Below are 144,179 nucleotides of genomic sequence, written 5' to 3'. Positions count from 1 at the left end.
CAAGTATATGGGAAAAAACTGTAAAAAATCTAAAAATAGCCAAAAACCTGCAAAAAGACAGTCTGACTGACATTGCTGTTTTCTTCAAACGACCGGAAATTCAATTTTGATATCTTTAACTGAAAAGAAAATTGAAAATCGGACCTTAAACACCAAAGATATGGGGAAAAATGTGCAAAATATAAAAATAGCCTAAAACCTGCAAAAAGGCAGTCTAAATGTCATTGCTGTTTTCTTCAAAGGACAAGAAATTTAATTTTGATATCTTTAGCTGAAAAAGTTTTGAAAATTAAACCATAAATAACAAAGATGTTGGGAAAAATGTGGAAAATATAAAAATAGCCAAAAACCTGCTAAAAAGCGGCCCGACCGTCTTGAATGTTTTATATTTAATTGTGCTCCTTAATGATGGGAATGTTGTCAGCTTTCTATCTTTTATATGAGCTGAGTAATTCCCATTCCAATTCCCATTACGGACTGACTGACGGACAGACAACGTGAATTATAGAGTAGATTCGCTACTAATAAAAACATTAGGCTAGTAAAACTAAAATATAGGAAACTTTATATGAGTCTCGGAATGCGCAACCATAATAGGGCGTTGGCCATTTGATTGGCTTTCTAAAAAGCAACACGGAAGATTTTTTGGGCAACAAGTTGAGTATGTAGACAATGTGTCAGGGAGTAATACAAGTTTTCTGAAATTTTTTTTTATCTGTGTTGAAAGTTCCTATCTAGAAATGAGAGAGTTGGGAATAGTTATTTCTCGCATCGTATTATAAACGGCTTTCCGCTGGATATAATACGATGCTAGACATAGTTTTTTCGTATGGATGAGAACCTGTTCCTATCCACCGGATTCGAATGAATACGAGAAAGGGTTTTCTTTGTTTTCTTTCTTTTTTATATAAAAATAAATGTATAAGTATAGATGTATAATTCAGACATTTTTTGCGCCATATGGTGAAGACCCTTAACCTTTCGTCTGCTAGCAAATTGCTTTCTGTTCTTTTGTAGGCTGTGTTTTTATTTCCGGCGCTATTAGCTGGTTTCAAAGACCCAATACATGTCAGAACAGGGTCCCCGCCCTTTGGGCAGAGTTTCATATAGCTCACGCCCTCTCTATTCTTTTACTTTAGTATTTAACTGTACAAATATCACAACCTGAACATCTATATCACACCTCCTCATCCCTTTATTTTTATACCAGATGTATTTTGTAGAGTTAAAACAGAATCCATCTTTTTAGTAATGAACATGCATTATAAAATCCATTATAGCGAAGCTCTACATGTCAAACGACCAGTCACAAACAAAGAAATATTGAAATAAGAACACATTTTATGTCGTCTTGACTTGTACTTCATCGTTTAAGGAATCCATACTAAAGGTAATTAGAATAAACCTATCATTTTAAAAGTGCTGTCAAAAAAACTAGGACATACTAGTTTTTTGTAATGATAATAGAAATGCTACACTTTCTAAATTGTTCCTAATTGTTACAGGAATGACTTTACAAACTGTGAAAACTAAAGGAAGATTGTGGCATGCGCAAATTGTCGATAAGAGATTATTTTATGAACTTATTTACGAGACGACCCTAATTAAAGAAAATTTTTAACAAAATAATATGTATTTATCGAATCGTATTAAAGACAGTTTTCTGCAGATATTATGATAAAATGTTACAGAAAATTTTTCTCGAATATTAAAATTAGAAATCAAAAAATCAAACCAGTTTTGTTAGACCCGAGGGGAAGAAGGCCCTGACTAACAAAACTGGAATTAATTTTATGATTTTTATTTTAATATTCGTGGAAAAGTTTCTTTCATACGTTACTATAAAGGATTTTCAGTTTGGCTGAGAACAAGTTCTAATCCAGCGGATAATGATCGGTTTTGAAGCCATACTGGATATCAAATTAAATTGATTATTTGAATACTAGTCCTTGTATGAACGTACTACACGTTTTTGGGGAGGAAATAGCCTGAGGGAAATTTGTAAATGTCTGACTGCCGGGTTAGTATAACAGATTTATAGAATAGACATTTAGTGGTAAACCTACTTAACTTTTCTAACACAAATAATTTTAATCCGAACACAAATGTGTTTTGTAGCATCTAGGGGAATATGTCTTAAAAGGGTAAGGAGTTGACAAAAAATAGCCTAAAACCATCCCAAGACTTCAATCTAAGAATAAGATAGCCTAAAACCATTTAGGGACCTTTGTGAAGCATCCTATGAAATCTTATTAGACAAAAAAACCTACCACTTTATATAATCAGATATGAGCTTCAACATTGTCTTCTTGAGTTAAAATCTTTAAATTCTTAAAGCTCTCATTGCCAATTGGAAATTGCTTATATTGATCTCATTATTTTAGGGTGTTTATCTTTTTTAAATTTGTCTATTCTTAAATAAAGTACACTGTGTCTAAACCATCTTTAGCTATAAGCTAAAGAAAGTAGTCCTGCAAGTTTAGGGATTATATCTACTTAACCATATTTAAAGCATTCTATATGAAACTTTTTTAAAAACTACATGATTTTGAAAAGCAAACATTTTCTATAATTAAGGCCGGTCCTTTCGTAAGTCGTTCCGTATATCTACGTCATTAATTTATGTATTTTAGAATTGTCGTATTGTTACCAAAATGTCCGTAAGTCCATTTTAAACAACTTTTATCAATTTTATTATGTGTTATGATTATCCTATTAATTTGATTTTTTTTAATAATGATTCCTATTATAACAAGGCACAATGTTGTGAGCGTCGATGCATATCTATAGTCAAGTCAAAATGTGAATATTTCCTTAAACAGTTTTGCAGTTTTTAGTAGCGAAGCTACTCTATAATTCACAATGTCCGTCCGTCCGTCTGTCCGTCTGTCCGTCTGTCCGTCTGTCCGTCTGTCCGTCTGTCCGTCCGTCCGTCCGTCTGTCCGTCCGTAATTAATGAATTGGGGGAAACGTGATTTTCTCAGCTCCTATAAAAGATAGAGAGCTGAAATTTTTTGACAACATTCCCATCATTAAGGAGCACAATTAACTATAAAACATCAATGGCGGTCGGACTGCTTTTTAGCAGGTTTTAGGCTATTTTTTATATTTTCCAAATTTTCCCCATATCTTTGGTGTTTATGGTCCGATTTTCAAAAATTTTCCAGTTAAAGATATCAAAATTAAATTTCCCGTCATTTGAAGAAACAACAATGACGGTCAGACTGCCTTTTTGCAGGTTTTTGGCTATTTTTATATTTTTTACATTTTCCCCCATATCTTTGGTGTTTATGGTCCGATTTTCGAAATTTTTTAAGTTATAGATATCAAAACTAAATTTCCTGTCGTTTGAAGAAAACAACAATGACAGTCAGACTGCCTTTTTGCAGGTTTTTGGCTATTTTTATATTTTTCACACTTTTCTCCATATCTTTGGTGTTTATGGTCCGATTTTCAAAATTTTTTCAGTTAAAGATATCAAAATTTAATTTCCTGTAGTTTGAAGAAAACAACAATGACAGTCAGACTGCCTTTTTGCAGGTTTTTGGCTACTTTCATATTTTCCACATTTTTACACATATCTTTGGTGTTTATGGTCAAATTTTCAAAAAATTTTCAGTTAAAGATATTAAAATTAAATTTCTGGCGTTTTAAGAAAAGAAACAATGGCGGCCAAACTGCCTTTTAGCAGGTTTTGGGCTATTTTTAAATGCTTGACATATTTCCCCATATCTTTGGTATTTTTGGTCTTATTTTAAAACTTTTTGCATTAACAGTTTTAAAATATTTTTTCCCATTGTTATGTGCATCTAGTATGTAATTTACTTTAACCGTCTTTATCATACAAAATAAAACAAGGTTTTGTGTTTATTTTCTCCAATAAATCTATTCTTGATTTAAATAAATACACTTTAAATCTACTTCTACGTATTACCATCCACAATTTTTTGTGCTTCGCTACTTATGGATGTTGTCATCCTTGTTTTTAAAGCAGTTTTACAACAAATTTCATTCCAATTTTATGAATGTATATTATGTTTATTCAGTTTTGACACTTTCAAGTGATAATTTTCTTTTCAGAGTTTCGCTTTTATGAATGTTGTCGTTCTTATTATGTCATAAGCGGATCATTTCTTTATTTGGTTACTAGTTGCTTCGCCCCTGGCCTCTAATATAAATACATAACAGCCATTAAATTAACAGAATTTGATTGTAATGAGAAACATTACTTTTCTTCTGTTTTAATATCCATTAAATATAAATTTTTATATCTGAAAAAAGTATGTGTACCTTCGTAATAAAACAGAAATGGGTATAACCAACTAGCTTCATAAATAAAAAAAACACATTTATTAAAATAATTAGTTGGTTACTGCTGGTATTATAGACAATCAATTTATTTATAATTCGAACAGCTGAATGAACATACTTACTACTATACTTATAGAATAGCTGTGTAACTGAAATGTAAAGTAGAAGACAGGTAAATAATGATATCTTAACTTGTGTAAGTCTTATATAAAGATATCTAAATGTCCATGAATAGCTATTTTGCCAGAGTGGAAAATTGTTTTCCATTTTTGCCATTCAATTCAAATATAGAAGATTTTTAGTTGCAAAGCGACTCTATAAGTGTTAACTCCAGTCTGTCTGTCCTTCTATTATGCTAGGTTAGGCCATTTTTTGGTAACTTTTCTTTTTCTTTTTTATTCCCTTTCTTAACATCAACACTTCCTTTTTCCACTATTTTTTTCACTACAATTTCTGCCTCTCTTACTCAAAAGAACCAAAATAAATCTGCCTTAAATAGTCGTAGCTTTTTAAGAGATCTTGGAAATGACGGCCTTATATCTCTTGTAATTGTAGTTTAGACCCAAATAATAAAAGTAAAAAAAAAAACATTTTTCCTACCTTTTAAATTCAATTTCTAAATAATGAAAAGATAGATTAAAGAAAGCTTTTACTCCAATTTTCCTTAAAAGTTTAAATGTTATTAAGGCTTTCTACGTTTTAATTGTTTTTATTAATATAGCAGCTCAATGACTAATGGTTGCTTGTTGGTCCTAATGCCGAACTCACAAAAAATGATGTCCACATATATATTTTTATTACTAAGTAGTGTAGCAATACCAAGCTAACAATGTTTTAATTAAAAATTTGATGAAAATTCGTTAGTCATCTTACTTTTTTATTATATAGCAATTCATGTTTAAGATTTTCAAGCCCGTCTTAAACAATAAAGTTATATGAATTACTAGCATGGATCTTAAAGGTTAAGACAATGGCCGTTAAATTTTATATATCCAAAAATAAAATAATGATAAACTAAGTTACCCCTTCTGTAGATTAAATCAAACAAAAGTTTGGACACTTTCAGTCTGGGACCAACCAATCAAAATTCTATTAAAATACCAAAAACTTTTGAGCTACCGAATAAGATAACGTGGTTATAAAATTTAAGGGTACCAATTAAAATGCTTTAATGGATTAAATTATTCTTGTAGTATAATATTTCAAACTAGTTGACCAACGAAAAAGGTGAAAGAACTGTTAATAATCTAAATTTTAGCCAAAATTGTTTATGTTTATCCATTCTAACAAATCTAAAGAAAATTTAATCAAGAAAAGTGTCATATGGTAAACAAAAAATATGTTTAAATGAAGTAAAGCCTCAAAAGTCGGATAAGGAACAGTAAAATGTACTATAGTAATAAAAATATAATTATATCGCAGAGATTAACAATACCAAAAAGTTACTTTTTTATTAATTTCAAGACCCTGATAAATTAAGAATATGTGTTTGGGAGCTGTACAGAATATTTGCACATTCTTTTATATAAGGTAATAAGGTTTCTCTTTTGTCTGAAGCTTAATATCTTGGATATGTTTGGTGTCATCGGGTGTTGCGTTTTTAGGGACGATGAAGAAGCTAGAATAAAAAATTGCTTTACTCAACATATTTAACCAATTAACTAATTTTGTTAAATTTGTTTTTATCGTATAAACATCAGAAATGTATATTTAAGACATACCTTGTCTACCCTAAAGCAAAATACAAAAAAATAAGGAAAGAAAGCTCTACTACAACAAAGAGTGAAATCATTGGTTTTTATGATCTTGGAATTTATAGTAAAAAGGATTTCAGTTAAAACGCATATCTCATTTTAATTTCAAAGGGGTGAGATATATTTGTTCACAAAGTACCCTTTTGACCACTGATACACTTACCCCCCCCCCCCCTCCCCCCTCTCAGATTTTGAAATTAATCCTTATACTAAAGTAACAGGATGTCCGTTTCTCTGTCTGTGTGTTTGTGTGTTTGTATGTTTGAACCGAAGAATATCGATAACCACTGGACCGATCGGATTTTCCCTAATAGGGTAGCTTCTCATAGGTCCCGGAAAGGTTTATAACTATTTTTTGGGAGGATACCACCACCCTTCCAAGAGAAATCACAAAAAAATGATTTTTTTTACGCACAGAGACTTCAACGCAACATAGGTAGGTATCGTAGAGACTTAAGCCCAACATAGATAGGTATTGCAGAGACTTGAACCAAAAAAAGCAAACATTTAAAGTGCCACTAGAGGTCTCTAGGGGCGTAGCCGCCAGTTGAAAATAACGCAGGGTTATGGCACTGCAATTTACCTAATTAGCCTGAAAGTGTTTGCATAAGCTTATTGTTTCTGAATAATTTAAAAATTGTATTACTACACTGCATATATGTATATATATGTATATTCTTAACATTATTAAAAACGAAGCTTTTCTTTAATTAGGATCGGTCCGTACGTCTACAATGAATAACAAATTTTTGTGTGATATAATTTTCCCATTTATCTGATTTTTGGAACAAGGTATAATAACTTAAGCGAGATGCATCTCTATAATAAAATTCAAGTATGTCTTAAAACAGTATCATTTATTCACGCAATTTTACATCAAATTTATATTAGATTTTGCTTAGACATATAAATTAATATTATGCCTATTAGGTTCTTACACTCTACAAGTGTTTATCAATGACTAATTTCGCCCCTCTTCCTTTTGTCTTACTTGCCTATACAACTTATAGATATTATCAATCTTCTTATATTTAATTTGACAAAGAATGAATTCAAAATTATGAATGATACAAATAATACGGGTTATTTAAATCTAGAATCTTATTAATCAAATACAAACATTTTAAACAAGGATGAAAGGTTTTAAAAATGGTGAAAGTAAAAAATTCAATTTATTTACTTGGGTAATGTGTTTGTGATGTAAAAAGCAACAGTGTTTTTTTATAGAATAACCTTTTTACAATTAAAGGCGCTATTAAAGTGACATGTTCGATATTTTATCAGAAAATTACTACACAAACTAAAGCAAGTAAACTAAATAAAAGCTACGCTCTTTAAAAGTTGTATAAATTAGCTTGAAGGCTTGTTGCAGAAATAACTCACTGTTTAATTAGAAAATGCTGGCGGCTCTATATTTGCTTCATGCTTAGTCTTTAAAGCAGCTTATGGTGCCTATCAAAAATGACGTCATACAAAACAAATGACCAATGATAGGTCAGTATTCATTTTAATTGACCAATGCAATGGTAAAATGTAAAAAAGCCTATCATTGGTCATTTGTATTGTATGTTGTCATTTTTTTTTACTAATAACTATATACTTCTTGTCTTTACATCAAAACCAGAATCCTCTCCCCTTGCTTCTAGCAAAGAAGCTACCGAGAGAGGAAAAAGCCTAAAACATTAAAAATTAAAATTATTTTTTTTTCTATTTTGATGGGAATGGCTTTTATTCGGAAGAGTTGAACATACCATTCATTATAAATCTGCAATAAGAAGCTTCCCTGAAATAGAAACTGAATCAGTGTACAAATTGGTGAGATCTTTTAATACCGGCACACAACAAACAGACAGACATCCCTTAGACATATTCTTTATGAATATTAAATGCATTTTGTTAGTAAATATCTGCTGGACCCAACTCTAAAAACAAATAGCCCCTGAAAACTACTTTGTTCATAGGGTTAAAATTAAGCGTAGATTTGGATATTTAGAGAAGCTTCGCTACGAAAAACCTTCATAGTTTTATTTATAACCCTTAATAAAATATACAAAAACAAACTAATGATTTAAAGTAGTTAATGTCTATTGAAATACATGGTAATGTATGGTAGGTAATATATGTATTAACTTAATAAAAAATTAGACTGTCATGAAATTAAATTAAAGATTATTTCAACATAGTGCCTTTTAATTAAGCAATACGTTATACTTTCAAAGATAATTAAGAGGATCGGAGCAGAACTGAAAAGTTGAACTATCTTAGATGTTTTAATAAACAAGGATGATAACATCCATAAAAGCGAAGCTCCGAAAAGTAAGACAAACAAACTTTAACTTGTAGAGTGTCAGAACTAAATAATTAGAATACAAATGTATAAAAGTCGAAAAAAAATTGTAAGTAATAACTTGTAGACGTATTGACCGACACAATAGGAAAGCTTCGCTGTAAAAAAAAGTTGTTATGGCTCAAGGATATTCAATCTTTTTTTATCTATATATATTATCATTAAAAAGTTTTTGAAATATTCATTGAGAAACAAACAAATACCTAAGGGATTTAAATGTTAGAAATTGATTTGATGGTTTTTAAAGTTTTATGGTTAATACTCTTCCCCCACCCGGAAAAAATACCACCTTCCCCCCATTGAACGTCACTGGCATGACTCTAAATATCAAACATTATATAAATATACAGTTTCATATACAAGCAATGGATCAGTAATATTTTACATAAAATCACTTCACATAAATTCATTTCACATAAAACATTTGACATAAAGTATCATTTGACATAAACTCATTTGACATATAGGTACATTTGACATAAAAACGTTTCACATAAACTCATTTGGCATAAAGGTACACTTGGCATAAAGATACATTTCATATAAAGGTATACTTGACATAAAGGTACATTTGACATAAAGGTACATTTCACATAAAGGTACACTTGACATAAAGGTACATTTCACATAAAGGTACCCCAAGCATGGCAACCGGTGAACAGAATCTCAGTTCTGCACCACAAGCCTCGCACAACTGAAGTTCCCATGTCTATACAGTCATATTTATATGAAAATATTTTTAGAAGATTTTTGAATTTTTTTTGAAGATTTTCTTTTAATAATAAATAAAAATTTCTAAAATCTTTTTAAAAATGGAAAATCTTCAAAAAAAATTCAAAAATCTTCTAAAAATATTTTCATATAAATATGACTGTATAGACATGGGAACTTCAGTTGTGGGAGGCTTGTGGTGCAGAACTGAGATTCTGTTCACCGGTTGCCATGCTCGGGGAAAAATATGACAACCTCGGGTAGACTTTGAAATGTATCTTTATGTGAAACGTTTTATGCCAAGTGTACCTTTATGTCAAATGTACCTTTATGCCAAGTGTACCTTTATGTCAAACGTACCTTTATGTCAAATGTACCTTTATGTGAAACGTTTTTATGTGAAGTGTACCTTTATGGCAAATGTACCTTTATGGCAAATGTTTTTATGTCAAATGTACCTTTATGTGAAGTGATTTTATGTCAAATGTTTTATGTGAAATGAATTTATGTTAAATGATATTATGTCAAATATTACTGATCCACAAGCAATAATAGGAAATCTTTATACATGCAAAAGGTTTTACTTTGCTTGGAGCTATTTTAGATACCTATGTAATTTCACAATGTTCATGAAAATAGAGTTATTTGGTTATTTTAGTTATTTTTAGTTAGAATAGTCATTTGTCGCATCGTATTTTAGACAGCTTTCCGTGGATTTAAAAAAAAAATAAGATTAAACCAGTTTTGTTGACCCCGAGAGATAAAGATGACAGCATGCATATAAATAGAGTTAATAAATTTTAAAAAATATAAAACAAGGATGACAACATCCATAAAAGCGAAGCACTGAAACGGTAGGACAAAGGACATTAACACTTATATAGTGTCGGAACTGAATAATCAGAATATAAATGTATAAGAGTCGAAGCCAAATTGTAAGTAAATTTGTTGAAAAACTGCTTAATACAGGATATTGTATATGGACATACTTACATTTTTAGGACTTGATTATAGAGTTGCTTCGCTTATAACATTATACTTTGTTGTCGCAGGAATTAACATACCAAAAATCGAATCAATCGGATGATTAGATCACATAAAAATTTGTTGTTAAAATAGTAAAAAAATCAACATGTTTAAAATGGACGTACGTACATTCTGGTAATAATTATAGAGTTGCTGCGCTTTCTAAATCGTACCTAACTACTACAGGAATCACCATGCAAAGTTTGAAATCGATAGGACAATTCTAACATGCCTAAATTAACGAAAAAAGTTATCCGTTACAGACGTACGGACGGATGGACCGACTCTAATTATAGAAAAGCTTCGCTTTAAAAAAAAGGTTAGTTACTTAAAAAGTTTTCCAGTATTGCTACGAAATTGATTAATATCTACTGGATTAGCCATACTGAATGTATCATATATAATATATATTATCGTATCTTAGACGATTTTCGACGAATATTAAATGAAAATCATAAAATTAAAACAGCGGTTAACAAAACTGGTTTTAATCTAATATTTTTTGTTTTAATATCCGCGGATAGCTGTCTATTAAACGATACGATAAATGATTATCTAAATATATTTTTATATGGCAAATAACTATCACATTGTCCCTAAAGCGTTATAAAAGACAGACAGATAGAAAATATGAATCAAATAATAGTATGCTTAATCTTAAATCAAAAATTTGAATAATAAAGTTTTCAATTAATTAAATTCTAGCAGATGAAACGTCAATTTGTTAGTTATCTGCTGTACAATCCATGTTTAAAAAAAAACACTATGAAAATATATGTATTTTTAAGAAAATATAATTATGTAACTATATCTAGTAAAGGTTAACATATAAGTTTGATTTTAAAATGGTTCTATCAAGTAAAAAAGAAATAATACGGCATGTGGTAACAACACAAACAATTAAAGATTATAAATAGATGAAACAAAATTAGATTTTAGTGGAAGGCAGCAAAAGAACACACATAATAACCTTTTATCAGTATTCCTTTTTTTAAATATTTCAAATTTATGCAGTATTTTAAATAATTCACATTGTAAATGTACAATGCACTATTTTTTTTTTTACTTTTTACATCTACATTTAAAAGGTCAATTAAAGATCGACTTTTCTTTGCTATATAAATACTCTAGTAGTTGCGCACCTAGCATCTAAGGTCCTAGTATTCGAATAAAGAAAAAGTAGCTAAGAACTATCCTTAGACATAATAGCCTAAAACCACTCTGGATTTTATTTATGTAAAGCTATCCTTAAATGAAAAACGCATGCGGCTCAGTAGTCATCGAAATTTTCAGACAAAAAAACTTACTTCTTTACATTATAGGATGAAAATGTTGCTATAGAAAGGGTTTAAAAGTTCAACCCATGCGTTTCTCTCATGTAAAACCTCTTTGAAGGTTAAGTCAGGGCTTTCACCCATCATATATGTAGTTTTTTCTTATTTGCAACAAATGCAATGGCAGAGACATATATTATTTTTTTTAGATTACATAATAACCTTAATTCTTAGTTTTAAAATAAAATGTTTGAGTTAATTTTATTTTATGGGAGTTTTATCATCTATCCTATGGGCCAACTAGATGAAAACAAGCAGGACAACATCCATAATTAAAGAAACACCAAAAATCATAGATTAAACTAGAAAAAATAGGAAGTGAAGAGAATGATAAAATAATGCAACCTTTGTATATGTCTTTTGTAAATTAGCCAACGGACAAAGTAAATTGTATACAGGGCACATATTGGCGAGGGAAATCTTTAATAAAATAACTTTAAAATCAGCCCTCTGCCCTATGGATGAACAAAGAATAGTTATTTCTTTCATCGTATTATAAACCGCTTTCCGCGGATATAGAATGTACAATTATAAAATTAAAACCAGTTTTTTTAGCCCCGGCACCGGCTAAAAAAAACTGGTTTTAATCTTTTGATTGTACATTTCTATATTCGTAGAAAGCTGGATATAATACGATGCTAGACATAGTTTTTTCGTATGGATGAGAACCGGTTCCTATCCACCGGATTCGAATGAATACGAGAATAGTCATTTCTCGTATCGTATTATAAACGGCTTTCCGCGGATATAGAATGTACAATTATAAGATTAAAACTAGTCTTTTTAGCCCCGAGGTGCCGGAGGCACCGGCTAAAAAAACTGGTTTTAATCTTATGATTGTACATTTCTATATTCGTAGAAAACTGGATATAATACGATGCTAGACATAGTTTTTTCGTATGGATGAGAACCGGTTCCTATCCACCGGATTCGAATGAATACGAGAAAGGCTATCAAAAAATTCCCAAAGCAGACAGAAAACATACTTTCTTAAATTTTAGTTTTCTTATTCCCTGTTCTAGCATTTATCTTCCTGCATTACAGAATAAATTTTCAGGGAGGGAGGGGACATTGGGCTAATTATTGAAATAGTCCCCAAAGTTAATAACGTTTTCTTATTCGTTCAATAACCACTTTGTGGACTTTCATTGAATTTTGATTGATTGGTTCATTAAATTGAGTGTCCAATCGTTCCAACCATAGACGTCCAAGCTTTTTATTTTGGGGGGGGGGTAAAATTTGTTTAAGGGGGGGGTAATTCGCTTTTGGGGGGGGTAAAATGGCGCGCGAAGCGCGCCGCAAATTTTTTTTACCCCCCCAAAATTTTTACCCCGGGGGTAAAATTTGCTTGGGGGGGGTAATTACCCCCCCTGAAATCTGTTGGCAGGGGTAAATTTTGTTTACCCCCCCCAAAATTTACCCCCGGGGTAAAATTTTTGGGGGGGGGTAATTTAAATTTTATTAAATATTTAGTATTAAAAACGCGCGCGAAGCGCGCAAAATTTTTTTTTGTTAGAGTTTTTTTTATTTTGGGGGGGTAAATACCCCCTCCTAAATGGTTGGGGGTGCCTACGTCACCCCCAGGATAGGGGTAAATTTTAAATGGGGGGGGTAAAATGAAAAAAATTTTGGGGGGGGGTAATCGCCCCATTACCCCCCCCCCCCCTTGGACGTCTATGGTTCCAACCAATCATTATAATCTACAGAAAGGGTAATTTTGTGTGTATTATCAATTATAATTGGGAATGTACATCAATTTATCGGTCATTGTCTTATCCATTTATATCCCTGCTAAATTCTACTCTCATGTTATCTAACTTAACCCTTTGTTAAAATTTCGAAAAACGTTGTGCAGTTGTGTGGTGTTTTTTCACTCAACCCTACTTCTTGAGCAAAACCCCAACCCCTTATTTTAAAGATTTGAAAAAAATATTAAAATTCTATCCCCTGCGGTTGTCTCTAACCATTTGGGACCATATTATTACGGAGCACTAAACCTGCGGGAAACTTTTACTTAACCTAGTCTAACCTATGATAACCTAGTAGTCTAGAAGTAATTTTAGGGAAACCACCCATTCTGCTGTTATTTAATTAGGATATAACTGGTGTAATATAATGTTACAGTGAATTGATTTGTAAATAGCTTAAAACCTACCCTTTAACTATACCCTGTTAAAGGTAAACCAAACCTGTCTAGCGAATGGCGTTTCTTTTTGTTGCATACTAACAGACAGACAGACAGACAAACAACACACAAACATATATCCTCCTATTTTGTAAATTGCTCTGAAATAAAATTTGATTTTTTAAGTGTAATTCAAGATCTTTTGAACGTCAAAGGGTTAAGATGACACTTTCTAACTACTTATTAACTAGATTAAATGTGTGTCCGGCAATATCAAAGTTAAATAACAACTTCTAGGAACTATTTACTACTTTTTCTGCCATTGCCAAAAGTATTGCAAAAATTACATGTCTTTTTTAGTTACCCCCTTACCCTTTTCTACTTTTCCGTTTAAAGAACCAAGTCACATGTATGCATATGTGGTTAAACTTTAATTTTGAGAAATTCGAAAAGAGATGAATTAAACATTTAGTTCCTGAATTGGGCACTGAAACCGCCTTTTTTATTTTAAGGACTGAAAATTAAGGGGAAGGTTGCACTTTTTTATTCGTTGGTTTGTTTACGGCAGTCGAAAATTGCTTAAACATCGCCAAATTTACCAAAAAAATAATTAATGCATTTCAACCTGTTAATCATTCTATGAGAAATACTATCGAAACACCTTAAACCTCAGTCAGCTGTTCTAGAGATATTAAACATCAAACAAGCATCATATTGATATCCAACATACTAAATCCTAGACATGTTAATGCATCTAAAAGGCAACGATGTTTTCACAAAAAATCTTTGGTGTATTTGGGCATGCTCTAGATTTTGCAACTGTTTTACAAGTGTTCTTGCAAAATACATATATCTAAAAATAAACAGCCATTTAGATTTTAAAATGTAGTTTTAAACACGCTCTAAGCAAAGAAATAAACATAACATCAATTTATACTGCTTGGTTACAATTTATAATTCTATATAAATAATATGTATATAATTAGTTTAATCATTGTTTATTTACAAAACAAATTCTAATTACATTTGAAATACTACAAGCAAATTTGCAGCATTGTAACCACACCCTTTCTTGAGTTGATTGCGTTTAGCAATATAAAAGATTGTTAAATTTCAAAGTGAGTCTAAAAAAGTTTTGAAATATAAGAGTTTTCTTGTTGAACAGCATTTCAACAAAAATAATTTTACAAGAAGGTTAGTATTGACTATAATGAGTAGCGCAGCAAGTGCAAGTTAATAATATTTTAGATTAAACCTTAGATCCATATTATTTAATCTATAAATAATAGTGTGTCCCAAATGAAGGTCTAAATGGCTTTTCAATGTGCGGAATGTAAAAATAGGTTATGTATTGTTTGTAGATTTTAGCCATATAATTGATTTTAAGAAAAAAACTATCGCTATCTCGTCAAATGCATATTTATTTTCACCTTTACTTTCCCAAATTAAGAATGCCTTACACCAGATATAAAGCAAAACATCAAATTTTCTGTCTGTTCGTTTACAAACATTGAAATAAAATATTAAAATCACCAGGAATAAACATATGAAGAAAGAAAGTATAAAAATTTATTTTTGTACAATTACAATAATTTTGGGAAAGCTAATTCATACTGCAAAATCATTGAAGAAAAATAATTAAAGATAAGCCTTACTATTTATTCCTGGTTTAATAAAAAACAATAAAATTATTTTTTGCAATATTAATTTTTTTATTAGTATGCTTTTTTTAAAAGTTGAATATGAGAATAAGTATATTACATATTTTTTTACCTTCATTTAATTTTTTATTTTAGTAAATTGTCTCTTTATTGGCGACAATGTCTGTTGAGCCATGAAATTTATTAAAAACACTTTTTCCTATTTTATGTCTTTAAAATGTATATTTTTTAGAGTTTTTCATCATCTCTCTTCTCATAAGACTAATAGCTACTGTTTTAGTTCAATTTCGTACACAAATTATCAATTCAAATAAAACAATGTTTTTAGATGTTTTTTCGGAATTATTTGACAGGAAGGCCTACTTTTTATAATTGCTTCATATTTGAACTCTTGTTACATTATTTTAGGTTGGCAGTCCTTTAATTATTTCTTGTTAAAATCATGAAAATATGAAGTTTTTGATAAAAAGCTTAAGATTGAAATTTTGAGATCAATTTTCATTGTAGAGAGGTCTAGTTTTTACTAAAAGGTCTACATTTGAGCCGGTAACAACTTCAAGGTATGCGCAAATTGATATGGTAAAGATTTAAAAATTCATGTTTTTTTGGGCCAGTCTAATAAATAATTGATAATTAATGAAACTTTATAAACATACTTATAATTTCTATAAATATAAATTGTATTTTTATCTGGGATGTACACCAATCAACTGCCATTGTCTTATCCCTTTAGATCCCTGATTTTAAACAGACTTTCGTACCCTAAATGAATTTCTTATTTCTTAGGCTACTAAAACTGCTTACAAACCTCGTTTTACGTACTTTGAAACTGAAGTTTTGATATGAGGAGATATCTTATGGGTTAAAAAGTCTCTCTGTATCAGGGAGGGAGGGGACACTGAACTATAAATTATATTACCCCCCCCCCCCTCATAACTTCTAAATTTCGATTTGAAAATTAGGGGGTAGTATTGAATTCTTATTAGGTGTTAAATCAACTGTGTGCAAACTTTTTTACCAATAATATTAATCAATTTGGAGGATGATTTTTTTATCATAATTATAGGAGCATTAATTTATCACCCGTTTGCCCATCCCTTAAGATTCCTGATGTTTACTTAGAAGGGTGGAGTAGGAAAGAAATTCGTCAGACAATGTTGCCGTGTACTATACGTGTTATTTGTCAGGAATCTAAAGGAATTACACAATTGCCGATAACTTGATGTACATTGTACATTAAGAGATATAAGTTTTCCGGAATTTTAATGTAGGGAGTAGATTTGAAATCTGCATCAAATTTTAAGGATTTTTTTTATAAAATTCGTTTTTTGTAAAATTCTTTATCTAAAAGCGGAAATACATTTTAAGTTAATTAATTTTGACCAATAGGATAGGTGGATTTTAAACTACCTGCGCTCTAATTGGTTGAATGATGTACGACATCCAATCAGAGCGCAGATTTTTTAAATCCACCAATCACGGATGCCAAAATTAATTAACTTAATTTGTATTTCCGCTTTTAGATAAAGAATTATACAAAAACGAATTTTATAAAAAATCCTTAAAATTTGATGCAGATTTCAAATCTACTCCCTACATTAAAATTCCGGAAAACTTATATCTCTTATTGTACATCCCTAATGATAATACACAAAATAAGCTAGCAGTAGATCAAAATTAGTGGTTGAAACGTTTGAACGCTCTACTTAATGAACCAACCAATCAAAATTCAATAGAAGTCCCCAAAATTGTAAAGCCAACGAATAAGAAAAATGTTAATATAAAACCTATAGCATTCCCCTACTTTTATTTTTATATGAGTGCCAAGCATAGCAAGAGTAGGAAGGTTTTATCTGATATGTTGATTTATAATCTATTTTCGAATCCGACCCTGCAACATCAAGCAACCAAATATTTTAGCCCATCATATATGAAGTGCATATTGATAAATTTTCGGAATATTTCTTTTTTCCATTAAATATTAAAATAGAAAGTAATCATTTTATTGAATAAACAATATTTTCTTGAACCCTCCTTCCCATATTCTTGTTTCAGACTTTGAAAATAAAACGGACTAGTTTTAGAGCTCAATACCAGGGCCGTCCAAGCTTTTTATTTTGGGGGGGGTAAAAATTTTTTAAGGGGGGGGTAATTCGTTTTTTTTTTTGGGGGGGGGGGTAATATGGCGCGCGAAGCTCGCCGCAAATATTTTTACCCACCCCAAAATTTTTACCCCGGGGGTAAAATTTGCTTGGGGGGGGGTAATTACCCCCCCCTGAAATCTGTTGGCGAAGCGCGCAAAAATTTTTTTTATTAGAGATTTTTTATTTTAGGGGGGTAAATACCCCCTCCTAAATGGTTGGGGGTGCCTACGGCACCCCCAGGGTAGGGGTAAATTTTAAATGGGGGGGGGGGGTAAAATTAAAAAAATTTTAAGGGTGCCAACGGCACCCCCAAAATCGTTTGGGGGGGGGTAATCGCCCCATTATCCCCCCCCCCCATTGGACGCCTATGCTCAATACAATTCTGATCCTATCATACACAAATATGTTATAAGAAAGAAAAACATGTAATAAGAAGAAAGTAAACTAAAGGGCATAAAAAGGATATATTTATGAAAATTTAACAATTATAGATTTATAATTGGCTAAAATTAGATGACTTTTTGACAGTTTTGGATGTATTAGATATTTTTTTTGTCAAAATACACACAAATTACTGTCAAATATACATCCAAATAAACAATCGTGTTAAAAAAACCATCAATAAATTTCTGACAGTTGTAAAAATGGCATTGTCCCAAATTAAAATGATAATATAATAAATTCTAACTAATAAATCATTCTTTCGGAATGCTTGAAAACAATTAGAGCAATTGTCTCTAATTTGCAGAAAAGCTATTTATTGGTCCTACGCATTTAAAGTCCATTTTGCAGTGGATGTCGACAAACATTATTTAAATTTTATACATTAAGTTCATCGAACCTAATTAATGAGAAAAACAAGAAATGTTAATCTGATCTTTAGGTATCCAAGAAAATTCAATAATTTACCAATTATGTCATTTGCCCCTCCCCCGCCCCCCCCCCCCACTCAATATTATTGTCATAAATGTTTGTTTAAGATTAAACAATTATAATTGTTTTATTAAAAATTTTAGACCTGTCTGTTGAGCTGATTTTGAGATCTTATAGGGAAAAAAAGTACATCAAATTACATTGATATATGTTAATTTGGTAGGTATTTATTTGCAGAGACTGGACAATGGGCTGTTTATTACACTAGTCCCCAAAGTTTCATTAATTTATTGGTCATTATCTTATCCCTTAAGATCCTTGATTTATTTGAGTGTTGGGATTCAAAGTAGGTGGAGATTGGTAGATACTAGATAGAGATTTCAAGATGCATTTGTCTGAGAACTCTAAACTTGTTACAGATTATGAAATCAATATATTAAGCATTTATAGAAGTGCATAAACTACTGGAAAACGGCAAGGGTGCCGAGAGCCGCGGCCAGAGTTCATAGTTCTGTCGGGGGGGGGGGGGGGGGCGGGGGGGGGGGTAAAAATTTTCAAAATTGAAAAAATATTTCTATTAGGATATCCTATAGCTGCGTTTTGAAAAAAAACGTTAAAATATTGGTTGGTCAACTTAATGTTAAGCCAACAATTAAGAAAACAAAATTATAAAACTTTTGGGTCTAGTGAAATTAATAGCCCTTCCTCACTGACCTATATCTTCTTTAAATCACTGATGTTAGTAATTAGATTTAATATTTAAAATTTTTTAAATACTAAACATTTTTCTGCAGTGCGATAAAGAATTCAATATTATGACCAAAACCAACTTTATGTTTTACCAGAGAGAAAGAGAGAGGACAATGGGCTGTTTATTACACTAGTCCCCACCAAAGTATTATGATAACGTTTTCTTATTCATTGGCTTAACAACTTTGGGAACTTTAATTAAATGGATTGGCTGGTTTATTAGGTTGAGTGTTCAAACGTTTCATCCACTAATTCTAATCTACAGCAGGGGTAATTCTATGTATCATTATTTGGGCTGCACATTAATTTATAGTCTATTGTCTTATCCCTTTAGATTCCTGAGGGATTCTTTTACCCCTTGTTTATTATCTAAATAATCTTTACCCCCAACCATTTAACCAGAAGCATTTTTCCCCTTACAACAATGCACAAAACAATTAATTGTACAATCATTTTTGTTTATTTTCATTGCTTTTATTATGAGTCTAGATTTTATCAAAATATTAAATAAATTGTACTTAAACTATTTAAAAAGAAAATTCAATTGTTACGTGTTACATGATTACAATTATTAAGATGTTTTTTTTTTATTAAAATTAGAATATTAGCGTAAAAAAGTAGCTAAGACGAACAAATATATGACGCTTGAAGAGCTACCCTGTAATTCATATTGTCTGTCATCCGTGCGTCAGTCCGTAACAATATAGGGAAGATTATCTATGTATATCAATAAACATCCAGTTTACTTGGTCCGTAGGTATGTCAGTCATGGTGCAAAAAATAAAATAAAATATATAAAACTATACAAGTTTTGTGAATTTTTCCAATAGATTTTTGACCACTGAGCATCTGTTATGTAAATATTTTTTTTGCATATGTCTATCTTTGCTTTTAATGGATATTTTTTTGTCCCTTGCTAAAGAATAACTCTGCAAATAACCAATAAATAAGTAAAATAGTTATCTATCGCATCGTATTATAGACAGCTTTCCATAGATATTAAAAATCAAAATAACAAAATTATAACCATTTTTGTAAGCCCCGGGGGGTTGCAGACGCGGATTAACAAAATTAGTATTAATCTTATGATTTTATTTCAATATTCATGAAAACTGTCTGTAATACTATACATGATTTTTTAGCATGGCTAAGAACCGGCTCTATTCCAGTGGATATTAATCGATTTCGAAGCCATACTGGAAATGATATTACAAGGATGCTGTGAGTATTGGTGCAAAAAATATGACGTAACAAAAAAAATTTGCCAATGAGAGGCCACTATAAATTTTACCATTGGTCAATAACGGCCTCTCATTGGCTAATTTTTTTTGTTACGTCATATTTTTTGCACCAATACTCACAGCATCTATTACAAGATCTAAGCAATATTTAATGGTGTTTCCCATCCTTGACCTTTAAGACGAGTATTAAAATGCGCCGGGACGTCACTTTTAGAACCAACCATTGGTTGGGTCCTAGAAACCTTTTATCTAGTTGTATAAATACAGATTTTCTAAATTGACTAGCCTGGTATTATAATGTTAAACAGAATATAAAAAGACTTTAGGAACATTTCTAGGTTTATAGGATTAAGGAGTTCCCCAAAGTTGACCTTTTAGTGCAATCAGAAGTTTCATTTTTCAGATTATTTAGAAACCTTAACGTTATAATAAAGACTGTCCGTCCGTCCGACCTGCCTAAATAAGAGATAAATGTTATCTATAGTATCGTATTATAGACAGCTTTCGGCGGATGATAAAATGAAAAATCATAAATAATTCCAGTTTTGATTTTTAATCATCATACTTCTATTCTTGAATTTATAAATTATCCACATTTTTTATTAAGTTCATATTCTTTCTGTAAATTTTATTATTATTATGCAAAAAATGAGGTCAAAAAATTAAACGCAAAAAAGCGTTTTAATATTAAATTCTACAAAAAAAAAACAGAAATAATTGTAAATATATAAACTTCAAACCTTAATCTTTACAGTACAAATTGTAAAAAATAGTCTTTCAAACAAAAGCTGCTATTTGGTTATTTAATTACATCAGACCAGTGTGAATGCCATGGTACATATTTTTGTGTGATTATTAACTTACAAATCACTAAAGAACCAGACTGGAACGTCGCAGTGAGGGAGGAGACAATGGGCTGTTTATTACACTATTCCTCAAAGTTTTATAATAACGATTATAATAACAACATTGGGGACTTTTATTGAATTTTGAATAGTAGTTAATTAAGTTGATTGTCCAAACGTTTCAACCACTAATTTTAATCTTCAGAAGGGGTTTTTCGTGTATCATCATTGGGGAATTATCTCCATTTGTAGACCATTGTCTTATCCCTTTACATCCCTGGTAACGTCGCGGCGCACTAGATGTAGAGTAGACGGTTGTTGCCAAATACTTGCATTTTTTGGGGTTAAAGGGACATTCTTCGATTTCTAGTTTTTTGCTTTTCATTTTAGAAGTTTAGAGGCGTTATTGTCTTGAAATGAGAAAAATTATACAATTTAAACCTATTTTAATATTAAAGTTTATTTATTTTTATTTGAATAGAATTTAAGTTTTACCTCGCCTTTCATTACAACTACCAACTTCTTTCTTTTATTACACGACCTTTGTCTGAAAGCATTGATTTTCCATGACATCAATTTGCTTTTGCAACGGCTAGCCCAAATTATTGAACAAACAAACTATGCATGAAATTATATAAATCGTATGCTTATGTTGAAATACATCTATCTAATTTACCTTATCAAGTTCCAAAGTAAAGCTTTACTATTGCATTCGATATATTATTAATTGGATGTTGCACCAGATTTTCTTGTACCATAATAAAGTTGTATTCGCAACTGGCTAAAATAACCATTCCTTTATCCACTCTCTTTACCCTAAACCCTCTCCTCCTACTTGATGAACGAACTGCCTTATAAATGAAGTCCATAATAGCAACCTAAATTGACGACAAATTTTCCCCTGTCAATATATCCCTATATTCTATATCCATTAATATTCTTTATTTCTAGGCGATACAAGTACGTAAGTATAAGATTATCCCTTTATGAAAGAAAGATTTACATCCCTCTGAAGGATAACTATTACAGTACATTTTATATGTATTCTTTTTATAATTGCCTTTAGCTTGATGGGGGTTGATACAGTTTGAGACCATTTTAGAGAGTTGCGTAGCAACTCTACAAGCAAAATGTAAGCAAAGCATAAATAATTTTTTTTGAGTATGGCTTCGAAACCGTTCAATATTCGCAGTATAAGAACCGGTCTCAGTCATACTGAAAATCACATGTTTCGTATTACAGAGAGTTTTTACGAAAATCAGAAAATTAATACAATTTTTAAAAGCCCGGGCCAGTAGGAGTTGAGAGGATGGGAAGGGGGGTGGAAAATCGTTATATTAGCACGCTGTTGGTTTCACTTTATTAGAGAACATGAAAATCTGGTGCAAGATCCAAGTAATAATATATCCATTCATAAAATACAATGCTTACAATGATTTTCTTACTGCACTTAGCTTAATTATGACAAAGAGTATTAAATCTACCAAAACAAAAAATTATGGATCGCTATTTTGTCAACATATGTTGTTATTATGTTCATTTGTCCAACCATAACTACTTTTTATTGAAGCCAGACGATCATACGAGCATAGTTAACTTATAGCACAGCCGTGCATGCTCTTGAAATTCTTATTCTTGTTGCTTTCAGAAAGTGAGCAAATGATTGTTACCAGGGCTCGGCAGTCGCGCTATCATTTGCCAAAACAATAACGCAATAAGGAACACGGTTAGACACACAGGTTAATTTTTAAGGTTATAAAACGTTGATTTCCTTGCTGCTAACATTTTACTTGCACGCAGCTGCCAAGCCCTGAGTGTTACAAATATTTCTCGACGACTCGAAGGCAACAGTGAAAAGAAACCAGCTCTGCCTGGGGCGAAGCACCTCACAAAAAGGTTTCTAAATAAATTATGCTTAAAACAAATACATTTTTGATACCAGGCTATTAGTCTTCGTGTAATTAGGGATATTTTAGGCCAAAACATTATCATTTTTAACAAAAAATATTTTTTTATTGAAACAGCCTTTAGGCTATGATAGGCTAGTATACATATTACTATTGGTTAATTACATTGTATACTGACCTAACATTGTCAATTGTATTGTATGACGTAATTTTTATAGGCACTATAAGCTGCTTAAATTTTACATCTTATTCCATTATACAACAAAATAATGGCATTAAAGCAAGACCGGAAATGGTCATAGATGTAAATATAACTTAAATGAGGACAAAATTGATATTAATATTGAATAAACCAAAGACTGAACAGAATGGTGCTTTTAAAAAGTTGTCAAATTGAAAAAAAAAATACTCATTAGAGATCTTGGGAAGCTGACACAAGTGTCTCATAAAAATAAAAACAAAATTTAAGTGAAGTGTGAAAAAAATTTGCACGCTTCGTGGGCCAATTTACCATTCAAAGGCTTGTTTAACTTTTGGGAAGGAAGATAATGTAGGGGGTTGAACGCAATGACACCCCCTTTCTATTTAGATTCAAAGAGTCAAAATTTTGGCGAATCCCAAAGCAGAACCCTGTGCACACCATTATTTCTACATGAATCCTTATGCAAGCATTGATATTATTAGTACGATTCTTGATTGCTTTTATTCGATACAGAAAAACGAACAAACGGAAGATCACATACCGCTGATTTAAAAAGCTTTGGGTGAAATTTTTTGAACTAATTAAAAGAAAGATAAAAGTCTTTTTTTTTGTCAAATATTAAAATTAATTTCATAAATTCTTACGTTTAAGAAATTCATTTATTTTGTAAAATAATTTTATAACAAAGTTATCTCACATTTATGTTATTTTCAATTATTAGCAAACTTATTTGGTCTCTCAACAACAACTTACTCAACAATGGATATAAATAATTGTGGATATTATCACAAGGGAAAAATTGTCACCAATTTAGGATGCTAACATGGACATCATCTATTGGAGAATTCGTTCATCCAGCAGAGAGGGATTGGATGGAGTAAAGGGAGTGGATTGGGGAAACCAGCTACGAGTTTTAATGGACATACAGACTATCTGGTAATGGAAATAGAGTTGCCACGCTTTCTGAATGGTAACCATCTATTAAACAGGAATCACCAGGCACAACTTTAAAATCAATGGGACAATTTTTAGCTGCATTTTTAACTATCAACAATTTATTATCCTAATGTAGCACTGACGGACCGACCATAAAAATACAATGGCTTTACTTTTAAGAACACCACTTTCTCTTCTACTTCTAGGTGACTGTAAAACTTCGCAGTCAAAAAAAGGAATTGTGCTAAAATGATAAAAAAAAGTATTTGATGTTTTGAAATTTCACTAGATTAATGTTGGGAAATTTTAAAATTCTTTTCAAGGACGATCATTGATATAATTGTATATTTTTAAAAGCGAGGCTTTTCTATAATTGGGGTCGGTCGGTCTGTCCGTATGTCTGTAATGGTTAGCTCTTTTCTTCAATTTAGTAATGTTAACTTAAACAGTATACTGTATTTAAGCAGATTTTTAATAAATTTTCTTACAATTTTTTCAGACTTTTATTCTGCTTATTCGGTTCTGACACTCTTTAAGTGTTAATGTTCGTTTTTTCTACCGTTTAAGAACTTCGCATTAATGGATATCTCTCGATTGTTTTGTAAAAAATGTTTGGTTAGCTTTATTGAGTCATAATTATTTCCTTAATTGCAAACCATGAAAAAATAATTTAATAAAATAAAGAAAAACTAAGGGAGAAAGGAGACATTGTACTGTAAATTACACTGGTAACCAACGTTTTATACAACACTATCTTAAAAACTTTGGGTACCTTATTGAATTTTCATTGGTTTATTCAAAATTATTATTGTCCAAACCTTTCCATCAAGAATTAAATCTGTAGAAGGGATAATTTTGTTTATCATCATTTGGAATGTATTTCAATTTACCTTGAATTGTCAGATTCCTGAATACTACACACTTTTATAATCTAAAAAAAGAAGAATTTAAATTGAATAGCAAGAAAAATTTAAAACCAAGAAATCGAGGATGTGCACAAAATATTAGGGGCGGGTTAAAATTATTACACCCCTTAAATTGTTTAAATAATTATCCCCCTAGATACAATAATTTTGCAAATTTGGTGCCAAAATTAATCCAGTTTTGATATTGAGACAAATATGGTCACAAAAAGGTGAGGAATTCATGAATTGAAAGACACTTATCTTAAGAACTAAATTGGTAGGCGATAAGACAAAAGATTCGCTAAAACCACGATTCATGTAAAAATGTGCAAGTATATTTTCGGAATGTCGGCGGTTACTGGCAGCTGACTTGAACCGCCACCACCGCCGAAATTTATGTTTGAAAAATTTTCGTATATTTTCTTCCTCTGAAAAAATAAAAAAAAATACAGCCATAAAAAAGACTCAAAACAAAGGTTGCTTAATAAAAGGGGTAAGAATCCTAAAGGTCTGAAAGAGGGACGCTACTGTTAAGGGTTAATATCTTTTGTTGCTGCGCTGCCTATTGAAATTATTATCCTTGTTATAGAGAGAGATAGAATTAATAATGGAGAGTTTTGTGCACTGAAAGTTTTTGTTGGGTCTGAATATTTGAAAACAATTCATTTTCAATTGTTGCTTTGATTATCAAAGCTTTTAAAGACAATAAGGTTTATTTCATAATGTTCAGCTGGTTTCATAAACGGTTCTCCAGAATGAATGAATTAATTTCATTATTTTCTTGAACAACATAGCTTTAACCTTGTTAAGAAAAAAAATAACATTTGTCTGTGTGTCTGTAGCTTAAGATCTTGCAAAACTCTAGTGACGTAGTTGCTAGTCAAAACATATAGTTTGGACGTTTAATCCCAAAAGGCAGACTATCTTTGCTACTAAAAATATATATTTTTAATAACATTGTCAGACGAAGCAAAATTGAAAAAAATATGAAGAAATTTGCAAATAAACTTTTGTTTTAAGAAACTTTTTTAAAGTTTGCCAAACCTCAAAGTAACAAGGATGAAAACATTCCATCAACAATACTTTTTCGTTCATTCGGACCAATCCCAAGACAATATATTTAAAATCATATATATATATATATATATATATATATATATATATATATATATATATATACATATATATAATATAATATCCAAGCTGCTATGACCCTAGAAGGGGGAGGGGGGATCTACTCTCACTTTCAATTCTAGTTTAAAAAGAAACAAAAAGAAGAAAATTTGGGGGAGGTGGGGGGAAGTTAGTTTTTTCTATAGGCAGTTTCTTTTGGGATTGTGTGAGAAAACACCCCAAAACAGTTATGAACCTTACAGGACCCTAAAAAAATCTAATGTAAAAACGAACCACATGGGTTCAGTGAAAAGAGATTTTTCGCTATACATACATAGATAAGATTTGCTTCAGAACCTAACCTGCGGTTATCTTTTAATAGCTTTAGTTCATTCATTGAATTTTGCAGGGCTCGGCAGCCGCGCATAAGCCTGAAATCAGTCCCGCGCTTGTGTGCAAAAACATATTTCAAAAAGAGAGAGTGTCTGTTTAGGAACAGGTTTAGACATCCAGCTGAATTTAGAGTTATAATAGGACAATTTCACTAAGGATTATACACGACTGACGCTCGGCTGCTGAACTCTGGAGTTTTGTACTAAATGCAATATTATTATTTAATTCAGTGGTCTAGAATAGTTTGAAAGTCGTCATAATAAAATATAAACAGAAAAAATGATGATTACTCAAAAATAACACAATTACATTAACTCAATTTTTCAAAGGTACAAGTGCACCAAGTTATTGTTGGATGATGTCATCCTTGTTTAAATAAGACAAAATACTAATTAATACCTTCCTAATTTGGTAAAGTAGTAAAAAATTCTGCTTGATTGATTTGAAATAGCTATTCTAATGTTTATGTATCTCTCAAACCAGCATTGTAACTAGCGAAGACAATCTATAATTAATCTTTCTGTCTATATCTACTAAGAACAATTTATTTACCAATTACCCGCAATTGTGGCATAACATCTGCTCGTTGTCCGAAAAGATGATGAGTTTGAATCTCTGCCCAACACCTCAATTAAAAAGTTTAAAGTGATTCCTAATGATGCTTATTCATTTTGACTTAAGTAGAGTAGGAGGAATGCTTTGGCCCGTAACAAGCTCAACAGACTCATTACCATTAAGTTAGGACTTCCATATACAGGTCGATAGGATGTTTAGTCGCCTAATCATATACTTCACTGACAAAATTTAGTTTTGTGAACCACAAAATAAGACCTATTGGTGTATACCTCCCCCAAATAGTTATAATCCTTCACAAGACCTATGAGAAGCTTCATTGTAAAGAAGAACTATATCGGTTCAGCAGTTAGCGAGATCCTTCGGTGCACTTTCAACATAACAAAGACAGAGATCCTTTTGCATTCTTATAAAGATTTAACTATCTATTTTTCTGTAAATCTATAAATAAACCAATTGATTTTGATAATTTATATAGCTTAGTATTAAACATTGCTGTTTTTGGTAATCTTAAAATCATTATTATGCTTTTTTATAATTTTATCTGTCTGTCTGATCCTAATTAATCAAACCATAAATAGGGCTATTAACATTATCAAAAGCAAAATAAAATTCTTAAAGAGAAAAACAAAGTGAATCTTCAAAAAAATGTTTCAGAAGCCTATGTTATTCAATTAAATTGTCTACAATAAATTTATAGTATAGATGTATAATCAGTCAACTACTTGAATCCCCATGTTGGGGACCCTTATCGTCTGCTAGCAAATTGCTTTCTGCTCTTTTGTAGCAACTTGGCTTTGTTAATATCCAAGACGATAATGGTTGATTCCCAATAAACGAGGTCCATATTAGCACCCGAAATTGACGAAAAATTTACCCCTGTCAATATATCCAATTCAATTCCTCTAAATTCCATTTTATAGGGACGAAAAAAGCGAGTTATAAAAAAGATGCTCTTTAGATATGAATATCTACAAATTTTATTTGCCAGCTGTCATTAATAAAGGTCCAGGTTAATACATGGGTAAACTACAAATATTCATCAGAAGCCTAATATAAAAATTATTATTAGTACTACTACTACCACTATCTTGCTGTTAGCAATCATCATGATTTTCATATTATTTCATTTTGTCAGCATCCATTTATGTATCGTAGAGAAAGATAGAATAATTAATTAGAAAAATTTTAATCATACTGATTTTAAAACAAAAGTTGGAATGCCCGTTTGTCCACCAAGATTCAACAACCAATGGATTGTATTTATAGGGCAGCTTTATTTATGTAAATTACAAATAATCACCTATTTTAGTAGGTTGAAAGACAAAATTATTTTTCTTAATAATAGTTTCTGTTCCTAAAGGTAGCTCTAAAAGCATTATTACAATTAGTCTATCAAAACTTTATTTTTTGCTTTCTCTATCATTTTTGTTTATGTCCATGATAGAATTACTATTACTTTTGCGTTTAAAAATATGAGACGGATAACAAAATAATCCAATCTAAGAAGTTAAGATTAGAATACATAAATAAAAAAGTAAATAATTGTTTTTCTCGTATTCATTCGAATCCGGTGGATAGGAACCGGTTCTCATCCATACGAAAAAACTATGTCTAGCATCGTATTATATCCAGCTTTCTACGAATATAGAAATGTACAATCATAAGATTAAAACTAGTTTTTTTAGCCGGTGACTTCGTCACCTCGGGGCTAAAAAAACTAGTTTTAATCTCATAATTGTACATTCTATATCCGCGGAAAGCCGTTTATAATACGATGCGAGAAATAACTATTCTCGTATTCATTTGAATCCGGTGGATAGGAACCTCGGGGTTAAAAAAAACTAGTTTTAATCTTATAATTGTACAGTTAGGGAGTTGAATCCATTTTTATAGAAGCAGAAATATAATCTATGATTATGGTTTGGACCCTCTAAAACTGTAATCTACCCTTCCACTTTCCCCTCTCTTGGTGAAGATATCTTCAACGCCGATACGATTTTTGAAATATAAGATTCCACTTTTGTCTCTCTTGTTGAAGATATCTTCACCAAGAGAGGCAAAAGTGGAATCTTAAATTTCAAAAATCGTATCGGCGTTGAAGATATCTTCACCAAGAGAGGGGAAAGTGGAATCTTACATTTCAAAAATCGTATCGGCGTTGAAGATATCTTCACCGAGAGAGGGAAAAGTAGAATCTTACATTTCAAAAATCGTATCGGCGTTGAAGATATCTTCACCAAGAGAGGGGAAAGTGGAAAGGTAGATTACAGTTTTAGAGGGTTCAAACCATAATCATAGATTATATTTCTGCTTCTATAAAAATGGATTCAACTCCCTAACTGTTGTACATTCTATATCCGCGGAAAGCAGTTTATAATGCGATACGAAAAATAACTATTCTCGTATTCATTCGAATCCGGTGGATAGGAACCGGTTCTCATCCATACGAAAAAAAACTATGTCTAGCATCGTATTATATCCAGTTTTCTACGAATATAGAAATGTACAATCATAAGATTAAAACCAGTTTTTTTAGCCGGTGCCTCCGGCACCTCGGGGCTAAAAAAACTAGTTTTAATCTTATAATTGTACACTCTATATCCGCAGAAAGCCGTTTATAATACGATACGAGAAATAACTATTCTCGTATTCATTCGAATCCGGTGGATAGGAACCGGTTCTCATCCATACGAAAAAACTATGTCTAGCATCGTATTATATCCAGCTTTCTACGAATATAAAAATGTACAATCATAAGATTAAAACCAGTTTTTTTAGCCGGTGCCTTCGGCACCTCGGGGCTAAAGAAACTAGTTTTAATCTCATAATTGTACATTCTATATCCGCGGAAAGCCGTTTATAATACGATGCGAGATATAACTATTACATTTTAATTCATTAAAAATATTGCTGCGATCATTAAAGTACATTAAAGTATGATCTAAATTTATATTCTGCTTGTTAAGTTTTGACAGTCTACATGTGTTAACATTCGCTTTTATAAATGTTGTAATCCTTGTTTTAAAAGATTAGGTAGACCCATCTACCTAAAAATATACAAAATATGCCCAATGCCAAAGCCATAAATAGCTAATTATTATCATGTTAGCCCAGCAATTCTAAAGATCTTATTTGGCATAGAAATATATTGATAACCATATGTTCTGGACTGGTATATAGAATGGCTATGATCTTACCTTAACCTTTAATTTAAAAGTCTATTAAAATTAGTGTTTGAAATAAACATTGATACTGCAGTTTTAATGTTGATCACAATCATAAATATTCACAGCTAGCTTAAGCCAGGTACAGGTTTACCTGAGCACGCCAAAGAAACTAACTAGCAGGGGTGTTCTAGGAAGGTATTGTGAGTTCATAACCACTCTTACTTAAATCGTAGCTGTAGCTTCCCTACTATGATTTTTTTCAAAATACATTTTCTTGGCTGCTGGGTTTCAATTTTTTTTTCTACTATAAAATAAAAAGAATTGTTTATTTCAGCGAGCTGGTTTACAAAGTTTAAAGAGCAAATCTAACTGTTAACTGGATATTTCAATCATATAATCTAATCCATCAATGAAAAATAATAAAAAATTCATAATCTTTTACTAATTATAAAATTTTAAACAGTATACTTTTAAAGTTATATAATCTACATTTAGGCTAATAAACCATCCTTGTCTTTAATTTAATTGATGAAAGCAATGATAAAAGCCTGGTGAATCTGTATCAGATTGTCCCAGAATATTTTTGAGACAATTCTGAAACACCAAGTCTATCTTTCATTTCTCTACTGCTAATTATATCTTTGAAGTCACAGATAAATAAGATTATTTTAAACTTAATCATCTAAACTAGGATATGTCTAAAACAAGTATACTGAAATAATCTTTACACTAACAGGTAAATATGGCAAGGACTGTGTCCATTGTGACAAAAAAGACAAGAAGACTAGGTGATACTAAAATAGTTTACATAGTATAACTAATTCTCAAAAAATACGCTGTTAGAGCTATACTACACAACAAGAACAAACTTCTTAGTAGAAAATATATTTCACTTTATTCAAGCCTTCTCAATTTCAATCATTTGAGAGTTTCTGTATATTTAATGAATGTGAACTATAACATTAACAATCCTGTGTTTCCAACTGGCACATGCAGTACATGTTGAAATATCTTAAGTAGTGCCAAACTGGTAATTTAACTAAATTACTTGCAATGCTTGATTATGAAGATCTTATTCTGCAAAGAAATACCTGCTCAGATGATGAAACAGAGCATAAATGCAATTGTAATATTAGTTTGACTGCAAGATCCCAAAGATTGAAAAAAATACAGGTCTGTATAGATCATCTGAATTAGTATATAAGATTCTAAATAATAAAACACCTTAAAAAAAGAAAAGACCTTTTTTTAATATTTTGTTTAACAAACAAGAAATAGGTTCTGGTATCAATCATCAATGTAATTTGAGTCAATTATCTGATCATATTGTTTAACATGCACTGATATTACCTGTCAGAAACTCTCAAATGATAAAAATTGAGAAGGCTTGAATAAAGCAAAATATAATTTCTACTAAGAAGTTTGTTCATGTTGTGTAGTATAGCTCTAAAAGAATATGAATTTTTTATTACTTTTCATTGATGGATTGGATTATATGATTGAAATATCCAGTTAACAGTTAGATTTGCTCTTTAAAACATGTAAACCAGCTCGCTGAAACAAACAATTCATTTTATAATTATAGTAGAAAGAAAAATTGAAACCCAGCAGCCAAGAAAATGTATTTTGAAAAAAATCATAGTAGGGAAGCTACAGCTACGATTTAAGTAATAGTGGTTATGAACTCACAATACCTTCCTAGAACACCCCTGCTAGTTAGTTTCTTTGGCGTGCTCAGGTAAACCTGTACCTGGCTTAAGCTAGCTGTGTATTGTCTTGTAAAATACTTGCATTTAAAACTATTCAACTTGTACTTTTGATAACCTTAGAAGATCTGTAAGAATGGATATGAAATACTTGGATATATTGACAGCGATTTTTTTTACGTCAATTCAGGTTGCTCCAATGACCCTCATTTATTGGTCAGTTCGTTCATCCTTTATGAGGGGGGTGGGAAGGGGTAAAGGGGGTGAATGGGGGTATCGTTATTTTATCCTGCTGCGAGTATCACTTTATTAGAGTACAATGAAATCTGGTGCAACATCCAAGTAATTATATATCGATTTCTGTAAGTATAATTGGGGGCTAAGAGTAGACTTTGAGATGCATAGCAATTGTAATTTTTTTTTATTTTCTGCCGAAGACGAATATGTCCAATTAAATATAAACTTTATAACTAAAGATAAAGTATAAGTTTCTATCAATAAAAATGTCCCGGTCTTTGTAAGTTCTTATCCTCGTTTGTACTTCTTTACTTCAAATAAATCCAATGAAAGTAATAAAAAAGGGTTGGATGCAAGCATGGCTGGGTGGCTGTATTGTCCTAATTAAAAAAATGCACCCTATAAACATTTTTACCACTGCATTTAAGCAGAAGAAATCTTATAAATCTTTCAATCACACCTGTCCCTCGTATTTCAATTTATGGGAGCATAAAAGTATATTAGTTATCTATCGCATCGTATTATAGACAGCTTTCAGCAAATATTAAAAAGAAAATTTGAACGAAACTGGTATTAATCTTATGAATTTTATTTTAATATTCGTCAAAATTGTCTGTAATACGATGCAATACATTATATTTTAGTTTGGCTGAGAAACAATTTTAATTCAGAGGATATTAATCGGTTTTGAAGCCATTCTGGAAATTAAAATTTAAATGTATTATGAATATCTAAATTTTACTAAATTTCATGTATATATATATATTGATAATTTAAAAACTTGGATACTTTAACTAGTTTGTACATGCCAATCAGAATTGAAATTAACACCTTTACGAATTTCAGGAACAGTATCATTTACAAAATTACAGTTCATTGTTCCCTCTTTTTTCAGAAAATAATCCTAAAATTAGCTCAGATAAAGTGTGATATCATATGATCAACTTGCATTTGAAAATACTGCAATCAATGTGCCTAATTTATTTACTATTAATTTAAGGGTTGTGATATTTACAATTCATCCCCTTAAGTTTACAGTATATCTGAACAATAAATCTTTAGTACATTCATAAAGGTTGAATTCTTAAGGGAATTAAAGTTAATATGCTGTTTGTCCTTATTTAAATTTATACTTTTCAAAATAAATTTCTTTTTAACATGTTATATGTTCCATAAAAAAGTATGATAATAGTTATTTCTCGCATCGTTTTTGTAGCCCCGAGGTGCCGAAGGCACGGGCTAAAAAACTGGCTTTAATCTTATGATTGTACATTTTTATATTCGTAGAAAGCTGGATATAATACGGTGCTAGACATAGTTTTTTTCGTATGGATGAGAACCGGTTCTTATCCACCGGATTCGAATGAATACGAGAAAAATAATATTTATACTAAGAAATTGTGAAAAACAAATGATATCATGTCTGCTAGACTTAGCGTTTTAATCAGTGACATTCACTGCGATTTACCAGTGGGGTGAGAAACCATTAGGTGGTGAAAAAGAAAAAAGGCCTTTCAATTTTTATTTTAAAGGGGTCTTGACACCACTCTTTACTCACCTAACCCATGCCACTGGTTTGAAGGTTAATCCAAACATTTATCAGCCGTAGTGTAAGATTCTCAAAACTGATTTTTTGTTTAGTATATTTATATTTTAATCTATGCATATAAATGCATGATTTTATTATAGGAAAACATTTAAATTACAACTTGACTTTCTAGCCCAAAAAGTTAATGACCTAAAATAAAGGTAACACAATAAAAGGGCAAGGGAAGCGAAAAATGATCAATACTGTATTACAGTCAAATATTCTTTTTATAAATTAACATCCACCGACCCCCATCCCCCTCAACTGAGCATTTATTTTGGGATATAGAAAACGAGTAAGCAGTCAAATGATTGAACCATACATTAATAGCAAAGATTCTCATCTATAAATATTTCATAACAATTGTACTATAATGTATAAATCATTCTATTATAAAAATTAATCTTTAAACAAGTAGAAAAGATAAAAGCCATAAATAAGTTAAGATCAAAATAAAAATATATTATTTATTGCTTTGTACTATTTAAAATGGGTATTCTTATAAACCCTCCTCCTATTTCAGTTTCTGAAAAGAGGAATTGACTTTAAAATTGAGTACTTAAAGACAAAAGTGTATATATTACCGTACTAGCTGGCACAGGGTGCCAGCAAACATGGCAGTTTCATCTTAAAGCACTTGACTTAAACGAAGCTCTGAAATAGTCATGATAGCAAAATATAAACATTAGTGAAATCTGCCACAGTTTTCCGACGGCCGCCGGTTGCGAAAGTATTCAAACCCGATCCTTACCGACCTAGTTGCCTCGACTGTTAATTTCTTTTAATTAAAGGTTGTTAAAATTTAGTTTGCTGAAAGGTAAATCAAGTTATTATAGAGTCTAAATTTTCCCTTACTAACTGATAACCTACAAACACAACTTATAGAAAGCTTCTCAAGCTAAAATATTTCGTCTAGATAAATTAAAAATCTAAGACGTAATAACAAAATATAAGATAATTATTTTGTAAAATTTAAATCAAATCCTTAATTTATTAACAAATTTTTAAGCAGTGGTATCAAGGGTAAGCACATTCAAAGAAAGTAAAAACATGATAAATATTCTAGCAGAACAAACAAACATTAACAGTTGCAAAGTCTGAAAAAATATCTATAATTCAATTAATATAATATAGATTGCCTATAATACTTTAGGTAAAATAATGCCTAATTTCCCAAGATATCACCAAATATGGATTGTTAATTACAAGTTCAAAATTCCAGGTTAGAAAGATAAATGTTTGACTTCTTTGTTGTCAATTAATGTGAGAAAATATTATGATTAATGTCTTATTGCTACAGAAATCCTTATTCAAGGTTTGAAAACAATATGCCGATTCTCACATGTCTAATACAATTATCTCAGCTGACTTCTGTCTACTAAAGATGAGATGGAGGGGTGAGAAGAGTGGGGGGGGATCTCTACTATGCGCCCTAATTTGTTACAAATCATTGCTTTAAGAACCAATACAATATATTTTACAAAAAAAACTGCAGATAATGTGAATTATAGAGTAGCTGCTCCCTGGCGAAGAAAAATTACTTGACCGTGGAACCAAACAAAAGCTCAGAAATTTATTTTTTCGCATGTCCTTACTTGCTAAAAACTGAACAAGGATGATACTATTCAAAATAAAATCTGTAAACAATAACAATTGTGATGTCTTATTCTCATGTTGCTTTGGGCTTACTAGTTGCTTCGAACCTAGACTCTCAGGAGGACGGTAGAGGGATGGCCTGGGAATTAGCCTTAAACCACACAAAGACAATTACAAAGTACTAAAAAGTACAACGTATTTTCACCAACAATTTGCGATATCTTAAGCTTAAGACAAAACAATTATTACTTTATAGAGATGCTACGCATCTCAAGAAAATACGTACATTTGTTGACCATTAATGGTAATATTCAATAACAATTCGGGATATATTTTCTTAAATTTATTCTATATCATAAAAAAAAATTTCAGTATGGCTTCGAAAGTGATTAATATCCGCTGGATTTGAACCGGTTCGAAGTATTACAGATTATTTTCTACAAACAATAAAATTCTAAATTAAATGCTTATAATTCGGCCTCTGGGGCTAACAAAGCTGTTTTTTCTTCTTCATTTTAATATCCGCGGAAAGCTGTCTAAATTAAGATGCGATAAATAACATTTAACCATTTAGCCTCTTAAAAAGGTCTATTTGATCCAAGTTTTACCAATATAAATAAAAATTTAAAATAAATTTTAAACCATAAACATTATTTCAATTCGTGAGAAATTACAAAATATTCTTGGATTTCTCTCTACTTTATTTAAAAGCGTAGCTTTTCTGTAACTAGGGTCTGTACGTCCGTCCGTCCGTACGTAGCGGTTAACTATTTTCGTTAATTTATGCACGTCCATTTAAAATATGCTGATTTTCAACTTTTTGACAACATTTTTTGTATGATATAATTATACTATTTATTTTTTGAACAATATTTACTAGGACAACAAGGTACAATATTTTAAGCGAAGCATCTCTATAATCAATTTCTATAAATGTATGTATGTCATGTAACAATTTCCTGTATTTACGCAATTTTTTTTAAAATTAATATTCTGATCGTTAGTTTTACCGGCTGATTTCAGAGCTTCGCTTTTCAGGTATTGTTTCCCAAAAAGCTTTGAAGACTTTTATCAAAGGTTGATTGGTTGGTATTAACTAGCAGTGTCCAAGACTTCCGCCAATGATTTTAATCCATAAAAAGGGTCATTTTGTCCAAATTGTCAATTCATCATCCATGGTCGTATCTTAAGGTCACTGCTTAAATCAATATCCTTTCAAGCAGTAAGAAAGTCGGACTGACAAAGTCAGTTACTGAAAAGCGTTGCTGCAAAAAGTATGAAATGTAAAAATATGTAGAACGAAGATAAAAAAAACAAAACCTAAAAGAATGATTTCTAAAGAAAGCACAGTGAGATAAAGCTAAAAAAGAGAAACGGGAAGGGGAGGGTATGAAATTCTTGCTCTATTTTAACAAAAACAATTTTGAAGTAAAACACTATTTATTTCTACTAGCGGCTTCGCCCCAAGCCCCTAGGGGCGAAGCCCCTAGGGATAATTAAAGAAAAAAAAATTAAGTACCTCTGGAGATGCCCCCTATAATTTTAGATAATTTTAAAAAAAATTAAGTACCTGAAAATGCCCCCACTCCACCACTAATTTTAAATAATTTAAAAAATGGAGGGGTTCAGTGGTTACCGAGATCTTAAGGGAGACGGACGGACGGACGGACAGACAGACAGACATCATTTTACTTTGTATTATAGATAAATCAGGGAGGAGAGGTTAAGGACACTAAAGCTTATGTAAAAGTAACCATTTTCCCCGTTAGCAGCTACTTTCTGAATTTCAACAAAATAGATTTCTTTTTAAATCTATTATCGTATCCATGAATCCCTGCTCCATAAAATCAGGGAGGGAGGGGGCATTGGTCTGTTTATTACACTAGTCCACAAAGATTTATAATAACGTTTTCTTATTAGTTGGCTTAACAACTTTGGGGACTTTTATTGAATTTTAATAGGTTGGTTCATGAAGTTGGGTATTCAAACGTTTCAACCACTTAATTGTAATTTATTGAAGGGGTAATTTTGTGTATCATCTTTGGGGATATATAATAATTTATCGGCCATTGTCATATCCCTTTATATCCATGGCATAAAATAAATTCTTTGCTTGTTTCTAAGTAGTTCAAACCATCGTAGTAGTAAAAAGGAGTAAAGGGGGGGGGCGGTAGAGGAGGATGGAGACAAACAAGGGCGCTGTCTGACCATCGGTGAGGGGTAGGGGTGGGGTGTAAACATGTGCAGTTGTACATGTGAAGATGTCCCAGGGTATAAAAAGGTTGGGGGGGAGGTGGTTTGTCAGTAGTTGACTCCGAATATTCTCAACAAAAACAAACTCTCCCTCAAAATGCTCAGATTTGCTGTTCTGGTAAAATTTAATTTCTTTTCTTTTTTTGGGTCCTAAATTCAGTGAAATTGCCCATAAGGTTTTCAAGTGATTAAAATGAAAATACTGGCATCGACGGGCCAATAGATAAAAAGTGAACTTTTGCAATTAATTCTTCCGTTAGTCAAAATCAAAAGAAAATGTAAACTGTTATCCTTTATTTTTTCTTCTGTTTTTTGCCTTCCCTCAAATGAAAATTTAGACAAATGATAGTCTTGTGTAGCTTAGAGATTTTATGGAATTAATTTAGAGAAAGATAAATTCATCTTTCATTGCCTAGGGAGTCGCCTATTTATGTTTCAAGTACGTTCCTAAAAGTGTATTGACTTTTTAAAACTGACTTAAAATTAATGATCAAAAAACCTATTAAACTAGGATTTAGATTTAAACTTGCCCTAAGATAAACGACTGTCTTTTATTGTAAGATTAGTAAGAATAATAGTTTAAATCTTATAAATTGTTTTTGAGCAGAAAATTGTTTGAATCATATAAATTGTTTTTGGTCGAAACATTGTTTTTAATCTTAAGTATAAAATCAAATAAAAAAGTTAATATTAATAAGAAGTGTTGAAATATTGAAGAATTTATTTTAGTTACTGAGTGATGGTTGGTTACAATTTATAAAGCATAATTAAATTTTAGAGTTTATGGGACTTAAAATACAGTATTCAAAATAGATTGAAGGGTCTCATTAATGGGTCTAAGATTTTACCGTAAACTTTGATAGCAACAATATCATATATTTAATATTTATCCACATAAACTATTTTTTTTTAATAAATGTTTTGATAATATTTTTGTCTGACTTAAATTCCATGCGAAAATGATTATATATAATAATTCAGCAATGCTAAAACTATGAAATTAGTAGCAAAAAAACTTTGCAAAATATCTATGCTCTGCTTTTAGTAGATTTTGTTATCCTTTTTATATATTAATACATATTCATATAAAAACAACAGGATGTCTGTCTGTCCGTCTATGTGTCTGTCTTTAGCTTGATACCTTGCTAGCCGCTGTTCCGATATGGTTCTGCCTACAGTAACGCTTCTTATTGTTCCAGGGAAGGTTTTTACCTATTTTGGGGGATAAAGTGCCCCTAGAGACATAACCGCAAGTCTCAATAATAGTAATAACCCAAGTGTAAAAATTTTGCTTTTTTTGCATAATTTTTAAAAAGTATTTTTATTATTATTAATTGTTTTTCTTTGTTTTGGATATTTTTAGCATAAATTATAAAGAGAGACAAAAAATGTTGCAAAAATAATCATAAAAATCAATCATCCATTTCCAGACATTTACCCTTTTATGATATTCAACCCCCCTTTTTTAATTTTAGTAATTTTTTTTTTTGGGGGGGGGGTATTTTTCATTTTTTTGGTGGGTTGAGGGTGTCGCACCCATCAAGAAAATAGCTTAAAACCATTACAGGACCAGTTCCCTGAAGAGTAGAGCCAAATCGGTTCAGTGGTAACTGAGATTTTAAGCCTCAGATAGACAGACATCGTACTTCTTTGTATTATAGATTATTTAAAGAATGATTTTTTTTATAAAAGGTAATTAGGAAAAGATTTACATGTCTTTCATTTGATAAGTGTTAATATTAACCTAAAAATAACTACAAAAGATTTTGGATGAATTAGTTTTGGAAGTATTAACTTTTTTTTCAACCCAATTTTATTTGTCTTCGTCAATAATTTAAAAGAGTAAATAATTTGTGAATATTATATGAGAAAGATTGCAATTAAATTAAACAAAATCAATAATTTTTGGTTGATTTTTTATCTAGTAGTAAAAAAAGCCCAAACATGAAGAATTATGAAATGAATAAAAATGTCGGAATTTCTGGAATGTTTATCAATCAATCAAAATTAATAATTATAATATTCTAAATTTTTCTCAGATTATTTATAAGAATGATTAATTTCTTAATGTTGCAATGCTATTTTTTGCTAAATTTATCATCTGTAGGCAAATTTGGCAATAACTTGATAATTTAAATTTCAAGCAGTGCAGTGTATGATTTAAATAATTTTCACTTTGTTAATTTACGGTTTATTTTTTATTTGTTTCTAATATTAACTTTATATATTTTAGGTTTTAAAAAACATAGTACATTTTAGATTTGAAATTATAAAAAAAGTTTAAAATCGAATGAATTCACAAGGGGTAGAATATAAATGTACAGTACAATGAAAAATATTATAAAAATTCCTTTAACTAAATCAAAGGCATTTATCTAAAAAAAAGATTTCTTACTTCATTTTTACGAGCTTAGTCTAGCTGTTCTTGAGATCTTACATACACACTGAAATCAATTTGTTTTGGTTTATAGGAACATAATTCTAAATAATTAAATTTCACACAATTTGCCATGACGGCGGGGATTCTAGAATTCAAACAAAAATATATACCGTCATTAATTCTAAAAATTAGTTCACAGAAGTGTTCATGCAATAAAGAAGAAATATTAATGTAGTAAAATAGTATAATAGTATAATTAAGGTCAGGAATTTCAAGGGATAAGACAATGGCCGATAAATTGATTTACATCCCCAATGATGATACAAAAAATAACCCCTATGTAGATTACAATTAGTGGCTAAAACTTTTAGACACTAAACTTAATGAAGCAAACAATCAAAATTCAATAAAGTCCCCAAAGACGTTAGACCAACGAATAAAAAAACTTTACTATAAAACTTTGGGGACTAGCTTATATAATAAACAGCCCAATGTCCCCTTCCTCCCTGGATGAAGGTTAAGGTTAAGGTTTTGAGAAGGTAAAGTGGGTATGTAAGGATTAGATCCTAAGCGATTTATCAGATATTTTCAGTAAATGACAGTCAGACAGACCTTAATCATAAGGTATCAGCCCTACTTTAAAATAAAAATATTAAACGTAATTTAAAAACATTTCCCCGCCACCAAACTTGCAATTAATGTTGTGTTTACACGCAAAACAAACAAGGACAATTATGTCAGAGAGAGAGGTGGTCATGGGCTGTTTATTACACTAGTTCCAATTTTTTTTTGATATTCTTATTTTTCTTATTCGTTGGCTTAACAACTTTGTGGGCTTTATTGAAATTTGATTGGTTGGTTAATTAAGTTGAGTATTTAAACGTTTCAACTACTAATTGGAATCTACAGAAGGGGATATTTTGTGTATCATCATTGGGTATGTACATCAATTTATCGGCCATTGTCTTCTTTTGTCCATAACTATCACAAAAGCGTTGATAAAAAAGAAAAGTAAACAAAATTTAAAGGGATATTGGTCAAATAACAAAAGGCTTTTGGACGTAGGGAAACGAGGTATAGGCTAAATATGACAAAAAGACAGAATATCAAATGGACAGACGTACGATCATATTGTAATTAACATAAGCTGCGCTGCTTATAATATTCTTAATTGCAGATTTTGTTCCAGACGAGAATTGTCAGTACAATAGTGTGATTTATACTTAATCACTCAAAATACATATTTTGTTGTTGTTTCATAAATCAACAAGAATGACAATAACATTCACAGCGAAGCTTGAATATTAAATATACAGATTATGTTTTGATAAGAAAATTGTAAACACATCTAATATTAATGGATATTTAATCCAAAGTTTAGCCAAGATAGACAGGGGACTGAAGCAGGATGGAGGTGACATTGGCAGTTTATTACACTAGTCCCCAAAGTATTATAATATTTTTTTCTTATTCGTATGCTTAACAATCTTGGGGACTTTTATTAAATTTAGATTGGTTGATCTATTTAATTAAGTGTTCAAACGTTTCAACCACTAATTGTAATCTACAGACGGGATATTTTTAAGAATCATCATTGGTGATGTACATCAATTATCGGCCATTGTCTTATCCAATTAGATCCCTGGGAATTAAGTACATTCTTGACCATTTCTACCCTCTCATTACAAAGGCAGTATTTTGCAATCCCATCTCTTGTATTATTTTAGTTAATATTTGTTTAAGAGTAAAATAATAAAAATTAGTAAAAGGAAAAACATAAATTAAATGAAAATTAGATTAAATGAACCAAATTAAAATATGTTATCCTTCAAATAATTCTAAGAATCTGTTAATTGTTGATTGGTAATATTTAAATATTTAATAGAATTGAATAATATAAATTTTAAATTAGATAAATATTATGATTCAAAATTTTCGTTTTTAAAAAAAAGCAAATTAACTTGAAGATTGAAAAAAAAACATCTTCCTTTGCTATTTATCCATTTTTGTGTGCTTTAGCGCGCTAGCACAAGTCTTCATAATGCCCAACAGAAAATCAACTCTTATTATTTTGACAAAATATCATGCAGAATTTTTGGGTAACACAAACTGAAATATTTGAACGCGTATTTTAACGTCGTGAGCTAAGTTAAATTTCATTGTCTTTGAGCTAAAATATTTTTGACATATCCTGTTCATTTTTTATGCCAGCGGAAGACAAATTTCTTTAGATTTTGTATTTTGCTTCGACAGGGACAGATATTTATCAAAAGTAAGTTTAGTAGGGTAATGTTTAAACCCATATATAGAAGGGACTGTAACTTACACTAATCCACAAAGTTTTATATTAATATTTTAGTATTTGTTGGCTTATTAAATCCCGAATGATGATACAGAAAATTACCCTCTCTGTAGTTTAAAATAAGTGGTTGAAACGTTTGAACACTCAAATTAGAAAATTAACTAATCAAAATTCGCTGAAGTCCCCAAAGTTGCTAAGCCAACGAATAAGAAAACGTACCGATATTTTAAAACTTTGTGAACTAGTGTAAAAAAACACCCCATTATCCCCCCTCTCTCTCTCTGATATACAAGTCTGATAAAAAATTCTCCACATATCTATCCCAAAACTACAGAACATACTTACATTTTAAGAGTCAATTTAAGAGATGCTTTGCCTATAAAATTATGCCTTATTGTCCAAGAATGTTAATTATTTTTTAAATTTTCATATTATTAAAACCTTCAATAGCAAACAATTTAAAAACGCCCATCTAGCTATGTTTTAAAATCATATCGACATACTATTTCCATATTCTATATTAATTTTAAATTTTAAGTTAAATTAAAAAAATATATGAAATATATTTTTATAATTAAAACAAATGCTTTTCAAAACAACAATTATATGAGTTGTTAAATATTTTATAATAATAATAAACAACCATGTAATTGCTTGATTTAATTATAACAGATAAAAAATGGTTGTCATTAAAAAAAATTTTCTGCATTAACCTTTTTATTATAAAACGGATATTATATATATAAATTTAAACACATAAGGATAGAGACAGTTTTCCTGAAAAAAAAATCCTTTTGATGGTAGGAATATGTGTACATATATTTTCTTATCAATCCCTTAAATTATTTAGGGATCTAAAGGATAAGACAATGGCGATAAAATTATATACAACCCAAATTATGATACACAAAATTACTCCTTCTGTAGATTTATATTAGTGGTTAAAACGTTTGGACACTCAATTTAATGAACCAATCAATCAAAATCCAGTCCTCAAAGTTTTTAATCCAGTGAATAAGAAAACGGTATTATAAAACTTTGGTGTTTAATAAAATAAACAGCTCAATGTCCCCTCCCTCTGAAATCATTTGTTTTTTTAGAATAATGTTCCTTGGGCAATTTTAGATTATTTATTATTTAATCTAAAAAGGAAGCTTTTGACAACTGCAATAAAGCTTTTTTTACTAAAAATAATGTTCAAATTAAATAAGTATTACGTATATTTTTAAAATGGTCTAAAAATGCAATTGTGTGGGAAAGAGAAAAAAATCAATTTTGAAAAAAAATAATAATAATACTTAATTTTTCTAAAACTTTGTCAAAGAATAAACTCTCAAAACTCCTAAATTTTCCATAAAAAATTATATTATGCTTTTGACAAATTTTATCTTAAAATCATTATTTTTCAGTGATCATCGCGCAAGAAGGCAATTGACGATAAATTGTTGTACATCATTCATAAATGATTACAAAATTTTATATTCTGTAGATTAAATCATTGATGAAAAACACTCTAGACCTGAACCAACCAATCGAAATATAATACAAGTACCCAAAGTTTGTTAACCAACGAATAAGATTGCGTGGTTATAAAAAAACTTTCATTGTAAATAGTTCAATAACCCCTACATCACTGATATTTCAAGATTTCTTCAATACATATTTAACAATTATTTGTTTAGTTGTTGGCCGCTGGTGCATCTGCCCTTCCTCTGGAGGATACCCCCGAGGTTGTTGAGGCCAGAGCTGCCCACCTTGCCGCAGTTGAGGAGGCCAAGGCTGGTCTTCATGCTGCTCTTGCCCCTGTCAACAACGATATCCAGGTAATTACAAGTTGTAATATTGTTTTTAAAAATCACGCAACCTTCAGATTATTGTATTGTAAAATACTAGTGAGTGCTCCTCTAGCAAATAAGAGTTCTGTATTCTGTAAGAGAAGAGTTAACAGGACTTAATAAAACATAAAATCGCCTAAAACCATCCCTATTTCAAGCTTTTATATTATGGAGAACTGAATCAAAGATCTTTAAGAACATACAAAAACCTTACTACTTTATATAATAGGTCGCTTAGTATTCATACATCCATCAATAAAGAATGATTAAGATTTTGAATGTATTTTTTTGCAACAGACAACACAACGATTATTCTTTAATCAAAGACACACATTAACAAACATGATAAAAAGAGAAAACTGATAATACTTGTTTTACATTGAAAAACATTTGTAGGCCCCTCAGATTGCCAACGCCTACTTGGACGACGTTGAGGACGTAGCCGCCGCCAAGGCCGACTTCCTCGCCTACTTTGCCGACGTTGAGGGTGGAGCTCTGGCCGCCAAGCAGGCTCCCGCTCCCGTCCACGAGGTTGCCGCCCCTGTTGTTGCCGCCGTTCACGCTGCTCCCGCCGCCGTCCTCCCCACCTTCGCTGCCCCCGTTGTCCACAACACCGTGTTGAACTATGCCGCCTACCCCGCTGTGTATGGATCTTATGCTCACTACGGCTATACCTCCTACCCCTATGCTGGACATCTGCCCTACTACGGATACGGTCTGCCCTACTATGGTCTGCCCGTTGTCAGCGTGAAGGCTGCTGAAGAGCCCGCCGCCGAGGCCGCCGATGTTATGGTTGAGGCTTAAATAGATAGATTCTCAAAAAATGCCATTTTGTATAAAATAATGCAATTAGCACATTGTTTTTATATAAGGCTCTATTAGACAGTCCTTATGCAAAAATGTGTTTTTGCCCATTGTTTTCATACAGGCCTTATTCAACCTATCTGTGAATATTTCTAAATAGCATTATAACCATATTGATCAAACTATCTAAAAAGCTTAATCATAAAATCTCACGGTTACCTGAAAATTATAAAAAAAAGAACAAAAATCATTGAAGAGAGCAATTTGTAAAAGTTCTGATTGTCGGAGTTAAACTAAATAATGTAAATAAGTAAATGTAGTACAAAATCTGCTTGCAAGATGGCTCTGTCTGCATATCTATTAATGGATATATAGCTGAGCAATTGGAGATTTGTATACATTTATTACCATGTTGTATTTCATATGTTATTAATAAAATATGAAAAAAATAACTTTTTTGTTTTTCTTTCTTTTTAAACACGAAACCTATTTGCAGCTTGCACTACTAATAACAAAGCCTTTGGAACCTTTTTTATTTTATTTTCTTAATTTAACAGTGCTAAACTTATTTAGCAAACTGATTAACTGGACAAAGTAAAAAATGTAATGTCATAAAAATGAGAGATTATCCATCTCTTTTATGTTGGTTTTCTTTCCCACTTCTCCTCTCATCTACGTTATTTTTATAATGTCACATGGCTGATTTTTGAGACACATTGTCCAGTTACGTAAACTGAAGTAATTTAATAATCCAAAAACCCAAATAATGAATAATATTTCATTAAGAAAGATGCCCACATGCCACCTTTCAAAAGGCATACGGAGAAAGCAAAGCTATAAAACAATTTTGCATACAAATACTAGAGTAAATAAAACTATAAGTAGCTGCACTACTAATAGCCAAAGAAAATAAATGCAGAAAACTGTTTGTTTGAATATGAAATGAAATGGCCTATATAAAAAGATGCATAAGTGCCATTGATTTGCGAGAAATGTGTTTATATTTTCATCTGGAATAAGATACAACTGTAAAATATCGGAGGAAGCAAAAAAAAAATGATGGAACTGACAAACAGACAAAGAGAGTTATAAAGCAGATGTTTAGTTTTCCTAACAATAAAAAAAGAAAATCATGAAACCTTAAAATAAAGTTTTCTTTTGAAGCATGACCGACAGACAGACTGACATAATAATGTATAGATTAGAAGATGTGCATTTGTCATAGGTTCCTTCACTAAAATCTGTCTATAATGGAAGCCGAGAAAATCTCATTTCCCCCATAGCGTTACTGACAGACTGACGGAAAGACAAAGATAATTATAGAGTAGGTTCGCTACTAAAATATGATTAAAATTTTAGAAAATTTATTTGAAAAAAAGATAAATCACGAAAACAGTAAAAGTGTCTGACTATGACGTCAGAAAAAATTAACAATTAACCAATAAGAAGCCAGTATTCACAATGGTAAAATATATAGCGGCCTCTAATAGGTTAATTGTTAATTTTTTCTGACGTCATAAATCACAATTTCTGTAAAAACCAAACAATTTTTAAACCAAAGAAGAATTTATTGCACATCTGGGCATCCTATGAACTGAATTCCTTTAAAGCCAACATTTGTACTTCCACCAGATTTAGGATAAATCTAAATAAAAGTTTTTATCAATTATTTGAAAATATCTATAACATTCTATTTACAAAAAGGATTTTCTGTTTTTGTACTCTGAACATTTAAGAATAAAAAATGTTTTAATCTAACTTTGGTTTTTCAAGGTTTAATAAAAAATATAATGGGTTTTAAGATAATTAACAAAATCACATCAATTAAATTTACATGACACAAAAACTTATTTAATGCAGTAATTTTGAAACATGATGTACTTTGATTAGGGGTAGATCCTTTTTTAAAGAAAGATATGTAAATATTCTTACCTCTAGGATAGTTATGTTTACAGATGAAGTAGGATGAACACGATCCAACCTAGGATGTAAAATAAGTGTTGAAGAAAGTATAACAACAAGTTTTATATTAAGTTTGTCTGTGTATGGTTGACATTGTCTTTAAATTATTTAGAATAGACTTATACTTCATACTTGATATTATTCCAATCATATGTGCTTACGACATCTAGGGTAGCCTCCTGAAAATATAGAATTTTACTTGTATAAAAGTAACAGGATGTCTGTCTGTCTTTGTAAGTATATAGCTTAGAATCTTTCTGACCGCTGGACCGACATGGTTCTTTTTTTACAGACAGTAAAGCTTTCGGGAATTGTTTTGGGGGAGGGTATCTTCTACCTCCTTAAAGAAATATCCCCTAAAAATTAATAACCCCTGTAGAAGCCTCTATGAATGTGACCGCTAGTAATAAAAATTTCAACAATTAAATTCAATAATTGTTATCACCTCAGTAGTTTTATCACTAAATGTGAACCTAACTTTCCTAAAAAAAGGCACATTAGGAAATAGTTTAGTTAATAAACAAATATGTTAAAAATCAAAATATTTTTTTAATTTAAAGATAAATACAAACTATACTATCCTAATATTTTCTTGGCCTCTTAATCTCTGCATTAGTCGCACCATCTAGTAATAGATATTTACTTGATGATATAATAATGGATATAGAATATACGTGGATAGGTGGGGAGGATTGTTATTTTAGCCAGCTAAAATTGTACTTCATTAGAGCACATGATAAATTGGTGATACAAATAATATTAAACCCATTAATTTAATGTTTTTTTCTGTTCTTGGAGTTTATATTTTCTTTACCTTGACATACGAAGGTTTTTTGAACTTGATTTCAATCCATCCATTATATCCCTTAAGAATTACTATCAATTTAGTTAATTCATATTTATTTATTTAATAATAAATTATAAAATATAAACTAGGGTTGGGCCGGATATTTTTTTGGCCGGATACCGGATATCCGGCCGGATAACCGGCCAAATTATTACATATTAAAGTATCAAAAAAGGATATAGTCCCTTTCGTGGCAACGCACCTTAAGGGGCGATTCGTTTTATTTTTTAAATTGCTTTTCATAGGTTATTTTAGGTTAGGTTAGGTTATATTTGGTAAGGTGATTTTCCCGCAGGGTAAGGCAATTGGCCCTGCAAGGTTAGAGTCCCCCGCGAGGGGCTAGAAATAGGAGATACACTACTGTGAAAATACGAATAATTGCTCCTTAAGGGGCGTTGCCACGAAAGGGACTATTCCCGCAAAAAAATTTCTTCATAAACTGGTGTTTTATATTATTCTAGCGTCTGCGTCCCTAGTATCTAGGGATATATATTAGAAGGGACATGAAAGTGCAGAAAAATAACTTAAAACCTTACAACGACTTTTTTATAAAAATTAAACAGCCTAAAACCACCCTGGGACTTATAAAGAAGCTTCACTCTAAAGGAGAACCATATCAGTAGCTTAGTAAATAAATCTAATTGACTATTACTACTCTTAATCTGTAATATCAATCTCTAACGGTTGGAGGATTGGCGGGGAGGTGGCGTTGAATGCCTCCCCCCCCCCCTCTGATTTTTTTCTATCCCATTTTCTGTGTATAAAAGGTAGAGGGCTATGACTTTCGAAATATGGGTATGACACATAACTGAGAGTTGAAATTTTTTTAATACCTCCTTCTTGGCGTGCACATGATACTAGCAAATCTGGTAAGGTCATTTAGGTAAAAAGTAAAAATATTTTTTTACTTAAACAAAGCATTTTATGTTATTTAATACTAAAATATCCTATAGTCGTACATCCTCATATGTAATATAGGTGTTCAAGTCGATTTCAGGTTCCAGGTATAATCCTGCAAGTCCTGAACCTCCAGGTCTCCAGATATCTTTAAACGGTTCCTGTGACCGCAAATTTTTACTTGAAGATTTCAAATTTTAAACTTAGGCTTTTTTATATATCTTCATGACATATTACAATTTCATAAAATCTGTTGCCGTTTACCTGCCAACCGTCGGTTTGCGGCTGGCAGCTGCCGAGTACTGCTACCACCGCCAAAATTTATGTTTTGAGATTTCTAATATAAAATTTACATAAACATAAACATATTCAGAAAAAATTGTTCTTCTAGCTTCAATATTAAGAACATTAAAGCCATTGAAGATTAAAAAAAAACAGAGATTTTTGTTGTAAAATATAAAAGATTATATTGCCGGATATCCGGCCGGATAGTTTCAATATCCGGTATCCGGCCGGTTATTGAAAATGGCCGGATACCGGCCGGATATCCGGCCACACCGGATATCCGGCCCAACCCTAATATAAACTTAATATTCAGAATTTTTATTGGCATTCCTACCCTAGCTGCCCAATCATTGCCTGCAGTTCTTCGAATATAGGGAGCTGATAGAGGAGTATCACAAACATAGTTACTATAAAAAAAATTCAATTTCTTTTAGATGCAGTGTTAGTTTAGTTATTATAACCCCCCAAACCCCCAAAGAAAAGCAAAGCTCTGGAATCAGACGTTAAGGAAAACGAACATTAATATTTGTAGAGTGTCAGATCGAAATTCTAAACAAAATTGTACGTAAATTTGTTTCAAAATTGTGTAAATGAAAAAAAAAAACAATCAAGTACATGGACACATTTTTAGGATTTCGATTTTAAAATTGTACCTTATTGTCCCAGGAATCATAATTCCTTTAAACGTATTAATAGGATTACTCTATCATACAAGATTTTTTTAAATTTCTCGTGACGATTATAGAGTTGCTACGCTGTTCAAATTGTGACGCACTGTTACTGGAATCCCGATGCAAAGTTAAAAAATCGATAGGACATTCGTAACATTTCTTAATTGACCATAATAGCTATCTGTTACGGATGGGCCGACTCAAAATATGAAAAGCTCCGCTTTGAAAAAATTTACAAATGTTCCATACCGGTTATACTCAGATGAAGCTTTGCAAGTCAAGAAGGATCTTGGAAAAACCTAGGAACAATGTTTGATTACAATCTATCTGTCAATTATACTTGAGGGTAGAGGGGAGTGGGGTGGAAATCGTCCCACCCCACTTGCGATTTTAGTTTTAATAAGAAATAGTGGGTGGGGGGGGGGGGGGGGTATGAGAAGCTATAATGTAAATAAAAACCATATTGTCGCAGCGGTTAGCAAGATCCTTTGATACACACCCAGACAGACAGACAGACACATAGAACCTGCTACTATTACATAAGGAAAGATTTAGTTTACCTGGGTGTTAGAACCATCATCACAAGTATCTAGATAATATAATATAGGTATAAGAATACATTTTCCAGTATAGCTACGGACTAATACCTGCTGGATTAGAATCGGTTCTCAGCCATACAGAAAAATCATGTATAGCATCGTTTTACAGTCAATTTTCCACGAATATCAAAATAATTACGTGGAACACCCTATATATAATGAAGACGCACTCAAGGTTCCAGCAGCTTAAATATAATTTGCTTAAAATACTAAACATGTTCGCTTCTACTAGTTGTTCTTGTTAAAATTCAATACCTGGTAATAGCACTCCACCACTTGTTTGATACATGATAAATTCTGAATTGAATGATTAGTTAAAGAATATTTTATTCTAAAAAAAAAACTGTTATCAAATTTATATTTTTAAATTTTTTTGTCTTGGGTAAAAAATTTTAAAGAATAGGAAAAGTGTTCACCTTTCTTTCTACTTTCAGTACCTAACATAATAAACATTAATAAGTGTGATGCATTGAATAATGTCTTTGTTTTTAACAGAAGATCAGGATTTAATACTGATAAGAGAAATTATGAATATATTTTACCAGTGCAAAAGTTGGTTATGCATATTTTTCCTCCATTTTCCAAACAGGTTTTGCGTACATTATTGTCTGTTGGAGCCTTGTCGCATAATTCTTCAATTGACTTGATGCAAGTACTGCAACATTAATATATTTTTTTGTTATTGGTATAAATCACTAGAGTAGTTAAAAATGCTACCTATTGAGTATATACGCAGTTGGAATTCTAGACAAGAATCATGCAATCAGAGGGTTGGTTGACTGTTTCATATTCTATAGTGTCGGATGATTATCCTCTTGATGATCTTTCTAAATCCAAGGAGAATCCCGCAAGATAAGTTTTAAAATTAATTCTAAATGTCTAAAAAACAATAAGCTTATAAAAATATTTCAGTTTATTTTTCATTTGAACTCACTCATATCCAGTAACATCATTACATGGATCTTGAGCTCTTACAAAGCATCCTAAAATATTAAAACATAATTTCAAGTATGGCTTCGAAACCGAGTAATAATCGCTGGATTAGAACCGGTACTCAGCCTAACTGAAAAATCATGTATAGCATCGTATTACAGGCAATTTGCTACGATTATTAAGATGAAATTTAATAAATTGTATGATATTTTATTTTAAAGCTGTCTATAATATGATGCGTAAAAGTACTGTTATATGTTTTTCACAACATTAATCAATGTAAATAAAAAAGAATATTTTTTTATTTGACTTTAAAATTTTACCAAGAAAAATAGCGACCAAAGTAACAACCAGGAGAACTTTCATAATTTTCTAAATTTAAACATGTTTGCAAATATAAATTGCTGAAAAAAATTGTATATGTATCTATTTTTTCATGATTTTAATTTATGAAATATTTTCTACAGATTTTTAATAGTACGTAAGATGTTTATTTCTACAATGATTCAATATTTTGAATACCACAAATAATGTAATCAGTCCTGATACTTTGTTATTAAACTAGCAGCGACGCCCCTAGAAGCCTCTAGGGGAACTTAAGGTAGAAGAGGGAAAAGTCGACCTCAGCCCATTTTAAATTTGAGTTTCAAAAGAGTAAAAAAGAATATTTTTTTGGGAGGGAGAGGGGTGAAGACACCCTCTCCAAAAATAGTTTAAAACCTTCCCATGACCTATAAGAAGCTTCACTGTAAAGAAGAATAATATCGGTTCAGCGGTTAGCGAGATCCTTCGGAAAAATTTTCCAGAAATCTATGCTTAAGTTTTAATCTAGTAAGATCTGTTTGTACCGAAGGATCTCGGAAAATGCGAACCGATATGATTGTACTTTACAATGTGGCCTATCATAAAGGGTGAGCAAGGGTCATTTATGTTTTCCCCCGAAATAGTTATTAATCTTTTATTGACCTATGCGAGGGTACATTGTAAAGTAGAACCAAATCAGTTTAGCGGTTAGCGAAATCCTGCAGTACATACAGATGGACATCCTGTTACTTTTGTTAAGGATTATAGATACAAATTATAGTTGTCCTACCTGATCGATTAACCTTTGTTCATAGGTTATGACAATGTCCTCAATATTAACCCTTAGCAGTCGGGCCCCTTGCCGCACCTTTGTCGGTTGGGGAGGGGGGCGTTGAACGCCCCTCCCCCCTATTATCTCCGTTCCTATTAGATCTAGAGGGCTAATTTTTTTTGTGCAAGTCCCCTGTTTGATAATAATTTTCCGACCTTAAGTGAGTCAAAGTCAATTTTCGCTTCCTTCACCCTTTTATATAACAACCTTTGTCTTTAGGTCCTGTTTTACTTAAAAATTTCAAACGGCTGTAATTTTTTTATTTTTGAAGCTAGAAGAACAATTTTTTTGCAGAAAATGTTTATCTTCATGTAAATTTTTATTAGAAATATCAAAACATACATTTCAGCGGCCGCAGCTGTACTTGACAGCCGCCGCAGCTTTCGGTCGGCGGAAAAACGGCGCCGGGTCTTTATGAAATTTTAATACGTCATATGGACATGTAAGAAAAGCGTAGGTTTCAAATTTGAAGTCTCTAAGTCAAAAATTGCGGCCACAAGAGCCTTTTAAAGATTTCTGGAGACCTGAAGGATCAGGACCTACAGGATCATACCTGGAACCTGAAATTGACTTTTGTATTGACACCTGTATTTTATATGAGGATGTACTTCTAGAGAAAATTTTAGTTTTTTGGTAAGATAAAATGCTTTGTTTGAGTCAAAAAAAAATATTATTGCTCTTTACCTGGATGACCCTGAGAGGTTTGCAGGCATCCTGTGCCTGCCAGGCCGGATGGAGATATTTTTAAAAAAATCCAACTCTCAGTTATGTGTCATACTTAAAAAGTCATGCATTGTGGGCTTTTTATCTTTCAAACACAGAAAATGAGACAGAAAAAACCGGAGAGGGAGGGGGGGGGGGGGGGGGTCGTTCAACGCTCCCTCCCCCTCCGACCGTTAAGGGTTAAGAACAATTTATCTCAAAGAAGGTGTCTTAACTTTTTTGATTTTTATTTGAAATAGCTAGTCGGTATTTTTAGTAAGTAGTAGATGTAAAATTATCCATAGAGTTTAGATATGCAATTGTTTTTTTTTGTAGACCTCTTATTTAATTTAATCTTTTTAATTTAATTTTTGTTTAAATTAAGTCGGTTTGAAGGTATTAAAATGCAACAAAAAAAAAGAAGAAAATTGCCATTATGAACAAAAATACAGTATGACCCTCGAAAAAGTATTTTTTAGGGTGTACAGCCCTTATTTCTTAATGTATCATTAAAAGTAGCATATGTCCGTGTTCTCTGTACATTTCCACACAAGCATATATAAAAATTTTAATTTTACCTCCATTAACACCGGAGATTTTTAGAGCTAAAGTTTTGTTAAAGTGACTGAGCAAAAAGTAACTTTTAACATGAAACGACTTTTTTACCAAAATGAAGGTAGAAATCCTTTTATTTTTGTTACTAGCAGAAACTTTATGCAAAAATGAAATAAAATATTTAGGTTTTAAGTTAAAAGCATTTTTTATAAATATTTTTTGAGTCTTTTTAGCTTAATGATATTTTTAAAAACATACATATTAGGCAAAATTGTTTTAGATTGAAAAACCAAATAAATCTTTATGAATTTAACTTTTTCATAATCCTCACTTTAATAACAAAAAAGTTATAAAGAGAATAAAATTACAACATAATGATTTTTTAGTCTAAAAAGCTCAATTAAACCCATATTAAGGGATTGAGATGTCAGAAAAGGGGGCGGAGCAACTGTTATAATTAGTCATAATTAATCCTTTTCATAAATAAGGGTAAGTAAAAAGCTTGAAAGAAGCTGTATCAACTTTTTTGCTTTTTATTTAAGATAGCTAGCCGGTTCTTTCAGTAAGTAGTAGATGTAAAATTTTTCATAGAATTCAGATATGCAATCGGTTTTTTTGTAGACCTCTTATTTTTTAAGTAATTTAAGTTTTTTAAAAAAATAATTAAGTCGGTTTTAAGGTACTAAAACGCAACAAAATAAAAGAAAAAAATAGCCAGTATGAACAAAAATAGTAAGATCTTTAATTTGACACCTTACTTTTAAAATTCTGTTGAGTAATTGTTGAAAAAATCTATTTTTTTAACCTCGGTTTAATCAAAACATTAAACCTAAATATTTTCTCATACAGACATAAAAAATATGGGTTTATATATACCATTAGAATGAGAAAAATAATATGAATGTATTCTAAGCAAAATTGAAAAAGTTTTAAAAAATTGTAATAAAAAATAGAAAAAATAAAAAGTTTATTTTAAGAATTGTAACCACTAAACTAGCCAATCACAAATTGCAAAAATTGACGAATCGGGAAGCCTAACCTATAAAATTAACCTATAGAATTGCCAGAAAAAAAGGAGAACGTTCATACAATATATACAATAGATACTACAATAAATATAGTGATATTAAAGAACATGTAAAGAATGAAAAATTATGAACATATATGCATCAGTCTGTTTATAAACTTCAAAACAATGTAGTTAAAAATACATTATTGTTTCTTGTGTTTAAAAAATATCTGCTACATTGCATTGTCTTTTGTTTAGGTTTTGTTCAGGTTTGGTTCAAGCTAACCCTTTAAAGCCGAAAATTATGATTCTTAAAATAAACTTATTTTTTTTTATTATAGTTTTATAAAACTTTTCCAATTTTGCTTAGAATAGATTCGTAATATTTTTCTGATTCTAAAGGTATATATGAACCCATGTTTTTTATGTCTGTTTGAGAAAACATTTAGGTCTAAAGTTTTTATAAAACCGAGGTTAAAAAAATAGATTTTTTCAATAATTACTCAACAGAATTTTAAAAGTAAGGTGTCAAATTAAAGATCTTACTATTTTTGTTCATACTGGCCATTTTCTTCTTTTATTTTGTTGCGTTTTAGTACCTTAAAACCGACTTAATTATTTTTTTAAAAAACTTAAATTACTTAAAAAATAAGAGGTCTACAAAAAAACGATTGCATATCTGAATTCTATGAAAAATTTTACATCTACTACTTACTGAAAGAACCGGCTAGCTATCTTAAATAAAAAGCAAAAAAGTTGATACAGCTTCTTTGCAAATAATCAATTCATTTAGTAGTATTTTTTGTCATTAAAAATTGATATTTTTTGGTGGAATAAAAAAGAAATAATTAGTTAACTTGTTTTTCTTTGTATATCATTCTTCAGTTACCAGAAAGACATAATATAACCATCCAAAAATTCTAAGAAACCCAAAAATTTTTTTTTTTCTCAGTCACTTTTTCAAAACTTTAGCTCTAAAAATCTCTGGTGTAAATGGAGGTATAATTAAAATTTTTATATATGCTTGTGTGGAAATGTACAGAGAACATGGACATATGCTACTTTTAATGATACATTAAGAAATAAGGGCTGTACACCCTAAAAAATACTTTTTCGAGGGTCATACTGTAGTGATATCTTTAATTTGACACCTTGGTTTTTTTAATTCTGTCGGATAATTATTGAAAAAATCGATTTTTTTGCATCTAGGTCTAATAAAAACTTTGAACTTAAATATATCCTAACACAGACATAAAAAATATCTGTTTATATATACCTTTAGAATGAGAAAAATATTATGAATCCATTCTAAGGAAAATTGAAAAAGTTTTAAAAACTATAATAAAAAATATAAGTTTATTTTAAGAATTGAAACTAGCCAATCACAAACAAACTAGCCAAACATAATTTTCAGCTTTAAAGGGTTAGATTGAACAATTTCTGATTTGTAAATTTTTGGTGATTTGTGATTGGCTAGTTACAATACTCAAAATATATTTTTTTATCATAGTTTTGTTAAACTTTTTCAATTTTGCTTAGAATGGATTAGTAATACTTTTCTTATTCTAAAGTTATATATAAACACATATTTTTATGCCTGTGTTAGGATATATTTAAATTCAAAGTTTAGATGAGCTTCAGCATATGTATCTTAGTAGCAACCTTTGAATTAGTTAAATTCTAAACAGGGCTTTTAATATTTCTGTGAAAAATTAATGTATTTAAAAAAATATAAATCTAAGGGATTAGATCTTAGGCAAGAGACATTGGACTGTTTATCACTCTAGTTCTCTTTTAAAATAACTTTTTTATATTCGTTGGCTTAACAACTTTGGGCACTTTTAATGAATTTTGATTTGTTAGTTCAATAAAAGAGTGTCCAAATGTTTTAAACGACTTCTTGTATTCTACAGAAGGGGTATTTAGGTGTATCATTATTGGGAATGTACAACAATGTATCGGCCACTGTCTTATCCCTTTAGATCCCTGATTTGATCTTCTCTCTAACTAGAGAACTATTTACATAAGACCTGTGTTATTCAGGGAGTAAGGGAGGGGACAATGGGCAATTAATTCAATTTAAGAGGGTTCGCTGAAAAGCAACGAAAACCAGATTTTTCAAGAAAATTTTACCAAAATTGTAAGGGGATCATGGTAACCTAATTTAGAACAAAATTAGTTCTAAGAAAAAAATCATTTACTTGAAAATTAAATTATCAACACATCACAATGTAGTAAACATTCTGTAATTAATCACTAGAAAAATCTTGTTTAAACCACCCTCAACCCTTCTAATATATTTATAACTGACCCCAAAATTCAAGCGGTTCTTAGATTATTTAATACATAAATATCACAGTAGAGTTTCTATACATGAAAAGACATTTTCTTGGGAAAAAATATTTGTTAAAACCAGCGATAAATAACAAACTTTTCTGTCTGCATATTCAAAACTAGCTCAGCTAGTTGGCGGGGCATTGATGCGCAAGTCCCCAAAATCAGTAAGAATCTGCTATATTCGTGCACATTCCCTTTAAGCCAGTCCCCAAAGTCTGAGACTACTTAAAAATTGAATATTCGATCCATTGTCCCCTCCCTTACTCCCTGTGTGTTATTTCAGTGAAATACGGGGTTCAGTGGTTATGTGAACCCCAATGGAAGCTTGAAGTAATACAAATATGATAAAATATAGAATTGAAAACCTCAAAAGATTCTTGTAAATGGAAGAAAAGTTGCGCTTGTAATATTGCCAATACTATCTTAATTTATATTTCTTCTATAATTTTTGGTGGCGGACATTTTTTTTGTAGCGGCTATATCTCTTGGGAGGGTTGTGATACATTGTAAAGGATAAATCCTTTGGTACACACCGACAGACATACAGATACACACAGGTTTCCTGTTTACGTTTATATAACATATAAGTGTTATAATCTATTTAAATTTATTACGGGTATTGTTTTTAAAAAATAATGATCCTTTGTTGCCTAATTTTTGCTATTTTTTTCACTTGTGTCGCAATTGAAAAATAACTATTAACTTTACTTTAGAGTACAAATTTTAAAAAAAGAGATACATTGTAATAATTATTATCTATAAATATTATAAGGTACGGTTATTGGTAATACCCCTTATAAATCCCAAAAGCGCGCCGTGCACTCATATATGGTCAGTTTTCATTATAGCTTATGTTGGGTTAACATATTGGGGACCCCTAAAATATATTTACCCCCCCCCCCCCCCAAAGAAAAAAGTTTGGATGAAATATTTCTTTTAAAGGCAAATATTAAGTTTTGGGTCAAGGGTACTGAATGCTTTATTTTTAACGATTAGTTAGAAAAATATAAAAAGTGATTGGGGAGGGGATGTGGAGAGGAGGGGGAAAACAAAGAATATGAAAAGTAGTAAAGAAAATTAATGGATCTAGAATATACATACATGAATAATATGGCAGGAGAAAAACCATCGTCAATTTAGGTTGTTATTTCCATTTTCATTTATTAGTCAGTTTGTTTATCCAGTAGTAAGAGAGGAGATAGATTGGAAAACGGGGTGGAGGGAGGGAATCATTATTTTATACCGCTACAAGTTTCACTCTATTAGATTGTATGATAATCTGGTGTAATATTCAAGTAATACTGAATCCATTAGAAAAGTAAATTATCTTCACTTAGGATAAATATCGGGCCAGGCTATCATTACTGACAGACAGAAGGACAGACAAGAACACTTATAGAGTAGCTTAACCACAAAAAATATATTTTATATTTTACAGGTGGAAATTTTAAAAAAGAATATAGAAATAAAAACATTTATCTGCTTCATGTAATCTTTTATCTCTATACTTTTCAATACAAAATACTTGTTGCGCAAAATATATTGAACCTCAACACTTTTACATTAAAACAAGACCGAAAACATTCATAATACAGCTTTTTATTGCTGTGCTTCCAATGTTCAATATTTTTCAATGTGTATAACATATGAATTACTATATAAATGTAACTGGATCTCTATTTGTCTGTTCCGAAGGATCTCGCTAAACGTTGAACCGATTGCATTGAAGTACTAACAGCCCAAGAAAATAAATGCATACAACTGTTTATACATATATGGAATGAAATTGCCTATATGAAGATGCATAAGTGCCATTGATATGCGAGAAATGTGTTTATGTTTTCATCAGGAATTAGATACCACTATAAAATATCAGAGGCATTATGGATTTTTGGATCAACTGCAGTTCACAGTAAAATATTCCTGGTAACATATATTTACAAAAATCTATGAATTTTAAAGGCTGCTAGCCGCCAAACGGCTGAACGTACAGATCATGCCCGTACACTGTTTTAAGCGGCACAAGAAGGCCTACAAACAATCTGGAATAGCCATAAATCAATAATGCATAATTATCTCGCAGTGCAGAGAAATGCGAGAAAAGGACCTATTTTACGCGTTTTTTCTTCAGTGAAGCTTTCCCTGTCCATCATTGGATCTTTGCTAATACAGATTATTTGTAGGCCTTCTTATGCCGCTTAAAATGGTGTGTGGGTATGATCGTACAGTCGTTTGGCAGATAGCAGCCTTCAAAAGTCATAGATTTTTGTAAATATTCGTTACCAGGAATATTTAACCTGAACTGCAGTTGATCCGGATTTTGTTTATAACTTTCAAGACATCCGAGCAGTTGATTGTATTACAAAACTTAATACTAATACTAAACTAAACAGGTAAAGGAGCGAAAATTCTACTATTACGCCCATTTCTCTTGTCATGTGCTTACAGGATTAGACGTTACTGAACTTTCAGACTTTAACATATGCTTCAAATAAGGGAAATGCTACCTTCTTCAGGTGAAGCTATTTTAGTTTAAAAAAAAAACAGATAAACCCGTCATCAATTTTATCTTTTGCTATACATGATTTTTCAAAATGACGGAGAACAGGTTCTTATCTAGCGGATACTAATCGGTTTCGAAGCCATACTTGCAAATAAAACATTACAATAACTATTTGAATTAGATTAATGATATGATTTATACGGCATCCCTGTAACTTTATATTCATTGTTTAGATGCAACAAAATGTGAAAAAAGGAAAATATATATACCCACAATTGTAAATTAAAGAAGACGCAGAAAGTCCCTCAAAAATCAGCATGTTACGTTATAAAAACGAGGGATTATCCATCTCTTTTTTAGGAGTTTTCTTTTCCACTCCACCTCTCCTCATTCCTCATTTTTATGACGTCATTGAAGGACTTTCTTCGTCTTTTAATTAAAGATTTATTTTAATATTTTCACTAAAATTGCAAAAACTTGTCCCATACTTTGAAATATTAAAATATTGTTTTGTGTTACATAACATTGGAACATTACAAAAACAATTAGAGCTGCTTTTACACTAGCTGCTCCGCCTCTAGCATCTAAGGGCTCTGTTATAATAGGGATAAATAAAAAGGGAATTAAAAACAACCTATACCGCTAAAATAAATATATTTGCTCACATTAAAAATCACGAAACCTCAGGCTTTTTTAACACACTACTCTATGCCCAGGTTTAACTGGAAAATGACGTTTACAGTTTACAGACCAATAATTGACTGCTTTTTCAGCGACTTTAATTTGGATATTTTTACTCCCATCACATTTTTCTTTTCACTTCCACACTATAATATTTTTTTATTCCCTTTACATTTAGTAGTATTGTAGTTTGTATTCTGGATCAGTATTCTGGCAAACGATTCTAAATCAAATTTTCTTCCTTTACCCGCTCAGTACTTTCATAACAATTCAGTTCCCAGAGTTTGCCCCTTCTAATTATCAAAATTATCGAAAGTGTCAAGTTTAATTTATGTACCGAATCACACAACCCATCAGTAACACCCATCAGACAACCAACCCGTTGATGGCACGACCTTTGTCTGAGAAGTCCTACCTGTGCATGGTAATAAGTTGCGCCTGTTTTGGGACAAGGCATTCCCCCTACTCTAACTATTAATGTCGCGCACTTGACATAGAAGCAGTAGGAACCATGTTTAGTTATGACGCGGTGTTAAGCCGAGATTCGAACCTATCACCTCCCCGACGACGAGCGAGTGCGCTACGTATTGAGCCACGGTCGCGGATTTATCTAAAATCTTTAAATACAGTAATAGTTATTTCTCGTATCGTATTATAAACGGCTTTCCGCGGATATAGAATGTACAATTATAAGATTAAAACTAGTTTTTTTAGCCCCGAGGTGCCGGAGGCACCGGCTAAAAAAACTGGTTTTAATCTTATGATTGTACATTTCTATATTCGTAGAAAACTGGATATAATACGATGCTAGACATAGTTTTTTCGTATTCATGAGAACCGGTTCCTATCCACCGGATTCAAATGAATACGAGAAAAAGATTAAAAAAAATAAAACTTTAAGTAATATTTATTTTCGTTATGTATCATTTTATAAATCTAGTTTTTAAACAAGGAGAGTTAGACAACAAAAATAGATTTCAAAAAGAAATAAGAATAAAGTGCTTATAAAAATATATCATTTAATGCATGATTTATAATAAAAAAAACTTTAACACTTTGTTTAACATTTTTGTTCACCGGTTAAGTTTAATCAATTTGATTTAATAGAAACAAGGATGACAACATCCATAAAAGCGAAGCACTGAAACGGTAGGACAAACGGACACTAACACTTGTACAGTGTCAGAACTGAATAATCATAATATAAATGTATAAATGTCGAAGCAAAATTGTAAGTAAAATTGTTGAAAAACTGCTTGATACAGAATAATGTTTATGGACAATCTTACATTTTTAGGACTTCATTATAGAGTTGCTTCGCTTATAATATTGTACTTTGTTGTCCCAGGAATCAGTATAACAAAAATCAGATCAATCGGATTATTAGATCACATAAAAATTTGTTGTTGAAAAAGTTAAAAAATCAACATGTTTAAAATGGACGTACGGACATTCTGGTAGTGATTATAGAGTTGCTACGCTTTCTAAATCGTACCTAACTACTACAGGAATCACCATGCAAAGTTTGAAATCAATAGGACAATTCTAACATGCCTAAATTAGCAAAAAAAGCTATCCGTTCCGGACGGACGGACCTACCCTAATTATAGAAAAGCTTCGCTTTTAAAAATTACAATAAACAACAATCTTTCATAATATTATGTACAACTTGTAAGCATAACTTTGAATTTCAGAATTTATAATTTGCCGCTTAATTTAACCAATAACGTTATTTCCTATTTAAGCAAAAACTGATTATATGATTGTTTATAAAATAAAGAAATGTGATTGGTTCACTTCAATCCGCAATGTGATTGGTTCATTTTAGAGGCAAATTAAGATATTTAAAGCGAATATAGTTTGTACAATAGGATATATAAGTTGGAAGGAATTTCAATGTTAGGGGGAGATTTGAAATCTGCATCAAATTTTAAGGACTGTTTATAAAATTCATTTTTTGTATAATTCTTTATCTAAAAGCGGAAATACAATTTAGGTTAATTTAATTTGACATCTGTAATTGGCGGATTTAAAAAATCTTCGCTCTGATTGGAGAAGCTAAAGTTTCGTACATCATTCACCCAATTAGAGCGCAGGTAGTTTCCAATCCACCTATCCTATTGGTCAAAATTAATTAACTTAAATTGAATTTCCGCTTTTAGATAAGGAATTATAAAAAAACGAATTTTATAAAAAATCCTTAAAATTTGATGCAGATTTCAAATCTCCCCCTAACATTAAAATTCCTTCAAACTTATATATCCTATTGTACAATGTTTATCCCTCAATGGGACACAAGGAAGCTGTTTATAGTGACTATAAAAAAATTACATCATACAATACAATAACCAATGATAAAATCCATTTTCGCCACGACTCGTATCGATGGAAACTCATCGATACAAGTCAAGACTAAATTTTCAATGGCAGGCCAGTATACATTTTTATTGATAAATGGTAGGCCAGTATGACGTCATTTTTATAGGCAATATAAAAAGTTTTAGCACAAGTTTGAAAAACTATGATAGAACTTAAATTTTGCTATACTTCCAACAGCTAAATACTAAGAAAAGAGATTTATCTTAACCTAACTTATATAACTAAAACTAATAAATGATGTTCTATTATAGAATTCAAAAACGGTTCCTTTAAGAAGTGTATATAACAATGTATATTGTATTTATATGTTTGTTTTTTTTCTAGCCGGCTAGAAACTTTCTTTTACATGATTGTTTCCCTAGAGTTTCCAAGTTTCTTTAGTTTTAGGATGTTTTTTACACTGTCAGTCTCGCCATCCTACAAAAAAAACAATATTACAGAAAAAAATAAAAAGAACAAAATTGAATTTAGAAGCGGCATGAATTGGCAGTTTTGGACCTATTATTCAAAAAAAAAGTAGAAGACCAAACAAATACTTATATAATATATTTAATACTTCTATTAGTTGATTTTAACTTATATATTTAAATGTAATGTACAAAATGAAACTCTGAATTGCATTGTCACAAGACTGTTTCATACATGATCACGTCAGGAAATTCCCTATACCCCACGTCTTTTCTCTTTCCCTCTACTATGACGTCAATAGAATAGGTAGGCCAACAGCTGTTATATCTATCCCCATTTTCCTAGGGCACTAAACACAGCTAGTGTTGGAATTGCATAAGTAATAGAAATTCTACTATGCAATAATATTTGGTCGATAATCATTAAAATTTACTTCTAAATTTCAATTTTTAAAACACTATATTGTACCTCAGAAAGTAGTCCAATGGGCATTGACATCCTAATACAACATAATTCATTATTCTATTTTCATGTTTTCAATTTTTTGGAAATAATTTTCAAAACATTCTGTACATTTAATTTTATAAATGTTAATTTTTATACATTAATCTTATTACTTTATATATTTTTTTATAATCAACTAGTGGCTGTACACATAAAATCTATGGACACTGTTCAAATGGCGAAGAAAGATAATAAAACAGGGCTCGGCAGCCGCGTTTCAGCCACGAATTAGCCTCTAATTAAAACCCACTTGGCTGCTTAAATAATTTTTGAAAAGAGTAATTGCCATTTTTGGGCCAGGTTTAGACTTTTATATGATTTTTGAAATTGTAAAAGGTTGATTTACAGGCGGCTGCCGAGACTGGAATAACATATTTTGAAAATATCCTGGGACATATATAGTGAAATCGGTCCAGTAATTAGAGAGATCTTAACGGATAGAAAAAAAACCTTACTGCTTTTTATTATATGCAATTTATAATTTCAATGCTGGAAAAAAATGAATTATGTTCCTTCTGTTTTGATTTATCCCATCTTTAGGCTTCTTTTTGGCAGAACTTAAATAAATAGGCACCTAAAAAATTTGAAAAAGTTATAAAATAGGAATAGGAATTTAATTTAAAAAATGAAATTAAAACCAGTTTTGTTAGTCCCGAGGGAGCAAAGACCATAGCTAATAAAACTGGTAATAATTTCATGATTCTTATTTTGATACTCATGGAAAATTGTCTATAATTGGAAGTAAAGAAAAGCAAGTTTATCAAACATCACTTTTGTCTGTATTACATACTCCTAGCTCGAACCACCCTCGATTTTTTACCCATTTTCCAAAACCATGAGCTTTAAATAACTCTTGCCTCCCCATTATAATTAATCAGACAAAATATTTCACATTCTAAATTCCAATTAATATAAAGAACTAAATATAATTTCTATTTGTACCTTCACTCTTTCAGTCTCTTTTTCTTCCTGAAAAAAAGCATAAAACGAATAAAAAGAGATAGTTGTTTATGAACAGTTTTCCAAAGATAGTAAAATAGAAAAATTAAAAATATTAATTATTGTTTTATGGGTCTTGAGGGCCTTAGACCTGGGCTATCAACTGGTATTGATTTTAAGATTTAATTTGATCAATTGTGGAAAATTGTCTGTAATACTATACAATACCGGATTTTCAGAATGGCCCAGAACCAGTTTTAATCCAGTGGATATTAATTGGTTTCAAAGCCATACTGGTACATTTGTTATCAAAATATGACGAAACCTTTCTTAAGGGAAAAGAATATGATTCGTGCTTTTTGTTATCAACTGAATTACAGAAAATTATACTTTTCCTATTTGAATTTACATGTAATTCTTCAAAGCTTACACATAATAGTAAAATTTATAAAAGTAACAAAACATAATGATTTTAATTTAGGATTTTTAAACTTATTCAAGAAAAACATTCAAACATGAAGCTACTAATATTCAAATTAACAGGTAACCTATATAGTTCTTTTTAAAAGTAAAGCTTCTTATGTAGTTTCAAGAATGGTTTTATTTGGATAAATATCGTCACCCCCCTTCCTCCAGAAAAAAATTACTTCCCTACGGTAGTAGGGTACCCCCCCCCCCCCTCTTCAGGAGTACCCATAGAACTGCTAGTATAGAAAAGGCTGATTTTTACCTCCAAAACTGGAAGTTTTTTGAATGATCCAAGTCTATCCACAGATGGTAAGGACACTTTTTTCCTATCAAACTCCAAGGTCATGTTATCCCTAAAAATACAACACAACAAATTACATATAAATACTAGCGATGCGCCCCTACCTTCTAGGGTTCATTATTCATAGGTGCTAGAAAACACCGAGAAGTTTACTGATTTATGCCAAAGCAAAAACCAAAGACATATATTTTATATAAATGTTTAGCAGCATAAGAAACATTAAAAGTATTGTTTAGTATGTAAAGATTCTACATAAATAATAGGATCAAGAATAAAAAACTACGTCATACATTACAAATGCCAATGATAGGCCAATATTCATTGTAATTGACCAATTGTAAAATGTATACTGGCTTATCATTAGTCATTTGTATTGTCATAAGTAAAACACACTAATACTACCCCCTCCTCCCCCCTCCCTTATTTAAAAAAAGGGGGGATATCTGTGCTCGAATGGTATTAGATTTGTCCCTGTGAAATATGAAAAAAAAACTGTTGACAAAATGTACTTGATCCTTGTATGGCAATTGTACATAAATCTGGAACCTGTCAACTACGCAGACAGATAGATAGATAGATAGACCTGTCAACTACGCAGACAGAAAATGCCACAGACTTCCGTTTATTCTGTTGTAGTCGTAACATTAGGGCAGGGTCCATCTCAGGATACGTCTAGATAGATAAATATATATATATATACAACATATATATATATTTAGATAGATAGATAGATAGATAGATAGATAGATAAATACCCCCCAAAAAAGAAAAAATCTCTAACAAAAAAAAATTTTGCACATTTTTATTCCTAAATATTTAATAAAAATTAAATTACTAGTAAACAAAATTTACACCTGCCAACAGATTTAAGGGGGGGTAATTACCCCCCCCCCCCCCCCCCAACCAAAGTTTACCCCCGGGGTAAACATTTTTTTTTTTTTTTTTGGGGGGGGGTAAAAAGAATTTACTTTGATTGTCATCATTATACAAAATAAAACAGGGTTTCGTGTTTATTTTCTCCAATAAATCAATTAATAAATACACTTTAAATATACTTGTACGTATTACCATCTATGATTTTATTTTTTGTGCTTTGCTACTTATGGATGTTGTCATCCTTGTTATATTCTTATTACTGCCATTCAATAAATCAGTCAGTTTGCACGTATATTTTTTGTCTCAAATTTAACTTTAGGCTTATTTAGACCCCCGGGGTAAACATTTTTTTGGGGGGGGGGTTAAAAAAATTTTCGGCGCGATTTTACCCCCAAAAAAACGGATTACCCCTCCCCCCCCTTAAAAAGATTTTATCCCCCCCTCCCCAAAAAAGCTTGGACGCCCCTGCCTATAAAGTTGTATTATTTCATTGTTAGGGGTCTAAATAAGCCTAAAGTTAACTTTGAGACAAAAATATACGTGCAAACTGACTGATTTATTCAATATAAAAAGTGAAAATGGTATAATGAACAGAAAGTATGTCCTTGTATAATTATTAGTCTGGGCTTGTGCTTGCCAAGTTTCTGTCATATAAAGTGATTTATACTTATACGAATTAATAATAGTAGTGGATACAGTGTTTTACAATTGTATATGAATTGTACTAGTAACCAGTACTAAAGCCAAAGAACAAGTAAAAGGAAAATCAACCCAGAATAATTTCAGTTCAGATACTAGAATAATAGATAGATAATAAGAAAGTGTCAGAAAAAAACCCGTATAAATTTATCTGTTTTATATATTTTTGTTATTGGTTCAGTAGTTACCGAGATCTTAAGGGACAGACGGACAGACATCATTCTACTATGTATTATAGATAGCAACCCAATTGAACCCTTATCAATTATTTCGAGTTTTAGAAAATAATTATTTCAGATAGAAAATAGTTATTTCTCGCATCGTATTATAAACAGCTTTCCGCGGATATAAAATGTACAATGTAGCAAGATAGATAGATAGATAGATAAATAGATAGAAATAATAATAGATAGAAAGAATAATAGATAGATAGTATATAGGTAGAAAGACATCTAATTCAGGGTCTTCTTCCACAAGTTTTGACACTTTGGGAATACTATATGCAGAAAGCAGAATAAAAATATAAAAGTGCATCTAGCTTCCTCATTTTATCAGTATACAGTGAGATAGATAGATACAAAGATAGACAGAAAGACATCTACCTACCTCTTTTTCTTCATCTGGGTCTTCTCCCACCAGTTTGGACACTTTTGGGAATATTATAAACAGAAAGCAGAAGAGATATATAAAAAGACATCTAGCTTCCTCATTTAATCAGAATAAATAAATATGGTATATAGTAAGATAGATAGATACAAAGATAGATAGAAAGACATCTAGCTACCTCATTTTCTTCATCAGGGTCTTCTTCCACCAGTTTTGACACTTTGGGAACTGACTGGGAATACTAAAAGCTTTTTGATTCAACAGCTTTTCAATAGGTCTTTATAGAAATTTGAATAGTTGGATAGCTGTTTGGATAGCTGTTCATTGCTTTGCTAAGGTTAAAACTTTACAATTGTCCAAAGTGGTTTGGAGGGGGTTGGAGGCGCTTAACCCGCAGGAATTTTAGAGAAATTTTGAATTAGATTAAAAATTTTGCCCATTATCGCCCCATAAAAAAAAAGATTTGTTGGTGCTTAGAGCCATAATTTACCTCCCTTATGTTTAAAAATCAGGTATTTTTTTTAAATTATACACACAAAATTCGGGTTATCAGCCCCCCCCCCCCTCCCTCCCCCAACAACAAAAAAAATAAGGTAGGTTAGTTCTCCCCCCCCTCTGCAAAAAAAGCTTGGACGTCCTCGTACAATATGTTATAATTACTAAGCTTCTATTCCTGCTCCCATGCTTTCCAACTTCGTAGGAATAATACTCCAAACATTGAGCATAACCTAAATAGATTACAATATTTTTATTATCAAGTCTAATAATAAGAAATACTTTCGAGACACTAATGAAATATTGATTGGTTAGAAAAAATATATTAGTGAACAGAACTTTCTACCACTAATTTTATTTTTTGGAAATGTTATCTTTGTTATTCATAATTGTTCATATAAATTTATTGTCGGCGTTATCCTCTTTTTTCAATTTTGTACCAAACCCCCCCCCCCCCTCCCCCCCCCGACTACCGACGAACAACTATTTTATGTTAGGTTAGGCTTTAGGCTAGGGAGCCGAGCGCTGCGGCTAGGAAGGTAAAGGGGCCGAGCGCTGCGGCTAGGCAGGCAAGGGGGCTGAGCGCTGCGGCTAGGCAGGCTAGGGAGCCGAGCGCTGCGGCCAGAGTTCATAGTTCGTCAATTGTTTGTCAATTGTCTTATCCATAAACTTTACCTTTGAAATAAAATTGAAATTGTGTTTTCAAAATGTAGAATTTAAGTTTAGTTCCTTTGTATTTCATATTGTTTTATTGGCTTATTGGATACAACACATGAAAATGAACAAAAAAGAAAGAAAAGTTTTAAATATTAATTAAGTTAAAAAATTTAAAGGAGACGAGTAGAAAAATGAAATTTTTGTTCAAAAAACGAATTGTAAAGGTATTTATAGAAAGTAGTACATTATTATTAATAAAGAATACTGTTTATTTTATCACATTATAATTTCCTTATTTTTAGTAGCGAAGCTACTCTATACTGTCCATCCGTCTGTTAGAGACAGAAAAAGGGAAACGTGATTTTAGGGATTAACAATATACATATACCCACTTTCATTAAGATTTGCTTATCAGTTGAGGTGCTAGATCGATTCCTAGATTTCCACGTTTTAAATCTTAAAAGGTTTCGCGATTTCACAGTTCAATGTTTTTTTTGTGAAACTGCTTCATAGTTCATTTTTTTCCGGATGTCCAGTCCATCCATAATTTTTTATCTTCGCTACTTATGGATGTTGTCATCCTTGTTTTAGTAATAATTTTATTTGATGTAAAAATGATACAACAAGGATGACAACATCCATAAAAGCGAAGCACTGAAACGGTAGGACAAACGAACATTAACACTTGTATAGTGTCAGAACTGAATAATCATAATATAAATGTATTAGAGTCAAAGCAAAATTGTAAGTAAATTTGTTGAAAAACAGCTTGATTCAGGATAATGTTTATGGACATACTTACATTTGACGATTAGATCACATAAAAATTTGTTGTTAAAAAAGTAAAAAAAAATCAACATGTTTAAAATAGACGTACGGACATTTTGGTGATGATTGCTACGCTTTCTAAATCGTACCTAACTATTAAAGGAATCACCATGCAAAATCTGAAATCGATAGGACAATTCTAACATGCCTAAATTAACGAAAAAAGCTATCCGTTACGGACGTACGGACGGACCGACCCTAATTATAGAAAAGCTTCGCTTTTAAAAATGCTCCTACATATAAAAAGGTAAAAACTTACCCAAGTAAAGTTAAGAGCACAGAACTTCTAACCACAACCTACAAAACAAAATTACTATGAAATTAGCAAAAAAGTCAATAATTTTTCTGAAACATTAAATGACAGGGATGACAACATCCTTACAAGCAAAGCTATAAAATCATAAGAAAGACAAACTCTTGTAGAGTCTCGGATCTTAATAAGTAGAACATTAACTTGTATGTCATTTAATAGAATCCTAAATTTAAGCAACTTTGCAACAAAGGGAACAGTAGCTTACGCAATAATCCGTAAAACTGTGAGCAAGCTTCCAGTCAAATGCATTTATTAGGTCAAACTGCTTTTTAATATGTGTTTAATTATTTTATGAGTTTTTTTTAACATTAAGAGCAATTAGACCTAATAAGCGCCATTAACTGGAAGTGTGCTTACAATTTTACGGATTATTGCATAAGCTACTATTCCCTTTATTGCAAAGTTGCTTAAATTTAGGATTTTGTTAAATGACATACTTTCATTTTTAGAATTTGATTATAGAGATGCTTCGCTTCAAATATTACTGTCCAAGGAATCATTAATCCAAAATGTAGATGATTATTTTATCACACAAAAAGTTGTGGTCAAAAAAGTTGATAAACAGCATGTTTTAAATGGACAAACGGACTTTCTGGTAACGACTATACCCTTCCTAAACCGTACCTGTTATAGGAATCTAAATACAAAACAGAGAGAAAAAGAAAAGGCTAAAATTGTTGTAATAAATGAAATGTTTACAAATTTAAGATCTCACCTTGAGAATGAAAAATCTCTTCTCATAAGCTTGTTTCTCTCTAAAATTATTTCAAATTTTAAAACAAAATCACAGTACAAATTTTTCATCTTGCTTTTAAAATAAAATAAACATAGAATATTTATTTATCTCATAGTATTATAAACATGTTTCCGTTAATATAAAATGTACAATTATAAGATTAAAACTAGTTTTGTTAGACCCGAGAGTAATACCGAAGGCACGAGCTAATTAAAATTGGTTTTAATTTTGTGATTGTACATTTTTATATTCATAAAAAAAAACTAATACGATGATATACATAATTTTTAGGTATGGCTGAGAACCGGTTCTAATCCACCGGATACTTATCGTTTTTGAAGCGATACTGAAAAAGGTTATATTAGATCAGTGCAAGTTGCAATTGTATGTTTAGATACCTCTTTAGTTTTTTGCCCCTAGCATCTAGAGGTTCACAATTTTGGCGAATATAAATTTGGTGAATTTTTATAAAATTGAACAATATGTATAACACGAGCGTTTACACCCCTAGGGAAGTTATTCTACCCATTTTCGAATTTAGTTTTAAAAAGAAGAGTTGAAAAATAACTTTCTGGAAGGGTCATTTTGCATAGCCGATTTCTCTTGTGAGGGTTGCTCTCCCACAAAAAAATCATGTGCCATCCCCAGAACTTTCAGAACTTGAGAATCTAGATTGTAAAGGAGAAACATATCGGTTTTCCATTTAGCGAGATCTCCTACATTCTTTTTTTTGGTTATTCTATAAACCTTTCTCAAACATATAGTCTAAAAGGACATAAAAATTCATTTCAATTTCTTATCCATAGAAAAAATTTTCTACGAAAATATCTAGCTTGTTTCAGACATGAATTATGTCGGAGATTTGGCGAATTAAATCGATTTGAATTATGTAATATATTGTATGTGATTCATTTAACCTTTCACTGTAAAATCCAAGCTGTATACTATAAGTTTGTTCTTTAACTGTATTAAGAACAGACTTCATATGTAGAAAGATATCTTTTCTCGTTTAGTTTTAGTAGCGCAGTTACTATATGATAAGGTTATGTCCGTACGTCCATCCGTACGAAAATTAAACTGCATATACTTTATACAGCAGAGTGTGGCATTTATCATTTGTAAAATCTTTCTATCTAAACTATCATTAACCTGTATCTTAGATTATCCATAACTAGTGCCTACTCTCCTAGAGGCTTCTAGTGGCACTTAAAATATTTTTTGTTTTTTAAAGCGAAGCTTTTCTATAATTAGGGTCGGTCCGTCCGTTTGTCCGTCCGTACGTCCGTCCGTCCGTCCGAGATAGATAGCTTTTATTCGTTAATTTAGGCATGTTAGAATTGTCCTATCGATTTCAAACTTTGCATGATGGTTTCTGTAGTAGTTGGGTACGATTTAGAAAGCGTAGCAACTCTTTAATCGTTACCAGAATGTCCGTACATCCATTTTAAACATGTCGATTTTTCTACTTTTTTAACAATAATTTTTAAGTGATCTAATTATTCGTTTGATCTGATTTTTGGAATATTGATTCCTGGAACAACAAAGAACCATATTATAAGCGAAGCAACTCTATAATCAAGTCCTAAAAATGTAAGTATGTCCATAAACATTTTTATCCACTTTTATGTACTGATTATTCAATTCAGACACTATACAAGTGTTAATGTCCGTTTGTCCTACCGTTTCGGTGCTTCGCTTTTATGGATGTTGTCATCCTTGTTTTTTATAGAGGCGATTTCTCTTGGGAGTGTTAGTGAAACCCTTCCCAAAAATAGTTATAAACTATGACCTATGAGAAGCCATATTGTAAGGAGAATCGGCACAGACACAAGTATACTGTTACTTTTATATCCTATCATAGTAAGCTTTTTTGTGTGTAGCGAAGGAACTCAGTAACTGCTTAACCGATATGGTCCTCCTTTACAGTAAAGCTTCTAATAGTCTCGGGAGTTTAGGCAATTTTTTTTATATTCTAAAAAGTATTGGTATGGTTTTAGGATATATTACTGCCCCTCATTATCCCTTCAAATATATAGCCCTCAGAGGCTAGGGGAGCATCCGCTAGAAAGGATTATATACTAAAACTGTAAAATAATTGTGACTAGTATGATTTTCCTGACTAAGAATATTCCAATCTTATTCTAATGTAAATTTCCAGCAAAAAAATGGTATAATTCTGTATGTATAATTTTCTTGTAAAAATACTAGAATTTGCATGAAATGGTCTTTTTATAAAACAACAATTTTTTAATTTGCAATGAAATGTTTAGGCTGGTAAAAATATCTGATGGATTAGAAATGGTTCCAAGCCATACTAAAAATTCATGTATCGTATAGAATTGTTGACAACTTCCCACGAATGTTAAAACAATAATCATAAAATTAATACGATCTTTATTATCCAGTGCCGTCGGCCGCTCAGGACTAAAAAACTTATTTTAAACTTAATATTTTATTTCAATATTCGCGGACAGCTGTCTATAATACGATGCTATTAATAACTATTAATGTTTTCATTGTAAAAACAATTTTAAAATGACTTGAGATTTTAATACAGATATTATGTAAATGTTTCTCCAACAATTACATAATCTTCTATTCAAATATAACTTTGGTACATGCATTTATAATAAGTTCAGACAATTGCAGATTTTTGGAGGACAATGTAGATTATGATGAGTACTAGAGTAACACAGCAAATCAATATTAGATCTTAAAATGGCAAAGTGAAAATTTTTCTATTACTCTAAAAATCTAATAAAATAACGAAACCTTTCAAAACAAATATCTTATGTTTTTGTAGCAGAAGGACAGACTGACAGGCAAAGTATAGTAGAGTAGATACGATAATAAAAAAACTTACATGACAACGCTACTATCCTCTGTGGTGGGGGGACGTGTGGTTGAGGGTGCGGGGGTGGTTGTAGGGTTGTGTGGCCCTTCATCTGCATCTAGCTGTTGCTCTTCAGATTCATCTAGCTTATCCTTTCATATATAGAATATAGATAGATAGTTAGATAGATTGTTAGATAGATAGCAAGATAGATGGTTGGATAGATAGTTTGACAAAGAGCTATACAGATAGTAAAATAACAAAATTTTTAAGCATAACATGAGATTGCTCCTAAGATCCAGTATAGAGTCAAAGAAAGTAATTGATTCATATGTTACCTGGTTTTTATTGTATTCATTATAATAAATGTCATTAAATTTTTTTATTTTTTTTTATTTCATTAATTATTATTTACTTTTGGGTAAAAATTAAAACGTTCGATAGATATTACACTAACACTTACTTATGTTATAATTCTTTAAAAATCCTTCTGGAAAAGCTTATCAAAATATGTGAGATAATCTGATGATAACAATTAAACAAGGGATAAATAATCATCTAAAAAGGATGACAGCATTATTGATAAAAGCGAAATTCACAAACTAATAATTGTGAAAGCCGCAGGTGAATTATCTAAGCGATGAAGCTGTCAGAAATCTCAAGGTATCCGACAAAGGACGATAACTTGAATTAAATCCCTAATGTTGTAAAACAACATTACCACTTCTGTAGATTAAAATTGCAAGCAAACCAAAGTTTAGAAGCCAATAGAAATTAAGATTTGAGCCAACGAATAAAATAACGGGCTCATAAAGCTTTGGGCACAGTGCCCAATGTCTCATACTTTTCTGTGAGGCAGTAAGGAGTAATTGCAGTTTTATTTTCAATAGTATATCAATCAACACTAATAAAAAACGACACTAATTGTACAAAAGCTTCGCTTTCAAGATTACATAACAAACAAAAAATCATTATGGTATTAAATAAGAAAAAAATGTTTTACCTTAGTGTTATTTTCAATGACAGATAGTATGATATGGCTGTATCTAACTTCACCATACCTATAACATAAAATTTTAAAGGTCTAATAGTGGCTACAAAAAATGACGACTTACAATACCAATGACCATTGATAGGCCAATACACAGACTAAATTACCAATGACAGGCTAGTATACATTCTAATTGGCCAATTGTAGGCCGGTATGACGTCATTTTTATAGGCTCAATAAAAACATTCAATTTCTTTTTTTAATAGACAAATCATTAATACAAAACATATGTTTTTAATTTTTGTTCTTATGAATAATAATAATTTTCTATCAATTTTTTGTTAATAAATATGTTGATATTTGTGTTTGTTTCTATTTTAAAATATGTGGTATTCGTTCATTATATTCAATTCAACTATTATTTTAGAATAAGAGCAAGAAGTGTCTGAAAAAAATCTAGTATGGCTTCGAAACCGAAAAATAACCGCTAGATAGAACCGGTTCTCAGCCATACTGAAAAATCATGCTTAGTATCGTATTACAGACAATTTTCCGCAAAAATTCAAATAATCTTTTATTTTGATATTCGTGGAAAACAGTCTATAATACGATGCGATACATAAATTTACCTTCTGCTAAAGCCATAATGATATCTTTCAATTTCGCAGAGCCACTCTCCCTCGTGTTCCCGGCTAACTTCAAACCTGTTTCAAGAATATCAATCAGATTATGTAAAAGAATGGATATATTATTACTAGGATCTTACAACATATTTTCATGTTCTATAATAAAGTGAACTCTGTAGCGGGCTAAAAAATAATCTCCCCCATTCCCCACCTTACATAATCCTCTTTCATCGTACTGGATAAAAGGCCCGATTAATAAATGCGGGGGGAAATTGCAACCTAAATTGACGACAACTTTTCTCCTGTTATATCATCCACTTAAATTCTACATCCATTTGTAAAATATGATGATAGGGTGGTGAGGTAAACCGTGACTGTAGCGTAATACGTAGCGAATCTGCTCGTTTTCGGAAAGCTGATATCTTCGAATTTTGGCTCAACAATGCGCCATAACTAAAGAAGTTGGTACTCAGGGATATAAAAAGAAAAGACAATGGCCGATAAATTAATTAATGAACCAACTAATAAGAGTGCACTAAGTCCTTGAAAGTTGTTGAGCTAACGAACAAGGAAACTTTATAATAAAACTTTGAGGACTAGTGTAATATACAGCCCATTCCCCCCCCCCCCTTTCTTTTGTTAGTACTGGCCCTCATTTGCTGTTTAGTCAGGTGCAAGATATGCAAAGTTAAAGTAAAGGGAAAATGTATTGAACCAAAACCTAACAAAGGTCATGTAATCAATGGGTTGGTTATCTGAAGGTCATTTTACCATATAAATATGCAGATCTTAGTTGAGAGATTAAATCTTCCCTTTACTCTCACAAGAATTACATAATTTACATAATGAATATTCTGATGAATTGTTATAATTGTAAATTTGTTTATTATCATATTGTGAATATGGTCATCAATATTAGTACAAGAATGTATAAGTATATTGTCTCATTACAAGCAGTATTTTCTTCAAGAATAAAGGCATTAAAAACAAAACTTTTCAACAATAATATTTTGTTTTATTATACGAATATTTGTACCAAAATATTCAAATATTCATTTTATTTATAGAGAATTAGGTATGAAGAAAAAAATTGTATTTTGACAGAAAAGTTCCTGTTGTCACGAAAGGCACTATACCCAAAGTTTTTTTTTCATGATCCTTTATCCCTGATATCTGGTAGGTTAATCACCACTATCTATCATTCTTTACAACATAAGATTCTTTCAAACCCCTCATTCTTTCTATACATTATTATTTACTTTGGCTGGTGGGTGATTAGATTAAAACAGTATAGGGGGAAGGGATTAAATAACTGTATTTTCCTATTCCAATGTCCTTGTGCCGACTCTCAATTTGGCCTTTGAAAATCAGCCAAGTAGCAGAAAACAATTTGCTAGCAGTCGAAAAAGGTCATTGGAAAAGGGGGTGAAGGTAGTTATCTGTATATCCATCTATACTGTAGATCTGTTGGCTGGTGTTTTGTTGTAATATAGAGATAATTGGAAGAATTATAATATAACATTTACATATACTTTTTATGAACGATAAAGGCCAGGGGCAAAAAAACAACCCCCAAAACAGTCCTAGTTTTATCATAAATGTAATTCTGAAGATTCATTTAACATAGAATGTATAATATATTTATAATTCTAAAAAAGGGGAAAAAAAAAAAATTTTTGTTTTTCATTTACCCTTGGAAAAATTGTTTTAGTGTACAGTCTAATAAAAAGTACAAAATTGTAAGTTTATTTAGTCTTCACCAAAAAAATAATATCTTTGACTTTAATGACACTCTTATAGGGGTATACATTATTTACTAGAAAGTGAGTCAATGTGAAGAGGTTACTTATATAAATACTACGCATCTTAAAAAAGAAAGTTAATAATTATAATATAAGTTTACAATACATGTGTTTGCGCTATGGTTTAAAACCATATTTTTCTTCATTTTTAAATTTTCAACATTATATTGTTTAAGGAAAATCATTTGATGTTTCAACTGAATAGAATTAGTAAATCCTGCTAATTAATTTCTACATACAAATCTTATTCAATACCTACTAGAATAATTAAATTCTTCATTTTATGGAAGCTTTACATAAGTCTTGGGAAAGACTATTTTTCTTCCCCGTATCTTCCCCTTTTAATACAGATCCCCCTAGATGCTATTGGCACAGCCGCTCGTAATTTTATATTTCAAATGAAAAAACATTTATATTTTTTTTTAACATTATAAATGTAAGTTCTAATGAAAGATTATAAGAATCTCATTTACTTTTATGAATATTGCTATTGTGGTAATACGACAACCAGACGGACAGGCAGTTTACAGAGTTGCTTCGCTGGGACTTATGATAACAAACCCCCTGCACTAATCTTATTATATCACCATCTATCTCATGACCGCTGTTGACCCCGCAACCCAGCGGTCAAACTGGCCTGCCTAAATGTGGGGAGGGGACTCAAACATGCAGCAATCATGCGCTATTCACGCGATTATACAACCGGGAGGCGCTGCCTCCCCTTTTACCACCGCTGCCCCCACAGCCTGTCTACCGCCGGGAGCTAAGCCCTAGCGTCCCACACCCCCTTCAAACCTAACCATTGTTATAATCTGTTGTATATATATAGTAAACATTCTCTGTAAATATTATTCAGTTTAAATATATAATTTCTGTATGATTGAATCCTGCTTGTTTGTTTTGGTAGAATAACTAAAGGCTAGGGCTCGTTGAATCCGAACTCGTTACCCTGTGGGCCGAGAACGCTCGGCTTACCAGAACTTGGTGTCAGCGTGTTTCAATCGAGCCTTACAGAAACTAGCCTATTCTACCTCTGATTGGACCCTTTGGCAAGTAAGGGGACAATCAGCCGCCAACTGAGAAGCCAACTGACCCGTGAGACGGCCTTTTTAGGTCGAATTTCCATCATTTTGAACGCAATATGTGGGCCTCTGGCCTACGGCAAGCAGATTTAGCCTGCTAAAAGCGCCAGTTAAGACGCTTTTTCCGTGCCGTGTAGGAGTAGCGCTAGGTGCGCAGCCACGGCAATCGGATAATTTAGCTCAGACGGCTACAGAACTGAGTCTAAATTGGCAAGTGTAGCTGGGACAAGCCCCAGGACACCCAGGCCAAACCTACGAGACAGACAGCTGGGTGCTGGTCTCCTTAAGAAGGCAATGTGTGGCTGCGAAGCTTCAGCACACAAGTAAGCCCTACCACTGCGACGGATAGCAGATTTTGAGCCACAGGCACGGCAGGACGGGACATTCCCTGCCGCTGCCTCCCAGGTTCGAACCCGAGGCGCTGCAGGACGGGCCATTCCCTGCCGCCATTTTCGGGATTCGAACCAGCGGCGCTGTAGGACGGGTCATTCCCTACCGCCGTCACCCCTCTGATTAGATTAGATTAGATTAGATTTATTATTCTTGGGTGTACATACATAGAAAAAAAAACAACAAAATAATAAATGAATTAAATGAATATTATATACATTTATATATACAGTCAAATTTTATTGATATGATAAATTTATAAAAAAATTTTCTTCCCAAATGGCAGTTTCCTAAAAACTAGGAAGTATGCAGTAATGTGTATTCACACATTGTTTTCATACAGGCCATATAAATAAGACAAAAAAAATAGAAAAAAAGATAATAAGCAATAAATAAAATCATATTGGAGAGGAAAGAATGATAATAGGAAGGATTGATTAGGACATACAAGTCTCACACCATTATTGCAATAATAGAAATTTAAAAAAAAATTTTAACAAATAGATTTTGATTGATTTATCAGATTTCAAACAATATTGAAAAGAAATATAATTTTATCTACATTCTTGACATAATGGGTTGTTACACACTAAAGTTAAGCTTGATAACAAAGATTCTTTTAGATTTTTCATAAATTTTTTTCTTGATTGATTGTGGGTTAATAAATCATTATTACAATGGTTATTCCATAATTCTTGGAAATGATACTTAGGAAATCTTTCAATAGATTTAAACTTCGGTTTTTTAACATCAAACATATTAGAGTTTCTAAGATTTCTGGTATGTAATTGATTACGGCGAAGCCATGTACCTTGAAAGGAACTTGGTAGCTTACTGTTTATAAAATCATACATAAATAATAATTTCAAATAATTAGCTGATTCATGTAAAGGAAGGACATTCATTTTTTTAAATAAAGGCATTGTGTGTGAGATGTGTTTCTTACTAAAAACAATTCTTATTGCCTTTTTTTGCAATTTAATTAATGGGTCCATAGTAGATTTTAGACCACAACTCCAGGCAGGTAAACAGTAAAGTAAATGACTATTTATAAGTGAGTGAAAAAGCATTTTTTTGCTATCTAAATTCAGTATATGTTTAGCTCTATTTATAAGAAATAAGGAACTAGAAATCTTTTTACGTAAATGTTCTACATGATATTTAAAATTTAAAGAAGGATCTATAAATACACCTAGGAATTTAATTGCAGGAATATTGCTACTTGAATTGACGTAATTTAAGATTTTTATTTTCTCATGATCAAACTCATTTTCATTGTTAAAGTTTAGCTTAATATTAAGAGCATTCCAATCAATAGTATTTTCATTTTTATTAAATATCATGATTTTAGTTTTATCAGGATTTAAGCTCATTTGATTACTCCTAAACCAATCAGATATCTTTTTAAGTTCATTGTTTAATTTCAGTTTTATCTCTGTAAAGTTTTTACCAGAAATTAAAAAATTACTGTCATCAGCAAATAATAGGGTAAATAAATCATTACAGTTTTTAAGATCATTTATGTAGATTAAAAATAGAATTGGTCCTAAAATAGAGCCCTGTGGGACACCTCTATCTATGTTCAGCTTTGTTGAGTCAGTGTTGTTTACATGTACAAATTGCTGTCTATTACTTAAAATATTTTTAAACCATTCAAGTTCAACGCCATTAATGCCAATTTTTGACAACTTTTTAATTAAAATAGAGTGTGGAATTGTATCAAAACATTTTGCAAGATCACAGAAGACTCCAATTACAGTTTTATTATCATTTTTTGCTTCAGCTATATAATTTAAGAGGTGTATCACGGGGTGTATTGTAGACTTTTTTGATTGAAATCCATACTGATGTTCAAAAATGATATTATTTCTAATCAAATAGCATGACAGTTGTTGATAAATGACTTTTTCTAAAACTTTTGAGAAAATAGCTAATAAACTTATCGGCCTATAGTTTGATGGATCAGCTTTTTCATTAGAATTATTCCATTTTAACTTAAAAACAGGTATAACTTTTGCGATTTTAAATTCAGAAGGTATTTTTCCAGTTAAAATAGTTTGGTTAATGACATGAGAGAGAGGAAGGGCAATAACAGAAATTATTTTCTTCAAAAAAGAATTTGACAGGCCAAAAATGTCCATACTTTGTTTATTTCCCATTTTTTTAACAATATCTATAACTATATTTGGGTTTATTGTATGCATTTTAAAACTGGAATTATAATTAGGTATAAAGCTACACGGATCAATGTTAGAAGGATTTATTTTAGATGATATCTTGCTTGCTACAGAAGTGAAGTGTTCATTCAATTTCTCAGAAATTTCTGCATTATCTAAATATATAGCATCATTAAACTTCAATTCATTGATACATGTTGCTTTATCTTTTGTTTTTCGGATTGCATCTCTAATAATATCCCAAGTTTTCCTCAAGTCAGATTTACATTTTTTTAGCTCATTGCAATAATACAATTTTTTAGCTGTTTTTATTGCACGATTATAGACATTTCTATATCTATTATACATCCTAATATTATCAGCAGTTGGTTCATTAATACTTAACGTGGACAATTCAAATTTTTTATCTCTACATCTCATTAAACCATCAGTCATAAATTTTTCAATTTTATGTATGTTCTTATTAATTCTAATCCTTTGTAAAGGAAAAGAAAGTTCATAAAATTCATTAAAAAGCTCATAAAATTTATTAAAACAATTTTGGGGTTCTAAACTGTTAGTTACATTTTCCCAATTAACATTTCTTAATAGATTGATAAACCCAGTAATTTTTTCTTCATTAATATTTCTTGTAAAAAAACAAGATTCTTTACTTGCTTTATATGAATAAGGTGTTATTGTGAAAATTGGGAAATGATCAGATATATCATTTAATAAAATCCCTGAATGAAAACTATTATCTTTTGCGTTAGTAAAAATTTGGTCAATACATGTTGCTGATGTCCTAGAAATTCTTGTTGGTCTTGTTATCAAAGATAAAAAACCATTTGCAATGCAATTTTCAAGGAAATCATTTGTTTTTTCATGACAGTGATACTTTAAGATGTCAAAATTAGAATCTGTGAAAATGTAAGAGGCACATTTAAAAGACATTAATTTACTTTGTAGGTTAGAAAAATTATCAATAAAAAAATCCATTTGTTGAGATTCAGTAAATCCCATTATAGAAGTATTAGGCCGGTAGACATTACTCAAAACAAATTTTTCTTTGTTATATTCAAGTTGAATTGTGAGTGACTCAAATAAGCCTTCTTCAAATGTTGACAATTCATTCAATATTTTGAATTTTAGATTTTTATGAATATAATAAGCTATCCCGCCGCCCCCTTTATTCTTTCTACATTTATAGATAAAGATATAATCATCTATTTTAGATATATCTTGGTCATAAATAGTCCAGACTTCTTGCAAAGATATTACATCTATTGTAACTTTATTTTCTTTTAAATAATCTATATATTCTTTAAGCTGAATAAATTTACTATTAAGACTCTGAATGTTCCAAGAAAGAAATTTTAATGTTTGAAATTGCTTACATTTTTCAATAAATTGTTTGTTATTAAAATATGAACATGCCAAATCAATTTCATAATACGGATTTTCATAATTATTACCATTTAATGTAGGATCTTTATATCTAGATAAGAAATCATATTCAATATTATTTAAAATCTGACAAATACTACCCACCCTATCGAAAATCATTAGATAAATATAGTGTGAGACAAATACATAAAGGGTATGATGAAGAAACGAAGTTGGGGGAAAATAGGGAGAAGTTTTTAATGAATGAAAAATAAGGAAATTGGGTGTAGATTAACATGTAAACAAAACTCAGCTTACAAGGGTATTATATTAATTTTACATGAAGCAATTTTTAGTTGCGAAGCTACTCTATAATTTAAATATTATAAAATATAATGTAAGAGGATAAAACTTAGAAAAAAAATCAAAGTATTACATATAATAGAATCATAATGTTTAACATTTAACAATATTTCTCAATTATTTGATTAGGTGTGATTTCAAACATTTTCACTTTGAATACTTTATAACTCTTTTTAGTAATAAATTTGACAATTTTGCCATCTAGATGCCAAACTTTTTCAAATTTCTCAGATTGAATCAATTTTTGCATGACAGCATAACGGCGTTTGGTAAGATCAGCAGCAATACGATAACTTTTTGTGCCTTTTTCACAATCAATTTTCCGAACCTTAGCAAAATTTTTGTTGGCAAGAATTAGATTTCGAAGGTTGCGATTTTTGAAGCGCACAAAAATAGGTGGGCACATATAGTTACCACTCTTTGGGATGGGCAATACATGAGCTGTTTCAATGTAATCTGATGGATGTTCAACGCTGAAACCAATAGAATCTTTCTTTTTGTTCAAAACAGGCCCAAGCATCTCATGCACCGCAGCCATGCAAAGCTTAGCATGGTCATATTCAGAGATATTTTTGGCTTGGGCTTCTGGTACGAACAAACCATTTATACGCACACAGTAATTCCTTGATGCCTGCTCTCTAGCATCCACTCCTTCTCTGACAGCCTCAAGTCCTTCCTTTAAAGGAAGTATATCCTTATCATTAATTTGTGCTTTAAATGCAGATAGCTCGCTTTTTAAAGCATCTAAATCTGCCTTTTTAGGCCTGGACTCAAGATCTTCATTAAGCTTCTTTACCTCCTCTTTCAGATCTGTATTAGTATCCTGCAAATCACTCATGGCTTTAGAAAGAGAAGCCAGTTCTTTCTCATTTGCAGTAATACGGGCAGACAGACTCTCAATTACTTCTAATTTAGATAGCCTATCCTTAATATCCCGAATATCTTCTGATAGTGTAGTTTCTACACTTAAATTGTTAAACTTTGACATTTTGTTAATTTGATCCCTTGTATAGGAAATGAATTAGAAATACATGTGTTTATAGGATGAAAACTAAACACTAACATTCCCTGCTGCCAGTGCTTCCAGAATCACACCTAGAGCTCCTAGTGATAACAACACATAAGTGTGTATAAATGTCAACCAAGTGATAAAAATAAATATAAAATTGTTGACCCAGTGATAATTAATAAGCTCTAGTGATTCGAAGCTACAGTCTAAGCCACTATGGTAAGCGATACCACCATAGCTGCGGTTCGGCCACCACCGAAGTTTCTGCCAACCCCAGCCGAACGAGAGGCCCCCTTGTCTCAAGGGCAGGACCTCCACTTCCCCTGCCATGTCAGGGTGAGGTTTCCTACTCCTGACCCTGCCCAGCATGTACAGGTTGATGCCATGATCGATTCTGGCAACCGTGTACCAGGGTCTGCTGTAATTTCTGAACACCTCATGCACGCGATGGGCGTGCAACGCATGTTGATTCCGGACAACACCCAAATCCTGACTGCTAACGAGGAAGGCCAGCCCCTCCAGGTAATAGGAAAATTAAAAGAGTTATATATGGCAGTTTCACACACCCTTATACTCCATCTATACCACGTGACTGTGGTCCGGAACCTCTCACACCCTCTGAACCTAGGAGGGTATTTTCTCAAGGAGTTCGGAACTAGGCTCTGTTTCGACATGCAACCACCTTGCTTGTGGGTGCGTGGGGAGTTTATCCCACTCCGTGGCGTCCCCATTGACCGGGAGACAGCCGAGAGAGAGCTAAGTTACGAGGGGCCTCTGCCAGGCCCCCTGCCAGAGCAGCCGCGTGTGGTTGAGAAAGGCACACACTGGGTGGACACTGCGCTCAACGCACACAAGGGGGCCAACCTGCTAGCCATGGGGTTGCCCCCAGTGCCCAAGGTGCCAAGGGAGAGCCTGCCAACAACGTTCCCTGAGATTGCCAGCCCTCCAGAGCCCATCTTCTCCGCCGACACTTTCATCAACGGCCAGCCGTGTCCACCTGGCCCCCTCTACCTGGGGCCCCCGGCCAGTCAGCCAGCCCAGCCTAAGCCCAGACCCGTCAAGTCGCGGTCTGAGGCACCCGGAGCCACACTCAACTCCCAGGCATCAGCCTCTCCCGGCGCCGAGCCCGTCAAGTCGCGGCCGGACGCCCACGGAGCCAAGGCTGGACCCAGCACCTCGGCCTCTCCCAGTACCGGAGCCAAAGCTGACCCCGCACCAGCCACGTATAGGCTAAGCGCTGTCACTCCAACTGATGGCCAGCCACCCCAGCTCCGCACAGCCAAGCAGGTGGTCCTGCCTGGCCGTGGGGTCATGGCAGTCCCTGTTGAGCTAGTAGGCCATCGCACCAAGGATGCCATCCAACTAGCTGCCCCAGAACAGAGGTTTGGGGAGGATCTTGTCATCCCAGAAGGCCTGTATGCCCACAGGCCTGGCTCCGCCACTGTGTTTCGAGTATTGGTGGTGAATGAAGGGGAGGTGCCCCTCCTGCTGGACACCGGCCTCCCAGTGGCTGGGGAGCTGGTCAAGCCTGACATACTAGAGGTTTCTGATACGCCTCCCCCGCGCCTCCACTCGTTCCAAGAGCCTGCTGAGCCCCCAGAAATGCAGGAGTTGTGGGAGGCCCTGGAAATGGAAGACAACGAGTTCCTGCGCAAGGACCCCTTGCTCAAGAAGGAGGTCTGGACTATGTTATCAGAATACAGAGATGTCTTCTCCAATTCTACCCCCGGCTGCACAGATGTGGTCGAGCTGCAGCTGCGCCTCAAGCCAGGGACCCAGCCGATCCGCCAGAGATTTAGGGATCTGAACCCGCGGCAAGAGGCTGAACTGGAGAAACAGCTGGACACCTGGCTACAGGAGGGAGTTATAGAGCCGTCAGACTCCGCCTGGAGCAGCCCCCTGGTGCCCATCAAGAAGAAGGACGGGAGCACCCGCTGGGCCGTCGACTACAGAGCCCTCAACAAGTGCCTGGAACTGGACAGCTACCCCCTGCCTAGGATCCAGCAGTTGGTAGAACGAGCTGGAGGGCACCGTGTCTACAGTGCCTTAGACGCGGTGGCCGCATACTACACCATCCGTGTGTCCGAGGACAGCCGGCCCTGCACCGCCTTCACCACCCCCAGGGGCTTGTATCAATGGAAAAGGATGCCCTTTGGCCTGGCTACGGCACCGTCTGTCTATTCCAGGTTTATTGCAGGGGTCCTAAACCCACTGGGCACAGCCAACCTCCAGTCATACCTTGACGACGTCCTGACCTTCCACCAGGATACCTGGGCCCACCTGGCCAGGCTCCGGTCTTGGAAGCCCACCGCAGGGGAGGAATCTGCCTCAAGCCAGCCAAGACCAAGCTGTTTCGATCCAAGGTGGATTATCTGGGCCACACCCTCAGCCGTGAGGGGATAGCCATGCAGGAGGACTATATTGACCGTATCCTGGACTGGCCGGCCCCCAGCACCCCCAAGGATTTGCTGGCGCTGCTGGGGTTCTTTGGATACTACCGCCTGTTCATCCCAGAGTATGCAGACCTCACCTACGAGATGAATCGGCAGAAGACGGCCAAGACCCTAACCTGGATGCCTGAGATGGAAGCCCAGTTGCTGCAACTCAAGGACAAGTTCCGCAAGGCCCCCATCCGAGCGCCGCCCAGGTTTGATTTGCCAGCGGTGTTCCAGCTCACCACAGACTTCAGCAGCCACGCCATCTCTGCCATACTGAGTCAATGCCAGGATGGCAAGGAGAGGCTGATTGCCGCCGTGGGGCGCAAGACAACCGACCCTGAGACGCGCTACCCGTCCTGGAAGGGAGAGATGGCCGCCATTATGTATGGGATCCGAAAATTCCACGGCATCTTGTCCTACCGCAGCTTCCAGATCAACACTGATTCCTCAGCCTTGCTACAAATGAAATCACTGAACACATCCACAGGGATGGTGGCCTGCTGGCAGGAGGAGCTAGCGGCCTTAGATTTTACTGTCTGCCACCGGCCTGGCACCCAGAATACCAACGCCGACGCCCTCAGCCGCCGGGAAGACGCCAACATGCCAACGGCTAGCGCCGAAGAATTAGCAGAGCAGGCTGAGTATATCCACAACCTTTGCCAGCTAGGGGAGTCCGCAGCTAGCCGGCCCCCTGCCGCCCGACTGGATCCAGCTAGAGTATTGGAGGCCCAGACACAGGACCCATCCTGCTCCGTGTCCGCCAATGGGTGGCTGATGGCAAAGCCCCAACTAAGGCTGAGCTGCGTGGCAAGGAACGAGACGAGCAGCAGTACGCCAGCCGCTTCCCAGCCTTGGGGCTTGACGAGCATGGCTGCCTCACCACCACTGACCAGACCCTGACATGGGAGAGGACAAGATACCTGCTGCCTTCGGCCCTCCAGCAGGACGCGTTCTTTCTAGCCCATGGGACCCCCATGGCTGGGCACTTTGGGATGGACGCGACTATCGCCCGCGTTGCCATGCACTTCTGGTGGCCCAACCTGGCCTGTGACATCCGTCTGATGGTTCAGACTTGCCCTGAGTGTGTCCAGAAGGTTACCAAGGAGAGACTGAAGCAAGGGATACACGTGCCCTCCCGCCAGGGGTATCCACAGCAAGTCCTATTTATCGACCTGGTGGGGCCACTGCCAGAGACCCCAGCTGGGAACCGCTATATCCTCACCTGCCAAGATGGGTTCAGCCGGTTTGTCAGCCTCTACGCCATCCCCAACAAGCGCACCCTCACGGTGGCTGAGACCCTGCTGCACCGCCACCTGGCCACGTTCGGATGCCCCCTGAAGATCCATTCCGACAATGGAATGGAGTTTACCGGCCAGGTATTCCAGGAACTGGCCTCCAGGCTTGAGATTGGCCTGACACATCCACCACCCTACAACCCGCAGTCCAACCGAGTGGAGAGGTTTCATAGGACGCTCAACACAGGCATGCGCCTGTTCCTAGACAGAGACGATAACAACTGGGAGCCCCACCTGCCTGCCATTGCCTTCGCCTACAACACCAAGGCCTGCAGATCCACTGGCGTGACCCCGTTCCTGGCCTTCTTTGGGAGAGAGGCCAAACTTCCAGTGGACATGGTACTACGGCTGCCAGAGACCGAATATGCTTCAGTTCCAGCCAACGTCCAAGCTCTCTTGCAGCGCTACTATGCAGTGTATGATGCCATCCAGCAGAAGGAGGAGGGAGCCATCCGGAGGAGCGCGGCAGCTTACGAAGGCACGGCCAAGTATGAGGTTGGAGACTTGGTCTGGTACCTGGCCCCCCGCCTGGTGCCAGGGAAGGCAGCCAAGATTACCAAGAGATGGACTGGCCCCTGGAAAGTAGTGAGGCAAGCTACAGAAGTACATTATGTCATCAAACCTGCCTCTCCAGTAGCCAGGATCTCAGAAGTTACCGCGCATGTAGGCCGACTGCGCAAATACACTGGAGATGTGACTGCCCACCAGATCCCAGCAGACATCCAAGTTGATATGGACGGCGACGAGGATGCCACCGAGCTGCCAGTTGGAGCGGCGGCGCCCGCAGCTAGCGACCCAGGACAGCTCCCAGTGCACCAGCCAGCAGCAGCCGCCCCACAGCCTAGCGGCCAGGATCGTGACCCAGTAGAGGAGAACCTGCAGGAGCAGCCCAACGAACCACCGCCGCCGCCGCCCGCTCCAGAGCCACCCAGAGATGCCATCTGGAATCCTGACGCGGACATGGAGAACCTGCCAGCCAGCAGCGAGCCTGTAGGAGAAGAACCAGCCACTGCGATGGAAGAGGCCGCCCCAGAAGACGAAGCTGAAGCCATGTGCCCCCTGTTGATGACAGCCATCCCCATCCGGGTAGGAGCTAGGAGGCCAAGCAACCTGAATCAAGCAGGCGCCCCCATGGAGTTCTATGCGCCCTCTGCCATCGTCATTCCCCCCTTAGGAACCACCAGAGTCAGCCTAGGCCTCCGTGTCCAGTTACCAGCTGAGGCAGAGCTAATCCTGCAGACGAGGCAAAATTTCCAGCGGCGGGGCTTGGCCGTCGCCAACCCACGTCTAGAAGCCAACCAGGAGCTGACAATGCTGATATCCAACCACAGTCAGACCGAACAACGAGTGTCCCGGGGAGCCTGTGTAGCCCGAGCTGTCCTCCATCGAGCTGTGCCTCAAGAAGAGCCTGTCCTGCGCAGGCACAGGTTGTCGTATCCCCAGGTTCAAGGCCTGGTGGCTCGAGAGCCACGCAACCCTTGAAGGGGAGGTTGTGGTAATACGACAACCAGACGGACAGGCAGTTTACAGAGTTGCTTCGCTGGGACTTATGATAACAAACCCCCTGCACTAATCTTATTATATCACCATCTATCTCATGACCGCTGTTGACCCCGCAACCCAGCGGTCAAACTGGCCTGCCTAAATGTGGGGAGGGGACTCAAACATGCAGCAATCACGCGCTATTCACGCGATTATACAACCGGGAGGCGCTGCCTCCCCTTTTACCACCGCTGCCCCCACAGCCTGTCTACCGCCGGGAGCTAAGCCCTAGCGTCCCACACCCCCTTCAAACCTAACCATTGTTATAATCTGTTGTATATATATAGTAAACATTCTCTGTAAATATTATTCAGTTTAAATATATAATTTCTGTATGATTGAATCCTGCTTGTTTGTTTTGGTAGAATAACTAAAGGCTAGGGCTCGTTGAATCCGAACTCGTTACCCTGTGGGCCGAGAACGCTCGGCTTACCAGACTATCCTTGTTTTAAAAATATAATTATTTAAGTAATAATCATTGGTTTAAAAAAGAGAACATAACACTATTTTAATGTCAAAAACGTGCTAATCCCTCTTCCAGGCTATAAATTGCAACTTTTATACAAGCAAATAAATCAATTTGTGGAGCTTTGACTTGTGCAAAGCCTTTAATTTACTCTTAACTTAGAAAAGGTTACTGTATTCATAATTGTTAAAACTCAAAAGAACACATTTTTTGCATATTGCATGTAGCCACAGTTTTGAGATTTTTCGGTATGTATGGTAGTTGGAGCAAGGAGTATGTCTAAAACAGGAATAACTAATTACCATGCATAGTTAGGACTTCTAAACAAAGGTTGTGCATTTAATAAGTTGGTTGCCCCTAGAAACTTCATCAGCAAGATTTAGTTGAGAGATACACCAATAAAAGACCTTATGGTGTATCCCGCACTCTGGAGGATTCTGACAAGCTTATAGTGCCTAATAATTAATGACGTCATACAATACAAATGACCAATGATAGGCCAGTATGCATTGTAATTGACCAATGGTAAAATGTATACTGGCCTATCATTGGTAATTTGTAGTGTTTTGACGTCCTTTTTTATTAGGCACTATTAGCTGCTTCTGATCTTGATGTTCTCTCTATCCCTCTGTCCAGGACATTATCCTTATCTATCTTGTTTCTTGTCAATGGGACTATCCCTCTGTCTCTGACTATTATCCTAATCTATCTTGTTTCTTGTCAATGGGTCTATCCCTCTGTCTCTGACTATTATCCTAATCTATCTTGTTTCTTGTCAATGGGACTATCCCTCTGTCCCTGACTATTATCCTAATCTATCTTGTTTCTTGTCAATGGGTCTATCCCTCTGTCCTTGACTATTATCCTAATCTATCTTGTTTCTTGTCAATGGGACTATCCCTCTGTCCCTGACTATTATCCTAATCTATCTTGTTTCTTGTCAATGGGTCTATCCCTCTGTCCTTGACTATTATCCTAATCTATCTTGTTTCTTGTCAATGGGTCTATCCCTCTGTCTCTGACTATTATCCTTATCTATCTTGTTTCTTGTCAATGGGACTATCCCTCTGTCTCTGACTATTATCCTAATCTATCTTGTTTCTTGTCAATGGGACTATCCCTCTGTCCCTGACTATTATCCTAATCTATCTTGTTTCTTGTCAATGGGTCTATCCCTCTGTCCTTGACTATTATCCTAATCTATCTTGTTTCTTGTCAATGGGTCTACTTCATGAAGATGTCATAGTTACGGTTCATTAACCAAGCATTTCCTATCTCTATCTTTTTAAATATATTTTCTACTAGCGGCTGCTCCTCTAGCATTTAGAGATTGTGAATTGAAATAGGGATGGATTGTGCCAAAAAAACCTAAGGTCTCGACAAGAAGTAAAGACAAGAAAGATTAAAATAGTAAAAAATAACCTTACTACTTTATACTTCAGTTTTGTCTTTTTAACTTATCTATCTAAATTTAATTCATAAGTGAGAATCATTCATGACATATACGCTTCATCAATTGACGATAATATTGTATTCATTAAACTTTTACTTTAAGTTATTTCTAAGTGTATCATTATATATTCATAACTAAAAAATCATGCTTAATATGAAAAGAATTAAATTTCAATATAATTTTTAAGAATTAAATGATAAAACTTTAACTTTCTGGTACAATTATAAATTTGTTATGCTTTCCAAATTCAAAATGTTACTTTATTGTAACTGGATTTATCATCTATTCTTACAGACCGTCGCTAATGAAAGAATATCAGTGCTTTTAAATAGATAAAATAAGAATGGTAATAATTGACTAACAGAATACATAGATATACTGTGGTTAGTGATAAGGATTAATTACCTTAGATTAGGTTTGTATATAACCATCCTATATTCATATTCATGTATATAAATATATTTTTATCTATCTATCTATCTAATTATCTATCTATCTATCTATCTATCTATCTATCTATCTATATATCTATCTATCTATCTATCTATCTATCTATCTATCTATCTATCTATCTATCTATCTATCTATCTATCTATCTATCTATCTATCTATCTATCTATCTATCTATCTATCTATCTATCTATCTATCTATCTATCTATCTATCTATCTATCTATCTATCTATCTATCTATCTATCTATCTATCTATCTATCTATTTATCTATCTATCTATCTATCTATCTATCTATCTATCTATCTATCTATATATCTATCTATCTATCTATCTATCTAGTAGCTACCTGATACCACATTCATGGCTGTCATAATCCCCAATAAGTTGAACATTCTCCATATTACAGCTGGTCTCAACTACTCCCTCCTAAGTGCAAAAAGTAAAGGTTTCAAACAAGAATTTATTTCCAAAACATAAAGCTAGAGTAAAAGCATTTACGTTTGTCTTAAAATAAAGAGCCCCGAAAGAAATTAAAAAAATGAGATAGACAGACGCACATATATCTTATTTTTAAAAAAACCGACATCTAACCATATTAATGTATTTAAAGCCTACCTCAGGAGAAAGCCATTCCCATTCACAATATCTCTTCATATGAACCCATCTAAAATCAAATTCTTGATAAAAACAATGATAATTAATGCAAAAATATAAAAGAACGTGTTTTAATTATATTTGGTTAGGAGAGAATCAGGTTATTACTGACTGTCCTAAAACCATAATTTTCACCATTAAAACTTTTACCGTCTAATAGACGTTCATTTAGGCATACAGACAAAGATGATTACAGAGTATCAACGCTCAATAAAATATTACCTACACCATTCCCAATGAGAATCTGTTCTACACATCAACTCAACCTACGAAAACATTTTTTTATTAATATTAGTAAAGGGTGCTTTCACTCCAACATATTTATTGACCACCTTAAAAACCCCTCCCTTAATTTTTTTATTACTTCTAGCTCCTTTGGCCGAAATGTAGCTCTATCAATATTAGTCGCGTCTTTTTATAGACAGCTTTCCGTGGATGGTAAAATCAAAATCATATGATCACTTCCAGTTTTGTTGGCCCCCAAAGGAACCGAAAGTTCAGGGTAATAGGTTTCCAAGCCATACTAGAAATTTTCATCCTCAAAATTTTTATTTTGTTTCATCATCCCTCAATTTGCCACTTCTTGGGCGACCTTGCATTGATTCTTTTTTTTTATTAAACTGAGATTAGAACGTACAAACCTTTAATCTAGATTATTGAGTATCCCAGCTAAGATAAATTGTCACCTGTTTTCCTTCTAGGCTAAGGTTGGACGGAGTTTGGTAAACTAAGGTAAACAATTCATTAAACTTTACTCCAAGTATTCGAGAAGATACCTTTGTGTCAGGGATCTAAAGGGATAAGACAATGGCCGATAAATTGATGTACATCCCCAATGATAACCAATTAAATTATTTCTTCTGTAAATAACAATTAGTGGTTGAAACGTTTAGACACTCAACTTAATGAACCAATAAATTAAAATTAATTAAAAGTACCCAAAATTTTTAAGCCAACGATTAAGAAAACGTCAGTATATAACTTAGGGGACTAGTGTCATAAACAGCCCAATGTCCCCTCCCTGCCTTTGTGTGCTTATGCACTCGTTTATGCAGTTTGGTTGCAGGTTATTTGGTTTAGATGTCTGGTTGTACAAATAAACCGGTCACTCTATCTGCTTTTGCTTAACAGTTTTAATCTCAACTTAGATTGAGTTAAAATAATTATTATATCCATTTGTATCTAGCCTTACATAAAAGTTACAGGATGTCTGTCTGTCTCTCTTTGTATACCGAAGGATAACCTCTCATGTGCAGGTATATGACTACTTTGAGGGAGGGGACCACCAACCCCTCAAGAGAAAATGCCTTTGGAAAAAATGACCTCTGAGCCCAAATTTTTTTAAAAAAACTAAAATCAAAATGGGGTTGAACTCAAGTAAACTAGTAACTCAGAAAGTGATAAAGAAATACAAACTTGCTATCGAAATAAACATATGGACAGTCTTATTTTGTATCCTTAGTAGATTAAAACCGAAACCATTTTCCTATAATCTTAATTGCATAGTATACTGCTAATTGAAACACAACTTTGCAATTTTCGAGATTTACTTACTATTATTATCTAACATTTGTGGTACTATTCTGTTACAATAATGAAAAATTTCAAATGTAATAGAACAATAAGACAAAAATAAGATTATAATTAGTTGAGACATGGTTTAAAGATTGAGGCATTCAATTTAACATTTAGATTGGCGGGTATTGTAATTGAATCACTAGGTAAATTAAATTAACGTAGTGGATCTCTGGTCAAAAATAATTTAATAGTACATATTAGTTTAAAACACATGTTTTTAAGGTTGTTTTTAAAAAATGATATTTTTTGGCTCATCATCACAATTGATATTACCATGTCATTATTTAAGTCTTGATTTTATATGTATTTTTAAAATTACTACTTGAATAACATAATTAAAAAGCTTAATTATGAATAAAAAGAAGTTAAAATTGCGGGTTTTCTCTTCTTGGAATAATAAAACTTGGTTTTTAAGAAGAACATAGATAGATACAAAAAGCAATAAAAGTTTGCTTTAGTGGTGAAACTATTCTTGTTATCTTGTCAGTAATGACCCCATTATTGTAAATAGTAGCCATTTTAGTCAGATAGATAGCCGGATATATAATAAGATAGATAGATACAGCAACAGCTAGAATAAACAGATATTTAATGTTTAATAGTTATTTATCAAATCGTATTATAGACAACTTTCCACGGATAGTAAAAGGAAATTAATTTGAGTTTGCCCTAATAAAACTGGTATCAATTTTATTATTTCAATTTTAGTATTTGTTGAAAATTAGAAAGTTGTTTAAACATGATTTTTCAGCCTGACTGAAAACCGGTTCTGATCCAGCGGATATTAAGTGGTTTCGAAGCCATGCTGGAAAAGATATTTTGTGAAGGTAAGAAAAGTAGTTGTATGTTTATTACGGTCATTTGCAAAAAAATATTGCTTTTTCATCCCTCTCCTTTATGCACTACCATGTATTGCTTGTATTACAAGTGTGCAACTACTCTATGACTGGTATAAGTCTGTCCATAAGTTCGTCCGTCCTTAATTCGAGGTAAAAGAATAAATCTAAAAATATAGATGTATAACCTAGACAACTAACTGGATCCAGTGTTTGGGGACCTTTTTCGTCGGCTAGCAAAATGCTACCTGTTATTTTTTACCGATTGGCTGTGTTAATATTTCTGATGCTATTCGCTGATTTGATTGGCACAGGGTCCACGGGTTGGATACGAGAAAACTTTGTATAACCCCTTCCCTCTCTATTCTTTTACTTTAATATTTAAATTGTTAACTTGTTTACTGACATGTTTTTGCATAAGTTTGTAAGCTGGCGCAACTTTTGGATTTAATTATCCTTGCTTAGAAAGGTTTTATCTCTGCACTCTTTCTGAGAAGTTCTGATTGTGGAAAGGATTGTTTAACAGCATTTTTACCCAGGGATATAAAGGGATAAGACAATAGCCGATGAATTGATGTACATCCCCAATAATAATACACAAAATCACCACTTCTACAGATTAACATTAATGGTTGTAACATTTGGATACTGAACTATTAAAACAAACCAATCCAAATTCATTAAATCCCCAAAGTTGTTAATCTAACGAATATGAAAACATTATCACAAAACTTTGGGGACTAGTATAGTGTAACAACCCGATGTCCTTTTCTTCCCTGGGTATAACTAGCGAAGCTTCTCTTAAATCTAATTACACCAATAGTCATACTTATTTCACATTACATTTGATAAGTAAAACTTTTACAGAAAACACTGGAATAAAAGGCTTTTTCATGGATTACCAAAAACTGCCCAGCCTTTTTTTTCATTTTTAGTGAAGAAATATGTCAAGCCCTTGCTTGGAGGCTTTGATTATAATGAGTCCCATCACTACGGGATACTATCCCTGCGGGGCTATTCCAATCTTTACTTAGCCTAACCTAATCTTTCCTAATGGTTTATAATCTATGCTACTTTTGGGAATAGTCCTATTCGTAACATCGACCCATAAGGTGCGATTCGTCGTATTTTTAAAATGGCTTTTTATAGGTTAATTTAGGTTATGTTAGGTTATATTGGGTTAGGTGATTGCCACACAGGGTTAGGTAATTGGCCCCACAGGGGCCAGAAGTAGGAGAAAAGCTACTGTAAAAAATACGAATTGCCCCATAATATGCGATGTTACGAAAGGGACTATACCCAAACTTTTTTCTTAAATTATACGATTGAAATAAGGCATTTCAAGGTAAAAGACAATGGACGATATTTTGATAAATTAGTGTACATTCTTAACTATGAACGTCATACCTTATCATATTAAAATAATTGGTTAAAAAGCAAACAAATGTTTCTTTACAACTTTGGGTACCTGTGCTATAATTTAAAGTCTAATGTCTCCTTCCTTCCTGGTTGGAAATTTTTTTTTTAATATTCTAAATGAATTGTTCCTATAGTAAAATTAGCAGTATGGAAATGTTGAAATCCATGTGCTAACACCAAGTAAACTGATAAACCTAAAATGAATACAGAATATATAGCAAATAAATAACAAGAAAATAAAAATCATGTTTTTTGTGTAGAAGAGACTCAAAAATGTCAGCCATGTGACGTCCTAAAAATGACGGAGATGAGAGGTGAAGTAGGAAAGAAAACCCCTAAAAAAGAGATGGATAATCCCTCATTTTTATGACGTCACATGGCTGACATTTTTGAGTCACTTTGTCCCAATACTTTACTCTAAATATATATATACGGTACAAAAAGCAAATAAAAACTTCGATGGACGGACAAAAGTGATTTAAAGAACAGATGGTTCAGTACAAATGGTCCATAGATAAAAAATATATACAAAAAAATCATGAAACATTTCATGACTTATAATCTATATTAAGTACCAATGATAGGTCAGTAGAAATTGTAATTGACCAATGGTAAAATTTATATTCATTTTTATGTAATAGCTTTACAGCAATAAATATTTACTTAAAATGGACATACAGTAATATCCTAATGGACATACAGTAATATCCTAATATGATATGTATATTTTCTAGCGGCTTCGCACCCAGCATCTCGGCATCTGCCTAGCATCTGCCTCAAAGGAGTAATGTAAGTGGGAAAATAGCCTAAAACCAAACTTACAAGTTATCAAAATCACTACAGTAAAAAAATATTACTTTATATAATGCGACTAGCGGCTTCGCCCCTAGCCTCTAGGGGCTTTGCCCCAAGAGGTTTAATCAAACCAATTTTTCGTATTTTAGATTTAAAAGAAAAATTAAAAAAAAATTTGGGGGGGGGATTTTTTTGCGGGCGGGCCCGGGGGGGGGGTAGTCAACCCCACTATTTTAATTTTAGTTTTAAAAAGAAAATTGTTTTTTTTTTGGGGGGGGGGGGGTTGAGCCCTTCCCGGTCCTATGAGAAGCTACCCTGTAAAGGAGAACCCGATCGGTTCAGCGGTTAGCGAGATCCTTCGCTACAGACAGACAGACAAACAAACAGACATCGTTCTACTTTGTATTATAGATAACTTAAATTAGAAAGGAAAATTGGATAATTTGGATATAGAGATGAAGAGATAACAAAAAAGTTGATACTGAAATAGATGGATATAAACCAGGTAAACTAAACTGTTAACCCTGAAAAAATGCAGAAGAAAATACATTTAGAAAAGTAGAATACAGTTGCCATATTGTTTTCAAAAAATGGTTAATCTAAATATTTACCTTAAAAAAACAATTAAAGGTTTAAAAATGAAATATACGGATTGTGCTGTATTGAAATATCTCTGATGTAAAATCACACAAATCTTTATATCGACACTCTGTCGATCTATGTTAACTACCTTTATTAATAATCCACATATACATTACTAGCGGCTTCGCCCTTAGCCTCTAGGGGCTTTGCCCCAAAAGGTAATTAAAAAAATAAAAATTTAAAAATTCAAAATTAAGTAGTACTGGTGCTGCTAGTAGTTTTATGTGAACTAACTTCCCCATAAAAAATGGAGGAGTTGTTGTTTTTGGGGGGGTTGGGGTGTCCCACCCCCAAGAAAATAGCTTAAAACCACCACAGGACCAATAGGTATATACCCTGAAGGATAGAATCCGATCGTTTCAGTAGTTACCGAGATCTTAAGGGACGGACAGACAGACATCAAGCTACTTTGTATTATAGATAGTTGATATGAGATTACTATAAAATGACCAAGTACTTATGGATCTTAATGTATGCGCAATTTAAAATTTAAAATAAAAAAAATAAAATCAATACTGTCGGCATCTGACATAGCAGCATTAGAAATTTCAATTCTTAGCGACTTTATGTATGACGCAGTGTTAAGCCGGCCGAGATTATGATCTATCACCTCCCCGACGACGAGCGGGTGCGCTACGTGTTAAGCTGCCAAGGTTGCGAGTTTTAAGAAAGGTACTAAGCTAAAGCAGAAAGAGTTTATACACTTTGAAGAGTATCAGGGTTTACATTTTATTGATATTTTTTTCCTGCCAATTGATAGATTTGAAAGGAAATATCTATCAAGATTCGGCAACTTAGAATTAAAGTTTGGTGCATAGTTTGTTGTAAGAGTTTCTGTATATGAATAGAAGAATTCAATAATGCATCATATCAAAGGAAAAAGATGGAGGAAGGGCCTATAACCGGTATTCAGATAATATAACAAATAACTTGATTGAAAGTAGCAGTTATCCGTCGACATGCACTTTGATTGCAAGACCATTATCTCTAAGTTCTTAATGTGCGTTGTAATAAGTTGCTACTTTTTATGAACTAATATTTTTTTTATGCCACTCGCCGACCAATGCATTTAAAAGGTGGCCTGGGTTCAAACCTTGATCCTCTTCAAAGAGCACGCTAATTATAAAGGTTTTATTAGCTCTCCTCAGATACCCCGGGTAGTTGAGCCTGGCGTTAAAGTGTCATGGACTGTAGCAAGGCAAGTATGAGGTACATAGGTTTTATTCTATATTTATGAAGTTTTTATTCTTTATAATTTATTTGTTACATTCTCAAAGAACCTTCTTGATATGATATGTAGCAGCAACCATGCAAGTTTAGCAACATGGGATTAATAACAGAACAAAGATGACAATATCCTTAGCAAGTTAAGCAACATTGGATTAATAACAGAACAAGGATGACAATATCCTTAGCAAGTTTAGCAACATGGGATTAATAATATAACAAGGATGACAGCATGCAACCCTGCAAGTTTAGCAACATGGGATTAATAACAGAACAAGGATGACAATAACCATAGCAAGTTTAGCAACATGGGATTGAAAAAAGAACAAGGATGACAATATCCTTAGCAAGTTTAGCAACATGGAATTAATGAAAGAACAAGGATGAAAGTATCATAAGCGATCATAGCAACATCTGAATGAAAAGCTAAAAAGGATGGCATTATTATAAGCAAGCTTAAAGAGCAATTTGATTGCAGACGAAAAAGGTCCCCACCACTTGTGCCAGGAAGTTGTCTGGATTATACATCTATACTTATACATTTATTGTTATACATGTAATCTTTTTTTACAAACAAGAGAACAAGGACAATTATAATCAAGTATATGAAACAATAGTTTTACCTGTAAAGGAGGTTAAAATAAGGAAGGTAGAAATAGATTCACATAATTGTTGCCGGGAGTAGAACCTTGCATTCGCTCTGCTGGAGATACATTGTTTCACTCAGATTATTTCAATTCTATTCTTTTGGACCTATCTTACTTTTGTTTTTTACAAGCCTATATTATAATAGAGCCTCTAGGTGCACTTGATGAGAAAGGGGGCGGATCAACTCACTATATATTGTTTTTATATTCTAATGTCTAAGAAAGTCAGTTAAAATGCTATAAAGAGAAACAAAATAGAACAAAATCATGGTTATATGAAATAAAAAAAGCTGGTACTTGCTTACATGTGGGGACTGTCCCCATGAAAACACTTCTGATATATTCTCCTTAAGACTACCTGTTCAGGGATACATCAATTACTAAAATCAGTCAATAAATAAGGAAATTATGCTCCAAAACATGAATATCCCTGTTATAAGGTTTCCCCTCTGGTATACTGGATTTACTTGATTTACCTCACTCAACTTTCTGGCGTGTTGTACAGTGAAAAAACTACCCCCCCTTATTTTTGATTTTCTTCAAAATTAAGGGGGGGGGGTTAAGTCTTTGCCTTGCCTTGCTTTTTTCCTCCTTGCCGTTTTCCAGACATTAAAAAACTACCCCCCCCCCTTATTTTTGATTTTTGTCAAAACTAAGCGGGGGGGGGGGGGGGGGTCGGTGCTCCGGTCTTCACATGTAAGCAAGCACCAAAAAGCTTTAACGATTTTGTTTAAATAAACATAAAAAATATTGCTAGTTTATCAAAGAATATCCAAAAATTAAAAGGTCATTAGTTGAGTTGCGTCGCTATTAAAGTTTGTTTACCATATATATCAAACAACCTTTTCAGAATTACGAAATCATTGAATAATACTTGTTTTTAGCAACTTTGGCTTAATATGTTGCACAAAATGTCACTTTTAGTTTTCCAATTGTTGTACAACAAAAAGTGCTCAGATTGGTTCATTACTTAAAAATAGAGCTTAAAGGTCCTGATCCTCCATTTTTTTATTTCAAATTTTATAATTAAGCTTTTCTAACATAAAAATGCCAGCTGAAAACAAATGTTGTTAAAGAAAAGTTTTAAGGAAGCGATATTTTACTTTGAATTTCTGATAGTCGGAAATTTTTTTTCCTAATTTGCAGGGGTTAGGGGCTTGGGCGCAGTAAGTAGGTGTAATCCAGTGTGGGTGTGAAACTAATGGAAACGTTTTAAAATATCGATTGAGCTCTATTGACACTAAATTAGTAAACTAATTAATTATTGTATGCCGTTTTATGGTGAGTCCTAGTTAAATAAGAAAATATTTTATAATAGATGAACATAGAACTTAACTTCTATGAACATGTTTCTTATAGCTCTGGTAGTTTTTCATTATAAATGTTAATTTAATTCGGAATGGATAGCATTTTTCGTTAACGTAAGCATGTTAGAATTGTCGTATCGATTACACACTTGGAATGGTGATTCCTGTTTTAGTGAGGTACGATTTAGAGAGCGTAGCATCTCTAATATCGTCACCAGAATATCCGTACGTCCATTTTAAACACATTAATTTTCAAATTTTTAACAAATTTGTATTTGATATTATTATCTGATTATTCTGATTTTTGGAATACTGATTTATAGGACAACAAAGTACAAAGCTTCTCTATAATCAAGTGTTAATGTTCGTTTGTCATATCATTTCAAAGCTTCGCTTTTATTGATGTTGTAATCCTTGTTTCTTTAGAAATGTTAATATTGTACGTCCTTGTTTATGTATTGATCTGCTCAAGGGTCAGAGATTGCAACATAAATCTGCATAAATGCTGCACATGTATCTATCTCACTTTTACTTTCTTTTTTTCCTTTCACTTTTCATTCTATCTTTCCATCTCTCTTTTTTTCTCTCTCTCATCTTTCTCCCTATTCTTAGAGCTACCTATAAATCTACCTAAATATCTATCTATTTACCTGTCTATCTATCTATCTATCTTTCGGTTTTCCTATCTAATTATTAGTCTATCCATCTATCTATCTATCTATCTATCTATCTATCTATCTTACAACCTCTCTCTCTCTCTCTTTCTCTCTCACGTTCATTTTCTCTTTTTTCTCTCTCTCCTATCTTTTTTATTTATTTATTTGTGAAACAATTCCTAACAAACTGTGCAACTCTGTAAACAATGCAAAAAAATAATATAAAAATAATAATATAAAACTATGAATTTTTTTTTTATAAAATTACTTTTTACAAACATGCTCTCTCTCATTCTTTGGTTTAAAAACTTACATTGAAACTTGATTGTTTAGTTTAATCTAGCTGTGTTCAAAATCTTCAACAAATAGTGTTTATGTAAAGAAGGAGTAATTCTGCACAGGAGGTGTACATTTAGTCCATATCCTATCCATTTGTATTATCAAACATTTTACAAAAGTCAAACTGATGTTAAATATGAACAATCTTAATTTAAACTTAGATTTATATTTATATCATTTTTATTTGTACATTCCTGGCGTTGTGTTCATCCTTTTGTAGTTGCCTGTTTATTTACCATTAACATAATTTATTAATTATTCAAACAAAATAAGATGATATACTTTATTTAATGATATTCAGGACAGGGTTATGGCATCTGAAAATAAATCTATTTGGCCTTTTATCAGCCATCATAAAACATATTAGTGGAATTATTCGTTCATCATTTTGTCATTAAAACAAGGTGATACCATCCATAAATTAAAGTCTTAATCTTATTCTACTTGATATATTTATTATCTTCAGTTACCCAATCCTTTTTCCCTGAATCTTATTCTACTTGATATATTTAGTATCTTCAGTTACCCAATCCTTTTTCCCTGAATCTTATTCTACTTGATATAATGAGTTTTTACATGTAAGTGAACATTAATTAAGTTGTTCCTTCATGTAAAAGTAAACTTCATACAATCCACACAACAAGATTATAAAATATTTGATACAATTATAATAATATAACATATAAGCTTTCATATATTAATTCAAGTTGGGTCTGTCATTACCAAATAGACAGGTTAGAATAGTTCAACAAATCTCAAACATTGCACTATAGGCGTCCAAGGGGGGGGGGGGTAATGGGGCGATTACCCCCCCCCCCCCAAACGAATTTGGGGGTGCCGTAGGCACCCCCAAATTTTTTTTCATTTTACCCCCCCCATTAAAAATTTACCCCTACCCTGGGGGTGCCGAAGGCAGCCCCAACCATTTAGGAGGGGGTATTTACCCCCCCCCCCAAACAATTTTGGGGGGTAAATACTCCCCCCAAAATAGAAAATCTCTAACACAAAAAATTTTTGCGCGCTTCGCGCGCATTTTTAATACTAAATATTTGATAAAATTTAACTTACCCCCCCAAAAATTTTACCCCGGGGGTAAATTTTGGGGGGGGTAAACAAATTTTATCCCTGCCAACAGATTTCAGGGGGGGTAATTACCCCCCCAAGCAAATTTTACCCCCGGGGTAAAAATTTTGGGGGGGAAAAAAAAAATTTGCGGCGAGCTTCGCGCGCCATTTTACCCCCCCCCAAAACCGAATTACCCCCCCCTTAAAAAAATTTTACCCCCCCCAAAATAAAAAGCTTGGTCGCCCATGCTGCACGTTTCTTAAATCAAATATTTTCACTCGATAATTGTTAACGTTCGTTTGTCTGACCGTCGAATTTATTTAGATTTGCAAGTTTACTTTATGATTGATCAGACACTACAATTTTCAAATCAAAGTTTATCATTGATTAAGGAGATTTTTGTCATATTTTGAAAACATAAGCTTTTCTCCATTTAAAGTCAGTCCTTTTGTATAGCCATTATCTCTCATAGCTAATTGTTTATTTGGACTTGTTAAAATTGTCCTATTATTTTAAAATTGGCATACTTATTCTAGTAACATTTAGAAATAATTTAGAAAGCGTAGCAAATCTTTAATAAAAACCAGAAAGTCTATTTTAAACATGTTGATTTTTTAAAAACAATTTTATATCATCCTTACACCTAAATTTTTAAAAGTATGTTTTTTTTTAAAAGTAAGTCATCTTGTTTTTTGATAAATTATACATGTTTCAAAAAACTAAAAAAAATTATGTTATTTCCTTAATGTTTGTGTTACACTTTTACTCAGGTTTCTCACTGAACTCCTGAAATAAAATAAAATAGTTCTCCATAGATCACGTGGCATATGTAAATGCGCAAAAAATAGGTTTTTCAATCCATGCATTCTTTGTTGCAATGATGAGCTGGCTCTATTAATGTCCTTGCAACTAAATTGTTTTAAGTTATTGAATAAAAAAATTTGTTTTTCTTTTTTGGTCCATTTGAAATAGTTTGATATCTATCTGTTTGTTTTATAAATCATATTTTAACCAAAATTATACTACAAATTGTTTTTTTTCCCTTTATTGATTTCTATTTGCTTTTAAGGGAAGTAGTTTAATAGTCTCTACATGTTAGATATATTTTGACCCATTCTTAGAAAATTAACAATCAAAAAGAAAAGAATATTGTAATAATATATGTATAATATTTACAGTGTAAATTGAGTGCATAATGAAACAAACATTACTCTGTGCACTTTTGGGTTTAGTTAGTTTTCCAAATTATAATAGGAAATTAATTTGGCTTGTTTAAACAAAAAGTTTATAATCCTAATGAAAAAAGCATACTAATTTTTATTAAAATTATAACTATTTTACTATTGAACTTCAACATGTAAATGCTTAAAAAGCAGTAGCAATTTTAGGAAGTTTTAGGTAATATTTAAAATTTTGTCTCAAAAACAAACTAACACAAACAAAAATAATAAAAAGCGGTTCTTTCAGGCTAGGGACTAATCCACAAGGATTTAAGAAGGCTCATGTTACTTTGTGTATACAGAAAAAAATGGGCATACAAAATGTGATTTAGTATTTTTTAGGTATCTTTTGTAAGGCTAGGCTTCTGTAGCAGATATGGGATAGATGGAACAAAGAATTATTTTCAGAAAAGTGGCATATTTGTGCTTTTTCGAAAGTTAAAAATATATAACTATATCTTCCACACAATTGATAGGAAAGCAAAAAAACTGGTTAAAAAAATAAGAGGAGCGGGGGGGGTATTTGAATTTGAAAATGACTTAAAACCTACCTTCGAGTTGGGGAATCTAATACACTAGACTTTTCTGAATCAGAATTATCTACATTGTTATTTACACTCATTATCCTAACTTTATTTTATTTCACAAAAAAATATATCATCTAGAATTCAATACTAAACTGACGGAATAACACATATTATTTTCTGAAATTTGTTTTAAAGGTTTTTTTTCTTTTGATTTTATAATCCACGAAAAAAGTGCCTACGTTTCATAACAAAGTGGTGTTGATTCAAAACTACAGACTATTTTATTCTTTATAGATAGACAGATTCCCGTGGATATTAAAATGAAAATTTATCAGATTAAAACTAGTTTTGTTGGCCCCGAGATGCCCAAGACACGGGCTAAAGAACTGGTTTTAATCTTATTATTGTTCATTTTTATATTCGTAGAAAACTGGATATGATACGATGCTAGATAAATATTTTTCTTATAGATGAGAACCGGTTCAAATCCACCAGATATTAATCGGTTTCGAATAAATACGAAAAAAGGTTGTAATTTGCAGAACCACTTTTTTGTTTATCCTGAGCAGGTTTTAGGCTTCTGTTGTGGCATTTTGAAAGTCAAAAATTTTGTATCAATTCCTTTCACTCAATTGATACGAAAGCACCGGGAAATATTAACCAACTCAGTGGCAATTTTAAAAAATTGAAGCAGATAAAGGGTAATTGGAAAATGTCTTTAAAAATTTTGACTGAACACTTTTTAAAACAAATTTGTCCATCATGTTGTAAAATTTGGTTTTACGGCAAAGTTTTACTAGTCACTAGACAACAAATTTTAGATCAGATTTTTAGAAGCTTGGATTTTAAATAAAAAATGAAGTATCTTAGTATATAAAGTTGGAAACTTTTTTGTATGTTACGAATGATCTCGCTAACCACTGAACCGATATGGTTATCCTTTACAGTGAAGCTTCTTATAGATCCTGGAGTGGTTTTAGGATATTTCTATAGATAAGTCTATGTATGGTTCTGGGCTATTTTTCTCCACTTTCATATACTTTCGAATAGAGAGCCCCTAGAGGCTTGGGGTGCAGTGGCTAGTATTTTATGTAAAATTATTATTCAAACTTAGGTATTAATAATATTGTCCTTAGCGCTTTTTAGATGATATTTGTTTATGACATAAATTGAAAATAATGAGAGGTGGTTTTTTGTTTGTTTTCATGTTTATTACTTTAGGTTAGGTTTTATTAAGTAACTAGTGGCTTCGCCCCTAGCCTCTAGAGGCTTCGCCCAATGAGGTAATGGAAAGTCAACCCTCCAGAATAATTTTATAGTTATATTTTCAAAAAAGTTATTCTTTGCCGAATTACTCTTTGGTAAAATTAAACCCAGGTTGTGCGCTGTATGCACAAAAATTTCAATTCGTAAAAATTAAACCCAGGTTGTTCACCGTATATCTCGTACGGGGTGAGCATATGCGAGTACCCTGTATGCGGTGCAAGCTCTGATAGTCCCACTGATTGGACCACATATACACAAAAATTGAAAACTCTCCTCTGTAAATTTTATTTAATACCTATAATTGCAACAACTTTTTAAAGATGTCAATTTTTAGAAGTTACAAAAAGCCCAAAAAAATTTTTTGGTTAATTTTTTTTTTTTGGGAAGGGGGGGTTCATGGGGGGCTTCGCCCCATGGTGCAGTGGGGTATCCCCAACCCAATTACTGGTTTTTGTTTACAAAAATAAAAAGAAAATAAAAAATTTGGAAATAGGGATTCTTTTTATTTTTAGGGGTGTTGGGGTGTCCCACCTTCCTAGAATATAGCCTAAAACCACCAGAGGACCAGTAGGTATGTTCCCAGAAGAGTAGAGCCCAATTTGTTCTGCAGTTACTGAGATTTTACAAAAAATGTAAAAAAAAAATTGGGGGGGGGGGGGGGTGGTTTTTTAGTTTTTTGGGGGGTTGGGGGTGTCCCACCCCCCAGGAAAATAGCTTAAAACCATCGCAGGACCAGTAGGTATAATCCCTGAAGACTAGAGCCCAATCGGTTCAGCGGTTACTGAGATCTTAAGCTTCAGACGGACAGACATTAAGCTACTTTGTATTATAGATGGAAATCCTTGCTTGGTTGGGAATTGTAAAAAAATTACATATCCCCTTTATTTCTTGTTTTAATTTTAAAGGTTTGATTACAAAATGAAGTAAAAAACAAGATTCAATAAATGTAAATCTACATCAGTCAACCCGTTTGCAAGTAAAAATTTATCACATTAAATGTATTCTTTTTTCACTACTGAAACACAACCAGAAGGCATTGTAGGATTAGAACTTTATGGGCGCTTTCTTTCCTGGCTCTTACACCAATAGATAGATAGATAGTTTCTAAAACGAGAGAGATTTGATAATGAGGGAGAGAAGGAGATAAGGGGGGAGGGAGTAAGAAGAGCAATGGGGTACGTTGCCCATGACATTCTTTAGAGATCATCGCAAATGTATGAAGATGTTCTTTTGAAACAACTATTGTACTTTTAAACTATATTTACATTTTAAAAATCAATATAATATAATTCTAATAATCAATACAATTTTCTAAGTAAAATATGCAGGTCAAAAGTTTGCTAAAAATCTGTAGTACCAGGACCTGCAGGATGATCCCTAGAACCTGGATTTGGCTTGTAAATTCAAATTGTACATTGTTTTACAGAGATCTAAAGGGATAATACAATGGCCGATAAATTTATGTAAATCCCCCGATATAATACACAGAATTATCCCTTCTTTAGATTAGAAATTATTTGTTGAAACGTTTGAACACTCATCTTAATGAATGAATCAATTAAATTTCATGAAAGTACCCAAAATTATTAAGCAAACCAATAGGAAAACGTTGGAAACTACTTTGAAATATTATATATACCATTTTTAAAAAATTGTATTTGTGTGAAAACACCGACAATATGAGGACCCAAGAGATCTCGGCTCAAACCCTAAAAGATGGGCACAAATACCAATCTATATACAGAGAAAATCGGGAAAAGGAGAAAGAGATAGATAGATAGATTTATAGATAGATAGATAGATAGAGAGAGAGAGAGAGAGAGAGATAAAGATAGATATAGCTATGGTATCATGATGATAAATTATATGTACGTACGCTCGTACCTTTTTACTTTCGATCGTCATAAGATTACGGGACGTTGATTTTAGAGTCTATGTAAATAAGTACCGTCTAAATTCGTAACTTTTCGACAATGTGTATTAGTCTGTACGGCTGTAACTGGTAACTGTGAAACTAATTAAGGTCTTTTATAGTCGTTATATCTTCTTTAGCCCTGTATGCAGATACCTGTATTCATAGACTTAGAAAATACGTCATTTTAAACATAATGGCTTAAAACTTAGGCTTGATAATATTATATTATCTGAAATGATTTTAAATAACGAAAAATCGGTGGTTTCTGAAATCTTACTGTTTATAATAGCTACTTTAGAAAATAAGGCATTCTATGCATTCAGTGTTTCTAAGCAAAAAAGTCAGTGTAGTAATGTAGAATTATTTGTAGAGATGGTTTTACTGTCTCTAATTTGGCACGTATTATTGTTGGTGGTTTATACAATACAGTTTAGTTTTACTGTCCCTAATATAGCACGCATTATTACTAGTTGTATATACAATACAGTATATATTTACTGTCTCTAATATGGCTCGCATTATTGGTAGTTTTTCATACAATACAGTATAGTTTTACTGTCTCTAATATAGCACACATTATTGGTATTTCTTCACTTCATACAATACAGTATAGTTTTACTGTCTCTAATATAGCACACATTATTGGTATTTGTTCATACAATACAGTATAGTTTTATTGTTTCTAATATAGCACACATTATTGGTATTTGTTCATTCAATACAGTATATTTTTATAGTCTCTCATGTGGCACACATTATTGGTATTTGTTCATACAATACAGTATAGTTTTACTGTCTCTAATATAGCACACATTATTGGTATTTGTTCATTCAATACAGTATATTTTTATAGTCTCTCATGTGGCACACATTATTGGTATTTGTTCATACAATACAGTATAGTTTTACTGTCTCTAATATAGCACACATTATTGATGGTTGTTATGCAATATAGTATAGTTTTTATAAATTACTTCACATATATCCCAGGATGGTTTTAGGTTACTTTTGCCCTTTCCTATCGCTTCAAATACAGAACTCTTAGATGCTATGGGCACATCAGCTAGTATGCATCAAAATTAAACAGACATACATCCTATTATTTGGAAAAAGTCTTGCTTTGACAAATATCAAGAAAGTTTGAGTCGACCCTCCACATTAATTGTTTTGGTTTAATTTTTATAATTTCCAGGGGTGATTTCTTTTAGGAGGAGGAAGAACTCTCCACCAAAAAGTTCTAAACTTGTTACACCTTGTTACGTTTAAATAAGGATGAAAAATTAAATAGTTGCTAATTTACCATATCAATATAATACCACTTTGTGAGAACATTTTTACAGGATAGGTAAAGTAATATCTGCCAAGTACACACACACACACACACATATAAACACACACACACACACAAGAAAGAATTAACAATTCCATTTCTTTCTAATGACTCTTTTGTTACTATGTGTACTTTTTCATGTATTTTTCATGATATTTTGAAATTTCCAACAAAAATGTAAATGATTAACCATGGATACAATTAATTTGCCATATTAAATTGATAACTTATCTAATATGGCACTCTTTATTCGAGGGAGTAAGGAATCAAAGGAAAAACGACTTAGACCAAACTTAAATATAAAAACAAAATAGCATAAAACCTACAAGGAACCTTCAATAAAATGTATAACTCAATCGGTTCAGTAGTAATCGAAGTAAGCTAAATTAAAAGAGAATCATAAAATATTCAAGATAAATAATATAGTTTATAGTACATGCATAAAAACGTCATAGATGTCAAAAACTAAATGAATAATAAACCCTTAATTATCATTCCTTGTTTTTCCAACTAATTTTAATTTTCATCTAATATTAACTAGAATGCATTGGTCTTGTATTCATTTAATTTAGCCCTGCCTTTCATTTCTTACTATATCTTACAAGAGTGTAACCAAAACAACCACAATAAAATTATACCATATTGTCCCAACGCTTGGTTCTAGAGTAGTTGTTCTAGGGGATCTAAAGGGATAATACAATGGCTGACAAATTTATGTACATCTACACTGATAATACACATAATTATTCCTCCTGTAGATTGAAATTAGTGGTTGAAACGTTTGGACACTCAACTTAATAAAACACTCAATAGTTGTTCAACTATTAAAATTGTTCAATATTGTGCGAACACTTTGGAAAGTTGGCCTTGGCCGTGCAAAATAAATGAGATCTTAATTCTCCTTTTCTTCACATTCACAATTATGCATTCACAGAGAATCAAAATATTTCTGTTAAATCCTTTTTCTTTATAATCTAATAAATTATATTTTTATTGCTAAGAATTCATGCAAATATGAATCACTTAAACAATTGATTGCTATAGTTGTAGTGGCGAAGCTTCTAAATTATTCACTTGTCTCTCCATCAATCCGCCATTTCCTCATATTATGGGGTGAAATGTGATTTTTTCGGCTGCAAGATTGCTAAAACATATAAAATATATAAGAAAAGTTTCCTATTTTTTTCTATATTTATATTTAATTTTGACCCTTGAACATCTGCTCTTTAAATCACTTTGTCTGTATTTTCATCCAGGATTTTTTGGCGAATCGCTTCTTATGGATGTTGTTATCTTTGTTAAATCTTTAAACTGTTTTTTTTGTATAATACAAATATTGAATATCATTGACTTACAACTATACTTAAAAAGTCCATATTTAAATAAATTTATTTATAAACGAATATAGAGTTGCTATGCTTTCTAAACTGTAGTTCAAATTTTATCCTCTTTTTTAAAGGTACTATAAAGAGCTTCATAGAACATGAGTTATTTAACGATCAAAACGATTAAAATTATTGGTTGTAAAGTTTTGAACCCAACGAATAAGAGAACTTTGGGGTTCCAGTATTAGTACATTCCAATGCACGGAAGAACCTTTTATAAAGAATGCTTTGCTAAAGTCAAACTGTAATCAATAAAAAAAACATAATTAGGCTAAAAAGAAATTGTTAAGGCCTCCAAAGGCGTAGCTGCTAATCATGAATAGAAGTAATAATCAAACGAGTAGCTTTATTCATATGAAAAAAGAAAAAGTTAGTAAATGAAATGGATGTGTAAGAATAAAATAAATTTTTGTGTATGGTGCCATTTCATTGTGAGTTTAGTCAGAGATCTGTAGGGATGACACTACGGATTGCAAACTAAGTGAAATTGCATACCCTGTAGATTAAAAATTCTATACAGACTAAGTATATGAACATAAGTTCTGCTACTTTTATTTTGTACAACCTAAATAAAATTCCTTGTTGGCAGCTTTGAGCTGACATATAGCAAAACGAGTATTTATCTCTAAGGCACAGTGCCTTCGAAGGTGCTTTGACTTTAGTGTCAGAACCTAAATTGGGACATAGTGCATTTCATTACCCTAGGTTAGGTAACTTCATTTCACTTTTCAATAAAATCTAAAATGCAGCGGTTTTTGAGAAAATTAGATTTAAAAATTTCAAGTTCAATTTTCACCCACTAGGAGTTACCGCATAATCATGACAAGAAAAGCAAAGATTACTTATTTAAAATTTTGAACAACTTTGCTTTTATAAAGTCAGTCATAAAACCTCTCTATATATGATTTATTTAAGGCTGAATTTCCGTGACCGTAGCAAAGCAATTGATAAAAATGGCCATTAATTAACTCACTTCAGGAGTGGTTTTATGAAGAACTTTATAAAAGCAAAGTTGTTCAAAATTTTAAATAAATAATCTTTGCTTTTCTTGTCATGATTATGCGGTAACTCCTAGTGGGTGAAAATTGAACTTGAAATTTTCAAATTGAATTTTCTGAAAAACCGCTGCATTTTAGATTTTATTGAAAAGTGAAATGAAGTTACCTAACCTAGGGTAATGAAATGCACTATGTCCCAATTTAGGTTCTGACACAAAAGTCAAAGCACCTTCAAACGAACTGTGTAAGGGCCTTTGAATTTTTATTGGGATATTTCATTTGGTACTCTCCTCCAAGATAGTTATAAACCTCCCTGTAAAAAAGTTATATTGTAAATGAGAACTATATCGGTTTAGCGGTTACAGAGATTCTTTGCTACAGACAGACAGACACAGATCCTGATAATTTTAAATAATAATAATTCATTGTATCTCCCCGCCCTGATATTTATTGGAATGTTGCAGCAAAATGGCGCAACGTTATAGTAACAGATAATGCACATTTTCAAATCTACAAAATACACATTTAGTTTTTTTTCCATCTTTTTACGATCCATATAGTTTTGTTTTATTTAAACAATTGTAAAGTTTTAAAAAGAAGATTGAACAAAAGGTTTCATAGTATTTTTAGTAGCGAAGCTACTCTATAGTTTGAAATGTCCGTCTGTCTGTCCGTATGTCCGTCTGTCTTAGTTTGGGGAAAACGTAATTTTCTCGGCTCCTATAAAAGATAAAAGGCTGAAATTTTTTGATAACATTCCCATTATTAAAACATCAATGGCGGTAGGACCGTTTTTAGCAGGTTTTAGGCTATTTTTCACATTTTTCTCTATATCTTTAGTGTTTATGGTCCGATTTCAAAATTTTTTCAGTTATAGATATCAAAATTAAATTTCCTTTCGTTTAAAGAAAACAACTATGACGGTCAGACTGCCTTTAAGAAAGTTTCAGGCTATTTTTGTATTTTTCACATTTTTCTCCATACCTTTGGTGTATATGGCCCGATTTCCAAAATTTTTTCAGATATAGATATTAAAATAAAATTTCCTGTCGTTTAAAGAAAACAACCATGACGGTCAGACTACCTTTTTGCAGGTTTTTGGCTATTTTTATATGTTTTACATATTTCCTCATATCTTTGGTGTTTTTGGTCCAATTTTAAAACTTTTTTGGGATAACAGTATCAAAATAATGTTTCCCATTGTTATGAGCATCTTTCATGTAATTTATTTTGACCGTCTTCATTAAACAAAATATTTTATTTTCTCCAATACATCTATTCTTGATGTTAGTAAATGCACTTTAAATATACTTGTAGCTATTCCCATCCATGATTTTTTTGTGCTTCGCTACTTATGGATGTTGTCATCCTTGTTTCGGTACTATTTCTCTTGAAAATCTTTACATTGTCCTTTTTCAAAATTTGTATGTCTTTGAACTATATAATCTTTTCTTTTTATCGATTTAGTGGTTAGCAGAAGCAGCCACAAGTGCAATAATTACGTCATACAATATAAATGACAAATGATAGTCCAGTATACTTTTTTATTGACTAATAGTAAAATATATACTAGCTTATGATTGTTCATTTGTATTGCATCACGTCATTTTTTTATAGACACTATAAGCTGCTTATGGTTAGGAAGATCATAGCAGACATTCTGATACTAAAACATATTTAAAATGAGAAGTGTAACTAAATAAACATCTAGTTAATAAATTATCTGCTATGTTAATAAAATACAACATTTACTTTTCTTTACAGGACATTAGGAGATGGTTTGAGTCTAGTAATGTTAAGGATATTCTTTTTTGTAGAATATATAGGGTGATTCATAATAAACTGCCCATTTTGATTTTCTGATACAACCAGAATGAATACAGAAAAAATAATTATAGGTCCTTGTACTCTGTAAAAAAAAACACATTTATGTTAGAAAAGGTGTTTTGTAATATCTCTTAAAACAACAGCGCATTTTAGAGCATGAAGATTTCAAAAAAGTGTGTGTGATGACTTTTTCGTCTATTATTTTGAATTTTTTAAGTAGATTTAATTTTAGCAAAATATTTCTGCCGTTCTAAACAGATTCTAAATATTTAACATCTTCAAAATACAATTTATTTAGATAAAATTATCTCCGCCATCTTTTGACAAATTATGCTTATATTTTATAATCCGTCAAAGTAACTTAATAATTCAACTTTGGTAAAATTTAAAAAAAGGTTTTTAAACACTAAAATCACTAAATATTATACCTCTATAAATACTGGTACAACCCTAGTAAAAACACTTAAAAGTATACCTATATAAATACTGGTACAACCATAGTAAAAACACTTAATATTATACCTATAGAAATACTGGTACAACCCTAGTAAAAACACTTAATATTATACCTATATAAATACTGGTACAACCCTAGTAAAAACACTTAATATTATACCTATATAAATACTGGTACAACCATAGTAAAAACACTTAATATTATACCAATATAAATACTGGTTCATCCCTAGTAAAAACACTTAATACCATATCTATATAAACACTGGTACAACCCTAGTAAAAACACTTAATATTAGACAGATATAAATGTTTGTAGTGCTAGATATCTGAACATAAAAAGTAAGAAAAGTGCTATAATCTACTTTTCAGGAATATAGACAATTTTTCACATTTACAAAAGACAAAATATTATATATAACAAGTGAATATAATATAAGCTAAAATCCCCAATAAGATAATAATCCCCTTTTAAAATTTGTAGAATACAACTAAAGACCCATACTTAATAAATCATGGACATCTAGTTTTTGACAATTCTTACTAAAAGGTGTTTTTATCTTAATAGACACACATTTATATAGCTTCTTTTATGTAGTAAATAGTTTTTCAAAATCGTAGGTTCTTTTTCTAAAACTCAATATAAATCCTTATTTTATACACTTCTATTTATCCATTCAATATAGATTTATACTATTTATACATCAAAAGCAAAGCTTTTCTACATTAAGATGTTTTCTTCTAAGTTATTAAGGCAATCTCCCCCAAAGTGCCTGGTGAGTACAAAAACCTTCAGGCTCATGCCATACCTCAATAAGGAGAATTATTACTTTCTGTTTTTTATTCTTATCACCTAATATGGACTTTGACGCTGCTCTGCCCTTACACAGCCCGGCTCCCATGGTGTCAACGAATCCTATAAACAGTAACATAACTTAACCTGACCTAAATTAAAAACATTAATAAGACGAGATGATTTTTTTAACTAATTACATTAATATTTGTTCTGTATTTTTGTTTGTTCGTCTGAATTATTGACAAGCTTCACTTTTATGGATGTTTTACTCTTGTTTTCTATTATATTAGATTTTGTTTTAGCATTGATGATTTATTCATAATTCAATATTAGTTGTCAAATAGTTTATAACATTTCATACATTTGATGCTATAAGCAATGTTCCTTTGTAAATTTATCTACGCAGAAATGTAATCACACTTAGGGGGGACCGGAGGGGGGCATTGTCTGTTTATTACACTAGTCCCAAATGTTTTATAATAACGTTTTCTTGTTTGTTGGCTTAACAACTTTTGGGACTTTACTGATTTTTAATTTGTTAGCTCTTTAAGTTGAGTGTCCAAACGTTACAACCACTATTATTAATGTACAGAAGAGAGAATTTTGTCTTATCCCTTTATATCCCTGACAGTGCATGCAGATGGTCAAGAGAAAGATGTGGGGCGGAGATGGATAATTTTTCATTCTTTTTATGTGTCACAAAAGTTTACTGGCGTTTTCACAAAGCTGTACAAGTTTTGTGTTATATACTAAATTAGTTTCATATATGTCCTATTTGGGAGGGAGGGAGGGAGGGAGGGGATATTGGGCTATTAATTACACTAGTCCCCAAAGTTTTATAATAACGTTTTCTTTTTCGTTGACTGAACAACTTTGGGGGATGAATTTTGATTGGTTGTTTTATTAAGTTGAGCGTTCAAACGTTTCAAACACTAATTGTAATCTACAGAAGGGTTTATTTGGTGTATAATCATGGGAGATGTACATCAATTTATCGGCCATTGTCTTATCCAAATAAATAAACATACCATAACAAATCTTGTAAAGTCTTTTACTCAAATCGTGTTATATTTATTTTATTTTCATATTTAAATAAATAATGAAAACAAGCTCTTTCGAATTATTAGTTTTATTGTTTTAGCATCACTTTTTGGTTTAAATTTTCAGGAGAGACAGATTGATGTGATATAATCATACGCCTTCAATAAAGAAAGATTTTTCTTTATATCACCTCTTAAAATATTTATATTTGTCCTGGCATGCTTATTAGACGCCAAAACTAAAAACAAGAGGTAAAAATGCATGCAAGTTTCACAATTTTCTTAGGGAGGAAGAGTATATTGGCTTAAAAATTACACTGGTACGGTAAAGTTTTATGACCACATTATCTTATTCGTTTGCTTAAAGACTTGTGGTGATTTAATTAAATTTTGATTGATTGATTCCAAAACATGATTGTTCAAATGTTTTCACCAATAATTTAATTTCTAGATTATTTAATTTTGTTGATTAACTTTGTGGATGTTCATCAACTTATCGTCCATTGTCTTTATCCTGAAGATCCCTGCGATCAACAACAGATACCTTTTTCAAAAGTTAGCATACAGTAAGTCAATTGTTTTCAACTAGCGGCTACGCTTCTAGAGGCCTCTAGTGGCACTTGAAGAGGGAGGAGTTGAATTCAGTAACCCAATTTTCGATTTAAAAAAAAAGGAAAATGTTTTTTTAAAATTATTTTGAGGAAATCTTTTTTTGGAATGGGAGGAACCTAGTAAAAGTGTCTGACTCTGATTATGACGTAAAAAAATTAGCCAAAGAGAGGCCTGTATAAATTTTACCATTGGTTTATTACAGTGTATACTGGCCTCTCATTGGCTAATTTTTTTACGTCATAATCAGAGTCAGACACTTTTACTAGGTTCAATGGGAGGGGTCGACCATCCATCCCTTACCATTTTTATTTTCGTTTGAAAAAATAAATTTCTCTTGGGAAGGTGATGGTACCCTCCCCAAAAATAGTTAAACCTTCCCAGGAACTATGAAAAGTTACCCTGTAAAGGATAACCCTATAGGTTCAACGGTCAGACATACAGGCAAAGATCCTTTTCTTGATTATAAGGACCAAATTATCAAAAATATAATTATTTTGTCTCGAGTGCTTATGACAACCTATTGAATTACTGACCAACAAATATTGCTGCCTTATAAAGTTATAAACCTAGTATACAAAATTGTATGATATAAATATATGATATATTTCTATGATACTCCAAGTTTTAATCTTAAAATTTAGAAAAAACCCTTTATTCAATCAGTGGACCAATCAAAACCCCATCTCTTACATTATTTGTTATCAAACTTCTATCTACCCCCCTGATATGCCATACTGCTGCTAGTTAGAGTAAGGGGAATACTTCGGCTCAAAAACAGGTGCAACTCATTAACATGCTCAGTTAATACTTTCAGAATAAGGTTGTGTAATTAAAGGGTTTGTTGTTCAAAAGGTGTTTGACCATAACCATGCAAGCCATTAAGCAAAGTTGGTTCAGAAATACACAACAATAAGATATATAGGCTATCAGAGGGTATATAATCATCCTATAATATGTCTGACCAAAACTTTGCATAATCTAACTGAAAGATGCATCATAAACATGATTTTAAATAGTTTAAGGTTATAGGGGTAAGGTGGGGGGGGGGGGGGGGGACTGCCATTTACACATCCAGCAAATTTACAGTGCAGTGGTTGCATTCTCGCAAGTGTAATTCAAAAAGTATCGATGTATTATGACAAACTACATTTTTACTGTATACATGACAATAAAATCGATATAATAAGGGGTGGGGGGATATAGGACCATTTGCCGTTTTAGGGATATTGACTAAATTTTGAATATTTGCAGAAAACTTTGCTAAAAGTTGTTCTCTTCGTATTTTAAGAATCCTATGAAACTTTTATATGATTCTAGAATAACCAGTATTCATTTTCAACTTTTAGTTCCTATCATTGGTGATACTTTATCCTTAGAATTAACCAAGAATAGTTATTTTTTGCATCGTATTATAGCCCCTTACAGTCTGGCCCCTTGCTGCACCTTAATCAGTCGGGGGAGGGGGTGTTCAACGCACTCCCCCCCCCCTATTATCTCAGTTCCTATTAGAGCTAAAAGGCTAAAAATTTGTGCAAGTCCCCTGTTTGATAATGAATTTCCGACCTTTAGTGAGTCAAAGTCAATTTTCGCTTCCTTCACCCCTTTATTTAACAACTTTTGTTTTTAGGTCCTTTTTTACTGAAAAATTTCAAACGGCTGTAATTTTCTTATTTTTGAAGTTAGAAGAACAATGATTTTACAGAAAATGTTTATCTTTATGTAAATTTTATATTAGAAATATCAAACCATAATTTCCAGCGGCCGCAGCTGTACTTGGCAGCTGCCAGCCGCCGCAGTCGGCGGTCAGCGGGAAAACGGCGGCGGATCTTTATGAAATTTTAATACGTTATGTAGACATGTAAGGAAAGCTTAAGTTTAAAATTTGAAGTCTCTAAGGCAAAAATTGGGTCCTACCCCAAACGTAGGAGTCCCAAACGTCGTAGTGGACAAACGCAAAAGTCCCAAACGCAGGAGTCCCAAACGTCGGAGTGGACAAACATAAGAGTGGGAAAAACCTCGGAGTGGACAAACGTCGGCGTGGACATTGCTTAAGTAAAACGCAGGAGTGTCCGCTATTGACAATTTTGAAAAGTTTTTTATACCCCTGTCTACAAAATAATGGTTATGGCCGCAGCGCTCGGCCCCCTAGCCTGCCTAGCCGCAGCGCTCGGCCCCCTAGCCTGCCTAGCCGCAGCGCTCGGCCCCTTGGCCTATAACCTAACCTAACTAAGAAAAATAAGGGGACCGAGGAAGGGAGGAGGGGGGGGGTTGTATAAAAAAATTTAAAATTGAAAACAAAATTGAAAATTGAAAACAAAATCAAAATTGAAAAGAAAAATTCAAAATTGAAAAAAAAAATTGGGACTCCTGCGTTTGTCCACTCCGACGTTTGTCCCAAAAATCCTGCGTTTGTCCACTCCGACGTTTGTCCCACTCCTACGTTTGTCCCACTCCGACGTTTGGGACTCCTGCGTTTGTCCACTCAGATGTTTTTCCACTCCTACGTTTGGGACTCCTACGTTTGTCGTGGAACCAAAAATTGCGGTCACAGGAGCCTTTTAAAGATTTCTGGAGACCTGGAGGATCAGGACCTGCAGGATCATACCTGGAACCTGAAATTGACTTTAACACCTGTATTTCATATGAGAATGTACTACTAGAGGATATTTTGTTTAGGTCAAAAAAATATTTTTGCTCTTTACCTGGATCACCCTGCCAGGTTTGCTGGCATCCTGTGCCCGCTAGGATGGAGATATTCAAAAAATTCCAACTCTCAGTTATGTGTCATACCCATACTTAAAAAGTCACGCAGTTTGGGCTCTTTATCTTTCACACACAGAAAATGAGAAAGAAAAAAACCGGATGGGGGGGCGTTCAACGCCCCACCCCCCCCTTCCGACTGTTATGGGATAGACAACTTATCGCGGATAAATGAATGATAACTACTCTTTTTAGCCCCGAGGCCGAAGACCTGGGTTAACAAAACTGGTATCAATTATATATTATATTTTTATTTAAAATTTTGTCTGCTATACATGATTTTTTAGTATGGCTGGAAATAAGTTCTAATCCAGTGAATATTAATCGGTTTCGAAGCCATACTGGAAAAAAAACCTTTAGGAATACAGTAATTAGAGCAAACCTAAACAGATTAAAAAAAAAGTGTAAGTAAGAGTTTCAAAAAGTGATTAAATTCAGTGTGGCTTCCAAACCCCTTAACAACCGCTGGATTAGAACCAGTTCTACAAATAATAAAATAAATTCGGATCATGGAAAGAACCCAACCTAACCTTAAAAAAAATAACAAAGGGTACTGTGAAAATACGACGAAACCCGCTACTTCGTTTTCTTTCCATAATCCTAAAATTCTTGTAGTAGTACCAGTTTCATTAGCCCGGGCCTTCGACCTCTCGGGAATATCAAAACTGGAATTTATCTCTTGATTTTTAATTTAGTTATAAAAGATAACTAATTTATTACTTTATAACTTTGATTAAACCAATGTCGTGCACAGACATAAATGTGAAAACATTAAGGCGTGAAAAGGGGTGAAGGCAGGCCTTCCTAACTTTATTTAAGGGGGTTGCTGACATCCACTTTCGCACGCCACTTATTTATCAAATATATTTTCGTTTAGAACAGTACATATAAATCTAAGATAAATATGATGTAATAAATGAGAGGAAATAAAATGAATTATTGGCAAAAGTTTTAGGCCTGCAGATTCTTATGAAAGTGTTTTCTTATTTCAGAAAATAATACTTTAGCATGGACGATTATGGCTAAAGAAATAAAAGGAAACAGAACATAGATACACCCTTGCACTATCGTAACAGGATTTCTGTCTCTCTATTTGTACCTAACTAACCACTGAACCGATATGGTTCTCCTTTGCAATGTAGCTTTTCATACCTTCTCGAAGTTTATATTTGAGTATTGTACCACCACCATAACAATAAAATGACTGCTAGCTACAATATAGGAACACCCTTTGAAAACTTGGAATTTTCTCCACTTTAAAGTTGAGTGGCAAATGAAAAAAATACCATAGAAGAAAAAAATAGGTTTTGTTGTTTAATGGGAATTATTTTTAAATTCTTATTATATAGTTTTTAGTTAGAGGGGGAGAGGGGATTTTGTTTTTATTTGAACGATACTTTCCCCTTAGTACCATTGCCTTTATAACTGATTAGAACCTGTACAATTTTTCTTAAAGTTGTTGACCCTCAAAAATACAATCGTTCTAGCAACTATAAATAACTGAATGTTTAGGCAGACAGCCAGACAAATATACATCATTTTACGTTATATTATAAATGTCATATATTGTTACAGGTCTTTTTATATGGGTTATGTTTGTTTTATTGTATGTTTGTTCTGTCTTGGCAATTTGGCAGCATTTATGTATATTTACCTTTTTTATGAGAATATAGGGAAAGGTTAATTGAACAAATGTAAGAATATACATTTTTACCGTTTTCGAAAAGGCGACTCTAGAAGTTTTGAAAATATATATTGAAATTATTGGTTGAAAAGTGTTGACACAGAAGATTTATACAACCCAATCGAGTCCCCTAATTTTGGTACTAGTATAATTTACAGTCTAATACCCGCTCCCTTCTTGCTACTCTTTTATACAAGTAACAAGATATCTGACAGTCTCTGTGTCTCTGTGGCGATATCTTAGAATAATGACTTCCAATAATTTTTTTGATATTATTATTTTAAACTAAAATTAAAAGTTGAGGGACCACTACCATCCCTTATGTGCCCTAGAGGCCTCTAGAATCTACAAAATACAATTCTCTTTCTGCATGATTTAATAATTTTGTCTAGTTTATGTATATTTACCTTTGTGTCTTGGGGTGCCAAGTATACAAACAAATCAGGAATATAAAGGGATAAGACAATGGCCGTCAAATTTATATACATCCCCAATAATTATACATAAATTTACCCCTTCTGTAGATTAGTGGTTGATACGTTTGGAAACTCAACTTAATGATCCAAAAGTCAAAAAGTCCCTAAAATTCTTAAGCCATCAAATGAAAAAAAAATTTCCAAACTTTTGGGACTAGTGTAAAAAACAGCGCAAAGTCCCCTCCCTCACTGTAAATAAATACTCACATAACAAAAATGATAATATCTGTAGAGGCATACTGTAAAAATTATATCTTTTCTCACTATTTTTTAAAGTAAAGCTACTCTAAGCTATATGTGTATTTCTGTCTGTCACATGTCTATTTTTAAATTTATGTTACGTTTGGCAGTAATTTTTGGTTTGTAATTTCAAACATCTTGGATATTTTTAATCATAGGCTTGCAAAGCACTTTTTTAGGTTTGGAAGAGTGTGGGGGGGGGGGGTTGAGGGTAGCTTTAACAATGTGTGGACTAACCTTTTAGGGCTCTTCTAACAAAACCTAACTATGATATGATTTATTAGTAGTAAATTACAGATTAATTTTACAAATAATTTAATAAATTTTAGATTACATCAATTTTAATAGTTATATTTATTTACATTGACATAATTAGGGTAACTGTACTACAGGACCTTTAAAGTCAATCTTGACTGTCCTTCGGCCCAATTTTCATTTAATAATTTATTTTTTACATATTTACAAGTTTCACAAATAATATAAAATAATGCTAGCTATTTACAGGGTATGGCATTAAAGTAGCTAATTGGTTGCGATACTTAAATTATATTTAAGTTTTTCCACAGGTATAACACTTTCTCTCCCTGCATTGAAATGTTTTGTACTTTGATATACACTTATTTTTTACATATTTTTTAACAGCTTTGGATGAATTTAATGATCTCAGCTCACCTGCCCAACTATTCCAAATTTTCGGGATTTTTACTGAAGGGAAAGTTTCATAGATTTTATAATTTGGCTTCTCTACTCTAAGACATTTTGATCTAGTATTTTGCAATGGTGTTAGAAAATTAAGCATACATTTGGGAAGTTTGTTTTCTAAATATTTAGAGACAAATTCAACTACATTTGCATCCCTTAGGTCAAAAATGTTAAGAATATCTAGTTTTCCCATCAGTGGCTTGGCATGCACATTGTACTTAGCATTTAAAACATTTCTTACAGCTTTTTTCTGTAGGTTATGAATTTTTGTGATATGCTAACCTAAACTAAATTTTAAAAAATAATATTTTTAATTCAAGATGAAATACAAAGGAAACAGCCAAAATTCAGATGCAAATTCTGGGAAACAGCTAAAATGCAATGTGTCTCCTGATTAGTTAAACCATTCATTCAAATATTTACTATCTCTATTACATGTCTCCAATTAGGCTATGGATATAATATTTATCTGTAATATCTCTTGTATAAAGCCTTTGATAAAGTTGTAAATTGTAATCATTAAATGCTAGAAAGACCCTTAAATAAAGAGTACCAAACAAAACTAAAAACTGTTACATAGATCAACTGAAAATTGATTACCCATTTGTTGCCTAATTTCCGAAGTTGTAAAACAGATAACCCAACTATTGCAAAACTTATTTTCAGGTACTACGGTTAAAGGGAAAAGTGATATAATGTAGAACGATTTATACATTATACATTCTAAATTTTAATTTTTCAAATTTAGATCTTTTTTTTTGGAAGTTTGAAGCTATTTTAGTTAGTAGTAAATATTGAGATAGGATGAGGGCAGGACTAAGGTATAACCAACAAGTGAAATAAATCTAAAATAATATTTGGGGGGCAAACTGAGAGGATGTAAATTTTAGGATGTAATGCCCCCCAAAACTGAAAAATACGTATAGGTTTCGTGATTTTTTTCGAATAGATTTCGTTATTGGTACTGGTTTCGACTTTTATACATTTATATTTTGATTGTTCATTTCAGACAATATAAGAGCGTTTTTGTTAGTATGTTCTACAGTTTCAGAGATTTGCTTTTATGAATGTTGACATCCTTGTTTATTTGTAATTTTCATAAAATTGAAAAATATAACTTTCAATTTGCATAATAATATTAGAAAAGAAGATGTTTCCGTTTGGTTTTGACAAATAGAAATATATTTGGAAAATTTGGGATTGTGAACTCGTTCTAGCATAAAATATACAAACAAAAATTTCATAAATACGCTGTTCAGATAAGTTATAAGATTTAGATAAAGTCTAAAGAAATTGATCTAATCATTTTATGGAAGCTTCACAATCACATAGGTCCTGGGATAGTTTTAGGCTATTTATTTTTTAGTTTCGAGTCGTCTTTTTTTGTTGCTTTCCCTGCTCCATTGATGACACCGAGATGCATGGGACATAGCCGCAAGTTTATAATACAAAGTAAAACTGTGTTTGTCTGTCCGCCTATATAGATGAAGCTTAAGATATCAATAACCGCCATACCGACATTTTTCTGATATTGGCCATACCAAGGTTTTGTAATAATTTCTTTGGGGGTGCCTTCCGCAAACAAATCACTCCCAACCTTCACCAAATGTTAAAAATCTATGTATTTAAATAAATTTCATGTTAAATTTAGACGAAGCTACTAGTATTAATGATAAAGCTATTTGTAAAGCAAAATTTTCTGTACTTTGGCAAAAGAAATAATTCTATTAATAAAAAAAGTTTTTATACTGCAATCTGCAAAGTTTAGGAACATTGATATATCATATGAAAATTTTTTAACTTTTAAAAAGTTGTAAGTAAGAATTTTTGTCTGCTAGCTTTTTCTTCCACTGGCACACTATAAATAGATGTAGAATATTACGACAGGGAAAAAATGTCTCTAATTTTGGTTGTTAACATGGACATCATTTAGTTTGTTCATCCAGTAGTAGGGGATGGGATGGATCGGAGAGATCGTTATTTTAGCCAACTACAAGTTTCACTTTATTACAGTACAAGATAATCTGGTGTAAGATCCAAGTAAAAAAAATCCATTACAATATATTTATAGATTTTAATATTGGTTTTCTGAGACACAGAAAACTAAATATATGCTGTAAAAGTCCATGTTAGGAAAATAATAAAACATATGATTTGAAAAAGAAAATACAATAACAATAAGTTTATTATATTTGAAGCAAATGAAAATAAGTTTATCTTTGTTTAAGCAAAGGTTACCATGAATAAAAACATTGAGAAAATGTGATAATTAAAACTTTCCAGTATAACATCGTATTACAGACAATTTTCCATGAATATTAAAACAAAAACCACGAAATTAATACCACTGTTGTTATTTCAGGCCTTTTGCCGCTTGTGGAACACAGTAATAGTGTCTGACTGATTATGACGTAACAAAAAAAATTAGCCAATGAGAGGCCACTATAAATTTTACCATTGGTCAATAACGGCCTCTCATTGGCTAAATTTTTTTTGTTACGTCATAATCAGTCAGACACTATTACTGTGTTCCCGCTCGTGTCTAAAAAAACTGGCTTTAATGTTTATTTAAAAATTTTCATTTTAATATCCGCGAAAAGCTGTTTATAATACAATACTATAAATAACTATTCTATACATGAAACTAGAAATATGTGAATTTCATTGATTTGTTAAATTTTAGAATGTTTATGTTCGTGTGTGTGTGTGTGTATGTTTGTGTGTCTGTGTGTGAAAGTTTAAATTGGCAGTTTCTGACTAGAAAACCAAACAAATGCGGAAAAGTTTCATGTTTTTACATTTTGGTTGAAATAAATAAAAGTTTTATAAAAAAATATATTTAAACTATTATCCTTATTTAAAAATAACAGGATGTGTTGACTATCTGTACCGAAGGATAGCGTTGACCGCTGAACCGATATAATTTTCCTTTTATTGTAGCTTTTCATATGTCCTGGGAAGGTTTATAGCTATTTTAGGGAAGAGTATCACTCTTCCAAGAGAAATCGCCCCTAGAATAAAATGGCCCAGAATTTTTTTTCTTCTTTACTTTTTCTTTTTAGATTGAAAATTTGGGTAATGAAAAATTTGCCACCCCTCTGCCCCCCCCCCCCTTGTAGATTCTCAACTTCATATCATTATACATTCCATTATTTGCTAAAAAACCGCGATATTTGATTTAAGTAAATATTCATTTATTCAGCTTTTTTCAAACATTGTAATTTAAATAATACATATGATTATCATTTAATTCATATTTTTGATCATCGCTCAATCATTTAATACCTTGGGATTTAAATATCCATTTATGTTAAATTTTGTTTGCTTAACCCTTACAGCTCGGGCCCCAATTCCCACCTTAATAGATCGGGGGGGGGGGGGGGGGGGCTCAAAGAGCCCCCCCCTCTATCTCGGCTCCTGTTACAGATAAAGACGTAAAATTTTTTTCTGGTGGTTCATGTGTATTTTTAGAGAAAATTACTTTTTCTAGTCATAGCGGCCAGACCGCTCCTTAGCCGCTTTTTAGCGGCCAGCCGCTAAATTTAAAAACAGCTGTAGAGCGGCCAATTTTGCAGCTAGGATGACCAAATTTTAGGACGAACTTTTATTTTTCATAACAAAAAAATTACTTTTTCTGATCATCGCCAAAAAACGGCAAATAACGGAAACCGCCATTTTCGGCGGTTATGGCGGTAAAACGGCGGTTGGCGGCGCCAATTAATATTTAAATCTGTTTGATGTTGCTCAAGGATTTACCAAAAAAAATTATAGGACTCTAGCTGTAATAGAAGCCACGATATTCATGATATATGTCTGTAGTAAAAGCCGGACAAAAATCGGTCATAAAGTCGGTCAGGGAGCTGTCAAACGGTCATAACACAACTTTTCTCAGAAGGTCATTGATATCTAAGTATTCACCAAAAAAAATTTTAGGTTTCTCCTTATACACAAAAGTCATAATGTAGAAATTAAGATTTATTTAGAATTTTTTTCTAATTTTGGTGCTACCCAACCGACTTTGACCGGACACCACGACCGACACAGACCAGATATCCTAATAAAATAAACTCTTGCCGACGTATAATTACTAAACTTAAAAAGTCATGAAGTCACAGCACTCCATCTTACCTACAAAAAAAATGAGATTGAAAAAACTAGAGGGGGGGGCTCTTTGAGCCCCCCCCCCCGATCTGTAAGGGTTAAATAACTCATTTCATGCTAACTTTTTCTTTAGTGTTGTTTTCTGTATTGAGCCTTAATCATCATTAAAAATGCCTTAATTTACAGAGAAGCATAGCTTGTTTACCACATTATAATACAGCAGTTTTGTAGGAAAACTTTTCCATAGTTTTTTGCACAAAAATACATTGTTTCATTATCTAAACTTTGATCATAATATTAGTTTATTTATATTTTAAAAAGATAAATGGTTGCAAAAGGATTTATACTTTTTTTTTAAACAAGGAAAACAATGTCAAAATATATAAATAGCAAAGCCAAACCTTAGGATGGACAGCACGAGAAATGGAAAGGATGCTAGCTTTGGTCCCTGGTATTCATTTTAGATTTTTATTTTATCATTCGTAAAAAATTTGTCTGTAATTCGATGCTATACATACATAATACTTTAATATTGTTTTGAACCGATTCTAATACATCGAATTGGAATCCATACTGTAAAAGCTTATCCCATAACGAAGCAGGAATTTTAATTCTGCAAAGAAATTCAACACTTTCAAAGTTTTCCGTATGGATGGACAAACATTATTTTATCTTAAATACAGACAATATCCAATTCACCCTGTTCCCTCTCCTTTCATAGAAATGGTAAATTATGGAATAGCTTCCTATTGCTCTCTTTCCGTGTAATAAAGTAACAGGATCTCTGTGTGTCTGTGCCGAAGGATCTATCTAACCAGTGAACCGATATGGTTCTACATTATATCTTCCCATAGGTCCTGAAAAGGTTTTTAAAACAAATATTGAAAAGGGGGGGTTGTCGACTCAAGTGTCCATAGAGGCCTCCAGGGATATGGCTGCTAGTTTGAAACTATTTCAAATGTATTGCTACTGCAATATCTTATTACCTGGAAGTCAAATAAATTAAAAGGATTAAATGCATGGGAAGGATTTAATAATTAAACTTCAGATATATGGATAAAACAACATTTCAAATTATTATAGTAAATTTGTTAAAATTAGTTTTAGGCTTCAATCCTTATGTAAAAGTGACAGGATCTGAGCGTTTATTTGTGTGTCTGTCAGTATTGAAAGATCTCGCTAGGCGCTGAACTAATATGGTTCTCCTTCACAACTAGGTTCTAGGATGTTCATAACTATTTTGGGTGACGGTACGACCACCCTCCCACGAAAAAAAAATTTCCCCCACAATTTTTCTTGTCTTTTTAAACCTAAAATTATAACTTGAGAATGGTCAATACCCAATCCCCCCCAAAAAAAATATGACCAACCTCCCTCCCCCAACCCCCCCCCCCCCAAAAAAAAAAAAAAAAAACATTGTTTCTTTTCTAAATTAAAATATTTTTTTTTTTTTGGGGGGGGGGGCGGCGTGGCGGGTAAGGATCAAATTCAACCCTCTACAACCTCATGTGCCCCTAGAGAGGTTTATTACAGGTGGTTAAATAGATTAGGTAATCGAATATTCTTAAATTTTTGTACATTTAAAATAGGGCAAAAAAGTTATAGAAACTTTAAAAACACAATTCTATTTTGATATTCTGGTTTTTGCATTCACAAATAAACAAAATTAAAATTTGTGTTCATGATTTTTAAATCTAATATTCAAGGTTAAGCAAGAAATTATAGAAATAAGGACAGATAAATCAATAAATAAAAAGCAACTGGATGTCTATCTTTCTAAATGCTGGACCGATATCGTTCTTCTTTTTAATGTATCTTTTGGACAGAGCTGGATCTTTCAATCGTTTAGGGGTGAACTGGGGCGATCCAGTTCACCCCCGTTTGGCGCGGCAATGTCACTCGTTGAGTGCCATTGCCGCGCCAGTACCGCCCCACTGGGCGCGCTGATTCGCCCGTTCCATTTTGATTTAAAGATTGAAATCTAATAATATCTAGGTGCGCCGAACTGGATCGACCCGATTCAGCGCACCACTAGACGATTTAAAGATCCAGCTCAGGTGTATTTTAGGGGAGGGTACCACCACCAAGAGAAATCGCCCCTAGAAAAAGGGAACCCAGCATTTTCATTTAGTTTTTAAAATTAAAAATAAGCAACACCCTCCCCCCCTCACACACACCTCAAGTGCTCCTAGAAGACTCTAGAAGCGTAGAAACTAGTTAAAAATAAAAAGTGTTTTTTAGGTTTTGGAAGTGGGGTAGGGATTTTTCTCCTAACAGCAAGTTATATGGCTTCCGCGGGGCTTTAACCAGGCAGGCCTTGTTCCTATCTCTGCCCTGGGATCACCTAACCTTTTTTTAAATATAATTATCAACATTTTGTATTACATATGCAATATGAGAAACCCACTGGTTGATTGATTAGGTTAGTACAAATCAGGTAAGGAACCATCCAAATTTTTAAAATAGCTTTTTACACCTATTTTATTGAGTCTATTATAATTAATATAATTGTTTTTATCTTATGAAATGTGATCCCTATCATAGAAAGTGCAAGAATGAAGGGTAAGGGAGAGGGGGGAGGAACCATTTAACATTATTACTGCAAATTCTTGTCTAATTTTGGATTTGAAAGGATTATGGCCTGAGAGAAAGGCTGCCTGCCATACCAGAGACCGACTTTGCTTTGAAGATTGAGAAATTGTGCAAAATATAGTTGGATTTGCAATACATAGGATGGAGTTCTAGCAAAGATAATTGTATCCATATGAAGCGAAGTATAACTTTAAAAATGATAGTAATGGTTTATATGTTGCAGTTAGTACGATTGTTTTAAAGAAATTATGTTTAAAAGTAAAAGAATCTGCCAATAGACAAGGAAGGGACGGTAAAACACAACACATGCAAAAAGCACATCATGCCACATCAAAAAAAGATATAAAAGGAGAGGGATGGAGTTTTTAGGCACCCTTATGATTCTGTCTTTTTTTTTCATTTGCAAAATCCTAAAGGTTACTTATAACCTATTTTTGTTAAACTTCCACTCCCATTTTTTTGCATATTAAAATGCAAATTCTCTAAACATCTTACTTTTCTTATGTTTAATTATTAAAATGATTAGTATGCCAATAGCCAAATATGCCTCAAACCCCCTTTTACATTCCAAATTTATTTCAAAATTACACAATTCGCCAATTCCCATTAATATTGCAGTGCTAAAGCCCGTGTGCAAATTTGCAAACTCATTTATATAGAAATATATTGTATTATGTATGGTTAGGGGTGTTCAAAAAGTGAATCGTCTTATAGCGCTTGGAATAGTTATTTATAACTTCGTATTATAGACAGCTTTCCGCGAATACAAAAATAAAAAAAATATAAATTTAATACCAGTTTCATCAGACCCGAAAAATAAAATCATTTTAAGTAAGGGTATCTCGACCTTTCTACTCAAGAAAAAGATAAATTCAAGAAATGAAATAATATATAACTTACTTAACCCGTGCGTTTGTTTGATCTTTCTTTTTGTTTTGATTATTAAATGGTTTACTAAATCAATATATTTTATTTTTGGATGTTATCTTTCTTGTTTTCTTAACACTACATATGAAGAATTTTTATAATGGGGTTGGTAACAACTTTTATACGTGGAAAAGTTTCTTTCAAAGAATACGGAATAAATAGAAATATATTTGGTAAGCTTATATTAATAATTTAAGTAAAGATTCAAATTACAAAGATATATTTTTAAATTCTTATTTTTATCATCTTAATTGAAACTGATGATCTTATAAATTAGTAAAACAAAGGTATTCAATGAATAAAATTAGGAAAATATAAGTGCTGTTTATATAGCTTTTTTACATTCGGGGTTGGCATTTAGGATTCGAAAATTATAATCATAATGAGTATAATTGGTCGTTTGCGTATATTTATTGAAAGTACTGTAGCGTAGCCGAAATAAAGACAAACAGATCTTTTACTAAAGATTATATATTAATTCAATTACAGGTTAAATGATAATAATAATATAAAGATTATGATAATTCACACAATATAACTTAATGCACTTTTGTCTGTGTCAATCCCAAAGCAAGATATCCTGCTTCAAGAAGTAATAACACAAGACTAAGCTTACAATTAATAATATACATATATTCTCTGAGAGAGAAATGTACTTTTTATTACAGTACTTCTACTTCATCTGTTTTTTAATTGGTAGATAAAATTTTAGGTATTTAATCATATAATCAACACATTAAAGGTTTCATTATTTTTTCCATTATGTAGATCCGCTTCCAATGATTAGAGTTTTATCGCAAAAAGATTCGCCACCATGCAGTGACAAAATATATTTGCACACATTTTTTTTTCTACATATAAACCAATTCCTTTATTCCTGAACTGAAGGCTAAAGTTAGATAATTTAGTTTGTAACTGTTGTAATTATATAAACCCTGTGGGTGCCTGAGACTTTTACACATACAGAGGTAAAAACATGGTTAGCTTATGTAATTTATACATATTTAGTTGTTGTATAAAGATAATAGCGGCTACGTCCATAGAGGGCTCTAGGGGCATTTAATTTGGATGGTAAGGGGAAGTCAACCCCCCTCACTTTCAATTTTTGTTTTTTTTTATAAGAAAAAGGGAAAACATTGGAGGAATCATTTTACCTAGGTGTTATTTCTCTTGGAAGAGTGGTGGCATCCTATTCTGTAAGGGTTATAAACCATATCGGTTCAGCGGTTAGAGAGGTCCTTCGGTACACTCAGATAGACATTCTGTTACTTTATTTTAAGAATAAAAGCACCTGTGACACGAGCATCTAGTTCAAAAGGGTAGTGTATCCACGCCCCTTACAAAATAAAGTTGTGGATACCCCCCCCCCCCCTTTTTCAAGTTTTCCAACATACTATACAATTCTAAACCCACCTTGACAAGGGTATACCTCCTAGCAAAACCCTGTGCAAGCCTCTGAAATTTCATCTTATTGGAGGCAGCTGTTTACGAGATATTTAGCTTGAACTTAAAAACCTTTGCTAATTGTTTTTAATTTCGCTCTTACATCAATAGGGATATCTTTTGGTAGTTAATCAATAATCGATGTATAGATAAATAAAAAAGAAGATGTATAGATAGAAGCATTGATTTCTAAATAAATGAATGATAAAATGATAGATGAATACAATAATCAGAAAGTTTTTGTTGTAATTGATTTGATTAAAAGTTTTCAGAATTGTCCCGGTCCTAAGTCAACAGAATTTTTACAATTTTACCCAGGGATCTAAAGGGATAAGACAATGACCGATAAATTGATGCACATCGCCAATGGCGATACATAAATTGCCCCTTCTGTATATTACAATTAATAGTTGAAATATTAGAACATTTAATTTTATGATCCAACCAATCAATAATTCACAAAAAAAAACAGAAATTCACAGATGCTGTTACTTTTTATGAGATTTTTACCATTTGTCAAATTGTGTTTTCACTAAAAGGAAAGGTTGCGTGATGAAATTAAACATTTGTATGAAAATACAGCAACAAAAAATATGTAATTAATGTAACGTTTAATAACAGCCCCTGGTTTTTGCCTAAATATTGATAACATCCTAGCATTGTCATGGGGGTGGATGTATATTGTATAACCTTTGACACGCCCTAGAATAGCATGTAAGGGCTCTGTGATCAAAAGGTAAGGAAATAGCCTAAAATTATTCTAATTCCTTAATGTAAAAAGAAAATAGCCTAAAAGCAATCCGGAGAAATGTGTGAAGCTTCCCTAAAAAGGAAAACTTAATTAGTTCAGTATTTATCAAACAGAGAAACAAGGAGTTGTAAAATGATATACAGAGTAAATGCGACTTAGTAAATAAATTAAAATCATAAATTTCAATATTAATAAGTAAAATTTTATTAACGCAGAATATTCTACTTTAGTAATTTTGGTACAGATTCATATTGTTCAGACTTTTAAGAATTCATAAATATTAAATGAGTTTTTCTTGTACATTTTTAAATCTCCGTTTGTCTGATTTTTTGAGATTTGCTTTTTTGGAGAGTTTTTATGTTTGGTGTTATACTTCCAAACATACATTTCTAACTTTACTTTTTTTTAAATTTTAGCTTTCATTGTCCTAACACTGTATCCACAGATAAAAAGTTATCTTTATTCATGTCTTGATTCATAAGATTTATACCTCCCATTTAAATTTTCAACTTTTATCATTTCAAGTAAAATGGAAGGATTATTCAGAACGGAACACCAGGGAAAAAGTCACACAAAAGGAATTTATAAGGAATTATTATATCCAACCTTATATGAAATAAACTGGATGTCTGTGTATTTGGGTGTATAAAAAAATCTTGTGTTTAGAAGTTTGGCCGCTAGCAGCCTTTAAAGTTTGAAGATAATTGATCGCAAGAATATTTTTATGTGAATTGCACCTGATCCAAATAACACGTAATTTGGGTGTGAATATCCTCGGAAAGCTGTCTATAATACGATGCGATATTTTTATTCTTTACTAAATTGGACAATAAAAATATATTTCTGAAATATTAACTTTAGTTTTTGGTTATGCATCTAGAGGCTTCACAATTAAGGGAAAGGGATGTGAATAAAAAAGCCAAAAACAATACCATGACTTGAATCTTAAAATAATTACCTAAAACCATCCTTATTTAAAGCTTCACTAAAATGGAGAAATCAATCCAGTCTTAGGCTACAGACAAGAAAAAATCCTTATCCTTATAATAAAGTAACAGGATGTTTGTGTGTTTGTGTGTCTGTGTGTGTTGTGTGTTTGTATGTTTGTACCGAAGGATCTCGCTAACCGCTGAACCGATCGGGTTCTCCTTAACAGGGTAGCTTCTCATAAGCCCCAGGAAGGTTTATAACTATTTTGGGGGAGGGTACCACAACCCTAACAGGAGAAATCGCCCCTAGCAAAAAAAATACCCCTCCCGAAAAAGAGACTTGAACGAAACATAAACCAATTGTTTCTGTAATTAGATATTTTAAATAAAAAAAGTGCCACTGGAGGTCTCTAGGGGCGTAGCCGCTAGTTACTTTATAAAATACTAGTGGCTACGCCCCTAGAGGCCTCTAGGGGCACTTGAGGAGGGAAGAGTCGAATTTGATAACCTAATTTATTACTCTAGATTTTAAAAGAAAAAGGAAAAAAAAATTTTTGGGGGGAGGGAGTTTGTTTTTTAGAGGGGGTGCCCCCAGCACATTTTTAATTTTAGTTTAGGGGAGGGGTAATTTCTTCTAGTGGCGATTTCTCTTGGGAGGGTGGTGGTACCCTCCCCCAAATAGTTATAAACCTTCCCGGGACCTATGAAAAGCTACCCTGTTATGGAGAACCCAATCGGTTCAGCAGTTAGCGAGATCTTTCGGTACAAACAAACAGACAGACAAATAGACAGACAAACATCCAGTTACTTTGTTATAAGGATAATAAATAATAAGTTCATGAAGAAAATTTGTTTTTGCTTCTTCAATATCCGGCATTTGAAATCGGCTCTATATGTCTGTTTGTACCGAAAGATCTCGTTAACCGCTGATCCAATATGGTTTTCCTTTACAGGATAGTTTACAATATGTTTTGGGAAGGTTTATATCTATTTTAAGAGAGGGTACCAATTATTTTTTTTTAAATCTAAAATTGTTTTTTTTTTTACTTTTCCTATTCTTACATTTGTTGTTCAAAATATCATCATTAATACAAGGATGACTATTCAATTTTTATATATGAAAAATTAGGTTAAAGAAAAATGTTCTTCTTTTACTTTATCGCAGTTTAACGTTTCTTAACCACTTAAAAGATGAAAAATATTAGATTATGCAAATTTCGTAAGAGGCTAAAAATCCGTCAGGGTGCTATCTGGTTTTCAATGAACACAGTAAAAGTGTCGGACTGATTATGACGTAACAAAAAAAATTAGCCAATGAGAGGCCGCTATAAATTTTACCATTGGTCAATAATGGCCACTCATTGGCTAATTTTTTTTGTTACGTCATAATCAGTCCGACACTTTTACTGTGTTCGTTTTCAATGTTATAAAATAGTCAAACATGCTATATATTTTGGGAAATCTAGACAAAAAAATCAAAACTCTATCTTATACATCCTTTGAGAAAATAAAACTTTTGTTTATTTGCTCGGAGGGACGGACGGATAAACTGACCTTATTTATATATTAGCTTGCGTCATTAACTAGTTGTTGTACAGACTAAAAACAAAGTTGAGAACTTCCAAAAAATATAGCTCAACAAATAAGAAAGACTAACGAACATTTAAAATATACATAGTGACTGTTTTTTTTAATATTTACAAACACAATACGCTTCTTTCTAAATTGTACCATACTGTTATCGGAATCACCTTGCAAAGTGTAAAATTAATGGATGATTCTTACATACCCTATTTGCTTCTGAAAATTATATACATGTAACGGGTTTATCCAGAAGACATTGTCTGCCAATATTAAATTTAGTGACGTTAGTAGATCGAAAGATAAAAGGACCCTAATTAATAGAAGCTTCGCTTTAAAAAGTGAAAAAATAATCAGTTGAATGTCTTTTATGTGAAGAAGGACACAGCTAGAAATCATTTTGTACACTTTTTTTCTACACGTGTACAAAAGACACATTTTTTATTTGTCATGATGGGATTGCAATGGATCTTACACCATAATATCATAAATGTATAGCAGGCTATTATAATTTTCTCCCTCTTTCACCATCTTTGCTATATCCCCTCACCTCCTACTAAACGAAATGACAGTGGAAATAGCAACCTAAATTGAAGAAATTTTTTCCATGTTTATATCCACGTATATTCTACATCCATTGGGATTATTGTGTATACTCTGACCCATCTAATTTTTAGAAAGTTAATGCACCTTGTATAAGAAAATATGGCAAGGACTATAATTCAGCAGGGAGTAAGGGAGGGGACAATGGGCAATTAATTCAATATAAGAGTTATCAAAGAAAGGGCATGAAATCCAGTTTAATCCAATAAATTTGTAGGAAATTATAAAGGGATTGTTAATTGAATAGATTTCCATAGCGTCATGTAAAGTGAAATCACAACTTGTTTTTGATGAAATATATTGAGGTTTTTTGGTGTGATTTTTATATTAAAAGATTATTGGCCGGCCAGCTGCTAGCAAGAATATGACTGCCCCTTTTTATTCTGTTTATTTCCCTTGCCCCTTGCCCCCACCTCCCTTCTCCCTTCTCCCCGTCTGCTACATTTCAAACTAACACAACGAGTGTTTATTTCCCTTGCCCCTACTTCCCTTATCCCTTCTCCCCGTCTGCAATATTCAAAGCATACATAACGAGTAGCGTCATTTCATGCGCAAGTCCCCAAACTCAGTCAGAAACTGCTAAATTCTTGCACATTCTCATTAAGCCAGTCCCCAAAGTCTGAGACTCCTAAAAATTGAATATTCGATCCATTGTCCCCTCCCTTACTCCCTGATAATTCAGCCATTTGTAGTTGAGATGAAATCATATGAAGAATAAAATATGTTTTCACAACATGTAGTGCAATTTAAAGCATTCTAATAATGAAATAGCTTTTTAAAATGATGGAAAGATAAAAATTTTAAAGCTTAAACAATTTGAATTAGATGGATTTAGAGGAATTTTTATTGGTTTTAAAGTTTTCAACCAATAATTTGAATTCTCATTCAAGCGAAATTTTTTTTGAAAAAAAAACATTTTGGTATCATTTTCTGGGGGGGGGGGGTGGTTGTGTTTTAGTATAAATATAATCACCTTAAAAACTGAACAAAACTATATATTCTTACAACACTATTTTAAAGAATCCATATATTATTACTTAGATGTTGCGCTAGATTTTCATGTACTCTGATAAGGTGATGCTCGCAGATGGCTGAAACAACGATACTCCCAATCCAACCCCTTTTTACCCTACCCCAACCCCGCTTAGTGTATGAACGAACTGACAGATAAATGAGGTTCATATGCACGTATGTCCTAAATCCAACCTACAGTTTTTGAAATACTTGCTAGGTATACCCACGTTTATACATAATGGTTGAAAGTCACTTTATCTTATTTAAACTCTATTTATTGCGTGGTTTAGATTTATTGGATTACAATATCTAAATGCTTACTGCTTTGAAAAAAAGCTGGCTGTAATCTTTGTACTGGATATTACTTGTCTGTTTAGAGTCGAAATATCCATAGTTAATTAATATTTCTTCTTCAGCTTCAATATCCCTATCGGCAAAGACACACATTATTTCACCAAACCTAAGATAAATGAGTCTCATTATAATTTATCCTGTGTGTGTGTACCAAAGGATCTCGCAAACCACTGATCCGATATGGTTCTCCTGTACAGATAGCTTCTTATAGGACATGTTTATAACTATTTTTGAGGAGGATACCACCAACATCCCAAAATAAATCGCCTCTATAAAAAATCCCCCCCCCACCAAAAAAATGTTTAAAACTAGAGACCACTAGGGGCGTAGCCGCTAGTAATTATAAAATATAATATGTAATAAACATAAATATATATTTTTGTTTTTTTCAAGGTTATATTTTTACCTTGGATTTTCACAATCTCTTAAAAATGCATTTGCATTTTGTCCATGATTAGTCTTAAAAAGAAAATAAAAATAAATGTAATCCTATTTCATGCAGATTCAAAATACATATTCATTCATTCAAATTTTGTTAGTATTTTCTGTTTTAGTAGGTTTGTTAGCCACGACGGGCCGAAGGGCCGTGCTAACAAAACTGATACAATTATTATGTTTTTTTATCATGCATGTACATTATTTATAATACCATACAATACATTATTTTTCAGTATGGAAAGAACCGTCTCAACTCCAGCTGATTATAATCGGTTTGGAAGCCATACCTTGTGTCCCGATGATGCTTTATAAGTTTCCCTACTTTGATAAATCTAAAATACAGAAACTCATTGTTAAGCCCTCCGGAGAATCAAAATATTTAGTCTAATCTCGGCCAAAATCACATCATTTCTGAAGACGATACATTTTTTTACCTACTTCTGCTATACAAGACATTGCTTTTTAGATTAGGGGGAATGCTTTGGCAGACGAAGGTCGTGCAATCAAAAGGTTGGTTGCCTGCAATAGTTATTATGGTATGTTATTGCTATCATAAAAGTAAGTTAAAGTTTATTTTAAGAATCCCTTTCTTTAAAATAACAAGGATGACAACATCCATAAAGGCGAAGCTCTTGAACAGTAGGACAAACGAACATTAACAACTGCAGAGTGTTAGATACCCGGTGATGAGAATATAAATGTATATAAATATGTTGAAAAACTGCTTAATTATAGGATACTGTTTGTGTACATGCTTACATTTTTAGGACTTGATTATAGAGATACAACGCTGATGACATTGGAGTGAGTATTCCAAAAATCAGATGAATGGGATTATGTATCACTGAAAACAAATGTTGTCGAAGAGGTTAAGAATCAACATGTTTTAAATGAATGTACGGACATTCTTGTAATGATTATAGAGTTGCAACGCTTTCTAAATCGTGTTATAGAAATCATAATTCAAAGCTGAAATCAATAAGACAATTCTAACATTTTTAGATTAATGAGAAAAGCTAACCTTTAAATGAAAAAAGCTAACCGTTACGGACGGACTGACCGACCCTAATTATGGAAAAGCTAGATTTAAAAAAAATAGTTAACAAAGACACGTCAAATAATTAACAGAAGTGTGATAATAGTGGCACATAGAGTAACTTATTTTCCTAGGTATCCATACTCGCAACAGAGGAACAGGCAAACAAATAGACAGACAGACATCAAGCTACTTTATATTATAAATGGTATTACCTGTGGTACATAGAGTAGCTTATTGTCCGAGGTTTTTACACTCGCAACAGAGGAACATGCATTGGCTAAACTGAAATTTTATTGCTTAAAGGAAGCCTGCAAGAATTACACCCATCTAAATGCCACAACTAACTGACGTAATTTTATTTCTATCAATTTTCAAAATTTGCATATACCCAAAATGTAATTTCTAAATGCATATAACCATCTTTTTATTAACGCTGAAGGCTTCGGGTATTTAGTCTACTTGAGGCAGTCTTTCAGCAGTTTAAGCGGTGTATATCTTGTAGGCTTCCTTTTATTAAGACTGTTTTTTTTTTAATTATAATTATTCAATATTTCATATCCATACATAGATAATATTACCTAAAAATCTATGTAGAAAAATATGAAAAATAATACAAAAATTCTGATATCTAAAAAAATGTCAATCTCATATACAATCTGTTTGTTTAAATTTATAAAAGAACAGCATATTTAGTAATTTTGATATTCTTAAAATGTATATCAAAATATGGGAGTGTATAATGAAGCAAATACACTTTACCAATCTTTTGAAACTTACTTAATTCCTATTTTCTTTCAGCTAGTATGTACTTATACATAGTTTTAACTACAATACCTGTCATTTTCATCATTAATGAATCCATTATAATATGCTATTATCTCTTTCTTTTTGAAACTTGTTTTAGCAAAGATGCCTTCTCCTAATAAGTATATAAGGTAAAAAAATTCTCATTGAAGTCTTTTTCTCGTATTCATTCGAATACGGTGGATAGGAACCGGTTCTCAATCATACGAAAAAATTATGTCTAGCATCGTATTATATCCAGCTTTCTACGAATATAAAAATGTACAATCATAAGATTAAAATTAGTTTTTTTAACCTGTGACTTTGGCACCTCGGGGCTAAAAAAACTGATTTTAATCTCATAATTGTACATTCTATATCTGCGGAAAGCTGTTTATAATACGATGCGAGAAATAACTATTCTAGAATGGCTTTTAAAACCGATTAATATCCGCTGGATTATAACCAGTTTTGAGCCATACTGAAAAATAATGTATTTATCCTATTGTAGACAAGTTCCCACGAATGAAAAAATAAAAATGATCAGTTTCAAAGCAACACTAGAAAATTATTTCTATTTTGTTACAATAATGTTGTTTTCCTAAGGGTACTAAATAACACAAGGAAAAAAACTTAAATATCCACAAGATAAAGTAACAGGATGTTTATTGGTCTGTCTGTCTGTACCAAAGGCTTTCTCAAATTAGATATTTGAAATAAAATTGTATCGGTATTTAGTTACCCTTCATGTTTGAGTTGTCCTACGTGATTAAATCCCCAAAAACTTATACAGAAGACGACATTTGTGCTGGAATTTGAACGCGGTATATCCCTTGAGAATGTTAGCTGTTAGTGTGATATTCGGCAACCGTGAGCCATGCCTATGGCACCCCTGATCTAGGGTTCGGTGGAGGGTCAATGGCCCTCCCCCGAGTCCTGGGGAAGGGGTCTAGCGACCCCCTCCCTATGCTTAAAATTAATGATTGAATCTGTCATGTTTATTATGGTTAACTGTATTCTTAATTCTCCCCCACCCTTTTCAGGGATGGGGGATCATTATTGCCCAAACTGACCATTGTATATGTATTATGATGCTTTTATGTTATGATTATTTATTCCTATCCATGTAATTATTGTTTGTTGTATATAGCTTTAGTATCTTTTAAACCTTCAATAAAGTGACAACTGAAATAGATGTTGATCATTATCTAGTAAATGCTAGAGAAGCGTAGCTTCTCTATAGTAAGGTGTCCACGTCTGTCACACTGCCGTAATCTAATTGAACTCCGGTGTCTGCCATTTATCCTCGGCGGATACCACAACTTTTGGTGACAGCTGTGTGAGATTACGGCGAACCACAAGTGTAGAGCAGACGCGCATCTGAGGCTAAGGTACTCCCAGCAGTGAATCTGGCAAAACTGACGCAAGCAACCTGAATTACCCACCCTGGACAGCAAAGTTTAACTCTGCATCCGGCAGTTGTGGAAGCGAGACAGCAAAATTTGACGAATAACCGCGAGCAGCGCCGATATCTAACGGAGAATTGAGCGCTCAAAGGGCTGAAACAGGCCTGCGGACCGGCTGAAACAAGCCAAATAAGTGTAAACGGCTGGAAATAGGCCAACTTTACTGCAAGAAATAGCAGGATCCGAACCAGTGGCGCTAGCAGGACGGGACATTCCCTGCCGCCATCAGCCGGATTTGGATCAGCGGCGCTAGCAGGACGGGACATTCCCTGCCGCCGATAGGCTGAAACATGCCACATAGCTGCAAGCTGCGAGCCAACATACGAGTGTAGTGCACCAGAACAGAGAAAAACTACGTCAACTCCAAGTATCCTGAGAGGCTACAACGCAGCCACCCATCCAGAAAAACAGATATTATGTTACATTGCAGGGATTACCACCCTGGTGTGATGGCTAAACAATAGATTTATGAGCAAAGTTTGGCAAACAAATTGTTGTGTTGTGATAAATCTAAGAATAGAACAGGCTTGGATTTATTGTGTATTGTGATAACAGCTAAAAATAGAACAGAGTTGGTAAACAAATCTGTTATGCAATTGTGATAAGGACAAAAATAGAAGCTAGATGTAATATAATAAAGACCCTGATATACAATCAAAACACCTCAAGCCCACAGCACAACAACAATACACCCCTTATTCCAAGGGAAAGGGAGGAGCCCCTCTCCATTGAAGGCAAATACAATCAGGGTGATATAATAGATAAGCCTAGGATTAAGAAGAAAAGGCACTATTACACCAGCACCCAGTTACCTCCCTCCCTCACAGGGGAAACGGACGGAGTTACCCCCGTCCCCTCACGCGCTTCCCCCTTCCTACCCACACTAGACTAAGTCCGTCTGTAGTGTGGGGCTAGCGATCGGACACACAGAGCGCCATTCACGGGTAGCGCAACAGAGTGCGGAAAATATCATAAATTCAACGGACGAAGCGGACCAATGAGAGAGCGAGTTGAGGGGTGAGAGCGCGTTTTCCCCGTGTGCGCGGATTTGACGGTGCGGACGCGCGTTGCAAGGACAGGAGATTTCACGCACACACACGCACACACACACACACACACCGGAGCGGAGCTACTCCATAGCATTTAACAGGGGTATTTTTAGCAAATAAAGAATTACAAGCTGCTCTCCTTCTAGCTCTAGTGTGATAAAGGAAAACCCAATCAGTTCCTGACAGCAGTTCAGACCCTCAACATCTATCTATCCCTACCAGCCTACCCTACAACCTCAGCACCTAACTAGTGATAAGTACAGCTAAGTTATATCTTTGCAACTAAACTACCAACCTAGTGATACAAACAGTGTTGGCTGTTAGGCTAGAAAGCCTCAAGTGACAAACCATTCATTTTAGTACTGTATAACTTTGTGCCCCGCCGTTGAACCGTTGACCCAATGGACCAGCCGCAAGCCCCAGGAGGTGACCAAGCCCCAGGATGGCTCCAGGATGACCCTCAGCCGGCCCCAGCCGAGTACCGCAAGCTGATGCTGAGCAATCTGCCGGAGTATAGAGGGCCGCCCAAGCAATCCTGGTCGTCACATATCCGCAGACTCGAGATGTCATGGGCGGCTTACCGCGTGCCACCTCATGATTCCCTCAACCGCCGCAACGCCCTCCTACTGTCACTGGTAGGGCAAGCGGCGGAAATGGCATCTCATCTGTTTGGCGAGGCAGGCCAAGCCTTGACCTACGAGCAGGTCAAGGCCGAGTGTGAAATGTTATTTCGTCCTGCTTTTGAATCCCAAACGCTTAAACAAGCGTTTAGGGATTACAAGCAACACTCGACAGAACCGATACAGGCGTACATATCCACTAAATGTGCCCTGTATCGGGACGCCTATAGCCATGAGGATCTTGAGTTGTTGGTGGACGAATTAAATCGTGGAATTTGTAACGCCAATGTAAAACGCATCATGATGGGTCATGAAATTACGAGTGTACCTGAGTACACTCGTAAGGCCATGTTTACCGTCACCATGATCACAAAGCAACTGAAGGAAGGTGTGTGCCTAGTGGACTCTACCGACGGGCTGACTGGATCCGCCAGCATCCAGTTGCCCCAGTATGATGAGTCGGAGCCAATGGAGATTGGCGCCTTGGCTCCGGGTCTCCACCAGATGGGGAAGGTCGCTCCAGATGACAAGGTTCCAGGACGCTGCTTCCGCTGCCAGGGGAGAGGCCACCGAGCTCGAGACTGCCCAACGCCTGTGGAAGTTAGCCTAGAGGAGAGACGTACCCAGCCACGCCGTGACCGTTCTGCCAAGTGTGAGCGTTGTCACTATGACGGTCACACGGCGGCCGACTGCAGAGCTGACTGGGCCCAGGTAGCCAGCCGCAGGCGCACCGACGAAAAGGGCGCCCCTCCAGGGAAGCCCAGCAGAGTGGCCCACATGGAAGGGGGCGCGCCCCCAGCACCCCCGCAGCAAGCAGCCGTGCCCAAAGCTGTGGACCGAGCCGATGGGATGCCGCAGTTTGGGACTGTCCCAGCTAGGATCAACGTACTGGGCGGCGCGGCTGAACCCAACCGGGTTGGCCTAGGCTTCAGCCTCAACCATCTGGGGCCAGAGCTGATACAACCCAACAATGTCGCCGAGCCAGAGATTCTGAGGCCCCAGCACTTTAGCCTCAACATGATGGAACCGGCCCGACTGAGCCTACCCAGCAAGAGTGGAGGGGCGCTGCCCAGCGTCCCTGAGACAGTGTACGGGGAGGCCCTGGCAGCCGCCGAACGAGAGAGGCAGGAGGTGCTAGCCAGCGCCTCTGCATCGATGTATGGGACGCCACCCGGCGTCACCACCTGGGATGATGGGGGGGTGCTATCCAGCGCCTCCCACCTGGTGCCTGGGGCGACAACCGTCGCCGCCACCGAGATACCTGGATCCTGGAACGAGCCAGCCTCCAACCTGATGTCTGGGGCGACAACCGTCGCCGCCACCAAGAGACCTGAGTCCTGGAACGAGCCAGCGGTCCCAGAGGAAGGGGTGACACCCGTCACCCCCAGTCAGCCAGCGCCACCAGCCTGCAGGGAGAGCCCAGCTACATGCCATCCAGAGCCCCCTGCCAGCCAAGGGAACCCAGCTGCTCAACATCAGGATAAGTTGAATTTGTTAAATGTGTTGTATCCAAGATATTGTAAAAACCCAGCCTTGCCTGTGCCCCCTGCACCAGAGGCTGGGGAGATTGAAATTCGGGAAAATAAGGACTTGCCTGTGCCACATGCACCTGAGTTCCTAGGGCAGGGGAGGGAAGTGAGTAAGGGCGAGCCTGTGCCACATGCACTTCAGCCCCATGCCACTGGGCATGCTTTGGACAAGGGAAGGGAGCACTTGGGGCTAGGGGAGCCGACACCCAGGCAAGTGCCAGTCGCTTGCCAGTCTGTCATTGGGGAGGGTATCGGGGTGCCCCGTCCGCATACAGATAACGCTCAATGGAAACTTGTATCTAGCCAGGAGCAGCCCAGCCGTGTCCAGTCCCAAGAAGCAGCCGTGACCAGAGCTGAAGATCCCCAGCCGCGTGTACGAGGAAGATGGTTGCCTGGAAGCCTCTCCCATTGGTGGATGGTCCTGTGGGGCCTCCTGCTGGCAGCCGTGTGGCCTACAACCAGCTACGTCCTGGTGGGATGGGACTGTGCCAACCCCACCCATGTCACATCCTACAATAAAGAAAAGATGTGTAACACGGAGCCCCTACACCAGGAGGTGCCCCTGGGCCATGAAGTACACGTCCTGCAGCAAGTCAAGGTGAGGGAAACCACTGGGTACAGTTGTCAGCTCACCGTGTCCCAGTGGACATTCAGGTGTGGAGTATGGGGTCACCTCAAGGTGACCTCGGTCCCCACCCTCATGAGGCCAACCAAGATAGACCCAGAAGCGTGCCGAGACCTGGCCAGGAACCGAGTCTACACGTTGCCAGGCAAGACCCAGCCACTGACGTTCCAGCTGAACCATCCCCTGTTCTTCACCATCGATATGGTGGGCGCCCTCGTCAACAGCCCCGAGGGGGTGGGTTGTGAAGGGGAGGACGTCCACTTCGAGGGCCAGCTATACCGCAACGAATTAGTGCTCCAGGAGCGACGGCTGCTGGTCAAGGAGGAGACCTATGTGGTGGAGGATGGACGGGTGGAGTCCCAGTCTGACCACCTGACCCTAGAGTGTCCCCATTCTGAGCTGTCCTGCATCACTGGGGAAGCAACCTACGTGTGGGACCACCTGGGAAGAGATTGCCCCTTGAGGCTGATCCGCAGCCTCCAGCCCAGCCTGGTGATGGATGCATATCTGGTTGACCATCAGGCCCAGTTTTTCATCAACATGACCAACCCCACCTCGATTGTGAGCTGCGACTTCGAGGCCCATGCCACAAACCATCCAGCGTTGTTCGTGGCAGCTGACCCAGCCGCAGCTGCGCTGCCCAGAGTGTCGGCCAGGGATGTTGACGTTCCCCTTCAAGCCCAAATACATGCAGGTTATATTGGGTTTACCCTGGAAACGCGCATGAAAAGCACCGAAGCAGAAGAAGTAGCGGCCAACTGCTGGAAGCTCCAGCAACTAGACCCGGCCCACCCGGTGCGTGTCCAGGGGAGCACGTTCTCGGTACTGAGGGGAGACATCCTGCTGCAGCTGACCTGCCAACGCCATAAATACGTTGTCCGCGAACACAAGGAGTGTTGGGACAAAGTGCCAGTAGAGCCCACAGGTTTTGTAGACGCTGTGACACGGGTATATAGTGAACACGCCACCAAGATTCCCTGCTCCTCCACATACCCCCTGACTGTGCACGCGGAGGAAGGCTGGATAGAGTTAACCCCCGCTCCCAAGAAAAGGCCACCCCCGCTGGATACGCCTAAGCAATTGTTGACAGAGCCCTTAGATGACTTCAGTTCAGGTGGCTTGTATTCGCAGGCTGAGTTGAACGACTGGCAACAACTGCTGGCGTTCCCAGCATACAAGAGTGCCATGCTGACCGGCCTATCCTATGGCTCCTGCGTTCAGCAAGGCAGCTGTTCGGCCACAGGAGACCATGGGATAGTGTCCTACAACATTGACCGACTGGCGGAGGAAGGAGAGGCAGCCCT

At 33.4% G+C, this 144,179-nt stretch overlaps 4 protein-coding genes and 2 long non-coding RNA genes across 7 annotated transcripts in view; 1 reads left to right on the top strand and 5 right to left on the bottom strand.

Moving 5' to 3' along the window:
- Nucleotides 1-37,694: 37,694 nt before the first annotated feature.
- Nucleotides 37,695-45,474, top strand: LOC145328501 (uncharacterized). The gene is made up of 3 exons (XM_080172212.1): nt 37,695-37,819; nt 44,066-44,206; nt 44,615-45,474. The coding sequence occupies exons 1-3, from the start codon at nt 37,799-37,801 to the stop codon at nt 45,020-45,022; spliced, it is 570 nt and encodes a 189-aa protein (XP_080028338.1). The 5' UTR covers nt 37,695-37,798; the 3' UTR covers nt 45,023-45,474.
- A 2,012-nt stretch (nt 45,475-47,486) lies between these two features.
- Nucleotides 47,487-51,622, bottom strand: LOC145327766 (uncharacterized). Its single transcript, XM_080171322.1, has 10 exons — nt 51,540-51,622; nt 51,218-51,266; nt 50,826-50,938; nt 50,700-50,720; nt 50,539-50,580; nt 50,245-50,273; nt 49,934-49,983; nt 49,348-49,420; nt 47,799-47,849; nt 47,487-47,609 (listed from the first exon to the last, which is right to left on the bottom strand). The coding sequence occupies exons 1-10, from the start codon at nt 51,580-51,582 to the stop codon at nt 47,556-47,558; spliced, it is 525 nt and encodes a 174-aa protein (XP_080027448.1). The 5' UTR covers nt 51,583-51,622; the 3' UTR covers nt 47,487-47,555.
- Nucleotides 51,623-61,029: 9,407 nt separating this feature from the next.
- On the bottom strand, nt 61,030-63,426 carry LOC145327765 (uncharacterized). Its single transcript, XR_013882236.1, has 2 exons — nt 63,394-63,426; nt 61,030-62,934 (listed from the first exon to the last, which is right to left on the bottom strand). It is a non-coding gene; the product is annotated as an uncharacterized LOC145327765 (long non-coding RNA).
- Nucleotides 63,427-63,904: 478 nt separating this feature from the next.
- On the bottom strand, nt 63,905-67,762 carry LOC145327435 (uncharacterized). The gene is made up of 5 exons (XR_013882174.1): nt 67,497-67,762; nt 65,721-65,809; nt 65,099-65,189; nt 64,372-64,398; nt 63,905-64,003 (listed from the first exon to the last, which is right to left on the bottom strand). It is a non-coding gene; the product is annotated as an uncharacterized LOC145327435 (long non-coding RNA).
- Nucleotides 67,763-67,919: 157 nt separating this feature from the next.
- On the bottom strand, nt 67,920-103,717 carry LOC145328512 (uncharacterized). The gene is made up of 16 exons (XM_080172222.1): nt 103,569-103,717; nt 102,541-102,583; nt 100,930-100,958; nt 100,575-100,593; nt 98,407-98,485; nt 95,251-95,313; nt 91,973-92,016; nt 91,509-91,552; nt 91,248-91,296; nt 90,979-91,058; nt 74,801-74,875; nt 74,184-74,241; nt 73,211-73,332; nt 70,327-70,366; nt 69,558-69,595; nt 67,920-68,046 (listed from the first exon to the last, which is right to left on the bottom strand). Exons 1-16 carry the CDS (start codon nt 103,637-103,639, stop codon nt 67,986-67,988), a joined length of 915 nt encoding a protein of 304 aa, XP_080028348.1. The 5' UTR covers nt 103,640-103,717; the 3' UTR covers nt 67,920-67,985.
- Nucleotides 103,718-135,225: 31,508 nt separating this feature from the next.
- LOC145327764 (histone-lysine N-methyltransferase SETD7-like) overlaps nt 135,226-144,179 on the bottom strand; it is a 16,413-nt gene continuing 7,459 nt past the window's right edge. Inside the window, exons 10-14 of one of the 2 annotated variants that reach the window (XM_080171320.1) lie at nt 137,638-137,722; nt 137,016-137,085; nt 136,052-136,096; nt 135,733-135,785; nt 135,226-135,432 (exon numbers count right to left, since the gene is read on the bottom strand). In XM_080171320.1, coding sequence (XP_080027446.1) covers nt 135,282-135,432; nt 135,733-135,785; nt 136,052-136,096; nt 137,016-137,085; nt 137,638-137,722 — 404 coding nt within the window. In that variant the 3' untranslated portion in view covers nt 135,226-135,281. The remainder of the gene's footprint in view (nt 135,433-135,732; nt 135,786-136,051; nt 136,097-137,015; nt 137,086-137,637; nt 137,723-144,179) is intronic. The other variant, XM_080171321.1, reaches the window with a different exon arrangement.

The sequence above is a fragment of the Acartia tonsa genome, chromosome 9 (assembly GCF_053477335.1).
Source record: "Acartia tonsa isolate MP-2025a chromosome 9, ASM5347733v1, whole genome shotgun sequence".
NCBI lineage: Eukaryota > Metazoa > Arthropoda > Copepoda > Calanoida > Acartiidae > Acartia > Acartia tonsa.
Note: the sequence above shows the minus strand (reverse complement) of the source record. Positions and strands in the feature narration are given on the sequence as shown.

What these genes read in the sequence shown, in the direction of transcription:
- LOC145328512 (XM_080172222.1), bottom strand. Translation starts at nt 103,639, where the DNA reads ATGAGTGTAAATAACAATGTAGATAATTCTGATTCAGAAAAGTCTAGT. An exon ending in TATTTTAACCTCCTTTACAG is followed by an intron (nt 95,314 to 98,406) that starts GTAAAACTATTG and finishes TATTCATTTTAG; the next exon opens with GTTTATCAGTTTACTTGGTG. An exon ending in TTAGCCTAGAAGGAAAACAG is followed by an intron (nt 91,553 to 91,972) that starts GTGACAATTTAT and finishes ATGTTTTCGTAG; the next exon opens with GTTGAGTTGATGTGTAGAAC.
- LOC145327766 (XM_080171322.1), bottom strand. Translation starts at nt 51,582, where the DNA reads ATGAAAGTTCTCCTGGTTGTTACTTTGGTCGCTATTTTTCTTG. An exon ending in TTTGGTCGCTATTTTTCTTG is followed by an intron (nt 51,267 to 51,539) that starts GTAAAATTTTAA and finishes TTAATATTTTAG; the next exon opens with GATGCTTTGTAAGAGCTCAA. An exon ending in TACTGAAAGTAGAAAGAAAG is followed by an intron (nt 50,581 to 50,699) that starts GTGAACACTTTT and finishes CATTCAATTCAG; the next exon opens with AATTTATCATGTATCAAACA.
- LOC145328501 (XM_080172212.1), top strand. Translation starts at nt 37,799, where the DNA reads ATGCTCAGATTTGCTGTTCTG. An exon ending in TGCTCAGATTTGCTGTTCTG is followed by an intron (nt 37,820 to 44,065) that starts GTAAAATTTAAT and finishes TTATTTGTTTAG; the next exon opens with TTGTTGGCCGCTGGTGCATC. An exon ending in CTGTCAACAACGATATCCAG is followed by an intron (nt 44,207 to 44,614) that starts GTAATTACAAGT and finishes AAACATTTGTAG; the next exon opens with GCCCCTCAGATTGCCAACGC.